Source organism: Sorex fumeus, unplaced genomic scaffold (genome assembly GCF_029834395.1).
Source record: "Sorex fumeus unplaced genomic scaffold, SorFum_2.1 ptg000024l, whole genome shotgun sequence".
NCBI lineage: Eukaryota > Metazoa > Chordata > Mammalia > Eulipotyphla > Soricidae > Sorex > Sorex fumeus.
Window position 1 is genome coordinate 19028817 of NW_026606081.1, and position 140263 is coordinate 19169079.

At 56.6% G+C, this 140263-nt stretch overlaps 1 protein-coding gene across 2 annotated transcripts; it reads left to right on the forward strand.

Annotated features, from left to right (window-relative positions):
- The first annotated feature begins 14157 nt into the window (after positions 1–14157).
- On the forward strand, positions 14158–118473 carry PPP3CA (protein phosphatase 3 catalytic subunit alpha). Of its 2 annotated transcripts, XM_056114033.1 has the most exons (14): positions 14158–14425; positions 77440–77640; positions 91113–91237; positions 93659–93770; positions 94432–94577; positions 100081–100220; positions 100887–100964; positions 102742–102836; positions 105869–105994; positions 106899–106973; positions 108982–109066; positions 111198–111295; positions 113561–113590; positions 116091–118473. In XM_056114033.1, exons 1-14 carry the CDS (start codon positions 14368–14370, stop codon positions 116276–116278), a joined length of 1557 nt encoding a protein of 518 aa, XP_055970008.1. In that variant the 5' UTR covers positions 14158–14367; the 3' UTR covers positions 116279–118473. The 2 variants fall into 2 exon arrangements, with proteins under 2 accessions (XP_055970008.1, XP_055970009.1); XM_056114034.1 differs by lacking the exon at positions 113561–113590.
- The last annotated feature ends 21790 nt before the right edge of the window (positions 118474–140263 follow it).

Genomic DNA, 140263 nt, shown 5'->3' on the forward strand with positions numbered 1-140263 from the left:
GATGAGCCGAACCAGCCAGGATGCTCTGAAACGTCACTGAAACCCTTCCCCGAGGACACATGGGAGGCCATGAATCCTGTGGAATAAGCCTCGCGACACACGGCACGCAGGGCCGCAGGAGGGCTCCCCGCTTTCCCGCTCACCCAGACATGAGGAGAATGGAAAGATACAAATCAAGATACGACTTGATTTCAGAAATCTAACTTTCACGAAAATCTCCCACAATCCGGGAAGTACCAAGCCTCCATCTGAGACCCTCTGAGACCTGCTTTCCAGGGGCTGGGGCTGCAGTGGGGGGGGGGGGGTCCTCCTTGGGAGGGGGAGCCCCTGATCTCACCACCAGCAGGGCACAAGGAGACACTCCCCATCCCAGCAACATTCACCTGCCATCCAGTCTGATGGTGGCGGCCATGGGGCCTCCCTGGGAACTGATGCTGTCGGCACACAGGATTATCTTTAGGTCGCCGAAAAGATTTTCCATTTCTTTGTTTTAACTTATAGTCGGTAAAGGTAGCTATAGCCTGGGCTCAGGGGAGACTCTATGGGAGAGCACAGGCCTAGAGCCCCGTCCAGGCACTGCGAGGCTGCCAGAGCACTGTTGGTTGGGCACAGGACTCCCGTTATGACCAGGCCCTGGGCCCCCCCAAGAGCCCCTACGCAGCATTGGCTGGGCTCAGCCAGGAGTAGTCCTGACTTTACCTGTTTTAAGATACTTATGCCCCTGTCCTTCCCCAAATTGAAGGTCTTTAAAGTCACCAGTAATTGTTTTGGTTTGTTTTGAGGCCATGCTGGGCAGTGCTCAGGGGCACATATGGGAGGCCAGGGATTGAGCCTGGGTCATGCAGAGCAAGGCCCTCCCGCTGGCCTGTTTCTCTGGCCCCCAGAGTAATCGGTGATGTGAAGCAAAGGAAGATTTACCTCTGTGTGTTTTGTGGGCAGGCCTGGAAGTGCAGTGGTGGTGGACAGTATCACAAGGCAGGGCTGCAGTGACCTGTCCACCCCTCTGTCTGAGGGAGGTAAAGAAAGAACCGTCTCCTGCTAAGAAGCTCTGTCTCCAGGGTTTGTGCCTTGTCTGTACGGTCTCTTTTCCACTTCCTCTTCTGTGAAACAAAGCCACAGCCTTACAGGGGCATGACACAAGCACCAGCGACTTCTTAGTGTTGGATACTTTTTATCTATTTTTTCATTCAGGAAGGGGACAGTGGTTTGGCACTTGGTCTTTGGAGCAGAACATCACTTGATCACTTGACTTCCCGTTAATCGTCGATTTGTTCGAGCGGGTGCCAGTAACGTCTCCATTTGTCCCTGTCGCGTGCTAGTGTAGCCCAATGGCGTCTGTTCATTCTAGGAACACAAAGAACCTCAAACCGATCGTTCATGATCTTGATGAAGAAGTCTGACCATCTGGTAGGTGGGCGGCCACGCGGTCTTTTGACATCCTGTGGAATCCAGTTGGTAACGGCTCTAGTTCAGCGGTCATCTTTAAATCTCATTACCTGACCAGCCCATCTGATTTTTGACGCCTTGCCAAACGAGACAGTGTCCCTGATTCTTGATTGTCAATGGAGGTCGGAACTCCGGATTCTTTTTCTCATTTGAGTGAAACATGATATTCCAATCATAGCTCTTTCAATTCTTCTTTGGGAGACCCAAATAGCGTTCTTATCCTGTTTGCGTAGGGCCCAGGTCTCTGAGGCGTATGTTAATGCAGGAAGAACAGTGGAATCAAAGAGATGTGTCCGGAGCCGGAGGTTCTTCGTCCTCTTAGCTATTTCTTCAATGCTCTTGAAGGCGTTCCAAGCCGCTCTCTTCCTCCTGCGCAGCTCGGGTGCCAGGTCATTTGTCATGTTGACTTCTAAACCTAGGTACACATAACTGTTGCATTCGGAGATGGTCGTTCCATTGAGAGCAAATGGAGCATCAGGAATGAGGCTGTTTCTCATAAACATTGTCTTCGTAAGATTCAGCTGTAGTCCAACCTTTCCACACTCATGGTCGAAGTCGACCAGCATTTGTGCCGTTTGGCTAATGTTTGGTGTTATTAAAACAATGTCATCAGCAAAGCAGAGGTGGTGTAGTTGCCGACCGTCTATCTTCACTCCCATTCCTTCCCATTCCAGTCATCACATGATGTTCTCTAGGGTGGCACTGAAGAGTTTCGGTGAAATGGTATCACCCTGCCGAACCCCTCTCTTGACATGGATGATTACTTCTTTGTGGAATTGTGAGATCCTGGTAGTGAATCCGCAATACAGCTCACGGAGGATCCTGATGTATTGAGTTTGAATGCCCTGATTGGCTAGGGCTTCAATGACCTCTTCCGTCTCAACAGAATCAAAGGCCTTCTTTAAATCAATGAACGTTAAACAGAGCGGCATCTTGAACTCCCGAGAAACCTCAATGAGTTTGGTTATCGTGTGGATATGGCCAATGGTGCTGAATCCTTTGCAGAACCCGGCTTGCTTGCATGGTTTCCTTCATCTAGTCTTCTGCCAATCCTATTCAAGATGACTCGAGTGAACAACTTGTAGATGACAGACAATAGGCAGATCGGGTGACAGTTGCCAATGTCATGGATGTCTCCCTTCTTGTACAGTAGTACAGTTCTGATGGTTTTCCACTGGGATGGCACCTTGTATTCAGACAGGTAGTGTGTGAAGAGCCAAGTCAGCATATTGATGAGTACTGACGGCAGATTCTTCAGGTGTTCAGGTCTGACCTTGTCTGGGCTGGGTGCTGTTCGTTTCTTTACCGACGAAATGGCGTGTCGGATTTCGGAAGGGAGAACATTGGGAACGACATATCCATAATGTGGAATTTGGTATGTCGGCAGATGGACATGGCTATCGAAGAGATTTGAGTAGAAGTCATGTATAATCTTCTCCATTGCCCTTCTGGAAGATATGATAGATCCATCAGGACGTCAGAGGGCAGTCATCTGTCATCTTGGTCTTGTAGTTGGCGAAGGACAGGCGTTACGAATATTTTTCCCGGCTTCTGCCACATCTACCAGCACTTCTGCTCTTCTCTCTTTGAGGTCTTCCTTGATTGCATCTCTGCACTGCTTTGCGAGCTCGGACATTCGATTGTGGTTCCCTGAGGCATGCGCCAAGCCACGTTGGCGAATAAGCTCAAGAGTTTTCGAAGACAGGCGTTTTTTTGTGACTATCTCTCTCTTGGCGTTCCTCACACAATCATGGAGGTGCTGAACCAGTCGATAGTATTCCTCATCAATGTTGTCAACAATGGCATCTTCCTATGTTGCCGCAATAGTGCCAAAGAGCTCCCAGTTGGTGGTCATTCTGGGAGTTCTCTGCTTAAACTTTGGCACTATTGTGGAGCAGAACATATCAGTTTGCAAATCCGCTTTTGCAAACTGCACTCTTCAGGTTCTCAGGACATTCCCTGGCTTGTCGTTTGTTAGGAAGGAATTTAAATTGTTCTCTGGTTTGTTGAGATGATACAACTGTAAAATCGAGTAAAGTCCTTATTAAAGTGTCAGTCTTTTCTTCTGTGGCCCATAAATGCTATGGGGTTTTCTTAAACAAAGGATCATAGCTAGCCTGAAATGTGCCTCAGAAGCAATGTGTGTCGAGGGAGGGGGGGAAGGGTTGGGGTGGGGGGTGGAGGGGGATACTGGGGATTTTGGTGGTGGAAAACAGGCACTGGTGAAGGGATGGGTGTTTGATGACTGTCTGGTTGAAGCTCAAAGGTGAACGTTTTGTTAATATACCTCAAGGTAAATCAATTAAAAAAAGAAAAAGAAGTAATGTGTGATAAAGGTAATGCAGCATTCATGAAAAGTGACAAAGGGACTCGTGAGTCAGAGAAGATTCTGGAAGTACATCCGATCACATCCTTGATTTATGGCAAAGCTAGCTCTGCGCAAAGTGGCCAAGGAGAATATTTTCAATGAGGGCTATCCATATGGGGAAGTAGTTTTTATTTACTACTTCACATCATAGGGCTGGAACGATAGCACAGTGGTAGGGCGTTTGCCTTGCACACAGCCAACATGGCCGACCCAAGTTCAATTCCTCCTCCCCTCTTGAAGAGCCTGGCAAGCTACCGAGAGTAACTCGCCCGCACAGCAAAGCCTGGCAAGCTACCCGTGGCGTATTCCATATGCCAAACACAGTAACAAGTGTCACAATTGAGATGTTACTGGGCCCACCCGAGCAAATCGATGAACAATGGGAAGACCATGAGACCGTGACTGTGACTTCACATCATAAAAATACATTTCATATGGATTATATAATAAAATATTTCTTCAAAAATAAAGGCTATCATTACAAATATGGGACTAGCTAAGGCTTCTTAAGACACAGAAAGTGCTGAACTTGGGGGAACAGGAAGGCAAATTGAACTTCCAGAACATTGGGAATTTCTTGGGGCCAGAGAGGGAAGGTGCCTGCTGGCACGTGGCCAACTGGCTTGACTCCCAGCACCCCAGATGGCCTCCTAAGTGTCGCCACAGTGATCCACAAGTGTAGAGCCAGAGTAAACCCTAAGCACAAGGGTGGCCCTAGGACCAAGAAATCAAATTAAATTAAGAATTTCTTTGTATGTTTCCCTGGGCCGGAGTGATAGCACAGCGGTAGGGTGTTTGCCTTGCGCGCAGCCAGCCCAGCCGAGCCGGATTCGATTCCTCCGCCCCTCTCGGAGAGCCCAGCAAGCTACCGAGAGTATCTCACCCGCATGGCCAAGCCTGGCAAGCTCCCCGTGACTTATTCAATATGCCAAATACAGTAACAAAAAAGTCTCAGAAATGGCAGAGATGATTCCCCATAATCTCTCTCTACTTCGGGGCATTATGGTTTGCAATACAGACCCTGACTTTTTTACTGGGCCCACTTGAGCAAATCAATGAACAACGGGAGGACAGTGTTTGTTTGTTTGTTTGTTTGTTTGTTTCCCTGGGACATTGGTGTGGGGGGGGGTGGGAGTTCTGGAGTAGGTGCTGGGATGATGTACAAATAGAACTGTCAATAATAGTCTGTTAAACCACAGTATATCACTGAAAAGGCACGGGGATGAGAGAGAGCCAGACAGAGACACAGATACCTGTGTCAGATACCCAGAGTATAGAAAGAAGTTATGAAAATAAGAAAGAAACGGCCAGTTGGACTATAGTGATAGACGTGAGATGCCCCTGGAGTAGAGGAAGGCTTCACACAGAGATGCTCACTATCCTCAGCCGAAACCGAGAGTGGTTCTTCAGATAACATAAGACAAAGATATCCACTCAAACACTGTGAGAAGAAAAATGAAATAAAACATGAATCAATCACACAGTATAATAAAAGTTTGATCTCTATTTTACACACAATTATAAAATGAGTGAGGCTCATTTTTAAAAAAATTTTATTGAATCAGCATGAGATAGTTATAAGCTTTCATGTTTGGGTTACAATCACACAATGATCAAACACCCATCCCTCCACCAGTGTACATTCCCCACCACCAATATCCCCCGTATACCCCCCTTCCCACCCTCCCTCTGCCTCTATGGCAGACATGATTGCCCATAATCTCTCTCTACTTTTGGGCATTATGGTTTGCAATACAGACCCTGAGAGGTTACCATGTTTGATCCTTTATCCACTTTCTGCACACATCTCCCATCCCGACCAATTCCTCCAGCCATCTTTTTCTTAGTGATCCCTTCTCTATTCCAGCTGCTTTCTTCCCTTTGCTCATGAGGCAGGCTTCCAACTATGGAGCAATCTATCTGTCCCGTGTATCTACTATCCTTAGGTGTCGTGGGGCTCATTTAAAAAAAAATTTCCCTTCCCCCTGACTGTGAGAAGCTGCCAAGGACTTCCTAAAGCTGGCGTTCTCTCTCTCCTCACAGGCCAGGACAGGACTCCGGTGACCACGCTCCTGGACAGTCTCTCAGCTGCCCCGGCTGTGGAGGCTCAGGGTGGTGAGACTCTGAGTGTGAGGGGACAGAAGCAGTTGGGTCAGCTTGATCTGCTCGACGGAGCTAGTCTGTGTGAACGGATCTTGTTAATCCAGAAGTATTTAAAGATTTTCTGCAAGTATCTCCACACTCTTTTATTTGTTAGCTAAAGTTTTTTTTTTTCTTTTTGGGTCACAACCAGCAATGCACAGGGGTGGTTCCTGGCTCATGCACTCAGGAATCACTGCTGGTGATGCTTTGGGAATCATATGGGATACTGGGAATCGTACCCAAGTTGGCTGCGTGCAAGGCAAACGTCCTCCTCGCTGTGCTATGGCTCCAGCCCATTAGCTAAAGTTTTATAAGAAAGATTCAGTCATTAACCACCATGATTGTGAGTTCCAAAAGCGTCTCTGTCTTTAGAATATTCTTCATCAAGACATCAGAGCAGTGACTCTGGTGGGAGGGAGAATTCCTGCCAAAAAGCTAAATTGGCAAAGACAGTACTTAATGGTGAAACCAGTATCTCGGCCATGTCTGGAAGGAGGAAACCGCCCGATTCTGTTTGCACACTCGGTAAATGGTCAGAGTGTTTCCACCTCTGGCTCCGTGGTGGCGGTGCGTGGGCAGCCTGCGTCCATTCCCGGGCCCAGTGGCACCCTCATACAGATGGGCACTGTGTGGACCGATGCTGAGCCCTTCCTGCTCCCTGCCTGTGCTGGCCTCCGGGATTCTGCTTCAGGTGTTCTCTGTGTCCTCCACCCAGGAGCACTGGCCTCCCCGGGTGTCTGCACTGACCCAGGGGAGCTGCGAAGGAGCCACGAGAGGAGGAGGGAGCAGGAGAGCACCCAGCGCCTGGGCCAGCGGGTCTTTCTGAGGAAGGCAAGCAGGAGCGCGGGGTGTCTGGGAAGGGAGGCGACCGGACAGGCCACTGCTCACTGTCACAGAGCTGGCCGGTGCCTAAAGGCCAGGTCCCGACTGACAGCTTGCCGAGATGGCTGCCCCTAACGGTGGCCCCACTGGCTCCTCCTCAGGGGTCACACCCAAGTGGACGTCGGCAGGAAGGGAGATGCCGACAGAGAGAGCCCAGGGGTGGGGGGGGGACCCGCACCCGCCTCTGTAGGGCCACCGCTGTCTGCAAGCACTCCCTTTGCTCGCCTGAGCCGGCCCTTTCGCAGAAAGAAGGCTTTCATCAGAGGAAGACGACCTGCTCTCCAGAGAGCTGGACGGTGGCACTGGCTATGAGTCACAGCGACCATGGGTGAGCCCGTGAGTCTGTGAGTCATGCTGGGAACGAGCCTCCTGAGGAGATACAGGCGGCAGACAGCCCAGTCCGGCCAGGCCAGGCCCCGCCACACGCACCCAGCTTGGGTCTCTCCTGGGAAAGTTCTTTAAGAGATTGCTTTCATGTGAATTTTTATCTCGGGGTCTACACCCAGGGAACTCTGACTGTGGGTCCCCAACCTTCCGTGAGAATTACCAGGGGAGGGGATGGTCTTGGAGAAAACCCATGTGTGTTTCCCCCCTTGGGTCTCATGGCTTAGTCCCTGGCCCTCGACTCCACAAGGGGCCCTTGACTCCACAAGTGGCCCTTGTGACTTTCTAAAGATGTGTTTTAAGATAAATTGATTTATGGTTAAGTATCCATAACGGATTTGCATACCCATCTCACATGTCTGCACGCTCACTCGGGCCAGTCAGAGTCAGAATCACTTGGGCAGAAATTTTCAGAGTAATGACAGGGAGCTTGTGGACAATGAAGGCAGGCAAGTCCCCTCACATGGACACGTGACATGTGTGTTTTGCGCTCACGCAGGTGAGTACAGAGACCAGAGACACCGGCGTGAGTGGTGTTCTGAGTAACTGTTCTGAGTAACAGAGTCAGAAGTCACGGGCCAGAGAGATGGTACCAGGGCTGACTGCGATGCTGCTGCGTCTGGGCGCGACCCTGGACACCACCCAAGCACCAAGGGAGGGGGCCCGAACAACAAAGGAGAAACAAGACACAGCCATGAGTGGCCACAGATTTCTGAGTTTTGTTTTGGGGCCACATCCTGCCGTGAGTGGGGGTGGCTCCCTGAAGTGCCCGGGCCGCGTGGAGCTGGGGACGAGACCCTCAGGCCAAGTTCCAGCACAGAGTCTGATAACAAGAGCAGACAGGTAGCCCGTCCCTGCAGCCCTCCCCGCTGCCCGTCCCTGCCCGTGTCCTGCCTTTCTGCTCACCCCTCTCACCACTCTCCTTGGCCAGTAGACACCTTGTCACAGCTTGCAAGTTCCTTGAGTCACTCACCCCCCCACTCTGACCTAAAGTCCAGCTTTTCACAGAGGCCACTGACCCGTCCAGCATAGTTTGCGAGATAGGCCAAGGCTACAACATAACAGGCCCTTGGTGACCCAAGCTAGATCTGGTCCTTTCGAGCAGGGCTGCTGGTCACTGTCCCGGGAACAGGGACGTGGGCAGGGCTGGGCGCCCCCGGAGCACAGCTTTCCCTGGGCCCCAATTTACATGGGCCTGAGGGATGCCCTGTAAAAAAGAGGGGAAACTTGTTCTGAGGAACCACTTCTCGGCAGCCGCCATCCCAACCCTGCCTGCTTCCTCCCCGAGAATTGCTAATGTCTGGCCCAATTTATCACAGGAGAACCGCTGGGATGTCACAGACAATAGACGCCGTTGTGTGTTTGGAGAGAGATGAGCTGTGAGTAACGCTGTGCCTCCCTGGACTCACACACCCAACCCAGTCATTCCTGCAGGGGGAAGCCAGGGGTGGGGCGAGACCCCCCCCCCCCCCCCTTGCTCCAGCCCCAGCCCCCGACATCCCTTCTCCTCTCTTTCGCTCTCTGAAAGCCTACTGAGGACCGGGGCGGCCTGAGCAGAAACCTCTTATTTTCCCCGCACGTGGTTTTGCTCATTCCAGCAAGCCCAGGGGCTAGAAGACGGACCGGGCTGAGTCTCAGTGAGTGTTTGCTCCTTCAGTAAACATTTGACCATGCACCTAGCATGGATGTACTGCGTGACGGCACCTAACATTTGTGTGGGAACAAGAAATACAGTGTGTGTGTGTGTGTGTGTGTGTGTGTGTGTGTGTGTGTGTGTGTAACTGCCCCAAGAAGGCTGTCGGCCTGCAGCAAGAGGCGGGACTCAGGGTCATAGGCTCCAGGGGAGGGAAGACTGGTGGGAGGCACACAGTTCCCCTGTGCAGAAACCAGCAGCCCACTGGCCGGCATCCTTCAGCTCTTCAGCCAGCACGTGTGGGCACACCGGCTCCTCTCTGGTGTCCGCTGGCAGCCCTTCTGCCACCTGGGGCCCGGTGTGCTGGGATGTCACTCCTGCAGCTCCTGGGCACATCCTCACTCACCCCTGCTCGAACAATGAGCTGCCACAAGCATGATTCTTTTTGATTTTTTTTTGGGGGGGGGGGGGAGGTTGAGGAGTCCCCAGGGCCGGCCGGCTGTGCCTGAGTGGGTGTTGATGATACTCTGTGTGAGTCACCTGACCCGTAACCCAGGACCCTTGTAAGGGGGCTCCAAGAAGGCTATCAGGAGGTCCTGGGGCCCTTGGCAATTCTGCCCCTACTGACGAGTGGGGCCCAGACCCGGGTGCAGGGGCGCTGCTGAGGGTCTGTGCAGGCACCATGGACCCCAGGCCAGGCTGCGCCAACCCCTCTGCATCTCTTTGATCCCAAGATTCTTCTTTAGTTTTTAAAGTTTCTTTTGTTTATTGAATCACCATGAGAAATGATTGAGTTTCAGTCCTACAGTGCTCCAACACCGTCCTTCCACCAGTGTGCATTTCCCACCACTAAAGTCCCCAGGGACCCTGCCCCAGTCCCAACCCCTGCCCCACCCTGGCAGCCTTTCTGTGGTAGATACTTCTCTTCTCTCTCTCCCCCTCTCCCTCCTCTCTCCCGCTCCCTTTTTCTCTCCTTCACTCTCTCTCCCCCTCCCTCTTTTTCCTCCCTCCCCCCCTCTCCTCCTCTCCCTCTTCCCCCCCTTCCCCTCCCTTTCTGTCTCCCTCCCTCTTTCTCTCACTCTAATTTCCCTTTTCGGGCACTGTGGTTTGCAATACTGTTACTGAAAGGGTACCAATGCATATCACTTTACCTCCTTTCAGCACTCAGTTTTTGTTTTTTTAAATAACACAATATTTACTGGAAAATTCATGAATCGGCCATCAGTAATGACCAAAACTCAGTTCTAGAAAAGTTAAAATTCTCCTTGCTTTGATGAATGACTCATTTTGAAGGAGTATACTGATATTGTGTATGCAAATGTGCTTTTAAACTATTCTAAATGGATGGGTTTTCTAAGTCTCCTGCAATTTGGTAGTACTTTTAGCTCAAATATTAAGCTTATTATTGCTGTAGAACTTGTTCTTAAAGCCTTTAAAGTGTACATTTCAGGTCATTTGAGGTCAAAAAAATTTTTTTTACCACACCTGGCTCTACTCAGGCATCAATGAGTTCACTGGCTTCGTGCTCGGAGATCACTTCTGGCAGGCTCACGGAACTCTGGGGTGTGGGGAACGGAGTCTAGGTTGGTCACACGTGAGGCAGACACTCTGCCCCTTCGTACTACCACTTGAATTGGGTCAAATATTTGGAAATTCTGAGTTTAGAAAAATCAGAATGTGAAAGTTTTACAGCATGAATATTCCTTGGATTTTCACTGTAATAACACATATATCTCTGTCACTGTCACTGTCCTTCCGTTGTTCATTGATTTGCTAGAGCAGGCCTAGTAATATCTCCATTTTGAGACTTCTTGTTACTGTGTCTGGCATATCGAATACGTCACGGGGAGCTTGCCAGGCTTTGCTGTGTGGGCAAGATACTCTTGGTAGCTTGCCGGGCTCTCCGAGAGGGGCGGAGGAATTGAACCAGGGTCGGCCGGGTCTGCTGCGTGCAAGGCAAACTCCCTACCACTGTGCTATTGCTCCACCCCAATATATAGTTATTTTCAAATGTAAACTTTTAGGATTTTGTACTGCTCATGTATTTCTCTGTTTTTTAGTTAATAAATTATAACACAAACTAAATCTAAGAGAACGGGCTAGAAAGTGTCTTCCGTGCAAGTGTATGCACAAGGAGCAGAGGGTACTCCTGAAGGCAGCTGCCTGCCCACTGCCCACACATTTTCAAAATTCACCCAATATATTGTGCTGAACAAATTTCTGTGTCCCAATCTGGGGTATGAGATGAAGGTACAGACATAAGGAAACAAGTATTGATGCGTGTTTGTAAGCCCTAGGTTGCGGGGGGAGGGGATAAAGATTGGGTCAGAGGTGACAAAGGAGGAGGGGGGGTTCTGAGGATCTGTGGCGGTCGTGGTGAGGGTGCAGAAAGTTTGTACATTTAAGTCATAAATGTCAACACTATTGTAACCATATTACCTAAACTATAATAAAAGCTATACGGATAAAAAAACTCAATAAGGGTATAGTTTTGTCAATTTTCACGCAAGCTTTATCTTCCCCATATTAAACTTAACTTATAATTGCATGAGTTAAAGTTTGACCTTTGCTGGGAAACAAAAGAAATTGATTTCTTAATATATTTGTTGTAAAAGTTTTTTTAAAAAGCATTCTTGGACTCCTAAATAAAAATACCAGGCTCCCAGGAAAACAAATCATGGTTGAATAAAACTTCAAGGGCAACCCTAAAAAACAAAGTGAATAAAGAATATTCAAAATGTGGAGCATCTCACAGAGCCACTTGGGCGAATGGGGGTAGCGGGACACTGTAGGTGGGATGCAGGGGCTGGCTGGGAGGGGCGAGCGGTCCTCCCCCGCTGAGCGCGCGACAGCCCGTCTTCACCTGCTGAGCACGCGTGGGCGGCACAGCCTCGGCTTCAACAGCTTCGAAGAAGACCCCGACTTCTGTGCTCAATGTCAAAGCAACATGACGGGTCCTCCGGAGCCAAAGGGAAGCTCAGCTTCTCAGAGCAGCCCGTTCTCCAAAGAGAATAGCAAATTCAGTGTCCTGACTTCCTTTCTTCAACAGCAGTGCCCGCCACTCCGGCTGAGAACTTAAAAGCAAACGAACGCATGAAAGGTTTTTCCCGGTAGAGGTAGGCTGTGGCGTGGAGCTCTGAATACACAGATGATTCCAGATCCTATTTGTTTCCCACATTCATCTTTATAATTACAGCCGAAGAACATAAAACAAGTATAGTAAATAGATAGTAAACGAGGCAGCATGCGTGTGTGAAGCAATCGATAGGGAAATCAGTTTGTATTTCCTAACCGTGGGGTGAGGGAGCATCTCAGATCCAGCTGTTACTCTAGAAGTCTGTAATGGGATTGGTGCCCTTTCCTCTACCTATGGAGCATCAAGGAGTAGACAAGTGGAAAAAAAAATAATTCAATAAGCAAACGAATTGGGGCAGAATAACGCGCCCCGAGGTACAGAAGGCCTGGACTCCACGGCAGCGGCCAGGGGGAAACCAAAACTCGACGCTCACGTATTGCAAGAACATTTTGGTTTTCTGTAGTTGGGCACAAAGAGCCAATAATTGTGACACTGCCGGGAGGGGGGGAGGGCTGCTGCTCGTGCTGGGGAGGAATCCGGGTTGGTGGGCTCAGCTGGATGTTCTCCACGCCCTCTGCCGCTCTCCTGCCCAGCAGCGCTGGCCATGGTCGTCCGGGCTGCCCCCACCGGCTTCCTCTCCTTCAGGCCAGTGCGTCTCGGGTGGCACAGCAACTGGGTGGGGGGGGGTCAGACTTCCGTTGGACACCAGCTAAGAGATGGGTGCAGGCTGCAGGGCGGGTACTGGAGACCAGGGCTTGCGCGCCCGGGGGGACCGCAGGTCTTACCCTCAGGTCTGCCAAGACTCCAGCACTCGAGGTGGAAAGAGAGCCCCGGAGAGCCGCCGGGTGGGGCGGGGGGAGTCCACAAGGGGCACAGCTTGCCGGGCCCTTCTCTACCTGGCCATGCTCGCTCCGGATGGACACCAGCAGCCCACCTGCCTCGGTGGCCACGGGCTGGCCTACACAGGGGCCGCTTCTAGTCGCCTCCGGAGTTTGCCCAGGGCCCCGTGCCACAGAATGGGCGCCACGGCCACGCAAAGTGGAGGTGGGAACCAGCGCAGAACAGCAGCTGGGGGCCCTGGCAGCCTGGGGCGCGCGCGCGGTTTGAGAGGGTCCCTGCGGAGCCCGCAGAGCTCACGCTGGTTTCTGAGGGGGGCTTCATCAAACTCCGCGGTGCTCAGGGACCACTACTGCGGGGTGCGCGAGAGCAGGGCGACCTGCTGCAGGTCGCCCCAGTATGCAGACTCTCCTCGGGCTTCTGTGGCCAGGAGCCAACGCTGCTCCGGGGCTGGGACACAGGGACCCAAGACAGGGGACTCGCTCACAGGCCTTGCCTGGTTCCTGCGCCGGCCCCAGGAAGCCCCACTCCTCATCCCGATTCTCCCCTGCCTGGCCGGGAACTTCAGCAGGGGGGGGCGCGGGCCCCACCTCCCACAGCATCTCCGGAGAGGCGGGGGGGGGGGGGGGTCCGTACTGGGGTCCTCTCAGCCCCCCTCCAGCAGCAGCAGACCCCACCCCGGCCCCGGGGCGCGCACCCACCTTTGCAGCGCCCCGCACCGCAGCCCTAGCACCCACCACCCCGGCGCTCCACACCCCTACCCGGCACAGCAGCCTGTAGCACCCTCCGCCCCAGGTCAGGAGCCCGCTCCCAGACCCCTGCTCCAGCGCCCCGCCATGCACCCCTGCTGCCGCCTGGGTGCCCACCTTCGCGCCCCCGCGTCCCAGTGCCCCGCACCCCTCATGCACGAACCCCGCACCCCGGCATCCCAGCGTCCCGCGTTCCCGCACCCAGCACCCAGCACCCCCGCATCCCAACGCTCTGCACCCCAGCATCCTCGCATCCGCCCACCCCTGAGGCCCGCCCCCGGCGCCCCCGCCGTCTCTCACGCACCGCGACACCCTCGCGGGGCGGCCGAGGGGGCCGGCGACAAGGCGTCCCCGCCCCCGCACCCCCGCGCCGGCCCCGTCGCGCCCGCGCCCCGCTCGGCTCCGGGCCGCCCGCACTCGGGGCGGCGCGCGCGGGGACACCTGAGCGGCGGGCGGCGCGGGGCGGGGCCCGGGGCGCGGCCAATGGGCGCGCGCGGCGGGCGGCGCGCGGGGCGGGGCGCGGCGCGCGGCCAATGGGCGCGCGGGGCGGGGCGCGCGGAGGAAGGGGCGGGCGCGCCGGCGTCAGGCGGGCGGGCGCGGGCGCGGGGCGCGGGCGCGCGGGGCAGCTGCACCGGGCGGGGCGCGCGCGGAGCGGGCTCGCCGCCGCACCGGGCGCCGCGCTGACAGCGGGCCGCCTCCCGCCTCGCCCCCGGCCGCCCCATGTGATCGGCCTCGGTGCGCGCCGCGCTCTCGCTCTGCCCGCCGACCGCGGCCAGCGCGCTGCCCCGGGGGCGCCGGCCCCAGCCCCGAGCCCGACGACGCGCGCGCGGCGCCCACGCGGCGGCCGGAGATGTCCGAGCCCAAGGCCCCGGAGCCCAAGTTGTCCACGACCGACCGGGTGGTGAAAGGTGAGCGCGCCCGGGGCGGGGGCCTCGCCCGCCCGCCTCCCCCGGGACCCCCGCGCCCCCGCGCGCGCCGCCCCAGCCCCGTGAGGCGCCCGGGCGCGGGCCGGCTGCGGGGGCCGCGGCGCGGGGCGCGGGGGCGCGGGGCGCGCAGGCCGCGGCGCGGAGCCGCCGCCTCGTCGCGCCGGAGCTGGGACCGGGCGGGGGGCGGGGAGCCCCGCTCGGAATCCTGGAAGGAGGCGGTGTGGGCGCGGATCGCCGGGCGCCTCCCGGGCCGCCGCCGCGCGTGCCGGGGCTCTGGGCTGGGGGAGGGCGCGCGTGGGCCCGGGAGCCGCGGCGAGGCGGTGCTGCTGTGGGTGCGCCGTGTGCGCCCGGACGTGCAGAGCGGGTGCGGGGAGGTGCTCGTGTGGGTGCGCGCGTGTGCCCCCGAGCGTGCAAGGCGCTGCCGGTGCGCGCACGCGTGAGCCCGAGCGAGCAACTGTTGTGCAAGGCGCTGCTGGTGTGCGCGCGCGCACGCCCGCCGAGTGTGCCAGTGGAGTGCCAGGCGGTGCTGGTGTGGCTGCGTGTGCCCACCCGAGTGAGCAAGTGGAGTGCAAGGCATGATGGTGTGTGTGCGCGTGTGCCCACAAAGTGTGCAGGTGGGGTACAAGGTGGCGTCTGTGTGTACCCGCCAAGCGTGCAGGTGGATGCAAGACAGTACTGGGTGTGTGTGTGTGTGTATGTATGTGTATGTGTCCCAAGCGTGCAGGTGCATGCCAGGCAGTGCTGGTGTGTGTGTGTGTGTGTGTGTGTGTGTGCGCGCTTCCACGCTTGCCGAGTGTGTAGGTGCATGCCAGGCGGTGCTGGTGTGTGTGTGTGTGTGTGTGTGCCCACGAAGTGTGCAGGTGGATGCAAGGTTGTGCTGGTGTGTGTCTGTGTGCCCGCCAGGCGTGCATGTGCATACGAGGTTGTGTTGGTGTATGTTCATGTGCCCACCGAGTGTGCAGGTGCATGCCAGGCGGTGCTGGTGTGTGTGCATGTGTCCGCTGAGTGTGCAGGTGCATGCCAGGCGGTGCTGGTGTGTGTACGTGTGCCCGCCAGGCGTTCAGGTGGATGCCAGGCACCGCAGGCATTTGCACCAGCAGCACTGGGGGTCGGTGCTGTGCCCGGGGATCTCCACCCACCAGGCACCTCCTGGCCCAGAACGGCAGAGCCGGGGATCCTGGCTTCTTGCAGCCTGGCACAGCTGTTCAGATCTTCCTGGCTGTGGGGGAAATTGGCTCCCCTGCTTAAGGGAAGGATGGGATGTCTTTGTTTTGACTGTATTAGCCCCATTGCTGCTTCAGGACAGGCTTTGGGGACTAAATGCGGTAGGAACTGTGTGACCGTGAATCCAGGTGGGACCCCTGCACCCGCTCTTCTTTCTGCTGTGAACTGTGAATCCATATTCACCCCCCAAATCTCTGTGCTGTTTGCATATTTTAAAAACTGCAGAGCTTTGGCTGAAATGTCAGAAAATAAATGGCACCCAAAATGTGTGAGCTGTAGGTGAAACTCCAGCCCGCATTTTTGCAGAGATGAATGTGAAGCTTACTATCCCGTCCGGGCAGGGACTGTCCAGGCTGTCCCCTGGGCACGGAGAGTCAGTTCCGAGTGCACACTCCGGGTGGGTCCCACGGGGGGTCTCCTGTTCTCCGGGGGCGGGAACAGCATAGAGACATTGCTGCCTGGCCTGGTGCCTTCCTAGTGAGTGTGGAAGAACTGTTCAACCATTCCACCATGATATTCTCTCTTCTGATGGCTGTGTGTATCTGCCTAAAGTGTGTCTTAGCATTGTAAGAGCTTGAGTTCCCAGAATGCCAAAAATCAGCTTACTTTTTTTTTTTTTGGCAGGAAATACAAATGTGGGCAATAGACTCAAAATAGATTTTGTATTTGTTTTGAAAGGGATCTTTAAGTGAAAATTTAAATGTAGGATTTTGTTTGTAGAAAAGTTTTATTGATGAATTCTGATATTTCTCCCCTGTCTTGATGTCCGTGATTGCACCCAGGGTCTTTCTCGCTCCTCCTCCATCCCTTGAACTCTGGTTTTAGGGGGTTACATGCCGTCCTTCTCTCGCACGTTTTATCGACTTCAGGGTGCTGACTGCCAAAGCAGGGGCAGGCTGAATTTGATGTTTTGCCCGTCACGTGATTCTTGCAGTCACTTGAGGCGGCTCACAGCCCTGGTCATCAGCCTTCCATGCAGTAACCTTTCCCCTTGCGCTCACGTGCCCAGTGGGAAGAAAGGACGTGTGTGCTGAATTGGGAAACCGGTTACCAAATGAGTTTTCATATTTACAAAAATTTGATAAGACAGAGTTCAGGGCACCACACCTGGAGCTTGGGTGAGTTCCTGTGTGTGGCTTGGGCTGGGCCCCTGGAGGGGACCGGAGCCCCTTAACCCTTCAGAGCCCAGGGCTGAGTCTGCCGGCGCATGGGAAAAGCACCGGTCCCCGCCGACGTGCCGTCTTCCTCCCGTCATCTGGCTCTTACATAAGAAACCTCTATTTAAAAACCAAGCTGTGCTGTGGATTTGTTTGTAGTGATGCACCCGTGGGACTCTTCCCCTCAGGGTCCTTCCAGAATGCAACTTGGGAAGGCCAGTTTGGGTGGGGGTCTCCAGCGGGCTCCATGGACCTCAGCTCTGCCATATGCAAGTCTGTAGGGTTGGCTGACCCCTGGTCAGTTTTCCAGACGTTAGAGGCGAAAGGGATTATCAACCCGGGAGTTGAAAAGCATTTAGATGGCTTCAGAGTAAAAAGCTTTTTCATGTAGCAAACCCGGTGCTATTTCATTTAGACTGTGCTTGGGCAATTCAGCGGAAGGAGTGGGGGGAATCAGAGAAAATACCTTGGTGATGCCATTTGGAAATCAGAGTGATTTGGCCCATATACTTCCAAACGATCTTTGTGTGACTGTATGACCCACGGATGGGGGACTGAAGAGAAGGATGACTGATTTCCAGCGCTTTCTTGCCCCAGCCCTGTTGGCCCCGCGGTGGTGCCCTGCGTCCTGCTTCAACCTGTGGCTCCTTTGCCCACCTGTGTCTGCTGTGATTCGCCACCTGGCCACGAAACCTGCTGGATGAACGGAGAGGGATTCGAGGTGCCCAGCGCTGGGGCCCTGCTCTTGCCTACCAGGATTGAGGTGTCGAGGGCCCCCTTCCGGGGGCAGTGCTGAGGCGTTGCCCAGGCTGTGGTACGATGCCAGGCTGATCCCTGCTGTGGGTCTGATGGAGCAGACGCTCTCTTGCTGCCGGGGTCCACAGAGGCATGCACAGAGGGTGTGGGCTCTGGTGGTGGGATGCTGGGGCTGCGGAGAGGCAGCGGGGACCTGGGCGTGTGCCCTCACGCTGACCTCAGGGCTGCACCTGACTGAGGTGGGCATCGACAGATGCGTGTCCCTTGGTTCTTCAAGGGGTTTCATTGTGGATCTATTCTGCCAACGTTTTGTTGCCATCAATTGAGTTATTCAAGAAGAGGTCGCTGGATTTGTTTAACTGGTGCTTTGTTGCCCTGAATCGAGTTATTCCGCATATCTGGTTTTCCATTGAGTGTAGTGAAAGCTCATTAATGCAGTGCCATAAGTTGGAACTGGCTGTGATTAAATGTGTTTGGTGGCTCAAGTTTTTACATCAGTCATCAGTGTGAAGAAAGGGTCTTCTCATCTAATTAGTTCTATAAACAACACAAGTTAGCCATGGTTAATGCGAGTAAGAGACACAGTTTTTGGGAATTGGTGAATAACAGGCATGTTCCTCATGGTGTTAGTCACAAAGTCGATTGATCTGATGACATGAGAACTGGCCCACACCACTGAGTCTGGGCCTTGGGGTCCTTGGGGGAAGGGGGTGGGACACTGGGACACAGTGCTATTGGAACCATGCACACAGAAAACCGTCCTCAGCAGTATTGTAAATCAAAACCTCAGACAATAAAAAGTTAAATATTTGTTGAATTAGGTTGATCCATTCACTAATATTTACTTTTAGGATTTTTTGCATTAAGTATATAGTGCAAGTGTACATTTAAAAAACATTCTGTAAATTTTAAGTTGAAACTGAGATACTGGGAATTTCTTGTAATTCTAAAATGCCATCAGTTGAAAAATTAATTTTAAATTTTTTTTAATATGGGGAAGAGCCTCTTCTTCTTGTCATTTAGCTTTTTAAGTCACACGCATCTGGGGGGCTCGGGGGCCTGCTCCTGGCAGAACGTGGGGACCCTCCCTGGGCTGACTCGGAACTTATTCTGTTCATTTTTTCATGACGTGCAGGGAATTAAACTCAAGGCCTCACACCTGTAGGAGCATTGACAGAGGCCATTTCATTGTGGTTTGTTAAGAGGAGTTCATTGTGGATTTATTTTGCCGACGTTTTGTTGCCATCAATTGAGTTATTCAGGAAGAGGTCACTGGACCTCTCAGTGAGTCCTGAGCCAAGCCCAGAACCTCTCCTTCAAGTGAGCAAGTTACATCACATCCGGAGAAACGGGTGTCTGCTGGGGAAAGCAGGGAGGAGAATCTGTGGTGTGTGTCTTAGGAGGTTTACGGTAGTGTTTGTTTACTCTGGTTAAGAATCTGCCTTTTTAACGCCTGTCCTCTTTGACCTGCTTGTAGTTAGTTTAGAAAAAGGAATATAGCTTGGGTATATGCGTATTTCTAACTCTTAATAGTTGGCCTCATGATTTTCTTTATCTTTTTTTGTGTCAGCCATGTGTATAATCCAATTATGAACCAGATAAAGAAAGCATTTGGAGTGACCTCATTGGATAAAAACCGTTTTTTTCTAGACATACTCTCCTTTTAGCAGCTCTAATTAGATTGCCATTTTGAAAGTTTTTGTGACGATACCAGACACTTGCCAAACTCTGACATGTCCTGAAGAGTACTATATGGAACTCCGGTCACCCGCTGAAGCGTCACTGTGTTGAACCGGTCAGCCCTTGTGGCCAGCACACTCGGCCATCCTCCATCAGTGGTCTCAGCCGTGGGCCTGCCAGGCACCAAGCCCACCCAGCCGGTGTGTGAAAGCCAGCAGCTTGGTGGTCACCTTTGAACTAGGCGGCCGGGTGGGCAGTGCCCTGACTCCCGGCCCAGAATTAAGGCACGTGCTCGTGGGTTTTCTGGGTGGGCAGAACCATTGCTGGAGACCCAGCACTTGGGGCGGGGCAGTGGAGGAGTCTCAGGACGCCTGGCCCCAGGCAACCCCGGGAGTAGGCGAAGTGGAAGAGCTTCTTGTTGCTGAATCCATTTGGAACTGTTGCTTCTTAGGGGCGCAATTAAGATACTGTCGAAATTGACTTTGAATTCTGTTTCAGTAAATTTCTAGCTATCTAAAGTAGTTTGGTTTGGAAAAGCTTTCCTATTTTCTGTATGGAGCAGAAATCTATCCTGCTGATAAACATTTACATCTGGTTTGATTTTTGTCGTGGGTTGTGCTAAGGAAAATTTGTTTGCTACCAAGATAAATAAATAAATATATGTCGGTTATTCGTCAGAAGCCCCCGCTAAGGGTCCGCAGCGCCACTTCGGCTTGGGGAGTTGGCTAGTTTCTAGAAAGACGCAGCAGAACCTGGCCTGTTGAAGTCCAGTCCTCCCAGACGGGGCTCTGGTTTGTTACTAAGTCTTAAATAATCTCGTGGCCGCAAATCCTGGCGTTTTAAAACTGATTTTACTTTACAGTCCTTCAAGTTTTCTGCTTGAAGCTGTCAGTTAAAGTCCATCTAGAAGGAAAGCGCTCGGCTCCTCCACCGCTTTGTGCAGCTTCGTTAGGTATTTGCAGATGCACACTTGGGTGGGACACCCAGCTGTTGGAAACCACAGAGGAGGCGCCCCAAGAACTGCCCTGCAGGAGAATTCCATGGGGTTTTTTTTTTGAGCCCCACAGAGAAGAATGGAACTTGGTGTTTTCCTTCCCTTCATTTCCCCTAATCCACCACTGAGCCCAGGTCTTTCCCTTAGCGGACAGGAGAACTCCGTTTCTGGAAAAGTCTTGTTGTGGCCACTGGAAATTCTGCAGGTGTCTGGGAAAAAAAAGCCTACATAAGCAAGTGGCTCTTGGGGTTCCATTCTCCCAGCAGCTCCCAGAGCTGACAGCACCTCGTGTCTCTCTGTGTCACGTACTTCCTGCAGTTACGAAACTGGAAGCACGGTGAGGGGTGTTCCGAGAGCCCCGCTCCGAGGGTGCTGGGTTGGTGGTCCCCACCTTCACAAGTGCCCTCGAGGACACCACCAGGACTCTCTCTCCCAGGCCAGGGCTTCGCCACCGTCTTCGTGTGGGCGGGAGCCATGACTTCGGGGTCAGCATCGCCCTGATGCCGTGTTGCTCCCGTGTGAGTGTGTGTGTGTCATTGAGTTACACGGTGCTGTGCTCCGTGTCTCAGTGTGGACAGCGTGGCTGTGCTGCCTGTGGTGGCCGTGGCTCACTGCCCACGACTCCGTGGAGAGATGTGGGGTTCTCTCGCGCCCCCCTGGTGACTGAGTCGTGTTCTGTGTTCTGCGTGTCTTCTCTTGTCTGCTTCTTGGCAAACGTTTCTGGCTCGTGTCCGCTGTGCCACATCTGGGTGGGAAAGACCGGACGGGGGTGAGGGGAGGGGAGGTGGTCGTGGATCGCGGGGCCGGTTGGTTCTCCTGCGTCAGACTGCCTTGCTGCCTTGGATCGAAAGTGCCGGATGCGCCTTACTTTGGCAGGTTACAGGAACTTGAAATCTCTCCGTCTGTGCTGTGTTTCTGTACGTGCTCATCAGGTTTTTTAACGAGTAGAGGAGATGTATTGATCTCTCAGTGTTTGATTTATTAACTGAGTTCCTGTTTTCAAATCATTGTCCATAGTAGAAGAGAAAGTGACCTGGCAAACCTCATGGAAAAGTACCAAACCAGCTCCCTTCCCAAGTGGCTCGCGACTTCCAGTGGTTGTGACTCAGAGTGGCAGCTGTGGCTCTGGCCCCGGGAGCCCAGGAGAGGCCTAGCTCTGCCCACGCCCCTGGACTCTCCTGCCGGGCCCCATGCTTTCCTTTGGCCTTTGCCTGTAGACTCTTGGTCAGTGAGGCCAATTCATCAATTACAGAAAAAGCACAGTGCTGGCTCCCGGCCCGAAGGACCTGGGTTCCCTCCCAGTCACCCCTCCACGCTCAGCTCCCCCCCAGCCCCTCCTCATCCCCCGTCCCTCCCCATCCCCCACTGTCCTCCCCATCCCCCCGTCCCTCCCATCCCCCCTGTCCCTCCTTATCCCCATCCATCCCCATCCCCCTACTCTTCCTCCCCATCCCCCACTGTTCTTCCCTATCCCCCCCCCCGTCCCTCCCCATCCCCACACTGTCCATCCCCATCCTCCCACTGTCCCTTCCCGTCCCCAGGTGGCCTGCCTTCAGCTGTCCCTGGCCTTCGCCCGACCTACCTACAGAAGTAGCATAGATGCGCCCAGGCAGGAGCCCAGCCCTGGGGGGGCCCTTGCAGCAACTCTCAAGTCAGGCCCAGTCCTGTCTGTCTCATGTTGGGCTGTTCAGTGTCTGTCCATGTCCAGTCTCTGTGTCCCATGTCAGTCCCATGTCTGTTCCGTGTCTGTCCCATGTCTGTCCATGTCTGTGTTGTGTCTGTCCCATGCCTGGTCCATGTCTGGCCCATGTCTGTTCCTTGTCTGGCCTGTGTCTTCCATGTCTGGTCCATTCTGGTCCATGTCTGCTTTATGTCTATTTCATGTCTCTCCCATGTCTGTCCTGTGTCTGTTCTGTGTCTGCTTCATGTCTGACTCCTATGTCCATGTCTGTCCGTGTCAGGCTGGCCCGTGTTTGCCCTGTGTGAGGCTTTTCCGTGTCTGTCCCATGTCTGCCCATGTCTGTCCCATGTCTGCCTGTGTCTGGGCCATGTCTGTCCGTGTCAGTCTGCCTTTCTGCCCTGGCCCCTCTGTCCCAACAGCTCTAGGCAGCCCTGCCCAGGACCCCTCACATCCACTCTGCAGGCGCCTGGGAATTGGAGGGGGGGGTGGTGGTGGTGGTGGTGACGGGACAGGGCGTGGCCAGGGGAGAGTCCGAAGCTCGCCCCCGAGCCAGGCTGAGCTGGCGCTGTGGCAGCCTCAAACCCGCCTTCCAGAGTTCCCTACTCACCTGGGTGAGAGGAGAGTGCTGCTCCCGCTCACCCCACCCAGCCCCACCCTGGGCCACTCTGCTACACCTGCTCAGGACTACACCCACTCTCAGGGCTACACCCACTCAGGTCTACATCCTCTCAGGGCTACACCCATTCAGGGTTATACCCGCTCAGGGCTGTACCCACTCTCAGGCGTACACCAGCTCAGGGCTACACCTGCTCAGAGCTACACCCGTTCCCAGGGCTGTATCCACTCAGGGCTACACCCACTCAGGGCTATACCCTCTCAGGGCTACACCCGCTCAGGGCTGTGTCTGCTCGTCTTGGGTCCTGTTCCCTCTGGTCCATTGTCTGTCCTCACTGCCATTTGTCTGTTCCTGTCCTGCTGGCTTCTGTCGATGCCCCTGGCTCTGGGCGAGACTCTGGTACAGTCTCTGTGGGGCCTTCCCTGCTGGCTGCTCTCCGCCTGTCTGTTGGCCCCAGGGTCACACCCGCACAGCTGGCCTGACCTTTGGTCATGGTGCCTGTCCCCAGGCCTCTCCCCGGGAAACGCCCTGCTGCTCTGCTCAGGGGAAGGGTTTCCCGGGTGCAGCCGCCGGGAGAAGGTTCCAGAGGGAGGGTACCGGGTGTTCCCCCAGCGGCTCCAGGGCTCTGCTCGTCTGTGCTGGCCCGACCTATCCCGGAGCCGCTCTCTGTTAGAGTTCTGGCGCTGTGTTGGGCTGGGGGCTGCTGATTAGTTTGGCTTGGGGTGGCCCTCAGGGCTGACTCCCGACTCTGCTCCCCGGGTCTCTCATGGTGGGCTCAGGGGACCCGCGGGGGTGCCGGGACTTGAGCCTGGGCTGGCAGCGTGCGAGGGTCTGCCCCTGTGAGGAGGGGGTGTGGGCTGGGCCTGTGCACAGGGGAGGTTTAGGATGTCCCAGCTGGGGGTTCCGTCCCCACAGCCCCCGCACTGCTCCCAGGAACCTCCCTGCTGGTGCGGGTGTGGCACCAGGCTCCTTCCGGCCTGACAGCGGCAGGTGGGAGTCCCCTGTCCCTCCTGTGCACATGTGTGTAGGCGCACGCGTGTGTGTGTGTGTGCGTGTGCATGTGCAGGCATGTTCCCTTGCGGGCGCCCACAGGGAGGTCCTGCCTCCGTCCTCTGAGGGGAAGCTGACTCGCGCAGAGTGGGAGGGGCCAGTTGGCTGCCTGCCGCCCCAGTGCCCGCCTTCTACGGCCACTGGTTCTTTGCTGTCGGGCAGCACCCCACCACCTGGCTCGGCTGCTACGCCCCCGGCCGTGTGTCCCCCCACCCGGGGCCCCCAGGTGTGCCCTCGGCCAGAGTGTGTCCTCATGGGCCGGGTCTCATGCCGCATCTGCAGGTCGTACGGACATCAAGCAGGATGCGGTTCTCCCCGCTCCTGCCCTTGCCCCTGCCCCCGTCCCCACCCCTGGGCTGGGCAGTGGGACTGGCCACCCAGCACCGCCCCTTCGTCTCCCTGGTCCTTTTGTTGGCGACCTGGCTGGCAGCCGAGCCAGGAGCCATCTCTGTAGCCCTGCAGTGGCCCTTGAAGACAACCTGGCTGGACAGTCACCCAGCAGGGGGACACAGGGAGGGCGAGGCCGGGACAGAGGTGATGAGGTGATACTGGTGGTGGTGAAGGTGCGGCTGTGTGCCCAGAGTCTAAACACCAACGCTGTTGTAACCACGTGGCCTAAACATTAAAAAAAAAAAGCAGCATTGTGGGACTCAGAAGGGATGGTGCTGAATGGAAGCAGACACTCTTGAAGTCAAGAGCCCGTAGCATGCCAGCCCCTTTCTCTACCTCACTGACTCTCAGGAGCTCGACCTTCTGGCTTGACCTGCAGACAAGGGTGACCCAGCGTCGCCCACCTGACCCCTGTCTCCCCTGGGACACGCTGCTCCTGTGTGTTCTGGGGCCTTGCTGGGCTGGGCACAGGGTCGATCTGTGGGAACTAAACTCCCCGAGACGTTTGGCTTCCTGTTGGGGGTGCTGTGCCCTCCCCTCCTGCGCCATCTCCGTGGTGACCATGCCAGGGCCTGTGACCCCCTTCCGCGTGCCCAGCTCTGGCGTGGCAGGACGGCTGAGAGTCTCGCTGAGACGAGGATCCTCTCGGCTGGCCCTCCTGGCCTCCTTCCTCCCCGTGGCCTCTCCTGGTGCGTGGAGACCGAGGCCGGCCTCAATCCCGTGGCCCCCGAGCGAGCGCCTCCCCCCGCTCTGACCCTTGTCGCTATTTTCTGCCATTCCAGGTACAATGTACTTGGGTTCACTTTTGCTGACCACGTACTCTGGGTTTTGCCTTGTTTTCTTCTGACCTCACATTCTTTTACGTCCTTTTCACTATTTGTCCCAGTGTATCCCCAGTGCACTTCCCTAGGCCTGGCCATGGCAGCCGGAGAGCGTCTGGGAGAGCGTCTGGGCCCGTCCTTGTGGCGGGTGAGCTCATGTGTTTTCCTCGAGGGCTCTGCTCATGGGAGGGGCCGGAGTACCCAGCAGCAGTGGCAGGAGAAGCTGTGGCTTCTGGAGGGGAGAGGCCCTCAGTCACTGCCCCGTCCTGTCCCTGTCCCCGGAGCCCTCGCCACTGTACTGTCTCTGGCTGCGCCATCTGTGAGGTTTGTCTGTCCCTTCCCGGGTCTTGGACCTGCGCAGTCGTCATGGTGGTGGTGCCCACTCTATCTGCCTGGCCCTCACCTGGCTTTGCCCTGCTTGCCCTCACCTGGCTTTGTCTGCAGGGAGGTCCGGGTGTCACTGTCACGCGTCCGGGGTCATGCTCCCTACAGGCACCACTGCACTGGCCTCCCCAGGGGCACCAGGAAACCGTTGGCCCCAGGGCCATGGCTGAGGGGGAGTCCACATGTGCCCCTGGCCTGGCTGTACGCTGTGGACTGGGCAGCTCACTTCCTGCCAGCACAAGGGCACGCGAGGTCACTCGCAGGCAGGCTCCAGAATCAGAGAACAGACTTGGGAAGGAGCATTTGGGGATTGGTGCTGGGTGGGGCTGGGCTGTCCCGGCTTGAGGCACAGGGGCCCCAGGGGGAGATCTGAAGCAGCCCCCGAGGCACTCTGGCGGGACTCTTGATAACCTACATGACACGTGGGCTGTTGGCCATTGTTTCAGTGGGACCCAAGTGACCTCTCTGAGGGAGAAACTTCTAGCACTTTTGTGGGGCAAGAGTTTCTGCTTCCTCTGTAGAAACCCGTGTGAGGCATCCAGCAGTCACTGAGGGCAGATGGCCTTGGCGAGGCCAACGCCGGTGAAGCAGAGGGGGTCCCCACGCGCGTCAGCGTGCTGTGACCAGTCGCATGTGGGGTTCTGCACACGGGCACACATGTGCACACTCATGCAGACTGGCGTGTGTGCACACCACACACACAGACACAAACGGAACACACACAGACCACACACAGACATATACAGACATACACACAGACACAAACACAGATACACACAGACACACAACAGGCACACAGACACACACATACGACACACACAGACGCACTTTGTCTCTCTGTGTATCTGTTAGACTTTTGTCCTACAGGCTTTCCTTCTTTGTGTGCGTTTCTGTGTTTCACTGAAGCAAACAGAGGAAGCTGCGTGTTGCTGCGGGGAAAGCCCTGTAAGGAGAGTCTCATGGGTGTGAGGAGAAGCTCCGATTTCCCAGCGGCTCCAGTGCAGGTGTGGGACTCGGTCAGCCTCTGTCCAGTGTGGTCTCAGCTGCACCCTGGCTGTGGTCCCAAACCTGAGCCCCTGTACGGGGTTGCCCCTCGTGTCAGGCGAGAGCCTTCCCTCAGAGCCCGTCGCTGGGCTGTGACACTCACTCTCGTTCTGGTGACGTCTGCATGTGGAAGCGTAAGGAATTCCGTGGCCTGCAAGCCGACTGTCCGAAGCACTTGGCTGCCGGTTGCGTGAATCCCCGGGTCAGGCTGCCTCTGACCTGGGCCTGTCCTTCCGGGGAACTTGATACCCACCTGCCGTCGTGCTGGAGTCTCATCATTGCACACCCGCGTCGTTTGAATGTCACAGTACAGGAAAACGTATCCAATAAGTTCTGTATGCAAATAGCAGTAGCTCAGTCAAATAGCCGGTGACTCAGCACTACCCTCCCGGCTCTCGGCAGACGAGTCGACTCTGCTTCTCGAGTGGGACGTGACTTGGTGCTCGGAAAGACATGAGCTGTGGCACGATGGGCGAGAGCCTCGCTGCTCCCTCCCGTGTCCACCCTCTCTGGCCTGCAGCCTGCAGCCTGCAGCTTGTTGTGTCCACAGGGCAGGGGGCTTTGGCCTGGCGCCCTCGGGCACGTATGCCCAGGCGTGTGGCTGCTGTCCAGGGCACCTCTGCGCCCACCCGGGGGTCGCCTCCCTTCGCTCCGGTCCCAGCCCCTGAGGTGAGGCCCTGTGAGTTTTCGAGCTGTGAGGTCTGGGAGTGACACAGTGTTTCCAGGGATGGAACTGTCTCCAACAATGCACACTTTAAAGTAATTAGGTAATTATACGGCAGTTATGGAACAGGTATCAGCGGCTGTGGGTTCTCAGTGGAACAGCTGCCCCGGACCGAGCTGTAGCCCACAGGGACACTGTGCTGAGTCTTGGGCCTGCACTCGGACCCCCACTCTCCTGTGAGACGTCTCTGGAAGCTCCAGGTGGGTGAGGGGAGACGGGAGTGGAGAGGATAGGCAGCCCCCAGTGCTATTTGCGGGTCAGCCCCAGCTGCCTCCCAGGCCAGAGATTCTCGACGGGGCCACTTCTGGGGGCTCTGGGCTGGCTGTGGGCTGAGGGTCTGGGCAGAGGGTTGAGGGGAGGGAGCTGGGTTGTTACCAGCAGTTTCTCGCGCTCCCGCTTCGCTTCTCTGGGTTAGAACTGCCCCCACCCTTCCTGCGGGGCTGGTTGGTATCTGCTGTCTGCTTGGGTGGTCCTGGGAGTGCCCTGGGGATGGGCGACAAGGTGCAGAGAGGTGTCAGTGGCTGGTCACAGCTCGGAGACACGGCTTGGACACTCCCCTGTGACTCAGGCTTCCAGGGGTCTCTCCGGCTGGGCAAGGTTGGACCGAGACCCCCTGCCACGGGCGGGACCCAGCTCGGTTCCCGCCGGCCTCCCCCCCCTCCTCTGGGGCGTTCCCCGGTGTGGAGGATGCCGGACTCTCGTCTCCTTGCCTCGGGGACAGAACAGCCCACCCGGGCCTGTGCCTGTGCCAGCAGCCATCCTGCCTGATGCGTGTCTGTCCCCGTGACGGGGGAGACGGTGCAGCCGCCCTGGGGCCGTGGGCACACGGGATGGGGCAGACCCAGACACGCCCGCATGAGGAGCCCGGCTCTCTCCAGGGCTCCTTGGCCTTTTCTCTCTGCTTTGCTTCCTGTGTGCGGAGGACACTCAGTGCGTGGACGGGAACCCTCCCCCCACGTCCAAGCCCCGCCTGCCTCATGCAGAGTGACCCTGCGCTGATGAGTGTCTCCTGTGACGTGCACATGCGCATGCATCTCCCATCTCTCCCCCCCCCCCCCCGGCCCCCCAGCCCAGACGAGGAGCCTCAGGCCAGCACTTACTGCGGGAGCCAGGTCCCTGCAGGGCTGGAGCTCCCTCTCTCCCCTGGTCCCAGGACTGGGCGGGAGCCGGCTGGGACCTGGTTTTCCGTGTGGCCCATGGGGGTCCGAGGGACATGCAGGACACAGGACGGACCATGGGGCCCCTGGGCAGAGCCCACATTTGCACCAGCCTCAGGCCTTATCTGCGTCTGCGTGGACTTGCAGAGTCTCATCCACGGGAAGGGGATGAGGACGGGGTGTCCCGGACCTGCACCCGACCTCTCTGGTGGTCGTGCTAGTCATTGACTCAAAGAGGACGTTCGCTTTCCTCTGGCCTGACCAGAGCTCCTTGCTCGGGCAGCCCTTGGGAGGCAGCTCTGGGCTCAGCTGCAGTCTTGGTCGAGAGAAGCCCGTCTCTGCTGTGCCTCTCAGGAGTGGGGCCGGCTGAGGGGAGGGTCTCCTGCGGGATGAGGACGGCCACCGTCTGCCGTCACTGCGGCTTTCCGGCTACGTGTGTCAAGAGTAGAATCGCGGGGCGGCAGCGTCAGGTGTTTTGTCCAGGGCATTCTCCTGTGCGCACGTTTATCTCTCTTCAGATGCTGATAACCGCACATATTGCCGCTTTATCGCAGTGACTGCATGCATTTTGGAATAACTATGGTAACTGTTTTCCATGGGCAAGATTAGGCATGTTTTTCTTGGCGGGGAGGAAATCGCTGTGCGAAGAGAGTGACTGTTATTTATTTAACATTTAACCTGAGAGTCCCCCATGTTCAGAAGACCCCACTCAACAGGGTCTCCGAGTCTGAAGCGCTCAGGACCCAGAGACAGGCTGCTGCTTCTGACTGGGTGGGGGCTGGGCAGGCCTTGGTGGGCCTGGTGGGCAGTGCCCTGCTTGGGACAGCCCTTGTAGCTGCTTGCCTTTCTGGCTGGACCGTTTCCTCCTCGTCCTCGGCCGCCTGAGGCGAGGAGCCCCGTTCTCCTGGCTGGGGGCTGTGTGAGCATCAGAGGCCTTAGCTGCCGGGTAGTTGCTGTGTGTGGTCGGGCTGCTGCCCGAGGTCTCCCTGGCTGGCCCTGCTCTGCGTGCTAGGGCACCAGTGTTGCCCAGGCCAACTAGTTATGCTGTGTCCTTACTCTCTGGAGCTGTAAAACTCGGGAGTGTGGGCTAGCATCCCATAGGGTCCCCCAGGCGCCCCCAGGAGAGATTCCCTGATCGACCACAGCTCTCCCGGCTGGAGTCCATGTCCCTGCCGGCTTTGTCCACTGCTCCTGCCCGCTGCTGGACCCAGGGTTCTGCCTGCTGCTCTTGCCCCCAGGACCACTCGCCCTAACCTTCTCTCCTGTGCATGTTTCAAATAAGTGTGTTTCCTGAAGTTGAGCCATTTAAGAACAGAGAAAAACAGCCCTGAATCCCAAGTTCCCAAACTTCCTCGCGTGTGTGGAAGTGGCCCACCTGCCTGCTGGACGGGGCCTGCCTGCGTGTGGGCAGCGTGGTGCCCATGGGGGCTCAGACAGACCCTGTTGGGGCCTCACCTCAGAGAACTCGCAGTTCTGCTGTTTTCCTTTTTGGGCCACGCCCGGCGATGCTCAGGGTCACTGCTAGTGCTCCGGGACCCATGGGTTGCCGAGGATGCACCTGGGTGGGCTACAGCGGGGCAGACGTCCTCACGCTGTGCTCTCGCTCCCGCCACCCCCCACCCCGTTCCTGCTTCTGTGTGGTGTCAGGACCCCCCCACCCCCCGCCGTGAGGCTCTGGAGGGGTCCCTTCCAGTGCGTGTTCCTGGCGGGGCTGGGCTATCTGTGTGGGAGGTGGCCCCGTGCTAAGCTCTTGCCCCGTGTCCCATTTTCTTGTACGGGAAGGTGCTGGAACTGCTGGCATGTCTATGTCACTGGCTGTGGGGTCTGTGCTGCTGCCTCACAGATGGGCCTCCTCGGGTCACGCTGGGCCACGCACATGCCACTGGTGCCGTGAAGGTCTAATGGCAAGCACACATGGCTGCAGTGGTCGCCAGCAGGCAGTGGGGGCCCATCCCCCTCTGGGGCGCCTCCTGCCCAGCCTGACACCTGCTGGCCTGTTCCTTTTGGGGAGGTTGCCCAGGACCCAGACTGACAGGCTGTCTCTGGGGAGGGCAGGGCATGCTTGTCCAGCTGTCCCTGTCCTGTCGGCCTGGCCGCCTGTTTGAGTTACAGGCCAACCGAATGTTCCGTTCGAATGACAGTTTGCTGTTGTTGTGGGGTTTCACCTGGGCCTGCTCAGCCTTGGTGGGCTTCTGGGGCTAGTGTGCTGGGTGGTGCCCTTCCCACCTCACACGTACACACAGAAGTACACGTGTACACATGAGCTGCATGCACACATGCACACACATGCGCACAAGCACATGTACACATAAGCACAGATGTGCACACACACATGCATGCAGGCATACACACATGTACGCAGGCACACACATATGCACACGCACACATACACACATGCACATAAGCACAGACGTGCACACACACATGCAGACGCAGGCATACACATGCACACAAGCACAGATGTACATACACATGCACACATGCACACACACATGCACACGCACACACATGCACACAAGCCCGCTGTGGTGTTTATTGGGTGGCTTACGCGGCCGTGTGGAGGTGAGAGATGGGAGCAGCAGGTGCTGTGGAGGTCTCCGGCCAGTCCCCAGCAGCGATTCCCTCACTGTCTGCAGACGTTTCTGGAGGCAGGTATGGCTGGGTGGATGCTGAGGCCTGGAGGGGTGTCTGAGTGGTGACCCAGAATCTTGCTGTGCTCCTCTCAGGGATGGCAGTCCCTGCAACTCGCGAGTGCCGGGCTCCAGCGGGCCAGGGAGCTGCATGCAGACCCCGTCTGTCACGGTGTTTGTGCTCTGCCAACACGGGAGTCTGAGCATCACTTGGTGCATCGGGGACACGTTACATGGTGTGCGTTTGGATCTATTATTTCCATTTAATTTTTTTTTCTTTTTTGGGTCACATCTGGTGATGCTCAGGGGTTACTTCTGGCTCATGCACTCAGGAATTACTCCTGGAGGTGCTCAGGGGACCATATGGGATGCTGGGAATTGAACCTGGGTCGCCACGTGCAAGGCAAACGCCCTCCCTGCTGTGCTATCGCTCCAGCCGACCCCCTCACCCCTGCTCCTTTTTTGTTTTGTTTTGTTTCCTAAAAAATTGGTTTAATTTTTCAAATGTAAAATGATCGATGAGCAGATAGACCATCATACGTGCAAAGGATTACTGAGAAATAGGCAAATAAAATACCAAGTAGCAATAAAACACCATGCAAACAATACTTACGAAAAATACAAAGATCATGCAAGATGCTTGATATTTCACATGGCATATGAAAAAGGCGAGATATTTCTAGTTATAATTAGCATGGAAACGGTGCCCAAAAGTGGAGAGAGAGTATGGGGACTATTGTCTCCCTTTGGTTCTTTATCGGGACAGTTGCAGGCTAGCCTGTGTCGCCTGGCATTACTGCCCCCTCAGCACAGCGGTATGGAGCGCGGGGAGACAGCCGGGTTGCTTCTGCTCGCAGACTCTTCTCCGAGTCAGGATGCCTTGAAGTACCGGTCGTCAGTCCACAGAAGAATGCCGAGGCTCTCCTTACACAGCGGAGCCTGGGCGATTTGACCTGAAGGAGTGGACGCAGGAGCCGCCCGTTGCAGGCTGCAGCGCACGGTGGGCTGGCCCACAGCCTGGGGCGAGGCCTTGTCCTGCATGTGCTTGATGGCCCGGCACCCCATGTGGCCCCCTGAGCCTCACCAGGTGACTGCTGAGCACCGCTGGGGGTGGCCGAGAAACCAGCATCCACCCAGTGTGGCCGTCCCTGTTGAGTCATCCGCAGCCGTGCAGGTGAGCAGAGCACAGCGCCTGGGGGCTTGGCAGACATTGCTCTTTAGGGACGATGCGGCCAGGAGCCCAGCTGCAACCTTACTCAGAAGGCCAGAGTAGGTGGAGTGTCCCAGCTCCTCTGGGCAGTACTCGACCGTCCAGGTCTCTGACTGTGGTGGGACGCAGGTGCCTGGGTGGGGAGCCCTGTGCTTCACCCCCGTTTTTCACATGCTCGACACTGGATTAGGACAACCCTCATGGTCACGGGCATTTAAAGAAATGAAGCATCATAGTTTTTGTTTTAAAATCAAGCAAGGAGCATCTTGCATGATTTTATTTTCGTTGAAAACTTGGCTCTTGCAACCTGCTTGCTTCCCGCCTCTCCAGAGCTTCTCAGGCCTGAATTGGCTCCGGCGACGCCCCCAATGGCCTCCTGAGCCCAGCGGCTTTGGGCGCATCAGCCACAAGCTCGGGCTGTTTTGGACTCTCCAGACGTGACATGAAGTGAAGCCGACTGGAACTGTGCGCGTAGCCCCACCACTGGGCCCATCCTCTAGCCCACGAGTGGCCTCCCAGATGGCCATCCCATGGCCTGTTCCGGAGGGTTCCACGTGCACTCACATACACACACAAACGCATGCATGCGTATATGCACTCACATGTACATACACATACACTTACACACTCACATGCACACACATGCACACACTCATATACACTCACATGCATTCACACATGCACACACTCAGGTGCACACACTTACACATATACACTCATGCACACATGTACACACACATACACTCACATATACTCGCATGCACTCGCACACACTCACGCACACATGCACACATACACATGTGCGCACACATGCATACACATACACTCACACAGTCATGTACTCGCACACATACACTTTTGCCACGTACACTTACACTCTCACTCATTCACACTCATACACTGTCATGGTCACCAGTGCTTTTATATAGACACTCTCACTACACACGCTCATACACACACACACACACACACACACACACATACTCATGCCCTCACATGTATACACATACTCTGCATCATCACACAGACACACTTTCACAGGTACACCTCACAGTACACACTTGTACCCATAGCTCACATACACACACACCCTCACATGTGGGCCCTGCACACACACACACACGCTCAGGCCTCCCACAGGCACACACCAGGAGCACACTTGGCCTTTTGGCGGGTGGAAGGTGCGTGTGAAGTGCAGGTCCCAGTGCAGCCCCCTCAGTGCCCGGCTGCCTGCGTCCAGGAGGGCAGGTTTCTTCCGGCCACTGTCCATGAAGGAGGCCCTCAGGAGCCTCGTGTGTGTGACGGCCCCGGGAGTGAAGCCAGGTGGCAGGAAGCCCCAGAAGTGTCCTGAGCCTTGTGCAGGGCTGTCCCTTACTCCCTGTGCCCCCCTCTGAATCACGGATGACTGTCCCTGCTCTTGTGGGTGGGCAGGGGGCCTCATGGGAAACTCTGAATCCTCCCCCAGGAAGTGGCCACTTCTACTTCCTGGGTCAGTTTCAAGGCCTTCCTGTCATGGATGTGTGCGGGCAGAATTTACCCTGCAGAACTGAGGCTTTAATTGAATATAAGTGTACTGTGAATAAAAATAGACTAAGTTTTCACTAATGCATTTTTATTAAGACTTCTTTTTGGTGTTTTTTTGGATCACACCCGGTGATGCACAGGGGTTACTCCTGGCTCTGCACTCAGGAATCACTCCTGGCGGTGCTCGGGGGACCATATAGGATGCTGGGGATTGAACCCTAGTCGGCCGCATGCAAGGCAAATGTCCTCCCCTCTGTACTATCGCTCTGGCCAGTATTAAAATCTTTTAAAACCGAGCATTCTAGTGGGTCTTAAGGATATTCTCTGGCAAAAGGGAATGCCCTGCCACAGAGGCGGGGTTGGGTAGGGGGGTGGGGGGTCTACTGGGATCATTGGTGGTGGAGAATGGGCACTGGTGGAGGGATGAGTACTCGATCATTGTATAACTGAAACCCAAGCACGGAAGTTTGTAAGTCTACAACTGTACCTCATGGTGTTTCACTAATTAAAAAAAAAGTAAATGCATTTGAAAAAGAATATTCTCTGCCCCTCACCACGATTCCAACACTCACGTTCTGTGTGTATGGGGCATGGTAACTGCACGAAGTGTCAGCTTCGCAGAGCACGTTCTCCTCCCAATTCTGGGACCTAGAATGGCCTTGCTCACTTTGGTTCATTTGGGAAGAAAATGGGTGATTTTTGAGCTGGGGGGTGTGGTGGGGGGAGTTGGGCTACACCCAGCAGTGCTCAGGGCCCACCCCTGGTTCTGTGCTCAGGGATCAGTCCTGTTGGGACCGGAGACCAGATGGGGAACTGGGAGTTGAACCGGGGCTGTTGGCTACACGCAAGGCAAATGTCCTACTTGCTCTCAGGCCCCAGGAAATAGCTTTGCAGGAATTGCACCTGCGTGGCCTGAGGAATTTTGGCTGTGGACCCGGCAAACTGTCTCAGTCTCCCTGGCTGTGCATGGCCCATTTGCGTGTTGGTGTTCGGGCCCAATCTGGAGTTGGCTCTGTGCGGCCGTGAGTCACTCAAGGTGTATTGTTCCCCTGTACGGGACACACCCGGGGGATGAGAAGGCTGGAAAATGTGTGATGGGCTGTTGGGAAATGCTCGCTGGCTCACTCAGGGCAGCTGTGCCTTGGAGCAGGAATCCAGCCGGAGGGAGAAGCACTTGGGGGGAGGTGGGTTCTCTGTCCTCTGGGAGGGACCCGAGCACACAGCATCCGTCAGGGTGTCTGGGCACAGGTGTGGCTGCCTGTCGGGCCCCGTCCTCCTGTTGGTGACCCTGGACAGACACTGAGCAAGTTGCTTTTGCAGTCAAGTCTGGGGACACCCGTCACACCTTCACCCCGGGTCTCGCGTTGGTTGAGTCATACCCCCACCTGGGTCCCGCATTGGCTGAGTCACCCCCATCCCGGGTCCCGTGTTGGCTGTCACACCCCTGCCTCTGGGGTCCTGTGTTGGCCACAGGGCTCAGGGGACATGCGTCCCAAACAGTCCTGACTTGTGCTGAGACTCAGGTTTGTCCTGCGTGTTGCGGGTTGGCTCCTGGCTCTGCAGACCTGGTTCTTTCCTTCCTGGGCCCAGTGAGTCCCGTGTGGGGACCACCCTGGGGTCCTGGATGGAGGCAGAGCTTGCAGCCCTGACCCCCACCTGGGCCAGGCCTTGGAGCCCTCATGGCCAGCGCACATTGGGGGGGGGGGGCAGTGCAGCCTGTCTCCCCCGCTGCAGAAGGGACTTGGGGTCCCTTGCTAGTCCCTGTGAGGTCCTGAGTGGCCATGCCTGACTCAGCCGCGCGGGGGCCTGACCCTTGCGGCCTGTCCCTGCTCCTGGGTACCCAGTGACCCCCGCAGGAGGGAGGGCAGGTGGGCAGCGGGACAGGGAGAGGAGCAGTGGGCATCCCCCTGGCCGAGGAGCGGGACCTGACCCCAGGGCAGGGACTGACCCCCTCCCCCCTCCAGCTTCTGCGTTGCAGCTGCAGGCCTGGGCCCCGGCGCGTCTCCCCTGCCCCCACACGCCCGCAAGCAGCCCGCGAGGACGGTGGTGGGTGGACAGCCCGGCACTGCGGCTTTTCTGGGCCTCGCCTCAGCTATTCTTACTCTCGGCTGCTCAGTGGAAATTTTTCTTCTCCTCGTGTTGGCTTTCCCTCCGGAAGCCGCTTCCGCGGGAGGGACCAGGCAGGGCATTGTGGCTTTCCCGAAAGGGAGCTTCCCAGCCAGACGGGGGAGGCCGTGTGGCCACAGTGTGTGTGTGTGTGTGTGTGTGTGTGTGTGTGTGTGTATGTGTATGTGTGTGTGTGGTGGGGGTGGTGTTGCCGGTTCCAGCCGCACCTGAGGCAGCCTGTCCTGGACGGAAAGTGCCGGCTAATTAGTTGCCCAGCGTGCAGCTCGACCTCAGACAGCAACGACTCAGAAACCTTCCAGAATTAGCTGGGTAGACAATAGGGCCTCCGAGGGGACAAAGGGCCCATTTTCCTGTGCAGGAATTTGCAGCCTTCCCTCCGGCAAGAGTCTCCTGGGTTTGGGAGAGAAAGCACATTCATTGTCCTTTGTAGGAGCCGGAGGTAACACTTTCCCTTCTTGGGGGAAAGTGAGGCCCAGCCCGCCCCTTCCTCCGCTCCTCCAGGTCACTGCATGCTGCCCAGCTCGGGGTCGGGCTCCTGTGAGCCTGCTCGGGGCCCACCGTGGGATCCGTGGGCTCGTGTGCCCAGCTGTGGGCGTGACGAGGGAAGTGCCTGTCCTGCACTGTGTGTGCTCATGGTCTGGTGCTAAAGGTCGCTTCTGTGCTGAGAACCAGAATCCCCTGGTTCCTGCTAACGGAAGGATTTCATTCTGAGGGTGCATCGGAACATCTGGTTTCGTTCCTTCTCCCCTTGCGACCTCGTTGTGTCCGGTTAGAGTTGTTGGTTGCATCCACCTCTGCTTGGCGGGGCGGATGATGTCATCATTCCCTTTCCAGACTGGCTGCAGCGTGGGGCAGGGGCGACAGGGGGCTTCTGGCAGGGGGCTCCAGAGGCAGCGGGGGGGGGGGGGATTGGAGGGGCTCGTCCTGGGGCACCCCGGGCAGGGTAGGTACGATGGCCACCTGCAGCCTGGCCCGGACACACCCTGCCTACTCTCAGTTGGACTTGGGTGGGGCAGGAGGGGATTCCTGACTGGATTCTCCGGCAGGTGACCCAGAGCTGGGGTGGGGTCCCCTCTGCCGCACACATGCACACCAGGGCCCTGCTCTCACCTGAAAGGGAGGTGCCCGCCACACCTGCCCCTCCCTGCTCTGATTCAGAGAGGCAGTGCCAGCCTGTCCCGCTGCTGTGAATGGGGCCCTTGTTTGTTTACTGCTCTCACCAGTGCGGCCCCACCCGCCTGCATTTGACTGTTTGACTAATAGCATTTCAGCACCTTCTCTGTGGTTCTCCTTCAACTGGGCCAGACCCACGGCCCAGCCCGTTTCCCTTAAACTGGGGTGCAGGGAAATAAGGAATGTTTATGAGACAGTTTCAAATTTGTTTGGCTATTTGCAAGGTGGGGGTGGGGATCAAAGGATCTTTTTTCTTCCCTATACTTGGGTTACTCGGTTGAGTTTGATGATGAGAGGGTGTGGGGTGGGACTGCACCATCCAAGCTTCTGGGGCTTCTGGGTACACACGCACACACACACCTTGGAGTGCTGACCCAGGCACATACACACACACACACACACCCCTGAAGTGCTGACCCAGGTACACACACACACACACACACACACCCTGGAATGCTGGCCCAGGTATATATACACACATGCCCTGGAGTGCTGACCCAGCTACACACAACACACACACACAAGCAGACGCAGACACACACCCTGGAGTGCTAGTCTGGGTACGTGTACACACACACATACACACACTCTGGAGTGCTGGTCCAGGTACAGACACACACGCAGACACAGACACACACCCTGGAATGCTAGCCCAGGTATGTACACACACACACACACACACACACACACACACACACACCCTGGAGTGCTGGCCCAGGTACATACACACACCCTGGAGTGCTGACCCAGGTGTACACACACACACACACGCAGACACAGACACACACCCTGGAGTGCTAGTCCAGGTACACACACACACACACCCTCTCTTCCTTGAGGGCTGGCCCAGAACCTTAGCGAGGGCTGCTTTTGCCCCCATGCTTGTTCCCGTAGTCCCGGCTGGTGATGTTGAAAGGGTCTGGTCTGACCCTGGCCAGGGTAGGGGTCACTGGGCGTCTTTGTGCCCTGTCCATTGGTCTAGGGGTTGGGGATGGGCAGGGGGCTCGGGCCGGGGCTGTGGGTGGGTGTGGGTCCTGTCGGCCTGCAGGAGCCTCGCCACCCCAGGCGGGACGCAAGCGCCTTGTCTAGAACGTCTGTTCCCTGCTGCTCATTTCCCCTGTTCCCTTCCTCTGTGGAGGCAGCTGCGTGTGACGAGTTGTGTGCGTTCCAGGGTGCTCATGACACCCAGCCCTGCATGTACTGCATTAATTGAACACTGAGAGTCCACCTGTGTGGCGAAGGGTAAGGAGGAGCGTATTCACCGTCAGAACCAGTGATGCTCCCCCATGCGGCCCTGAGCTCAGGGCTGGCCACTCCGCAGGAGGCCTGTGCTCAGCCTCTGATGCGCTCCTGGCCTGCGCAAGGTTTGAGTCAGGTCCTGGACACTTACACTGGTACCTTGTCCATGTCTCAGAGACTTGGGATGGTCCGTGGGCTATTTCTGTGGGAACCAAGTCGCAGCTGTTGTGCCAGGGAGCAAGTGGTCTCGCCTCGTCTGTCATGCCTGTCGGTTCATGTGGGTACTTTCATTTGCCCGGGCTGGGCTCCGGTGAGTGACTGAAGTGGTGAGAATATTGCTGGCAGTGGTGAACGTGCCAGCGTTTCATGGACAGACACTGGACCTGTGTAGCTGAGGGGGCAGGTCGCGCTGGAGGGTCTCGGCCCCCTTCGGAGCGGGTCATCCCGGAGGGTGGGAGCGTTCCGGCGTGTTTAGAGCAACCTTCTGCTGGGGCATTGTCTGAACACGCATCCTTGCCTTCCCCGCTGGGCTCGCACTTTCCCCCGTCCCTCTGGGTCCCCTCACTGTGGCCCAGGCCGAGTCTTCCCCTGCACCAGACCCTGCCCCGGACGACCCCAGGCTCGGGACACCCGCTCCTCGTCTGTCTGAGGGAGAGGCAGCTTCCCGCGTGCAGGTGGCCAGCTGTGGGGGCCATCGTTGGTTCTCCTAATTACCTTCTGATGAGGACAGGCGCCAGCCAGCCCTCATTAGCCCAGCTCATTAGCTGGAGGTGCCGCTCACACTGGCGCCCTCTTGCCTCTGGGCGCGGGCAGCCCCTCCTGAGGGATGGGCTCCGCCCTGTTGCCCCGCGTGCTCAGGGGTGACTCCCGGCTTTACACTCAGGAGTCACTCCCAGCGGTGCTAGGGGCCACGGGGGATGCCAAGTGCCCTCCCTGATGTCCTGCCGCTCCGGCGCCAAAGGCGGCTTTGCGCAGAGCCTCCCTCCCGAGTGCTTCCTGGTCCTGGCTTTGCCAGAGCTGCAGAGGGGCGTGAGCTTGACCCAGTTCCCAGAAGTCCCGTTGGTGTCAATGGACTATTTTTCCCCTCAATCTGTTCTTCAGTTATTGAAATTTAACTTGCAGTTTTAATTTTCAACAAGCTTACATCCTTTGTTGTGATATGAACGATTATTCAACCATAATCAGATTTATTTTTAAAATTTTATTTTTATAAAGTTGTTCGCAACAATTTACTACGTTTCGTATTTCAGCACCAATCCCACCACCATTGCACGTTCACGCCACCATTATTTTGAGTTTACCCGCTACCACCCAGGCCTGCCCAAAGGCAGATGCTAAGTAATTTGCTTTGCTTGTTATGAATAACCCACTAAAAATGATTGAGAAAGGTTTCCTTAGAGGAAAGTGTGTGAAAATCATTGCATCTTACCTTGGGGCCATTGAGCCCTTGTATAAGAGATTACTATCATGTTGTTACAGGTTGAGCCCTGTGTCTTTATATATATATATATGTATATATATACATACGTATGTATATATATAATATATATGTATATTGGATCAAGATCGTCAGCCTTCTACCTTACACCCCATCCAATGTGGTGTGCTACTCTTGGTATATCAGTGGCATAAAGTTATGAGATGTTGCACAGCTGCTTTTGCTCCAGGAATTCTAACATTTTAAATAGGGTGCTGTCACTATCACTGTCCTCCCGTTGTTCGTCGATTTGCTTGAGCGGGCCCAGTAACATTGTGAGACTTGTTACTGTGTTTGGCATATCGAATACGTCACGGGGAGCTTGCCAGGCTTTGCCATGCGGGCGAGATACTCTCAGTAGCTTGCCGGGCTCTCCGAGAGGGGCGGAGGAATCGAACTTGGATCAGCCCTGTTGGTTGTGTGCGAGGCAAACGTCCTACCCCCTGTGCTGTCGCTCCAGCCCAAATAGGGTGCTAGAGCTGGAATTAAAGTTTTGACTGGATGGTGATTCGGGGAGTCCGGAGGCATCTCTGCAGCGTGTTACTCCCTGCTGAGATTTATTTGTGCGTCTCTGGATCGTGGCTGTTATTGAGCTGATATGGCACCCAGAGGCAATTCCTGGCATGACTGCCGGGCTCCCGAAAGCTCAGGTAGGTAGGGGAGGTTGCCCATCCCCACTCATGCGAACCTGGAGGTTTCAGTCACAGAACCCGCATACCTGGATTTTTCAGTGGATTCTGTGAATGGACTTAAATCCATCTCCCTCACTGCGGTTCTCTCTTTGCATGTCTTTGTTGCATCTTTGTCATCGCTTTGTGGGGTAAATAGGGTCCAGAATTCAAGGCAGTTGCTTGGATGATATTGGTACTTCTGAGAATTCCATTGCCCTGCTTTCATTTTCGCTCATTTCCCTTCAAACAAAACTCTACAGCGTGTTTTGTAAGCGGTACTCTACGCCCCAGCCATGGAAGAACATACACTGCAGGGAGATTTACTTACTTGGTTCGTTTTAATGAGTTGAACCATCAGATGGTGATTTTTCTCTGGAGTTTATGTTACATGAATATTTCCTAATTGGTTACTAGGAATTGGCTTCCAAGTGCCCGGTGTGGTTTTGGAGGGGGGGTGGAGGTGGGAAGAAACCAGCCTTCCGAGACCACGGCCGTGACCCTAGCTGGGTGGAGAGTGTCCTGGGAACGGGCAGGCCCCTGTGCCCACTCATGAGGGCTTGGGGCAGCCGTTGGGCTGCCGAGAGGCGCTTACATTGCCTCTGGTTTCCGTGAACCGCGTCCTGTCCATTTGGAGAGGGGCTGTGTGTCCCCCCCCCCCCCCCCCCCGGGCCTCGGGTGAGCATACCCTGCTCAGTCCTGAGATGGGAGTGTGGGCCCGTTGGACTGTCCCTGGCCTTGGCGCTGATGAGCTCCCGTCCCCACCAGGAGTGACTTCAGGAGAGTCCCACTCCTGTCCCCAAGGGGGAGACGTGACTGTTCTGCGCATCCCCACTTTCCTTTCCTCTCTCGTCCTGCCACCAAGTTCTCCAGTAGTCGCACTGGGGCGCAGGGAGAACTCAGCGCGTCCGAGCAGCTGACCCAATGTCTCTGAGATGGGGTAGGCACAGTCGGGGGGATGATGCCACGTAGGGGCCGAGTGGGGTTTAGGGTTCAGCCTGGGAGATGATAACAGACTCCCCCTGACATCTGTCCTGACCTGCGCCCCCACAGCACAGGTTCCCGTCTGGCCTGTTCTAGCTCCATGTCAGGAGAGCCCAAACCAGACGCGTGACTTGGTGAGAACAGCAGAACATCTCAGGGCAGGGTGGGGCATTCCCGGGCTGGTCATGAGGGCCACAGACCCCATTCCTCTGTGGGCTGCCGCTGGGTCGGTCTGCCCCAAACCACCGTTCCACTCGCTCGCGTGCTCCCTGAGGGGGCCTGTACTGACATGCCGTCCCCCATCACAGGACAGAGACCGGCCCAGCTGCCAGGAGCGCCTGGCCTCATGGAGCCCAGGAAGAGGAGGGGGAGTGACCCCTGCCTGCCCCCTGCCGCCCTGGCCCCTCCTGGCTGACTAGCCTGGAAGCAAACCCCGGGAAAATACCCCTGAGTCCTCCCAGGAGGCCATGCCCAGGGAGCAGAGTTTCCTGGAGTCGCTGAGTTTCTGCTCAAGTTTTTCAGTTTGACGGCAAAAGGCTGGAGTCAGCTCAGAAAAGTTTGACGTCAAGTTGGCTAGGTGCCCCTCCAGCACACAGAAACTCACATACATGCACTCACACACACTCATACTCACACATTCACATACACACACATACTCATATTTACATTCACATACTCACACATACATGCACACACACACAAACACACATTCACACACTTCCTCATACACATCCACACACTAACATACATACTCACTCTCACATGCACACATTCACACACTACCTCACACACATTCACACACACACTCATTCACATACACTCACACACACTCACACTCACTCCTGTGTGCCCGTGGCCTAACACAGGGGCCTGTCTGCAAGTTTCAGGCGGTAGGAACCAATTTCCTGAAAGGTGAGTCCTAGAAGTGTCCAGAAAGTGCCAGAGCCCTTGGTGGTCTTTGAGCGCCTCAGGCCTGCGTGTGCAGACCGAGGCCCTCCCGTGTGCGGTCACTCGGATCCACCTGTGGCGTCTCTGCCCATCTGTGCACAGGTGCTCTCCGTGGGAGTAGGAAGCTGAGGGGCACTGGTCCTGCCCGTGGTGCAGGGGCCCCCTCCCCCTCCGACTGGCACCTTCCCCGTTTGTCACGTTCGTGCCGGACAGCGTGGGAGTGACCATGCGGGTGTGGACAGTCTTCAGGGTGGTTGTGAGGTGGCTTATGGAGAATCTTCCTGGAGCTGCCTTCACTGCGGGACGAGGAAACTTCCCTCCCCACCGAGCCTCGAGAGCACCTGAGCCGTCAGAGCGTGATGATGGTGTCTGCTGTCGCAGGGGCAGCAGCATGCTCAGGATACTCGGCATCCCCCCCAGCCCCTCCCCGTGAGGGGCAGCCTGGCCGACTCGGCTGTGGGTGTGGAGAGACGCCTCGGGGATGCTGCCCCCTCGAGGACAGCGGCCTGTGCTGACCCAGGACCAGATGTCCAGGTGTGCTCCCCTTGTCACTGTGGCCCGCAGCCTGCTTCCCTCGAGCTGCCGGGGCTGGCATAGGGGACACAGTCGGCCACTGGCCGAGCCCAGCCCCTTGGCTCTGGCCTCTCCGAGCCCAAGGCCGGAGAGTCCCTGGTGCTGAGAAACGGGGCCCAGGACATGCTGGCCCGGGACACACAGGCCTGGGACATGCAGGATGGGGACACGCAGGCCCGGGACACACAGACCCAGTATACGCAGGCCGAGGACACGCAGGCCCGGGACACACGGGCCAGGGACACACGGGCCCGGGACACGCGGGCCAGGGACATGCGGGCCTGGGACACGCAGGCCGGGGACACGGACACGCAGGCCGGGGTCATGTGGTGCTGCTCAGCCTGCAGGAGGGGTGTCAGGGGCCACTCTCCTTGCTGGCGAGGCGACTCAGGCTCCTCAGAAGCACACGGTGTCACCGGGAAGGTGCCGGGGTCATTGTGGGGAGAGGCCCCTCTGTGTCAGGGAGAGACTGAGGGTCAAGAGGGGCCACGGACATGGAACAGGGACACAAGGGGCATGGGGGTCACAGGGGGCACAGGAACATGGGGGCCATGGGTTCATGGGGGACACAGGGATGGGCCTTGCCCGCCCCCCCCCCCCCCCCCCCAGGGCCAGCTTTGGAGTGTACTCGGTGGGTGGATGAGTTGCCCTTGGGCCAGTCTCCGTCCGCCTTCACCTCCCGGCCCTGAGTGCCTTGGACTGACCCTGCAGCCTCACGGCCAGCAGCCCTGGCTTCTCCCCTTGGGTCCCACCTGGACCCCCAGCCTGGGTGGCAACCCTGGGGGAAGGCCCAGCCCCCGCGCAGGTTCTGGGAAGCCCCTTTATAATAAAGCAGGAACCAGCCCTGGGAACCTGCCTGCAGCACTGCTGCACCCCGGTGTGGCTGTGGAGATGGGCGGACACGTGGGGCCATGACCAGCCTGTGACCAGCCTCAGGGCCCTGGGGAGGGTCTCAGCTGCGGGGGGAAGAACCACAGGCCCACCCAGAGCCCTGGAGACGCAGCCTCCTGAGTACGGCCGTGTGTGCGCGTTTGGGGTCTGCGTGGGGGGTCTCTGTCAGTGTGAGTGTGTGAGATCTGTGTATGAGAGTCTGAGTATATGTGTGTGAGTATGTGTCGGTGAGAGTGAGTGTGCAAGTCTGTGTGCATGTGTGGGTCTGCTCTGTGTCAGGGTCTGCGTATGTGTGTGTTTCTGTCAGTGGGAGTGTATGTGCGTGTGTGAATCAGCGAGTCTGTGTCTGTGTGTTTGTGTGTGTGAAGAACGTGTGTGTGCATGTGTGAGTGCCTGTGTGAGAATGTGTGTGTTGTGTGTGTGTGTGTTGATGCTTGGATTATTTCAGTCCTTAAAATGGCACATACCATTTTTTCTTTCTAAAAACATTATAATGTTTGGACAGTGGCTTCCTTTACTTTTTTAAATGCACAAATAATATGTTTACTCCCAGACATGCTTCCTTCGCAGCTGGGGTGCTGTCAGTTCCTTCAAGGCCCGCCTCTATGTCTGCTCTTGCGGCAGTTTTAGGGTGGGCCCTTTTTATTTAGTCACCGTCTACGAATGACCGTGTTTGCCCTTTGAGTGCCCCAAAGCTGAGTGCGCGTTAAGAATAACCCATTTCAGACCAGAGAGATAGTACTGAGGCTAAGATGCTTACCTTGAACATGGCTGACCTGGGTTCAGTCCTTGTCACCCCAAATGGTCCCCACCACTACCCGGAGTGATTCCTGAGTACAGAGCCGGGAATGAGCCCTAAGCACCTCTGGGTGTGACCCAAACACCAAGGAAGTCCTTAGTTTCCCACCTGTGCCCAGCATCTGTCTTAGTTGCAGTAACAGCACATTCCGAGTGCTCAGCCAGCAGCCTTGAGTTCTTTTCACTGGGCAGCAGCTTTGGCCTGGCCTTCGGTGACTGGCCATTCTTGAAACAAGCCTGTCAGAGTTGCCTGCCGTCACCCGAGCGCCCAGTCCCCAAGGAACCGGCCCCTTCCTGCTCTCTCCCTGGCTGGCCCATGCTATGCCCGCGGGGCCTGTGGGTGGACGGGGGTTGCCCGTGTGCTGTGGCCTGTGGCCCCGGCTGGCGTGGCGCCTGTGTCTGTGCTGATGGCCAGATTGGGGTGAGGCTTCCTGTCCCTGCCTGGTTTGCTGGCCCGCCTTGAAGGTGACCGTCCTTCCTGGGGGGCTGGAGGGGCAGTCTGGAGGGTGGCGTGGAGCTCCCGGGTCTCACTCTTCCTGCGTGTGTGTGTGGGGGGGGGGGCGGGGGGGGGGGGAGAAGGCGTTAGACTCGGCTCAGGCGCGAAGTCTGGGCGTCTGGGTGCTGGAATTGCCCTGGAGGCCTATGTCCCTGGTTCAGAGCAGGCCCCTGCCACGCGTTCTCCCTCGAGTGTCCAGGTCAGGTGCCTCCGGGGCACTGGGGGACATGTGGTCACGGGGTCCAGCGTTGTCTCTGACCTCAGACACCCCCAGGCTCTCGGGGACCTACAGCCGGGCGAGGGCAATTCCAGGAATTCAAACTTGGCCAGACCCGGTGAGTCAGCCGAGGTGTTTCTGCCGCGTCCCCCCCTCCCCCCGGCACTGCAGCTGGCGGCCGGTCTGGGACGGGAAATGCAGAGTGAGACCCGTCTGTTTTGCTCGGGAGCGGGAAGCCCCACATCACCCTGACTTGAAGTGTCCCCTGTGTTTCCAGAGGAAAGCTGTTTCCCATGTGGGCCCACCGCTTCCCCCTCCTGGAACCGGAGAGAGTCGGGCTGTGGGCTGGCAGAGATGAGCCCGCAGGGCAGGACTGCAGCACCTGTGTGTCTGGGTGTGGGACGGAGACGTGCACGGAGGCTGCACTCGGAGTCTGCGAATGGGTGGGGGCAGGGGCGGCGGGCAGTAGATGTGGTGCCCAGTAGTGGCGTGAACCCTGTCCTCACACGGCCACACACACGGCCACCCCGGGTGGTGCTGGGTGTGATGGGAATCACCCACAGGAGAACGAACAGTCACACCAGGGCCCAGAGGGTGACGAGCTGCCCCTGAGCTGCCTGTGAGGCTGCGGGTCCATCTGTCCATCCCGGCACTGCGGACCCCCAGCACCGGACACTGACACTGGACCTGTAGGACAAGGCCTCTGGGACTGAGGGGTGCAGGGGCAGAGGAAGCCAGCAATGCTGCCTGCCTGCATCTCCCTCGGCCGTGGACAGACGTTGCGGGAGGGGAACCCACCTGGGGCGGCCACCCTGTGTTTGCCATGGGTGGGGCTGGCTGGAGTTGCTCGGGAAGGCCGGCGTGGGGTGGGCGGGTGTCGGCTCCACAGGGCAGCTGCTGCAGGCGAGTGGCAGGCGCTGGAGCTCCTTTTCGGGGCTCGAGGCCTCGTGCTCCCACGGTTCCTGCCACCCTCGGCCGGGAGCAGCCCTGAGCCCCAAGAGGAGGCCAGAGGACTTGGCTGGGGCCACAGTCGGTGTGTCGTGTCGAGGGACCCCACCCTGAGATTCCCGTCTGTCCAGGAGACGAATCGTGGGGCAGAGCTGAGCATGAGGGTTCTGGGGAAGAGCAGACGCGACAAGAAACGTCGTATTGTTTGCTCGCTGACTCGCAAAGCACAGAACGTTTTCTGGACCCGATCGATGCGGGAAGCCCTGACGTCGACAGTGGTTCCCACGACCAAAGGCTGGCGGGGCAGGGAGGACGCGCAGCCATCCAGCCAATGAATATTTAATCGTGTCCCCGGTTACCTGTGCGGTCTGCGAAACGCAAGCCTGGCGTCTTGGCGTGTGGCTGACGTCTTACTCATCTCCATTTAACCTACAAAACCAAACCACCCACAGCAGGGCTCGAGCCTCTCAGTCTTAATTTGCTACCAAGTCGGGAGGTCTGAGCGCCCGTTGCCCGTGTTTCCCGAGTGCCTGGGTATTGCAGGCAGCAGAGCGGTCGTCTCGTGCCTTGAGGTCTATGATGTCCTTCCCACCACCTGGGTCACCCCTGGCACCTCCTGACCGCAGGCCTGCAGGTGCCCCTGCCCGTTCCTGCTGCACCCTGAGCGCTGGCTGACCGCTGGGTGGCCGCTGGTGCGGCTGGGCCAGACCCCGCTGCCTGTGCCGCTGTGGCTCAGTGCTGTGCTCAGTGTGTTCTGGGAAGGTGATGCCACATCTGTGCCTGGCGTGTCCAGGGGCTGAGCTCCAGGAGCGTTCCAGGAGTGGCCGGAACTCCATGGTCACCCTTGGGTCTGTAACAGGTGAATTGGACCTCGACGTCTGCTGGATTATTGTATCTCACGAGGCAGAGGTCGAGCTGGCCTCGGCCCCCAGGAGTGAAGCAGGGAACCGGAGATGCAGCAATGTTCTTGCCCTGCAGGCCCCTGGCTTGGAGCCACAGGAGAGAGGTGATGGGGACACGCTGGGAGCCTCGTCACGCCCACGGTGCTGTCCCTGTCTCTGAGCTGAGGCAGCGAGGCAGGCAGGCAGCCACAGTGTCTGGCCGTGCGGCTGCTGCTCCCCTGCAGCCTTGGGCTGTCCGCTCAGGCGCTGGACTTCAGGCCCGGCACCTGCCCCACCCGGCCTGTCCAGCCGCCCGCCCGCGTTTGTGGACGCCGTCCCTGCCACCACAGCTGGTCTGGAGAGGAGGGAACCTGGAGCACCCTACGGTCCACGGACAGCACCTCTCGGGAGCAGCCGTGTCGCAATCACTGCCCGCTCCCCTGGGCGGGATCTGAGGGGGACGGTCCCTCACCTGCCTCGGAGCGCGTGTGCACATGCCCAGGCCATGTCAGAGATTCATTTGAACCTTGAAAGTGACAGATGACCGGGAGAGGCTTGTGTCGGCCCAGACCCAGCTCTCCCCGCTCCCCCTGCCCTCCCCACCTGCCCTCTCCGCGGAGGGAAGCATCCAGCCCCTGTGTGCGTCCCCGTTTTGTGTGGGCCTGAGTGCCCGTCCCACAGTGCTCTGACCGTGTCCCGGCGTGTGTCTGTGCCCTACCTGGCCCCAGTTACATGACTCAGCCTCCGGAGGTGCAGAAGGTGTGCCCTGAGGGGCCGTGGTGCCTGGTGAGGAGTTGGGCGGGTCAGTCCCTGCAGGTGTGTGTGTGGGGGGAGGCCAAGGATGTGACAGACAGGATAGGTATGTGTGTGTGAGTGTGTGTGTGTGTGTGTGTGTGTGAGAGAGAGAGAGAGAGAGAGAGAGAGAGAGAGGAGAGAGCCGGGCCCCGATTGGGACACGAATAGTGGATGGGAGCCAGTGCCTGTGTGGGGCTGCCCCTCCCCCCGAGTGCCGGGTCCCTGCTGGTGACTGGCCTGATCTGTGGGTCCCAGGCTGAGCCCTTCCTCCTGATCAGCCTCAGGAAGCTGCGCCTTCCGGCCTGCTGACTCACGCTGCCACAGGAAGGCTGCCGGGGCCCCGGCCGGGACAGCTAGGGACAGTGGCCTCTCCCAGGTCGCCTGCACGTGTGGCTCTTGCGGGGGCTCTGTTGCCCGCCCACACCATCTCTTCTTGGCCAAGGCCCGCCGAGGGTTTGCTCGTGAAGTGTCAGCTTCCACTTTGGGCTGGCTTCGTGTCGAGTTTGATGACCGGCATTCACACCCCGCCTGGCACCGCCCTTTCTGGTTGGGGGGAGCCGCTGGGTGGGTTTTAATTAGGCCCGATGCAGTGGTTCATAGACAGCCGCACGCCCGTGTTCCTGCAAGCCCGTCGCCCGGGTCGCGGCCTGCAGGGCGGCTGCCTTGGACACGGGCGTGTGCTGCCTTCACCACCACGGCCTGGGCTGTTGCCGGTTCCCGAGCAATGGTTGGGGCTAGGGCGGGCAGGAGTTCTCCTGAGACTGGCTTGGGGTGGGTTGGGGGCCCGAGCAGATCCCTGCTTGCCTCTCAGGGTCAGAAGCCCGCTGTGGGTGGGCTGGGTCTGAGCCACGATGTTCAAATGGGACGTTCCACAGGTGTAGCCGCAGGGCTTGGCCGCAGAGCGAGAGGGAGTCTGATCAGAGCAGCAGCATTACCTTGTCCTGGGGCTGGATGGATCTCGGCAGCTGCAGATAGTGCTGGCGGCCCGGGGGTCCTGGTGGGGGCTGGGCAGCGCAGGCAGCCTTTGCCTAGCCAGAGGAGGTGAGTCGTTAGGTGCCACGGGAGCGGCTGGGTGGGCCCGGGGGCTTGTGGCCAGAGCCTGTGTGTCTCCTCCTCGGTGTGCTGAACACGGCCGACATGCAGGCAGAGGGGACAGGGGGTCCCTCTGTCCCTACACTTTGCCTCCGGAGACTTGGGGCAGAGGGCAGGGGCCCGTCTCCTGGCCGTTTCCCAGGTGCTGCTGCAGACCCCCCTGCATCGTGTCAGGGACGTTGATCGGTGGCTCTCTCCTCCTTCCCAGTGACGTCACATAGTTAAGGCTGGTGCTTTCCTGAGCAAATGACCCCTGAGGGTTGTGGGGGATTGAGTCCTGCTCTTTGGGATCGTGTGTATGTGTGCATGTGTGCGTGTGTGCATGTATGTATGCATTTGTGCATGTGTGTGCACGTGAACCTGCGTTTTTGTGTGTGCACGTGTGTGTGCATGCATTTGTGCATTTGCGTGTATGTGTGCATGTGTGTGCGTTTATGTGCGTGCGTGTGCATGTGTGTGTGTGTGTGCATGTGGGCACATTTGTGTGCCCGCGTGTGTATTTGTGTGTGCGTGTGTGCATGCGTATGTGTGCGTGCGTACGTGTCAGGGTGGTTTTTGGGGGCCTGCCATTTGGAAATCAGCTGCCCACCTCCAAACTCACTGTGTCTGTTTCTTCGTGTTTCCTCGTGGTTCCTGGTCAGCTACCCAGCCCTTGAATCTGTTCTTCCAGAAACCTGCTTCTGCCTCTGTTCCGTGTGTGTTGGCCCATCCCCAGGGCTTCTGGCCAGGGCTCTTCCTGGGCCGGGATGGACAGACCTGGTGTCTGGAGAAAGTGACTGAGATGTCACATGTGCAGGCCGGGCTGGGGTGGGGAGACGCTTGCCTGTTGTAGCAGGGGCAGCAGCCGTGTGTGCGCCAACGGGCTGCTCTCGGTCAGAGTGCATGCCGCCCCTGCCCCTCACTGAGGGCCGCTGGTCCTCTGGGGTCTGAATCCCGCCTGCAGGATGTGCGTTCTCAGGCCCGTGCCCGGGGCCGCCTCCTGCCCCACATGCACCCTGTGCTCTGCCCGAGGCCAGTTACCCAGTGGGAGGCCTCCCTGGCTCCGGGACGTTGGTTTTCAGTGCTTGGATCTGGCCGACTGTCATGTGGAGAGGAAGGTCAGTCGGCCGACTGTGCAGTGGACGTATCTTCAAGATGGACAGGAAGAGTTGGCCCCGGAAGCTGAATTTCATGTGCATCTCGTGTGTTAAGTGTGATTTGCTGGCTTCCGAAACATAGTTCTTGAGGAAACTGAGTTCTCCTTTCTCGTTCTTGGGGGTCAGTTCATTTTACATTTTTAAAAGACCCACCTCAGTTCCCACAGTAACTAAACTCAGCAGTTTCAGATGCGGCGAGTTGAGGTGCTTCTCACTGGTGTGTTGTGTGGTATTAGAGGGAAAGTGGGCAGGAGACTGTCTCCAAGACACCCTCTGGACAAGAGGGCTGGGGGTGGGAGCCCCCTTTAGTGGGGGGAGCTTGACTCTTGCCGAGGGAGCATGGGTGGGCCCTGCCACTGGTCTCTTCGGTCTGTTCGCAGCAGTGACCGCTTGCATTGCCCATCCAGGCTTCTGCTCTGGCCTCGGAACACCCTTACCAACGAAGTAGGTATGGGTAGTGCTGACAGGCCTTGAGCCGTGTCTCACGGTGTCTGTTCAGACATGCACTCCGGGCGAGAGCTGTGCTCGAGTCCCATGAGAGGCAGAACCCAGCAGGGCCTGGGGAGAAGGCAGAGCTGAGAGTTGGGGTCTCGGTCCTACAGGGAAGCGCGCGGTCCCCCTGGGTGCCTCCCGCCCTGCTGTGCAGGGCAGGACATTCTTGCAGAATGGATCATGGGTGGCAGTAACGGGGTATGGTGGGGAGCTTGTGCCCATCCCCCCCTCCCCCCGAATTCCTCCCCAGGTCTTGGGTTCAGGTGCTGCCAAGCGCTGGCTCTGGGCTGGGGCTCAGGTACCGTGAGCCCCTCCCCTTCCTTCCTGTAAACTGAGCGGCTCCAGCCCAGACTAAATGTGGCTTTTGTTTTCCCGGGAAGAGTGAGCCCAGTCTCTCAGCCTTGGCAGCTGGCCCATGCCCAGGTACCGGGAGCACTGTGAACCGGAAATCCCCACCCACCTCCCTTGATGAAGAAGCACCAGGTACAGACCCCTGTGCCTAGTGACACCTGGGGTCCCACACGGGGGAGCCTGCAGGGCTTGGGCCTGACCACATTGGAGGGGCTTCGGGGACAGAGTGACGCTGTCTGCTGGCTGTCTGCAGGACACAGCTGAGGAGAAGCGCCTCAGTGCAGCTGGTGTGCTTGCAAAACCTCTCGACGCCCCCAACTCTGCAGGGCTGAGCCCACCTTCTCCCCCAGGCCCGTGCATGGCCCTCCCTGAGGAATTCGTGTTGTGATTAGCCCTGGTGAATGTCGGCTTCAAATCTAACCCTCATACAGGCGTCATGAGTTTGATGAACTCAGGTGATTCTCGAGAGAAGAAACGGTTGATTCTCTTGGTGGTTTCTCTCCTGCAGCTTAGGTATGTTTGGAATGTGGGCTCCCGGCTCCACGTGCGACCGTCTTTGTGGTAGTTGGGCCTTTGCAGAGCCCGTGGCCCCGCATTGGGTCGCTCGCTCACTTCACGGATCTGACTCTGCCAGTGCTTCGCAGTGGGGTCTTTGCAGGAGATAACATCTAGTTGTGTTACGAGAAATGGATCCCATGTGGGGGTGGCTTCGGGGGTGATGACTCCCCCATGGGCCGTGGAGCTGAGGTGCCTTTGGGGGCTCCTTTGGACAGCAGGGGCTGGGGTGGGGAGGGGCCCTGGGAGGTCCCCAGGGCTGGCTGGACAGCACTAGCTGCATCCCTGGTGTGGTCTCTCAGCCCCTGGGTGTGCACCTGTGAGCCCCCAGAACTGCAGGGTGGCCGGTGCAGGGACGTGAGCTGCAGTCTGCTCGCCTGACACACACAGACACACACACACACATACACACACACACACACACACACACACACACAGAGCCAGAAAGTAGGTGAAGGCGTTAATTAGAACCAGATTGATGTCTTTGTGAGGCTAATTGAGCTGAAGATAATAATTGCTGGTGGCCTTAGCTGCAGGCTGAGGACGGTGGTGAAGGGGCTGTTAGGGGGAGGGATGGGGTGGCTGGTGCAGCTGCCTGTGGGAGAAGGAAGGGCAGGGGGGAGCCGGGCTGTCACGTGGGACAGACTCACTGACAGCAGAGAACTCTCTACACTGGGTGGGGTGGCCTCTGACGGTCCCATGTTCCTTGTCCCCACTGACCGGACCAGCCTTGGCTTTGGGCTGCCTCGGGACACGGCCCACACAGGGATCTGAGCGGGGGCTGGATCAGGGCCGGGTATGGTCACCTGTTGGCGTGTTGGGTGGATGGAAAGGGACGTGGGGACAAACCCGCGCAGCTGGGCTCTGTGAGGGGAGCCATGGGCCTGGGGTGTGGGCTGGCTCTCATATTCCGGGCAGGGGCCCCGTATGCCGTCCAGCGGCTGGACTGCAGGAACCGGGTCTGGGAGCCCCATGTGGGGACGTTCTTTCCCCCTGTTAGCTGCAAATGGCCTGTTTAGGGTCTTTGTTCCTGGAGATGCCGACCAGCACTGCCTGTGACGGGGCTGGTCGTTTGGGGACGCAGGAGGAAGTGATGGAGCCAGGCAGAGTGATGGGTTTCGGGTGCCAGGGTCTGCCGGCATGACGTGTGGAGGGCTCGCTCGGGATGGGTGATGCGGGCTGCAAGAGACCACGGACCAAACACAGTGGCCGCTTAGTTGCCTGTACTGCAAGCCATGACACCCAAAGGGAGAGTCAGAGGGAAAGAGGCAGAAGCAGGGGGTGGCGGGAGGGACACTGGGGACATTGGTGGTAGAGAGTGGGCACTTGGTCATTGTATGACTGAAACTTAATCACGAAAGTTTGTAAGTTTGTAACTGTATCTCATGGTGATTGATTGAAAAATATTTTTTTTTGAAAAAGAAAAGAAAGAAACTTTGGTATACCAACACAATGGAAAAAGGAAATTTGTTTTTGGTTCCAGGGGCCATGTCCACCAGTGCTCGGGATGTGCTCCTAGCCCTGCACTCGGGGATCTCTCTTGGAGGGACTCGGGACCGTGTGGGACTGTGGATGGAACCCGGGTGGACACGTGCCGAGACAGTGCCATAATGACTCCACGTCGCTCCGGCCGCGTTGGGTCTCCAGGTCTCTATTCTGGGTTTATTACTGGAAAGGTCAGCAGCCTGGGGGTCCTAGGAAGAGAATTACACTCTCCCTCATTAGAAATCCTGTTAGAAGATCCTGCAGTTCGGGGAGAAGTTAACCTCCCAGGACTAGAAGGCCGAGGCTGATGTGCAGAGCAGAAGGACTCTGATCGCCGAGAGTGAGTTGATGGGGCAGATTGACTGGCAGAGGCCAAAGGCACAGCCCGAAGGGTGAGATGCACAGGCGGTTCGGGGATCTGGGAAAGAGCTCTGAAGTCGTCACTGGCAGGTGGGACAGTGCCCGGGACAAGATGGCAGGAACGCTGGGCTGTCCAGGCATTGCTTTAAAATGGGGACAGAGGGTCTCAGGTGGGGGAGGGGGGTGAGTGTCTGTGTGGGACCCCAGGTCCTTGCTCATCTCCAGCCTGTCGCCTTGCTCTTCCTGGATTGGGGTCTCACCCTGCAGTGCTCAGGGGGCCAGCGGTGCTGGGAGCTAGAGAGGGGCGAGGAAGGTAGCTCAGGGGGCAGTGCACGTGACGTCCCTGTCAGGACCCGTGGCAGCAGCGAAGAGTCCAGCCTGACGGTCTAGAAGTCGCACCGCCTCTTGTTTTAGAGACTCGCCTCTCGGCCTTGATTTGGACATTGAGCTGTGAGTATCACAGAGGCCACATGAAGGAACGTACCCCCCATCTCTCGGCTTCTCCCCTCACCCAGCTTCGACAGAATTCAGTGTCAGCGGCTGTCAGAGATGTCCCTGGCGTGGCTCATTCCCGTGGAGGCCCTCGCCTTTCGGGTGCTGTCTTCACGTCCAGTGCGTTGCCATTTGAACTGACCCCTGCACCCTGCTGCCGGGCAGAGGGAGGGGCAGTGTAGGCCGTCACCTGTGCTCAGGACAGAGCGAGTGTTGGCAGCGACCCTGACTCTTGAGCATTGCCTTGCGTGGTAGAGGCCCAGGGTTCGATCCCTGGCTCTGCCAGCGGTGAAGTGAGTGAAAGAAAGTTCTTTAGATTAAATGGCATGAAAGCTACTGTCTGGCGCAATTTCTCTCAGTCTCTTAAAAACCAGTTAAGTGGATGCACCAAGAAATTGGAATGTTGGTATCTGTGCTTTTTCTTTGCTCTGTGTAGCTGGTGTTTCAAAGAGGAATGCGTGCAGCAAAAAAGGAAGAAAACAAGGAAGACTCACTTTTCCTCTTGCACTGGATTAAGAAGGACCCATAATCTTGCTCTAAATCACCTGCCATGCTTTTTAATATGAGTCTCGGGGATTGCACAGGCAGTGTTTTTTGGCTTTGGGTGCTGGCAGCTGCTCCCAGTGCATGCAAAGGGAGCGGGGTCCGTGTGGAACCTTCAGTGGAATCCCCCCTCAAGCTCAGCCTGCTGTGCTCTGACTGACTCCTCTTTTTAAAAATATTTTGTTAAAAAAAAAAGGAAGAAGAAAAGAACTGAATTTGCCTACTTTTGCTGATGCATTAAAGTGCTGTCACGTGCAGATTAAATGTGTGACAGAGGAAATGAAAGCCTTCTGACTTCATGACAATGCCTGGGTTCGTGAAACCTGCACGGAACCCCCCAAAAGAAGTGACTGTTTTCCTTTTCAGTATGACTTGAGACCACTTGGGAATCTGAATTACAAAGCATCCATCAAGAAGGGCAGGAAGCGGAATGGAGGGTAGAGTGGCAGTTTGTAGCATTGGGTTTGTAGCATTGGGTTTGTTTGTAGCATTGGGTTTGTAGCATTGGGTCCTTTTGTAGCTTTGGGTTTCCAGGTCTCTGTTCTGGTGCCTTTGGCAAGAGAAGCACCAATACTGCTTGGCAATGGAGAAAAGGTGATTGAGAGACCATTCAGAGATGGAAAGGAGACCCAGAGATCCCAGGGAGATCCAGAGATCGAAAGAGACTCAACAATTTCAGGGCGATGCAGAGCCGGAATGGAGAGCCAAGCCCTAAGGGGCCTGGGATGGGAGGAAGGAGAGTCAGATGCCTCTGCTCACACTTTCTCTAAGTGGCAACTGTGTGGCTGAAGGGTGGAGTTTGGAGTGTTTGCCACTGTTGAAGTGTGCCTGTTTGGTAGAGGCTCAGAGATGGCTCCTGGGACCCCGTGATGAGACGGTTTCCCTTTCACTGGGTCTCTCCTTTTCCTCATCACAGGACATGCATCATCCTGGTGCCGGGAACCCCAGTGCAGTGGGTCTGTGCCGCCCCATCACCTGGTGATCTCAGCCCTGCAGATTTGGCTGAGGGGGGGGCCCTGGGACCTGCCCATGGCAGGGGGCAGGGGGCGCAGAGGGGACCCTCCCTGGCGCCCGAGTGCCCACATGCTGGCCAGTGTTCACCTTCTAGGCTCCTTTCTGACTCCACCCCCTGGGGTTGCGCCTGCTGGAGACTGGCTCATCCTCGTGTGTGCACGTGTGCGAGCACTTGTGTGTGCATGTGTGTGTGTGCGCATGGGTGCATGCATGTGTGTGCACATGGCATGTGCGTGTGTGCATGCATGCTTGTGTGCGTGTGTGCATGTGTGTGGGCGTGCGTGTGTGTGCACGCATGGACACCTCATGCCTCTTTCCTTGTAAGCTTGAGGATTTCTTGCCCTTCTATGGCAGCGCCTGCCCAAGTGCCCTGCTGGTGTTTTCTCTGTTTCCCCAAACCCTGTTGCTATTTTGCTTCTCCAGCCCTGCGCAACAGCGCAACTGTAACCAATTCTGCCTGTTCCGTTTCTTTTGTTGAAATACCTTCTGCGGTTTCTGGGTTCCTGGCTTTATCGCCACATCAAGGACAGGTTCTGCTGCGGCGGGCAACTCAGCGCTCTCTGCTGGCGCCTCCTTGATCTTGGGCCCCCTCCCGGCTGGCCCCTCCTGCTCTGGAAGCAGCTCAGTGGGCCGGAGTGGGGCACTGGGGGAGAGCTCCCCTTCTCCGCTGCTGGCCCCAGCACATCCCTCCCCTGTTCCTGCCAGGACCCCCGTCAGTGCCCCGTGCCTCCTCTGCCCCTGGGGCTGTGGGCATTCCCACCCGTGTGATGTTTCCTGCCTCAGCACCCTGCAACAGATGGTACCACTCGAGCTTGGTAGCGAGTTTCTGGGTGATGACCACTGCCCACTAAGGAACCAGCACTCCACCTGGCATCCTACGTGTGGTCTGTCTTGGGGTCCCTTCGGTGGCCAGGGTTGGACCGCGCGGGTCAGGAATGTTGCTCATTGCAGTCGTTGGCTTGTTTCCAGCTCAGATTGAAAAATTAGAAATTATAAAGAAGGAAACAGATATTCTCTTGGGGCTATGAAGTTGCCCAGAGGGTCGGAGCTCGTGGTTTGTCCAGGGGACCAGGTAGTCCTCCAGGCCCTGCCGCAGAAGGGGGACAAGAGCTCCTTCCTCGGGGCCCGTGCAGGCGCTGCATGCCCACGAAGGCGTGTTGGACCCCAGCCCCTCGCAGCCCCCAGCACCTGAGCAGTGGCCCAGACACCACTTGGAAGGAGCCCCGAGTTCCTCACACTCGGGCGGGGCATGCGAGGCTCGGAGGCAGTGGCTTTGGTTCTGTGCCACTTGCCAGCCTTTGTGCCCACCCCAGTGAGCAGTGGATGCATCACAGGCACTCAGGGCAGGGCCAGGCCATCTGCCTCCTCCAGGTAGCCCACCCCGACCTCCTGCGGCCCCGTCTTCTGCGCCCTGTGGCTTTAAGCTGTGGCGTTCTCTCTTCCTCTCAGACTGCACAGAGGGTTTCTGCTCATCAGCAGTCAGTGGAGGCTCGCATGGCATCATCAGCGTGCCACTGTGCCTTACGTTGTCTTCGTCAGCCCTCTTGCTGTCACCCCTCTGTCTCCTCTCTCTCCCCGGGGACCCCCAGCGACAGTCTGCGTGGGGAGGGCCAATGGGGCTGGTCTGGGCCTTTTTAAATGGCCTTTTCCCGTTTGGCTAAGTTTCTTCCTCTTTTGCTTATTGACCCATTGCTGGCTCTTTATTAGGCTGTAGAGATTTTGACAGCACCGTGTGCAGAGAAAGGGAAGGGGGTTCACCCACCATCTCACCAGAGTGCTTTGAAAACCTTTGCTACGCAGAGTGCCTGGCATTTGTTGGGCTGTGGCTTCCAGTGAAGCGGTGTGGGCGGTGGCCCCTGGCCCAGAGCCTGTGGATTGCTGGGTCCTGGGTCAGCTGTTTGCCTCCCTGCAGTTGGAACCTCTGCTCCCAGGGCTGCTGACAATTCAGCCCGGCTCAAACCTGTTTCCTGGCCTTCAGCCCCTGGTGTTTGCGGCAGGGTGTGTGTGGACAGAGGAAGATAATCTGATTGTTGCTGACAGACGCTGGGTGGGGGGGGGAGGAGTGGGGAGGCAGGGAACCTCACACAGGGGTGAGGGGGTCATACCAGCAGCTTTGACCCTAAAATAATCCTGAGTTCGCCGAGTGTAGTGAAGACATTTGCTGCATCGTGGGTCAGAGGGAGAGTGAGGCGTCCTGGAGGGCGAGTTGTAGGCAGGGCTTGGGGAGTTGGGGGGAGAACCCGTGACCGTGCACTGAGCGAGCACATTTACAGCTGTGTGCACTGATGAGCTGCTCCTGCAGACGGGTGGACCTGGCAGTAGAGCAGCTTCTCCGTCCAGAGCCAGGCCTGGTGGAGTCAGCTCTGTGTTGGTCCTGTGGAGTTGGCCCATGTTGGCTCCATGTTGGTCTGTGTTGGTTCTCTGTTAGCCAGGAGGTTAACGCACCATCCTGCTTACTCCCTGTTAGTTCTCTTGGTCAAGCAAGAATTTGGCCTCTTGAGATTCCTTTTTTTTTCACCACTTTATACCATAGCATCAGAATGGTATCCAAATATTTGTGGAATTGCTTTAAATCCAACAGTTAGATCTTGTCTTAGAGTTTCTTGAATCATCACTACCTATAAATAAAAATTCTGTCTTAATGGGGAAAAGTGGAAGTCTGTGGACATTTAAAAGAAATGGACTGGCCCAAGACACCCCCTCCCCACCACACCCAAGGGTGCCCGGGACCTCATCCTGGCTCTGTGCTCAGGACTCACGCCTGGCAGAGCTCTGGGGACCCCATGGGGTGCCGGGGCTCAAACTTGGCTTGGCTGAGTGCAAGACAGAGCCCCACACACTGTACTGTCTCTCCAGCCCTCCAAGCTATTTTTACCATATGTAATTTTCACCAGAGAGGTAAAAAATGACTTTCTGAGATTCCTGTAGAGTTAATGTCCCCGTTGGCTAGCAGACAGTCATCGAGTGAAGGGCAAGACCCCTGTGCCCCTGTACCCTCGGGGAGGAATCTGTTTTGTTTGAAACCTTATGTTACATTAAGCTCTGAGATGATTTGTGACTATATCTTAAAAGACTTTTTTGGCACACACATTAACAAATCTAGTTTCTGCATTAAAAAGAAAAATGGATGTAGTTGTTGGTTCATGCTTTCGGGCTGCGTTTTTTTTTTTCTTTTGAGAGGAGGCCTGTGTGGGTGTGGTGGCATGGTGCCGGGTTCTGCGGTGTCGGTGTCTTGGTGAGGGACACCGTTAAGAGCTACCCAGCGTAGAGCAGAGCTGGGGCATCCCGCGCTGGCGGGGACATGCCTGCCTGAAGCTGCAGCCCTGGAGCGCGACCTACTCCTCATCCTCCCGTGGACCCTGTGCCGTTGCCCGGGAGTGACCATCCACCCTCATTCTGCCCAGCTGGGTGACCTTGCACAGGTGACGCCCACTCCCCCGCCCACAGGGTCCTGCCATGGACCCGTTATGGTGGGCCACAGCCGGGGGTTCCACGGCATCGCTACTCTAACATACGGTCACCACTGAAGACGCGGCATTCCCGGCTGCCATCCCAGGCCTACTTGGTACCCTGCGCACATTTGACAGCCTCCTGCCCCCAAATAGTTCTTTGAGTCACAACTTAAGTCTGATGACAGGATCTAGCTGCCGGGGATTGTCTCACTTGATTGGTTATTGGCAGGTTATCAGTTATTGGTTATAATCTGTCGCCGGAGGTTCATAGTCAGACTCCTGGGTGCCCCCTCCCAGCCTCCGCCCCGAGCTGACCCCAGGGCCACAGCTTCCTGTTTCTCCAGTCACCTGGCCCTGTCTGCCAGCTGGTCTAGCTCTGCCCGTGGGGCTTTGCTGGGCCTTCCTGACACCCCTGCCCCCTCTCCGCAGCCGCTGCCTTGACCCAGCGAATGGGGCAGTTTGCCTGGCAGTTGAGTGCCACTTTGTGATCTGCTGAAAAATGGGGAAACTTGCAGTTGGTGGCCCAGAGGCCCAACCAACTTCCGGCAGCGAGTCCCTGCCTGTTGCCACCAGGGAGGTGGCTCAGGGCTGGCACGGGTGTGCAGTGGCTGCGGTTGGTCCTTATCCCCGGCAGCTTCTAAGCACTTGTGAGCCGTGGTCTCCAGAGGAACCACAGGGCTTGGCCTGCACAGCCAGCATCGGTGCTGGGAAGGCCGGCCCAGTGTGCCCGCCCCCTGGGGGAGTTTGAGGCACTGTGGCGAGCCTCGAGGGGTCTGGAATGGGTTGCTCGCGGGGGCCATGGCATGGGGGCCCTCCTGGGGGAGCTCCTGTCAGAGGGACAGCGAGGGGGCTGGGAGGCTGCGGTGGTGGCTGCACGCGTCTGTGGGGCTTCTGCACACGGGCCTTAGCACTGCTGCTGCTGGGTGGGGTAAGGCTACAAGGTGGGGGGGGCACGGGCACACGTGGGGGCACCATGGATGGCACGTGATGGACGAGCGTTTCCCTGCAGTGCACGTTCTTCACGCAGTACAAGCACACACAAAACAGGCACACACTCGCACACATCACACACACAGCACAGACACGCATGCGTGTGCACGTGCGCGCGTGCGTGTCTTCGAGCCCGGCGCCCTCTAAGTATGTTCCAGGGAAGGGTTTTTGCCACTGTGCCTTCCCCTCCAGGTCCCGCTCTCCTGCCGCTCCCATCCCGCCACCCTGGGAATACCACGCCTGAGGGAACAATTAGGGCAACACCCAGCCCAGGGACACCGCAGCCTGGCCAGCTCTGACTAGCTTCTCGGGCTCCGCTTACATCAGCCCTTAATTAAGTTGCTTTAGACTCAGGCTCTGGGCCGCGAGTGGCCTGCGGCTTCGTTGTTTGTGGAGTGAGAGTTGACCTGTGCGGAGAATAGGCCGTCCAGTAGGACAGGTCAGGCTCTCGGCTGGGCTCGGCCGACCGTGGCCCTTGGCAGACCCTGCTGAGCAGGGACACTGTCTGTCTGTCCCTCGAGTGCTTGGCAGAGGAGCCCAGGGGCGGCCTGCGCTCTGCACCGTTGGCTGTGCCTGGCCCCTGAGCAGCCAACGCTTCTAGAAGGGGTGCTGGGTGCCCACCTCACAGGACCCCTCACCCCTGCAGAACCAGTGGCTTCTGGTGTCTAGATGTGCTGGTTTTGTGGAGCGTGTGCAGACGATGAAGAAGGTCCTGCCAGCCCACGTGTGCCATTTGCCCGTGTGTCCGCTTCTCCGCCCCATGAGCGAGGCCTCCCCTGTTGGTTTGCGTTTCCTTCCCGCGACGCTACTCGGCCTTGTTCCCCCCAGCCCCGCCTGCAGGGTCTCTTCGCTGGACGCAGGTCAGACTGTTCTGCGGAGTGGCAGGAGCCCACGTGTGGCCAGTGAACCGACAGCTGAACACGAATGCCTCAAGGGTCCCTGGGCCTGTGGGGTGGACACTCACAGCTCGGGCCCAGCGAGGCAGCAGGTGGGACTGTGGCGGGCATGTCCTGAGGGGAGCCACCATTGTCCTTGGCGTGGGGTGTCCTCAGCCCAGCCCTCTCGGCCACCCTCCCACCCCGCAGTTGAGAGTCCGGTCTCAGCAAAGTGCTTTCTCGTTCATATAAGTGTCTTTGGAGAAATAGCCCCTTGGCTTTGAGGGTTTTTCCCCCTCCCCAGATATGCTGAGAATTTGTTTTTCTTTCTCGTGAACCCCTCCCCCCCCAAAAAAAAGCATCTTAAATTAAAACAATTTGTAAAGATAAAATGGGAATGCATAGTGTCTTTAATCAAAGCTTTTTAATGTTAATTGTTTGGTTTCCCATTTCCATATCTGATTGAAATGGTTTTTATTTAAATTAAATTTCATTGCTTTGTAAAGATTTCTGCAGAGGTTCCTTATCCGTTCATCATTTTGGATGGTGATTTAATTCTCTGAAGACTTCCCACATATTATCATTTCAACAATTCCCCTCAGAAATTGAAGCTCTGTAGTCCTGTGGCATGGTCCCCTGGAGGTTGGACCCGGAGAGAGTCACCTCGTGGCTTCAGCGAATCCCCACTGTGCTGCTTGCTCAGACTCGGGGTAGCAGCCTACAACCGCCAGCCAGCCTGGGACCGTGACCTGGAGAACATGCATCACACAGGCGGGAGCCAGGGTCCGGGTCTCCTGAGCATGCATCTCAGTTATTCTTTCTGGAGTCAGGAAAAGGGGTCGTGTGTGTGTTTAAATGAATTAATCACAGTGTAAGAGGGCGTCAGTGGAACGGGTCTCCCCATTGCCTCGAGAGCACCTTGTCCCTGCCAGTGTCTTCATTGTCCACTCCCCAGGTGGACGCTCCCTTAGGGTGCCCTCGAAATGAGACACTCTTGGTCCCAGGATGTTTTTATCAGCAAACTCAGGATTTATGATGTGTCTGAGTGCAATCCTAAAAGCAATCGTTGACATATATTTTGCCTTCCATCAGGAAAGACTCAGTATAGAGACACGGGGTTCCTTTAAAGATCCTGCATGGAAGATACAGGAAATTGCCCATAAACCCCCAATATGAAGCAGAATGTTCCCTGGAGGCGCCACTTGCGGGGACAGCTGTATCTCAGCCAGGGGGGCTTCCCGTCAAGAGACAGAGGCGTGCAACAGAAATGGGCCAGACCTTGACGGGTCGGCTCCAGGTGTGGGGGGCAGTGGGGCGTGGGCCTGCCCCCACAGCCATGACATGGAGCTAGTGAACACCACAGAGCTGCCAACACGCACACGTGCACACACACACGCACACACTCACCCCCCACTCACTCGCTCACACTCATTCGTATCCCCCACCCACACGCATCCACACACACACACCCACATGCAGTTACACACGCCCACAGACACCTGCACACGTAGTCACACACACACCCTCTCTCACGCAGACACTCACACGTCCTCACACACATCTCCGCCTTTTGGGTGTCTCAGCTTTTGGAGTGAGACTGTTGAGCCACTGTGCCCAGGACTCCCGCACAGTGTTGGTGGCAGGGTAGACGGTGTGGGAGCATGGGCAGGGAGCGGGAGTGGGGCCCCTCTGCCCGTCTCCGCCCCCGGGCAGCTGGTGTGGGACTGCGAGCTTCCAGAGAGGCGGAACCTCTCCCTTTGATAACACTCAATCACGTTTCTATTTGATTCAGAGGCGACCTCATTCCTGCACAGTTGGCCTCCCTTTGATACAAATGAGTCTTTCATGAACCACGGTCTCATCAGGCCAGTGAATCAGCCCTTCTGAGTTCCTGCCAATAGATAGTTCAGACTTCGGGAAACGATAACAGTTGGGAAAAATAATCTGATTTTCATCGGGGATGCTGGGCTGCAGACAGCTAAGGCGAGCCCTTTCTCTTATGCCAAGAACTCAAACATACAGAACGAAAGAATCTCAAGGTTCAGAAGTGTTATCAAATGTTTAGTCTCTTAAATCAGTACATTCACCATTCACAGTATTAACACCTAATTGTTTAATTTTTTTTTTCTACCGGCTGTAGCATTTTCTAAGCAAACCGAAAGAAGCACTTTATTCTACATCTAGGCAATGGTTGTTAGCTCTTCTCGAGGGTGAACGTTCATTTCAGCACTACCTGGCTCTCTTGTACGCCGCGCCTGGTAGATGATTCTAAAAAGTCTCGGACAGCGTCGGGGCAGAGTCCACAGAGCCCCGTGCGGGGTGCTGCCTCTTTCACGGGCTGGAGACCAGCAGGCACCCAACTAGGGGGAGGCTGCACCCGCCGTCTGCCAGGGCGTCCCCGCGTCTGACTCAGTGGGGAAGGAGACGCTTGCGTCTCTCTCGTTCCTCTGTATTCCAAAACGGATGCGCAGCTTTCTCCTGTGTGGAATGAAAGAGAAAATGAAAGAAAACAAGTGAGAGGGAGTTTCTAGTGCAGGCTGGGAGTGGCTGGCACCACTGGCCCTGGCCTTGGCTGTCGTCTCTCTGCGGGTGCCTGGGAGCAGAGATGTGTTGGTGGGTGTGTCGGGACCAACCAGGCGTGGGCTCTCTGTGCTGGGCAGCCCTCCCTATGTGGAGGTGTGGGGGGGATCTTGTGATTTCTCGGCAGCTTGCCCATGACCTCGACATCACTGACCCAGGCAGGTAGGAAGGGACTCAAAGGGAACACCGGAAGGTGCCATAAATGGGAAAGATTAGAAATAGACAAATAGTAAGTAAAGTAAAGTAAAGGCCCTCCCGTTGATCGTCGATTTGCTCGAGCGGGCCCAGTAATGTCTCCATTGGAGACTTTGTTGTTACTGTGTCTGGCATATCGAATACTCTCGGTAGCTTGTATTTTTGACTATTTGAAAATAGAACATTTTTAGTCTTTCACCCCACAGTTCAGTAACTTGCCTTACAATGATTCTCTCAACTAACAGATACTTTATTTATTTATTGCTTTTTGGGTCACACCTGGCGATGCCCAGGGGTCACGCCTGGCTCAACACTCAGAAGTTACTCCTGGCGGTGGTTAGGGGACCATATGGGATGCCGGGGATCGAACCAGGATCCATTGCACGCAAGGCAAATGCCCTCCCCGCTGTGTCATCACTCTGGCCCCAGACACTTGTTTTGAAGGAGATTCCTCCAGAGTTAGTATTTTGTCTGTTGTTGTCTAGAAAGTGACCATCACTGGTTCGACCCTCGGCACCACACGTGGCCCCCGAGCCCCTGGGCCTGGCAAGGCCGTTCCCGTAACAGCAGCTCTCTGGCATGAGATAGCAGGAGGAGGGCCGCTCTGAGCGCATCTGTCTGTCCACCTCCCTGGAGTTCCTGTGCCCCCCCACCCCCCCACTTTGGGGCCACACAGGGGTCCCAGAGCACATGCCATTGTCCCGTGAGGAGGTTGCCTGGTGCCAGGCTGACAGTACCGGCTTCTCCAAGGCATCCCCACGGTGAACGGTGACTGGGGTGGGATGCATTGCTTCCTCCCACAGGATGCAAGACAAACACTGGCCTCCTTGAGTCTCAGAAGGACATACACACTGCCCCTCATGAATGGCCACAAGACGTAAGTCCCAACTGGGGCAGGAACAAAGCAGTTTCGTACTGCCCATGACCATGCAGGAGCTCCGTGGCGTGGAGTCGTGTGTAACGAGGCACTGCTGATAGCCCAGGGGCGAGATGTCTTCCAGGTCACTTCACCTGTGGCATTGGGGCATGGGTGCACGACGGGCCACTCACCAACAGTGGAGTCATGTTGGGAACATGATCACACTCTACATGTATTTCCTTACATTCTATGCATGTATTCTGCATAGAATTTCTGAATCTATACAGACAAGTCATAGGAGACATTTGGAAGGCATTTTCTAATCAAACTATAATGTGATTTATTTTGGCTTAAGATTGTCATCTCTTTTGATAATAAAAATTCCCTGATCACTGGAAATTTGGGTACAGGAATAGATTAGAATAGTTCGAAATAGAAATCATGGACTTTTCGCATGGTACAAATCATGGTAGATGCTGTTTCGGTGAAGCCACAAGAAGAATTTGAACCAAAGGATATTGCTGGACCGTGAAGTTAAAACTAAGTTTGTCAGATGTATTGAGGTAACTACCATATCTTGCATAATTTAACCTGGGTGATCGTTTGGTTTGAGCGTGTGTGTGAATCGGAGGGTTGGAAGGGTAACCAAAAGGCTCCCTCGGTGGTAGGTAGAAGGATGGCTGAAGAAACAGCAGATTCCACACGCAGTTGCACTTTGCTGAGAATATTCCTCTGAATACAGAAAAACTAAAGCTTTCTTATTAAAAGCCATTAATCCCTAGTTGAGAAGCACCTGAGATTCTCACAGATAAAACAGACTGTCACGGATGCTTATTTACAAGTCTGTGTTTGATTATGAAAAATGGATTAAAAAAGAAGTACACGTGTTTGTGACGAAAAAGGAGCGGTCTCATTTTCCGCTTGTTGGACTTTTAATTCAGCAAATGCAAAGACAAGAAAAATATTTGTCAGATGATTGTGAAAAATTAGGCCTGGGGCATGTGTAGGTGATTTGGAGAATATTTTCTTTGGACATTACCTCAAAGGATCTGCTCGTCTTGACGGTCTGTTTAAGATTTTGGAATCTTAAAAGTTCGACTGCCGAGTCGTTCTACTCCTTCGTGATGAAACATTCGCACATTCGGGGTGAGACAGTGTGGTCACCTGTTCTGGCTTGGGCAGACGAGGGCTCTTGCTGCTCTGGTCACAGTGGTAAGACGCGAGCTGAAGCCGGGCACGGGAGCACAGAGCATGTGGGTGACGCTGTGTGGTGGCAGAGGCTGAACGTCACAGGCTCTGATCCTGGGCCCCTTGGCAGCCCTGGCCTGGCTGCACTTCATGGAAAGTTAGTCCCATGCTTAGCGCTGAGGCGCTTGTCCATCCTGCCGATGAAGGGGCGGCAAAACTCTTGATCTGGGTGTTTGAGTTCCCGGGTCCACATGTGCCTCACGCGTGGGCACAGTCAGTGTTCGCCGTGCGGTGCCCCCGCAGGCCCGGCCCTCCAGGGATGGTGTGTGTGTGGAATTGTCATTCTGGCAGTAACGGCTTCTGAGGTTCCTTTAATTTAAAGAAGACAACTTCTAGGAATGAAGGTTTCGTCATTTCCCATGACGGGTTCAGAATAAAATGATGTAATTTTCTCTCTGAGCTTACACGATGGCAGAGGAGTGTGCTTTCTTCACAAGGGGATCTTCTTAGGACAACGTAATCATTTTTTTAAAGATGAGACTGACTGCCTTCCACCTGTCTCTGCCTCCCTGTTAGTTCTTGGTATTCTGCAGATTTGATTCAGGACGTGTCTCTCAAAAATAACATGCTTGAGCTTTATGGTATTTCAACTTAAGGGCATTGTTCTTAGCACTTTGGAGTTATTTTAAAAGAAGAGGAAAGGTTTTATTAAAATTTCATTCTTAGATTGTTCATCATGGGGAGTCCTTTCAAGAATATGGAGGGAAATCTGGGTATAAAATAACGAAATAATCAGGAAAGTGTGAGTTGGAAATATCACAGGTGCACTGGCCTTCGCGGGGTGGGGTGGGGGGTTAATATTTGTGTTTTTGATGGAAATTGTCGAAGTTCTTCCTGGCACAGCTCCCCAGCTAGCGATGGTCAGTCTGGTCCGTGCGGGTCTTTAGCTGCTCTGACCCACTCTTCGGTTTCCTCGGCTGTGTTTCTGTCCCCTCCTGCCGCAGGACTCCCCTGCATTTCCCTCAGTCACTAGTTCCTTCTCAATGCGCTGAGACCCCGTCGTGTGTGGCCTTTCCAGGCGTTCCTCTGACCCCATCCACGGAATCATCCTGCTGCATCTGGACCCACGTGGGCACGAGAGCTGGAGTCCGGAGTGTGCCCCAGGCTCTGGCAGCTGTTGTCGCTCCAGGAGTAAAGCCGGGCAGTGTCCAGCAGGTGTCCTGGAGGAGGGCAGGGCATGCGGGCGTCCCCGGCTCTGAGCCCGGGTCTCCCTTTGCCACTCCCCCCCCTCCCCCATGTCTTGGTGCCTGCTCTCCCCTGCGCCCCTTCCTCTTTCTTCTGTTTGCGCTAAAGTGAATTGTCTCTGGGAAGGAGCCTCCCTAGGGGTGGCTGTTACTGGCCTCTCCTATTTGTGGGAGAGCAGACCTCAGGCAGTGAAGAGCCGGGAGTCTCTGGGGTGCAGGAAGGCGGGAGAGCTCTGACGTCACCCCCAGGAGAGTGGGCCTGGCAGTGGTGAGTGCGGGCCCCTAGCTGCCCTCTGAGGCGAAGACGAGGAGCAGGCGAGGTGTGTCCCCCCCCCCCGCCCCCCCCCCCCCGCTTGCCCTTCCCTTCTCCCTGGCGTTGCCTCTGCACCAGCTGTTTGGACTAACTCTGAGTTACTGGGCAGGGAGGGCTGAGACGAGGGGGTGGGGTGGGGATTGCTGCACCCACATACCCTTTATTATAACACTGACACCCCATGCCTGGCTTCTGGTGGTGCAGGAGCCACTTGCCAGGGCATTGTGGCAGACTGGTGTCTGTCACGCAGATGCTCTGGCTGTTTCTGATGCGTTTTCCCCAAAAACTGTGCTCAGGGGAGCATCCCTGACCTGGGCCCAGCGGGTGACTGGTCAGTGTCTGAGGGCACTCTGGGCAGCATGATGGCGGGTCCTTGCAGCAGCAGGAGATGGGCCCTGCCCCCCCCCCCCCCCGTGCCCGCTGCCACCCCCAAACCTGCCAGCCTCTTGCCCACTCCCCTGCACCTTGGCAGTAGACAGCCGAGCGCCAGGGCCTGAGTGGGGGCCACTTCCTGAGAGATCCTGAGAGTACCATGACCAGTCAGGCTCTTCAGCAAGTATGACTCGAATCACGTTTCTGAGGAGTAGGGTGTCCACTCCTGGCCTCGTGGGCGGAAGCAGCCTGGCGTATCCTCATGACCTCACTTGATTGACTACACGGGGACACTGACTGCATCTGTTATGTGGTTAAGGCAAGGGCTGGCTTTTGGTCCAGGCGTCAGAATTGTTGAGGTCAGGACAAGTTCTGAGGAGAAGTAGAGATCATGCTTAAGTCTGGCCTCGGTTTACCCACTCGCACAACCCAGTTTTCAGCAGTATCTCAGAGAGAGAGCACCATTCATTGATCCTCCACTCCCATCCGCATGCTGTGCACTGAGGTGGTTTCTGGAACATTCTGACTCTGGTTGCTGAGGCTGTTACTGGCCTTCGGGTGACCTACTTCAGGCAGCGGATCATTCTTCCTTCTCTTTTATTCTTCTGATTTTGGGGCCACGGTAAGCAGTGCTCAGGGGTTGCTCCTACTCTGCACTCAGGGATCACTCATGGAGGGCCTAGGGACCCTCTTGGGTGTGGGGGTCAGACGGGGGAAGAGGAGGAAGGGGAGCATGCAAGGCAAGTGACCTGCAGTGTGTTTATCGCCCTGGGCCCTCTTGTCTCACCTGATTCATTAACCGCAGGAGGACATAGTTGCCTTTTCCGGGCCCTTATGTTCTTCTGTGCTTTTGTCCAATCAGAGTTCACCCAAGGGCTGTGCTTTTGTGCTTCTATCCAATCAGAGTTCACCCAAATGCTGTTCTTCTGTGCTTCCATCCAATCAGAGTTCACCCGAGGGCTGTGCTTCTCTGCTTCCGTCCAATCAGAGTTCAGCCGAGGGCTGTGCTTCTGTGCTTCCGTCCAATCAGAGTTCAACCGAGGGCTGTGCTTCTGTGCTTCCGTCCAATCAGTTCACCCGAGAGCTGTGCTTCTGTGCTTCCGTCCAGTCAGAGTTCACCCGAGGGCTGTGCTTCTGTGCTTCCATCCAATCAGAGTTCACCCGAGGGCTGTGCTTCTGTGCTTCCATCCAATCAGAGTTCACCCAAGGGCTGTGCTTCTCTGCTTCCGTCCAATCAGAGTTCAGCCGAGGGCTGTGCTTTTGTGCTTCCGTTCAATCAGTTCACCCGAGGCTGTGTGTCAGTGCTTCCTTAGGTGGCACAGGGCTGAATGATGAGGAGTTCTATATAAAGACGAGGAATCCAGTGATAGTGAAATGTCTCTCCTTTGCATTTATATGTAGGTCAGCCAAAAAATTCACCACAGAAAGCACCTTCATTCTTAGATTCTTTTATGAGATATTTATTGCTGGCACAGAAGTTCAAGGCCCAGGGACAGTTTCCCTTCATTCCAGCCAGATCTCTGTGAATCAGACAGACTGCACGGCTGGTGACACAGGCCCTGAGTCACTTTCATCCACCGCCACGAAGTGCTGCTTTTGCTGTGAGACTGTTCACACTCGGGCATGCGAGGTCTGCAACCCTCCGCCAGATGACATTCATTCTCTGCTCTCTAGCGAAGCTCCTCACACATACTAAATAGACCGGCAAAGTCATAGAACAAATTAAGTGCGTCGGCGACATGAGGCTGGTGTTGGGGAAGGTGGCACTAGCTTTATAAAGTCGTCATTTCTGAAGTGTGAGAGTGACTGACGCCTCAGTTTATGTGAAGTGTGGCACTGCCAGCTTCAAGACTGCCCTTGTTCAGGGCACACGTCCATTAGCAAAGGAAAGAAATAGCCTCTATATAATCAGTCAGCAAGAAATTTTATTTTTCTTAGTAGTTTTCCGGGCTGGAGCGATAGCACAGCAGGGTAGGGCATTTGCCTTGCATGTGGCCGACCCGGGTTCAATTCCTCCGCCCCTCTCGGAGAGCCCGGCAAGCTACCAGTAGTATCCCGCCTGCATGGCAGAGCCTGGCAAGCTCCCCGTGGCGTCTTCGATATGCCAAACAACAGTAACAACAGGTCTTACAATTGAGACGTTACTGGTGCCTGCTCAAGCAAATCAGTGAACAACGGGAGGACAGTGCTATGATGCTATAGTATTATCCGGGTTAGATTAATAGGTAGTTTAGATACTATAGGGGAAACCTTGGGTTTCTTTCCTAGGATTAGAAATGAGGAATTAGAAATGGAAGAAAGTCAGCAGCAAGTATTGGTTATAGCAGTCCTTGTTTTTGAATGATTTGCTTAGTTGTGGAAAGGTTCTCTGTGGAAAGAGAAGTCTCTTTTTTTTATTCTGCATTGTCTTTTGCGTAAATTTTAAACTTCTTAATTATTTGCATTTATTTAGAAATTTAAAGGAATTTTTCTTCTCAGCTTAACAGTGTGTATAGAATCTTGTAAGTTCTTTTTTAAGGCTAGTTTTCAATATATGTAGGACATTACAAATACAAGTATTGTGTGGGTTTAAATGACATGCCTTTGGGGCCAAGAGGTAGACCAGCAGAGGGGCACGTGCCTGGCTTGAAGCTGACCCAGGTCCAGTCCCAGCATCTTATGGGGCCAAGCCTGTCTGCAGTGACCTCCCTGCACAGAAGCAGGAGTGAACCCTGAGCACTGTCCCTCCCCGGGAAAAAAGACAAAACCCAAACCCGATGCCCCTTCAGTGCCAGCTCAGGCCAGTGAAGTTGCAGAGACAGAGTCTGGGGTAGGCCGAGGGCACACACAGCTCAGCCCAAGGGGTGGAGTGGCCACGCCTCAGGGGACAAGGCTGAATGCTTCTCTGCATGGTAGCTCGGGAGTTGATTATGCAGGTGATGCCAGAATGGGTGCTGGAAGGAAAGTCCTGTGTGCCCACACACTCAAGCCTGGACCCACACACATACTCTCACCTGAGCCCCCTCCCCCCGCACACACACTCTGACCTGAGCACACACAGAGTGACCTGCATGTGTGTGCATGTTCACGCACACATACACACACACTGTCCTGGGCTTGACACATGTACACACACACACTGACCTGAGCCACACACGGACACATACACACAAACCACACAAACTTGCACACACACATAAACACTGAGACACACACCGGCACACTCACACACACACACACATACACACATGTACCCACAGACTGACCTGCATACACACACACACACACACACACACACACACAGACCCGGGCCACTGGTGGCCAGCCCTGCAGCCCGGAGTCTTCCCACCTTGCCCAGGAAGGATGCTCTGTACCCAGGGCCGACCTGAGCCCGCACGGCCCAGTGTCCGACACAGAGCAGGGGCTAGGCTGTGTACCCTCACCCCGACTCAGCTGTCGTCCACTGTTCACGCAGTCCTGTGCCCTTCATTGCGATTCCTGGCCAGCTTTGCTGCTACTCCCCTGGGGCACTGGGGAAGGTCTGCTGGGCTTTTAGGCAGCAGGGCTGGGGGGCTTTTAGGGACAGCCCAGGACCTTCGTAGGCTGAGCTGAGTCCCCCGGAGACTTCGTGGGGAAAGTCAGGGATGGCAGCATCAGTGGATTAACTCTTAGAACACTCCACGGCCCAGCAAACTCTATCACTTCCCAGAGCTCTGAGCTCTCAGCCTGGTGAGTCGCCCTACCAGGCTGGACATGGGTGTTGGAGCTTCTCTCTTCCCCTAGGAAATGTCACTGTAAACACGCTCACCCAGGAGGGTCCTGGGAATTTCTGTGGCAGGTTCCCGGCTCAGCAGACTTCCCGGAGAAGCCCCTGCTCCCTGGGGCAGGAGCTCAGGTCCCACAAGAGGGGAGAGGGCACGGGAGGGAGGGGCAGCAGGCCAACGTCTGTGTGGAGCCTTTGCCTGTGTCCAGGGCGTGTCCAGGTGTAACTGTGGAGTACAGACTCCATGGGCTCCCACACACCCAGCATGGCAGGCAGGAGAGGCTCTGCAGAGATTCCCAGACACACTGTGGGCAGAAATAGTCAGAAATGTGCCTTGGCCAGCTGCAGTCTGTCCTTCTCTAGGGACTCTGCACGCTGTCTCCTGTACTGGGGTAAACATCTTCCTCTGCAGCTGAGTCCCACCCCAGGGGCTTCTCAGGAGCACTTGAGAGGGGGACGACCAAGGTGATGAGATCAGACCAGCGCTGGAGGGGCCCGCGAGACCCCAGGCCTCAGTCCTGGCACAGCCAGAAGCTGACCTGGCAGAATTGGGCTCTTTACTTCCCGATCTCCGTCCTGGTCATTCTTCGTAACAGCTCCCATCTCAGCAGCCAGGGCAGGAACAGCCTGTCCAGGAGGAGCCCTGGGGCCAGTGGTGGTGCACCTCACGGCAGTGCCCGGCCACAAGCCCCGCTTCCCCCTGGCATTGACTAGACAATGCCCTGGTGACACCTGGGGCTCAGCACCAGAAAGGGGGCTCCCCCATGGCTTTCTGGGGCATCTGGGCACTTCCTTCCCACTTGGGCCTTGCAACCTGGGGCTCAGAATCACACCAAGCTAGTGGTGAGATGGAGAGAAGGGGAGAAAGTCACCCCAGCATCCTTTGCATCTTGTAGCTGAGGGAGTAACTGAGCTGGGGCGGTTGCCATGGCAGCGGGGATGGAGAAGGAACTTGTCTCTTCTGGAAATGTGTGCAAGTAGTAGCTGCTGAAAGGAAACAGTGTTGCAGCATAGCAACCATAGAACTGTGACAATGTTGCAAGACTAATTCCTGCAACAATGTTACAGCACAGTGGTAGCCCCTGAAACTGCAATAGTGTTGGAAATGTAGGGGCAATGGAAACTGCAACAGTGTTGCTGTGGCAGCTGCCAAATATAACAGTGTTGCAATTGCAGCCTGTGAAAACTGCAACAGTGTTTGGGATTAGGTAGCTGCTGAGACTGCAACAATGTTGCAGAGCTGCTAAAAACTGCAAGTGTTGGAATGCAGTAGCAACTCAAATTGCAACAATGTTGTAATGTGGGGGGGTTGCTGAAACTGCTACAATGTTGCAAGCCTTGAGCCCTCATTTCCTCCTCCCGTTGGTCTCCTCAGTGTTTCTTCTCTTGCAACTGTAAGGATAGTCACCTTCGAAGTATGCCTGCAGTGTTGGGGTTCACAGACTCTCTGAGGGATCCTACTTTAAAACATTGTTCCTGTCAATCTTCCACTTCTGAGATTCCACCTGTGGTGCTGAAGTTGAGCAGAATATGACTGGGGAGTTTTCGGTGACTATCAGCATTGGCAGAGTGTCTTGTCAGTGAATAGTCACAGGAACGGTTCCTGCATTTTCCTTCCCTTTTCACATGGGCTCAGAACTTCTGGCCCCAGAGTCTGAATGTCCAGTCCTATCACGAGGTGCCTGTTTGCAGAGCTGGAGCTGGAGGAGGGGACATATCCTGCACATTAAAAACAAAACAGAACAGTATGCCAGCGACTACTTCAAATGCAGTTGAAATGGCTTCTGGCCCTTGAGTCTGGTTTTGCTTTGAGGACACACTTTTTGTCTCTTGGGCACAGAAACCCTGAGGGTAATTAGGGGCCAGAGGCAGTGAGTTCAGGGAGTGGCTGATCTCCCTGTGTTTTGTTTATCATTTGGTGGAGAGTAATAATTGGGTCCCCTTGGCTTTGAGGAGAGTCAACCAGAGCCAGCGCCTTTGGGAAATAACTCTAGTAAAATTCACATGCTATTTAGGATTTTGCTTTTAAAACATGTACTTTACCTGAGCCCAAATTCCTGTTTTCAGGGGTTTTTTTCCCCTTTATCTTTTTTCTTCAGTTTCTTCTTGGACTTGCTCTGTACTCTTTTACAAAAGTATGAACTATTTCTGTGTGTAAATGCCAATATTCTTAGGTAAAGGTAAGGTAAAGGCCCTCCCGTTGATCGTCGATTTGCTCGAGCGGGCCCAGTAACGTCTCCATTGGAGCGATAGCACAGCGGTAGGGCGTTCGCCTTACACGCGGCCAACATGGCCGACCCGAGTTCGATTCCTCTGCCCCTCTCGGAGAGCCCGGCAAGCTACCGAGAGTATTGGATATGCCAGACACAGTAACAACAAAGTCTCCAATGGAGACGTTACTGGGCCCGCCAATATTCTTAAAAAAAAAAAAGAAAAAGATTGCCCAGTTTTGAGGATGGTAGCCAGAAAAACCAGGTCCAGGAGCGTCTGTGTTCGGCAGCCCTCGAGAGGAAGCTGCTGGAGGCCACAGCTGTTCCTCCTTCCGGCACCCGGCAGGCTCATGTCCCCTCTGCAGCCCTTTGTGGCTCACAGCTGCCGTGTCCCTGGGCCTGGAGCCCCACGAGCCCGACTGTGTGGCTGGTGGGGGGTGGGGGGTAAGGAGGCTGAGCACCGCTGGGGAAGCCCCAGAAACGAGACACCTCAGCGCTGGCTGTGGAGTGCGGCCACGAAGGCTGACGTGCTCCTCAGGAGCGAGGCCTGTGGTGTGTGCAGTGGCCCAGACGTGGCAGCACCTTCCCCCAGGGAGAGCCTGAGGCACTGAGAGCCCCACCGTCCCGCCCAGCAGACTGCGTGTCACTGTCCACACACAGACTCACACCCCCTTCCTGCACAGCTCAGGCCCGGGGTGGGGGGACAATGCCAGGAACACATGCACGCACACACATCACACACATGCACTGGCACACGCATCACACATGCATGCTGCACACACGGACACCACACGTATGCACTAACACGTTGCTCACTAGCAGTGCACATCACACAGACACACATGTGTACACCATGCACACGCACGCACACACACCAGTACACACCCACATGTGCAGACATAAGTCACAGGCACCCACACATGCCGGCAGGAACATGCACGGTTGGCGTGTGTGCACGGGTCACTGCACAGGGCCTGGGTCTCACGTCTGTGTTGGCTGTGCTGGGTCGACATTGGATGGCCGGCGTCTCAGGCTGTGCAGGCGAGCAGTGGGTCTCGGTGGCCGAGCGGGGCCCCTCGTGCCCACAAAGTGACTCTAAGGTGGAGGGAAACTCGTGCAGGCATTGGGGTGCCATGGCAGTTTGCTGTCCTTTGTCTCCCTCCCCGTGTCGGGGAGGTTCTGGTGGCCGCACGCCGTGATCCGTCTGCCCAGCTCTTGGGTCCCTGTGTGCTGTATTCTGGCCCGTCAGGTGAGGCGTGAGGACGGGGGGGGGGGGGGGTGTCGCAGGGGTCTGCTCTGCCGCCCCCTTTCCTCACTGTCTTCTCAGTGTCTCTTTAAAAGATGTTTTTGAGAAAAGGAATGTGGTCCATTGCAGTTTTATTAGGAAATTTGCTCTTGTCCTTCGGCTCAGTCCAAGATGCATGTTTGACTGTAACTCAGAACTGCCGGGATCATCCTGCAGATGCAGGAGTGGGTGGGAGGGACGTGGGGGGGCGCGCAGGGGGGACGCAGGAGTCGGCGGGCTGAGGGTGAGCCCCCTGCTTCCTCCGCAGGTGTGTGGAGGCTGAGGGCCTGTCTGCCGCGTGCTGGCGGTTCTGCAGAGTGAGGGAGGAGGGGAGAGCCGCAGTCAGGGGAGGCTGCCTATCGGGCGAGGCCCAGATGCCCGGCTCAGGGAAGGCTCAGGGAACGCTCTCTCTCGGACCCACTGCCCCGGGGATTCCTTTGGGGTGAGCCACAGGGTTCTCCTTGGCTTTTTGTTTGCTTTTGGTTAAAAATTTCCCTTTTGTCACAAAAAGGCAGTATGGCCACCTTAATTCCCCCCACCCCCCTTAGTGGCAGTTATTGGATGTTGTTTGGGACACAGATTGAAAACAAAGGAAAAAGAAGTTTGACTCCTTAAACACACCTTCATCCTGCGGCTGGGGACAGGCGCTTGGCCTGAGGCATCTGGGTTCCCGCTGCTCAGGCTTCTCCAGCTGGGGGTGGAGGGTGGGGTGGGAAGCCTCATGAGTGGGCTGTGCGTGGAACGTCATGGGGTGGGGAGCCTGGTCCCAGCCCCACCCTCGGGGCCGACCTGGGACCCGCGTGTCCTGGTTTCTGCTTTGCTGGCCGTTATTCTGGACTTTTAGGGCTTTGTGTCTGTGGTAGAATTCATCACCAGAGCTAGCTCCCCTGTGCAGAAAGTTCTGGCCTGTCTTTTCTGTCTGAGGATGTTGAGTCAAAGGCAGGTGGAGCGTGTCCTGGGTTAAGTGGAGTTTCAGAATCCCCCAGTGTCTTCATTTCTGAGGGATAATTACTGAGGTTTAAGGGACCAGCTCCCTCGGGAAATAAATCTAACTTGTCTTGAAGTATTTTGTTTGCTTCTTGATTTTAATCTTCTCTTGTGACATGTTTCTCCAGAGGGAAAAATATGTTCAAGACAATAAATAAATAATAAGTTGTCTGACTAAATCCACCCCAGTGAGTAGAATTTCATGCAGTGCTATGAGTTTGCTATTCCAGGGATGGGTATAAAGACCATTTGCTAAAAGTTGGCTAGTGAGATTGGAAAAGTAGCTCTTACAAAACAACACATTTTCAATGCTACGTCCTTTAAGCATTTATTGAACATTTATTATTGCAATTCCTAGTCTGAACACTCGACGTCGTACATCAAAGTCGGTAAATGTTCTTTTTCTTTTATCATATTACACACAGAAGATAAATCGTGCTTGACTTGACCAACTTAAATGACTGAACTGATGCAGATAGCTTTGTTTTAGCAATAAACCAGATTTTATTCAGTTTTTCCATACAATAAAATTTTGTAGCATCTCAAGACGTCTGTTGAGTCTATTGTTACCGTCTGTTGAGTTCTATTGTTACCGTCTGTAATTGACCACATGAGTCACCTGTGATACTCCTGACAGTCAGGCAAACCAAGCCTTGAAAGCCTGTGGCGTGGCAAAGGCCCGCCTCGTGTGGAGAGGCGGCAGCGGTGTCCATCCGTCTGTCCGCCCGTCCGTTGGTGGGTCTGCAGCGTCCCCATGGGTTGTGGACATGGCACCCATGGGAGCATGCGCCTCTCCCAGCTGTGGACCCGCCGGAATCCAGTGGTGGAGGTTTTGTTCCCAGGCCCGAGGCTGGGTCTGCTCTCAGCTGGGCCGATTGCTGACGGGTGCCTGGCACTGCTGACGAGAGGCAGGGAGGGGCTGATGCCCACACACCAGGCCAGCCCTATGGCAGGACGATGGTGCAGGGCCAAGAGGGGCCGGGCTGATGAGGGCCTGTGCAGTCATGGCACCGCATGGGGACGGGCAGTGCTGGAGAGTGCCCCTGAGACAGTGCTCACTGGAGGGGGCCCCTGAGACAGTGACCGCAAGGGACAGGAGAATGTCCCGAGGCAGTGACTGCAAGGGGACGGGAGAGTGTCCTGAGACAGTGACCACAGGGGGATGGGAGAGTGTCCCGAGATAGAGCCCATGTCTATCGCCAAGCACCTGTGACTATCAAGTGGCCACAGTGGTTGGGGCAGTGGCTGTGGGTAGATTCTTCGGTTCCGACCAGTGTGAGACGAGGCGGCTGTGACCACACTGCAGGTCGGCACTTGGGGTCTCCCTGAGGTGACTCGGTTCTCGGGAAGACTGTGCCGAGGCTCATACGCCCTCAGGCCCAAGTGCCCACCACGCCTCTGACCCATGTTTGGACAGCGTCACTGCGGGATGTCGGGAAGGCAAGCTCCCTGGACTGGGGTGTGCAGGGCACTGTCGGGCACTGTCCCAGGAGAGGCTGACAGGCAGCCACGCTCAGGAAGGGGGCTCGACCCTTCCTGAGCCTTATCTGAGCAGCCCCTCTGAGGGCCGGAGCCAGAGGAAGGTGGGTGGGTTGGGGAGGGATATTGGTCCATGCTGGAGCTGGACAGCTCCCCGCCACCCTGTCAGCCCAGAACATGCCGTCCACGCCTCTCAGGGCCTCTCCTGGTGCTGCCCCAGCCACCCCGACAGCCTTCCTGCTTCGGGTCCCACACCCACATGGGGCCTCGCCTGGGACGGGTAGGGACCTGGGCCCAGGGGAGATGTGTGGGCTTTTTCGGGCGTTTGACTGTCGTGTTCTATGTGTCCGTTTGGCTGTCGTGTTTGACCCACGTGTCCCTTTGCGGTGTTCGGCCACGTGTTCCTCTGCAGCAGCATCTAACTTGTCCCCCGGGCTCTGTCTTGCAGCCGTCCCGTTCCCCCCCAGTCACCGGCTCACGGCCAAGGAGGTGTTTGACAGCGATGGGAAGCCGCGCGTGGACGTCCTGAAGGCGCACCTCATGAAGGAGGGCCGGCTGGAGGAGAGCGTTGCCCTGCGGATCGTCACCGAGGGGGCATCCATTCTGCGGCAGGAGAAGAACCTGCTGGACATCGACGCGCCGGTCACAGGCGAGTGCGAGGGGTGGCCGTGCCCGGGGCCCCAACACCTGGCATCTGGAGGGAGGGGGCCATCCGCTGAGACTGGAGCGGGGCTAGGGGGTGGGGGATGCCCCTCTGTGGGCAGGGACCCTCGGGGGACACGGCCAGCCTGTGTCGGCGAAGGGCAGGAGGAGCCTGGTCCCCGTCTCCAGAACAGCCTGTCCACCGCCTGCCGTGGGCCCCTCGCTGTGGCCTGCACCGTGGACCTGGCCATCCTACAGGCCTGGGCTGGGCCGCCTGAGGTCCTGCCGGGGGTGCCCCCTGTGAGGCGGGGGAGGGGTCTGCAGGGCCGGAGGGGCTGCTCCCTCCCATGAGGCCAGAGGGCCAGCCCTCCCCCCCCCCCCCCCCACACACACACACACCTCGTGCAGATTCCTGCCCCTGGAGTCTGTGGCGTGCCTACCCGTGACAGCCGAGCCTCCGTGTGACGCGGCCGTGCCTGGGGCAGTGTCCAGCAGGTGTGGACACGCAGGCCGGGCAGCGGCTCAGGTTGGGTGCCCAGGAGGGAGGCCGCGGTTGACCTGGCCCGAGGGCAGAGGAAGGCAGTGTGGTCCGAGGGGCAGGGCCTGTGGGGGGCTGCTGAAGGTGCCAGGTTGCAGGTTTGCCCCCGCGATGCCCCAGCGGTGGCAACTCCTCAAGAGAAGCTGGAGCCCAGCGGGGCGTGGGCGCGCGGGGTCGGGTTCCGGCCGCTAATCTACCAGCAGCAGCGGCCCAGCTGCTTCCTGCCTGGGGCCTGGGAGAGGGTTCCCCACAGCCACTGGCTCTGCGCCCGGCCGGGGAGGGGCCCCGGGCCTCAAGGTCACGGCAGCCCTCCAGCCGCTGCCGTCATGGGGAGGTTCCCAGCTCAGCCTGGCAGCCTGGCAGGGGGCGGCCCGGGGCTCCCCCGCCCAGGGTCCGGGCCCACACCGTGGAACCGTGACCTTCGCTTTGGTGGCGGGTCAGCCGTCTGTCCGGGCGTCCTGCCCACTGGGGTTCTCTGTGGCCACTCCCTAGGCTGGCCTGCCTGGAGGCCTTGGTGTCCAGCCCAGGCCTAGCCACGCCTGCATCTCTGCTGCCCGGGTTGCTGCCCCGCCCCGTCCTGAGGTTCCGAGGGCTCCTTGTCTCTGCCCCTCTGTGTCTCAGCAGCCCGGGCCTGGGGAGGCGGGGAGGGGGCTTGTTCTTGCTCCTTCCCCGGGAGCCTGACTGCGGGGGAGGGTCGTGGTGCCTTCTTCAGTCTGCTGTGGGGCTGCGCCCAGTACCGCTGCACGAGGCTTCTTCCTGGTGGTGCTGGGGACCTGGTGGGTCAGTGCTCCGGCCTCTGTGTGCTGGATGGCCCAGCACCCGTGAGGTCTGGGCCCCGCGGGAGCTGGCCCCAGCTGCCCTTCTCCCACATGGCCATCCATGTTGGAAGCTGCTGTGGCAGGGGAGGGTCCCTGCGACCCTGAGGGCCGGGCCGGGCCTGCCGCTCCCGTGCCTGAGTGCCTTTTGTCCCAAGGGAAATGTCGGTGCGACATGTCTGTCTGCTGTCATGGCGGCGGCAGACGTGACCTTTCAGCACCAGCTCACACCGGGGAGCTGCCCACAGCCCTTTTTCCTGTGCCTTGTCTTCCTGAAGGAAGCCAGTGTCCGTGAGCTGGCAGCCCCAGGTTCCCATCTGACTTCTGGGCCGCTCTCGGTTTGAGGCCGCTCCCGAGGTGCGTGTCCCCGCGTCTCCGCCCTGCTCACGAAGGTGGTTCCATGGTGCTGTGCCGTTCAGGGCCCCCTCGAGCAGAGGGCCCCGTGCAGTGCCTTCTGTCCTCAGGCTGCGGGTCTGTATTGGCACGAGGCAGCCCGTCCCTGCGCCCCAGCTCTCACTCACCAGCCCCCGTTGGGCGCTGTTCCCAGCCTGCGCAGGGGGGAGGTGTGACGGGTGGTAGCGGTCACATGATGCAGTCAAAGCCCATCTGATGAGCAGCACGAAACAGATTCTTATTGGGGATTCTCGTCCTCGTGTGTCAGACACTAAAGGTCTTCCGAGGTGGCCCTGGCGGACTCCTCAGTGCAGCTCACTGGGCCTCTCTTGAATGAGCCACTGGCACTGATCAAACGCCTCAGAGATGGGAAGGCGAGAAGTGAGGGGACGCGACCAGGCTTCCTGGAGTCTGTGAGGCGACTCACTTAGCATGCGGCGTTGATTGGCGGGAAACCCAGGTGGGGCCCGTTGCTGCCCATCTCCTGTTCCTCGCTCGGCTCAGAACACTCATGCTTCGGTCCAGCCAGTGTATGGACAGACGCAGAGCAGAGCAAGAAGGGGGAGGGGGCACCTGGGCTGGGGGGAACCGAGGTCAAAGGGGGGGGCAGAGGAGGAGCTCGGGTTGGGGGGAGCCAGGTACGAGGGAGGCCAGGTGGGAAGGTCCATGGGTAGAGGTGGAGGAGGAGGCCGCTCTCCCTGGCCGGGATAGAGAAGGTGGTTGTGGACTTGAACACGTAGACGTGTGTGAAGACACATGTACGCACGTGTACACAGACGCATACAGACATGCAGACCAGACTCACAGCCACAGATGTGCACGGGTGTGCACACACGTGCAGCTGTGTACGGACACATGCTCAGGCAGACCTACACACGGACGCACACGGATGCACACACAGATACACACGCAGCCGCATACAGACGTGTATATGTAGACGCGCATGTGCACGTCTCTGGAACTCCTGTTGAGGGCCCTACTCTGCTGTGGGCAGTGAGGGGGGCGTCCTTCTCCCTGCCGGTCCTGAGCCCGGTGCCCGAGCGGCTTTGCCTCGCGTGTTCTAGGCGCCCGGGAAGATGTCAGGTGCCAACACACCATGTTCACGTGTATGTGGAGACATCTGTGGCCAGCAGCCTGCACTCGGCTGGGAGTGTGCCTGACCGCTCCTCTCTGTCCCTGCCCCGCTGCCATCCCCTGGGCTGGGCCCTGCAGGAAGGGGAGGGTAGGCTAGGATACGGTAACTTCACCCCACACCCTTGCAGTGGGCTGACCCTATCTTGTGTGTCCGCAGAGAACGTGGCCTGGCATCAGGGCCAGCAGCTGGTTAGATCCACCCTCAACCTTATCGGGTCTGACCTGCCGCTCTGGGGGCCGTGTGGACGGCCCCAATAAGCCCCCTGCTGTGTGACCGCCCACCTGTTTCCTGAAAGGGCAGTGACCCCTTGACTGTCAGCCCCACCCCTGTCGGCCTCCCCTTCTCCATGGAGAAGCCTGTCCTGCCACCCGCTGGATACACAGGCAGTAGCATCAGAGGGGCAGCTGAGGGCTGAGGCCACAGCCTGGGGCCCTGGACCTGCATCTCTCTGGGCCCCTGTCCCGGGTACTCTCCCTGGGGCCCTGGGGCGCGAGGGCGCGTGGTGTGCGGCCATCCTGCGGTGGAGATGGCCGGTCCCCCTGGACAGCTCCCAGGAGGTGAACAGGGACCACCTGTCCTCACCGTCCGGCGACCGTGGAGTCTGCCCGGGGAGACAGCTGGGGGCTGAGCCCCCCTGGGGGTACCCTGAGGGTAGCCCTCGAGCTTGCTCAGGGACTCAGATGGGACATAGCGCCCAGCCCCTCCAGCGACACCCTGGCCTTGGCCCAGCCGTGCTCTCCTGTGTGGCTCCTCCGTGGCGTCCAGCCGCTCTCCTGGAGTTTCCGCTGGTCATGTCCCACCCGGCAGATGGGCAGGTGCTGATCAGACTGTGCCTGCCCACCGGTCCCTGTTTAGGTGCCAGGCTTGTCTCTCGGCTTCCCGCTAGTGACCTCCTGTGTCCTGAGCTGTGAGTCCCTGCAGACCACAGCGGTGCCACCCGCCCCGTCCCATCGGACCCTCAGGGCCACGGTGGGCATGGGGTGGCTCTGCTCCGTGCGTGGGCAGGGCTGAGGATGATGGGTTCCGCTCCTGCACAGCCGCGGGGACGTGAGTCCAACCTGTCCCCCACACCACACTGCTCCGCCCCTCTGGTTCCTGGCTCTGTGGCTGCGTCCGTCCGTCCATCTGTCATGGTCACTGCCCCGGGTGGGCACTGGGTCTGTCGCTTTCTGCCTGCAGCCGGACGCCACAGAGTTCATGCTGGTCTTTCCCCCAGGAAGCCGTCCTGCCCTGAGCTGTTGGCGGGGCGGGGCTGCCACACCCGCCTCTGCTTGGGGTCAGTCAGGGCTTCCCTCCCTGCCGGCAGCTGCCCGGCCAGCCTGGCTGCCTTCCGGCCGCGTGACCTCTGTGGGGGCAGCCCCGGAGCCCCATGGCACCGTTCCCTGGGCAGTGGCTCCAGAGAGCGTCAGCCACCTGCAGGGGCCGATCACTCAAGCTTTAGTCCAGAGGGAAGCACGGGAGCCTGACGCTAGCAGACACCGCAGGAGCCAAGAGCCAGCGGGCGGCGGCAGCGGCAAGCGAGCCGGCGTCACTGCCAGCAGCCTGGGTCTCCCTGGCCAGGGGCGGTCAGGCCCGAGGTGCTGCGGGGGACAGAGCTCCGCCAAGGGGGACAGGGCACGGCGTGGGGGCCCCCTGGCGAGTCTGCTTCACTCCCTGGCCAGCAGAGCCCCTCCAGTCACCCGCCCGCTCCCCACTGCCCTGCTCTGGCCTGTGAGCGCTGGTGTTTGGGGCTGTCGTTGGAGCGTGTGGCCTTGGGGAAGTGCTGACCACATGCAGATTCTCAGCCCAGCTACCGCGGTCCCCGTCCCGGCTCTCGGGGTGTCCGAGGCCCATCTGTGCAGAGATGCCGCGACACCCACACCCTGGGATGGCACAGCCCCACCCCCGCGCACGTCCTGGGACACACACTCTCGGCACGCAGCAGGGTGGCTGCTGGGCAGTGAGCGACAGCTGTGCGTGCCCTGGGTGTGAGGCCCCGAGCTTCGGAGCAGCACTTCGAGGTGGGCGCCGGGCAGGGCAGGACTCAGGTTCCACCTCCCCGGCTCTGCCCTCCAGGCCAGGTGCATGTCAGGGGTCACCGGCCACGTCCATCTCCCGCGCTGCCCATGGGCTGAAGGAGCTTTGCTACTTCTGTGCCGTGGGTCGGACCCGGTGCTTCTACATCCCCAGCTCTGTGGTTCTGGTGAGGTAGAGGCAGGGACCGTGCCCTGACCCGTGCTGCTGCGTCCAGGCCATGTGCCCTGTGGCTGCCCCTCCAGCCCCTGCCCATGAAGGGTGGCCCCTCCCCGTCCCTCACAGAGCTGCAGCCTTGCCCTTGGGCTTCTGCCCGCAGCTGCAGGGTTGGGGGCCAGAGTAGGGGCCGACCCGGCTGCAGGCTGGAGGAGGAGGAGTCCAGTGATATGTTCGCTGCCCACGACGGTGGCTGGATGCTGGGGTTTCTAGAAGCTGCCTCTTCCCTACCATGTGCCTCAGGGCAAGAGCTCCTGGCACTTCCCTCTCAGGCTAGTGTGGAAGGTCTGTCGACTTGCCTGCCCAAACTGAGGTGGGCACAGGAGCAAGGCCCTGGGGAGCCTGGGACCCCACAGCCTCGTGGCCGCTCACCTGCTTCCCCTCCCCCGTCCCCTCTTTCCCCCTCCCCCCTCACCCTGTCGCTCCTCTGGCAGCAGGAACCTTTCCTTTCTCTTGCTGGATCACTTCCCCTTTCCCTGGACTTGATTTCCAGCATCCTGGACGCCAGATCCCGAGATCCCAGGTGAGCCTGGCCCGGGGGCTGCTCTCCCCCCTGGAAGTGGCTTTGCCGTTCCCTAGGGCCGCGTCTGGCTCCCTATCCTGACCAGGCATGCCTCTGCTTTTTACCTTAAGCAGTTCTTTAACTGAGGTTCTCGCGTCCGTGGTCTCAGAGGTGGGGTTTGCAGCGAGGCAGCTGCACGCTTCAGAAGGACCAACTTCTCCACAGCTTTGTGCTTGGTGACTCAGCCCGAGAGGCGTCACCATGGAGACCCGAGTGCTGGCGGGCTGCGCCTTGGGGTGTCCTGGTTTGGAGCTGGATGGCGGGAGCCCTCTGCAGCGTTTCTCCGGTGAAGGGCTGGCAGGACCTTTGCCAGAGCTGCCCCCCCCCCCTGCCCCTGACCTGGAACCCCCGGGAATCCACAGAGGTCCCGAGCACGGGCCCCACATCACCCCCCAGGCTGCTCGCACTGCCTGGGGGCCCGTGAGCTAGACTGGTACGCCAGTCCCCAGAGCCTGCCCCTGCCCTGCCAGCGAGACTCCTCAGACCCATTTCTCCTAACTGTGTGGGAATGAACTCAAGGGACGGGGGCGAGTACCAGGCTCAGGAGCGCATCTCCATGCAGCCGATCCGGGCCGAGTCCTGGCCCAGGGGAACCCGGAACCAGGAGTTAGCCCGGAGCACCACCAGGTGTCAGCCAGAAGTCAACATCGACAACAAAACTTTAATAATTTGAGAATGTTTCTCCCCCCGGGACACCCCAAGATAGTCTCCAGAATCAAGGCACTTTATAAGCAAGTGAAGGGCCTTGTAAGGCAGCCGAGTCGAGTGACCGGGAATAAAGCTGCAGGAAAACAACCGGCCGTGCTCCTGCCTCTGCCCCAGGGTGATCACCTGGCACATGCCACCATGATGCCGCCGCCTTCTGCTCTGGTGTTGGCACTGCCCCAAGTGTCCTCCGGGGTGCTGGGAGAGGGAAGAGGGATGCAAACGCTGAAGGAAGGAGCCTAATGCTGGGCTGGAGACGTGAGCCTGGGGGAGACAGGAACGTCCATCTCCCCCCTCCCCGTCCCATAACCGGAGACTGAGACCGTGCGAAGGAGAATCCAGGTCACTTTAATCTTGTCCTTCTAAAGCCAGTAAATACAACTTTTCCTCCAGCATAAGCTGTGGTAGCCACAGAGAAAAGGCGGCTACAGAAGAATCCAGTGAGTGAATCTGGAACGTCCCTTGTGGTTGTGTGTGTGTGTGTGTGTGTGTGTGTGTGTGTGTGTATGCGTGCGCGCATGTGTGTGTAAATTGCATGGGGGAGTGAGAATGTGTATGTGTGTGTCTGAGCGTGTTGGTGTGGGGGTGAGTGTGCTTGTATGTGTGTATGTGCGTGTGTGTGCATGTGTGCATGTGTGAGTCTGCATGGGGGCGTGTGAACGTGTACGTGTCAGCGTGTGGGTGTGAGTGTGAGTGTGTGTGTGCCCAGAGAGGGTGCAGGTATTGCACACAAGGCCCTGGGGTGTGGTACTTGTTGTGAGTGAATTGTGCGTCATGCACACAGTAGTTCCTGGCAGAGTCCAGACTGCCCTCGTCCCACCGAACCAGGTCACAGTACCACGGCTCGCCAGTAGCCGACTCTCAGATTGGATTCCCGGGGCCCGAGGCTGCTTCCCATGTAATCAGGACTCTGTGTCTTTTCTTGGCCCGTGGCCTTTGATGGTCTCAGATAAAAGGCCCTTCTGGGTTCTTTGATCACACCCTCGGGGAGCTGGTGAGCACTCGCTCGTGCACCTGTGAACAACGGTGCTTTCTTTAAATTTATTTTAAATTATTGAACATCCCAGTGACTTTATTCTTCTTCACAGAATACGAGGGAAATTAAACCAGAATTTAGTGGCATGCGCGAAAGAAGAGTCGAGTAGATAGAAAACTATTGGCTGCAAAAATAAAACCCAGAACTCTTGGACTGTGCCAGAATGCCCAGTGAAGCCCCAGGTCCCTGAGCACTCTCTGAGAGTCCCGCCCCATGGAGAAGGGGAGAGGCAGGTGTAAATCCTGCCTCTCGTCAGAGTCCTTGGCAGGCACGTCTCCCCACGTCCTCCTGTGCCGGGGCAGCGGCTGTCCAGAGCCCGCAGGGGCATCCCCGTGTGCATCCAGGAGGGGGTCACGTCGTGGGTGCCGAATTCTGCACCGGGACCCCCGCAGCCGACTGCCATGATCGGGATGGGCAACATGAGAGTCGCCAAGACCGTGGGTGTCTGGCGGGATCCCGGGGCCTCGGCCGCCCCCGGCCGCATGTGAGAGGGCAAAGTTGCCACACGAGAAGCAGGTGGATCCGCTCGGGCCAGGGCTGCTCCCTCGCCCGCTCCCGTGTCTAGGCCAGCACCACAGGCAGCGCGGAGCCAAGATGGGGCCAAATCACCAGAGTTGGACAGAAACGCTGCCCGGGCGGGAGGCCCTGTGCCCACCACTGTTCATGGTGCCCTCCCTCAGTCTCCCTGCACACTCACCACGGACACAGCGGCCTCAGCCGTTACTGTCTGAGCCGCGGCTGCAGAACGACTGCAAGGTTGTTTCCACCGTGGGACCCCAGCCCGTGTTGGGCATGGTGCCCAGGCCCACCCCGTGCGAGCAGGGACGTAGGCCAGGCCCTGGACGTGTCCTTGGCCGTCCCGTGCAGGGTGGCAGCACCGGGTAAGCTGTGGAGGCACCTGGTGAGGGTCTCCCAGTGCCGCCGTCTGAGGCGTCTTGGAAACGCCATTTCACACCTGCGTCCTGACATGGGGGCCACTGAGCGAAGCCTCAGCCGTGTGTCAGCCACGCCATCACGTGCATAGGATGTGGGCAGCGGAGCGGCCTCCTCCGCCCCCGAGTGACCCCTGCCCGACCCCACTGCTCTGTGGGACAGTCAGCAGTCCCAGGATGGGTAGGAGGCAGCTGGCGGCCAGCGCTGGGGGCACGTGTGGGGCTGTGACTCAGTCACGCAGTTGCGAGCTCCCCCGCTGGACCGAGGCCTCAGAACCGAGCGGGTGCTGACCCCAGGCCCCTTGAGTGAGCCGAACCCCCGCGGTTTGCCATCTCTGGGCTGTGCTCGGGTCTCTGGCTCTGAGTCACCGGCCATTCCTGTGGTCAGACCTGACCCTCGTGAGGATCAACCGTCCCCTCCTCACGCCTCCGCTGCCCCCCTGCCCAGGTTGGGTCCCTGTACATGGGTTTCCCATCCACTCGTCCGTGGGTGGGGCCGGTCGTGCCGGGATCCAGGGTCCATCTGCTGTGGACACCACCCCATGTCTCCTCAGGGGGTGGCGGGTGGGAACTGAGATCCCACCGAGTGGGCCGTAGGCTGTGCGTGGGCCGTGTTAAGCCTCACTGACGGTGGGGTCTGAAGTGTGGGCAGTGCACTTGGTAGCCAACTTCCTGACCTTTACAGGACCTGAACCTGCAGATACAGGTCATCTCTGGAGGGGTTTAATGGGCGTGTGCCCAGTTCCCGGTGCTCCCTGGCCCTTGGTCCTCACGGGAAAAGGGCTGCCGTTTCCGAGACAGCCACAGAACTTGGTGTGTCTGCACCTGGTCTCCTGGGCAGGGCAGGGCAGGGCCCAATGGTGGCTGCCCACTGTGGCGGGAGGCTCGGGACCCCTGTGGCGAGGGAGCCTCCAGCTTTGCATCTCAGTTTGTCTTGAGAGCTGCCAGGACAGGCAGTCGGCATGTTCACGCCCGTGAGAACAGACATTCCGGAGAGGCGTGGGGTCAGGAGGCGTCCCCAGAAGGCAGCAGAACGAGGCCTGTGTGACTGGGGCAGGTCTGGGTGGGGTCTCCTGTCCCATCAGCCCCTTGCAGAGATAGTGTGTGTGAGGCCGGCCGTCCCTGTGGTATGGGGGCTCCTTCCTGATGCTTCGGTGCTGGCTATGCTGCAGCTCATGCCAGGGGCCGGGCCCTCGGCAGCTGGGGTCTGCCCTCTCCCGGATGCTGCCCGCCGCTGCTGCTGCCCACAGTTCTCTGCTGTTTCCTACAGGCCCGTGAGCGTCTCACTCCTGGTTGGCCCTGCTCCTCTGTGTGAGCCGTCCGGGAAGCTTCCCTCCCTCTGAGGGCATCGTTCTGGCCAGCTGTGAAAACCGTCACGCATGTCGATGAACAATCCCAAAACTCTGACTGTTCGGCTACTTTAGTAATTATGTGCCCGTTGCGGGACTTTCTGAGTGATGGCGGTTCAGAAGCGTCGGGGGTGAGCTGTGTCTGTGTGGGCTCCCTGACGGGCCGGAGGCCGTGAGTGTGGCATGTGGCCCTGCAGACATGAGCTGCCCAGGCTGAATCTATGGCAGTGCCCGTGATAGGGACCAGAGACTCTCTCAGTCTTCCTAGCCCCGGCTGGGAGCTGCCGGGGTGTGCCCAGGTTGCTGGGAGCCCTGGCTCTGGTGTCCACTTCCTGCACCAGCGATGCTCTGGCAGGGCCTGGACCGATCGGACGGCCTCTCACAGCCTGCCCGGCCTCTCAATCTGGGCTGCCTGTCCCTGTCCCGTGTCACCTGGGGGGTTGGCCTGTCCTTTCCTGCCTCCTCTAAGGCTCCTGTCCATGCTGGTGGCCCCCGGAGCCCCCCAAACCCCTACATAAACTCCGGGGGGGGGGCGTGGCCCCCGAGCTCACTCCACTGGGGCGTGAGCAGCCTTGTGCCCTCGAGGTTGGGCTCTGCACTTGGCCATGTGACCCAGGAAGATACGCCCCATTCCCCTTATCCTGGGGCAGTCCAGGTGCCCCTACTCACCCACTGCCCTGGGAACACCATCGAGTCCCCCCTGAGCCCGGCACGGCTGGGTCCCGGGGTGTAGCGTGGCCCCTTCTGCGCCCCTCAGCTGTGCGGCCAGGCCCCCCTGCTTCCTGGCGGGCCGTGGGCTCACCCTTCCTGTGAAGGAGGCGCCTTCTGGCGGGCCACGGCTCTCGTCCAGCATGGCTGGCCCGCTTCTCTGTCACTGCTCGGGCTCCCGGGTGCTTCTGCCTTCGTGAACCCTCTGTGACACTCGGCCCCCAGGGCCAGGTGCGGGCTGGGCCCCACAGCCCCTCCAGAAATGTGGCGGTGGGGGAGAGGGTTGTGCAGCCCGAGGGGGTCAGGGCCTGCCGGGGCTGCTGTTTCCGGAGCCAGTGGGGTGGGCCAAGGAGGAAGAAATGATTAACCGAAGGTGCAACTCTGGGCCAAGGTCAGCCAGAAGGAGGAAGCAGAGGCGTCACTGGGCGAGACAGAGCCTCACTGTCTGCTTCTGCCCCCACTTATGGGTGTTGTGTGTGTGCGTGCATGTGTGTTCATGTGTGTGTGTTTGCGTGCATGTATGTGTGCGCATGGGGGTGTGTGTGCATGCATGCATACATGTATGTGTGTGCGCCCTGGGGATGGTTCCCAGCAGTGCTCAGGGCCGAGTGGGGAGCACTCACCCTAGATTGGTGAGAAGCTCTTGGTCCCCGTTTCTCTCTCTGTTGCTGCAGGGCCCAGTGACAGCAGGAACCCCCCACCCCCACCCCACCTCTCTCACCTCTCTGTGCGTGGGAGTTTGGGGGCTTCTTGAGGGAGTTGGTGCTGTCACCTTATCGCCTGCATGTCGTGTTCTGTGTTCTTCGTAAGGGTCATTGTGGTGAGGCGGCGTCCCAGCTGTGGTGACCGCTTCTGAGTGGCCGCTCATTTCTTTTAAATGCGCCTGTCTGTAGCATATTTCTCTTTGGTTCTGTTAGTGCTCGATTTGCCCCAGTCTGGTTAAATTCTCCCAGTTTTGTTTTAGGAAGAGCCTGATATACACATTTAACATTCAAGAGTGACATTGTGCTGTGGGGATAGACAGTTTTCGATACCTTTCCTTTCTGTTCACTCAGCCCTTTTAGTTTATCATGAATGAGGATGTTTGGGGCCAGGAAGGCGGCATGAAGCTTATTATTTTTTTTTTAATTTTTATTAGTGAAACACCATGAGGTACAGTTGTAGATTTACAATTTTTTGTGCTTGGGTTTCGATTATACAATGATCAAATACCCATCCCTCCAGCAGTGCCCATTTTCCACCACCATAGATAATATCCCTCCCACCCCCATCCCCCCCCATGAAGCTTGTTTTTATCTCAGTAATTCCCTAGTCCCGTAACTTTGCTCCTAATGAGGTCCATGTCTGGGGTGGCTGGTTTGTGTTGAGTTTCCCTGCCAGGAGAGATCGGGTGAGCCTGGGTTACAGTCAGGACCGGTGATGCCCCCTGCATCCAGCTACCTGAGGACTGAGTGACTCCCTGCAGGGCTGTGGGCTGTGGGTGGAGCCACCCCCAGGGCCTCCCCCGTGTCCCTTCCCCCATCAATGGCCCATTTCTCCAACCTCTGCACTTTTTTTTCTTTTTCTTGGATGCACCTGGCAGGCTCAAGGGCCACCCTGGCTCTGCACTCTACTCCTGGCGGTGCTTGGGGACCATGAGGGGTGCCGGGGATTGAGCCCCTGGTGGTGGCGTGCGGGGTGAACATCCAATGGACTGTCTCTCTAGCCTTGAACTTTTTATGTTTTGTATTTTTTTACACACTGGATCTTTTGTTATTTTTATGATTTTTTTTTATTATTAAAGAGCTGTGATTTACAGATTTTTGGTTGATGAGCCTTTGGCCTGCCATGCTTCAATGCCAGTCTCCCACCTGTGTCCTGGTGGGCGTGTCACAACTTCCCGTGGTTGCAGCGGGGGTCCTGTTTCCCATGTGGTTGAGTCTGTTCTGGCTGTTTGTCCACTCTCCTTCCTGCATTACTGAAGCATATCCCGCCTGCCCGGAAGGGGAATCCCAGCCACTCTGTGCAAGCGAGAGTTGTTCTGCCTCGGGCATGACTCCAGAGAACAGAGGGTCCTCCTGAAAGAAGGACTTTCGGTCCTTACGGTCCCTGGGGACTTCAGGACGTGGCTGTCACCAGCTTCCCCAGTGTGGGCTTGTCTGGGTATCAGGGGAGATGGACTCGTGTCCTTCCGGTGGCACTGCAGGGTGTGTTCAGGGTTGCTTGTGCCAAAACTGCTCCCCCCATAGCCCCTCCCCCGGCCCATGGTCACTCCACACGCTAGAACTGAGAAGGGGGCAGCTGTGTCCCCCGCCCCACGTGTGTCCAGCATCAGCCCTGTCCCATGTGGACCCCACATTGGTCTGGTTGTTTCTTGTCATGGAACCGGGCTGTGGAGAATCCGGGGACAGTCCGCAGAAGCTAGTGGGGCCTTGAACGTTACATATACGTGAAGAGTGAGGAAGGGTGAGCAGTTTGGCCAGAAGACCAGGACACTCTTTTCAAGAATTTTGGCTTAATAGAGAAGGTGAAAAAATACAGAAAACACAAAAAAATACAGTTGGCATATGTGTGTGAGAGAGAGGGAGAGAGAGAAGGAGAGAGGGGAAGGGAGGGAGAGAGCAGGAGGGAGGGCAAGTGCTCGTGTGTGTACCTGCTGCGGTTTGGGGGATTTTGTAAACTTCTTTTTCATTTTTGCTTCTTGAATACTCTCCTGATTCAGGTTTCAGTGGGGGTCGGTTTTCTGAGTGGTGTGTCTCGCTGTGGAGGGTGTCTGACTCAGCGGGCCGTGTCCTGAGGACAGTGTTCCGCGGTTTCCCTGGGCAGCTCAGGCCACACGAGACCCGTGCGTGCACGGCCGATGTCGCCCATTCTGGTCTGTGCTCCCTTCCCAGCTGCGTGGGTATCACCCCCTCCCCCCCCCCCCCGCCCCGGCAGCGGTGGGGGCTGGGGGCCTTCTGTCCTGTCCCGCTATTCTCCCATCCCTATGCTGCCGCCCCGGCCAACTCCAGGTGAAAAGCCAGAAGTCCCCTCCGCGCTGAGCTTGGGCGTTCCGTGACTGGCCTGAGCCCTAATGTGACTCTGTCTTGTCTCTGCAGTGTGTGGGGACATCCATGGACAATTCTTTGACTTGATGAAGCTCTTTGAAGTGGGGGGCTCGCCCGCCAACACTCGCTACCTCTTCCTAGGGGACTACGTGGACAGAGGGTACTTCAGCATCGAAGTAAGTACACAGCGGGACCCACCTGCCACCCGCGGCCCACCCAGGTCCTGGGCTGCCATAGCCACAGGAGCTGGGGGCACGGGGGGCGGGGGGGGGGGAGGCGCTTTCTCCACACAAGGCCGCTGGAGAAAATCCTGTGTCACTGGGCGTGACGTGGACCCAGGGCCTGAGGGAGTTGGCTTGTTGTTGTGGTCCTCTCTGTGACTGCTGGTGCGAAGTGACGTGTACGTGTGTGTGCACACGAGTGTGTGTGATTGTATGAGTATGTGTGTGCATGTGTATATGTGCATATGAGCGTGTTTGAGCACGTGTGCATAGGTGTGTATGGTGTTGTGTTCATGGTGTGCATGTGTATTAGTGTCTGCATGCACGTGTGCTTATGCGTGTGTATATTTGTACACGTGTGGGTGTGTGGCTGCGGTCGTGTTTGGGGCCCCTTGTGATCACGCCCTTCACTGATGCTGCCCCCGCCTGCCCCGTGATGGGCACGATTGGGGTCCAGTGACGCGGGGCCACAGTCTCCCGGTGCTGACGTGGCGCCTCACAGAGTGAGACCCAGGGAGCAGTCACAGAGCAAAGTGTCATGGCCTCTCCTGCGCTCCCAGACAAGTAGACGAAAGGGCTCGGGGCGGCCGTGGGGCGGCCGTGGAGACTGGCCCCGGCATCCAGGACGGAGCTATGTTGAGTTGCATGTGAACGGCACGTCCCTCTCCAGCAACCTGCTCTTGGAATCATTTGATGGATTTTGTTTGCCCACTCATTCCCAGTCATAGAAGAAAATAAAACCGTTTCCTCCGTGTTTTACTCCTCCCTCCCACACTGGGGGTCCCTAGTTCTCGGGTACCGCAGGGGCAGGCGGGTCAATGTGAACCTGGAGCCTCCACGCTAGGCTGTCTGTCCCCTTTGTACATGGAGTGTCTGAAAAGACGAGGGCCCGCTCTCCCGCCCAGGGCGGGGCGGGGGGCGTGCAGGAAGCACACGAGAAGTTGCAGTGACAGGCGGGCTGGGCGGGCCGGGCGACCGGCCACCTTGGTGCTGGCCCTGATCTCTGAGCCGGGTGAAGGCACCAGCATCCCTGCTGCTTCCTCTGGGTGTCCAGGGCTGTGTGACAGTGCCATTGGTCTTGGCCGAGAAGACCCGGCCCTGGACAAGCTGGGGGAATGCAGGCAAGAACACGGGTGGCCTCCCAGACCCGGGTCCCAATGTCCAGGGTCACTGGCAGGTCAAAACGTGTATCGCATGAGGGCTAGTACGTGCCGAGAGTAGGAGCAAGCAGCAACCTTGACTTAACAGACGTTGCTCTCTCTCCCGAAGAACAGGCACTGCCTGGCCCCCGCTGTCAGCCTCATGACCCGAGGCAGCTGCCCCAGCACCAGCCATCGCATGGCACATCCCCCTCGGCCTCAGGGAGAGGAGGAAGAAGCATCTCTCCTTTCATGGGAGGTGCTTCCAGAGGGAAACCGCATGTCCACAGCCCTTGCCATGAGGAGGTACCCCAGAGAGGCCGTCTGGTCACCTGTCCAGAACTGGTCCTGTTGTTTGTAACATGAGTCCCCATGAGCCCTGATGGGGGGAGGGGGATGCTCAGAAAGCCCCCTGGCATCTGCGCCCATGGGTGCTGATGTGACCCGCTCTCAGCGGCTCACTGTCCCCCTCAGTCCCAGCCATAGGATGGGAGACTGTGTCCTGCTGAGGGCAGATGCCTCAAGTCCTGCTCGTGTCCCCCGGGCTCCGGCAGGGTCGGGCGACACCAGCTGGTCTGCTCTGCCCCCACCCCCCCCCAGAAGCTCAGCTCTTACAGAGCCACCGGGCCCACCTCCATGTGTGGCCCCAGCTTCACCGTTAGCAGAGACCGTGGGGTGGACGCAGTCTGGGAGTGGAGCCGAGCTTCCTGGAGGGACCCGGAAACCCCTGTTCCTGCCAGCGTGGGGGGCCCTGCACGTGCGTTACTGGAGGTTTGGGATGGCACACGGGGGGACAGGATGCAGGTTGTGGCAGGGTAACAGGTCAGATTTGCCCCCATCTCTCCTGGCTCCCATTGCTTGTACTATGTCCGTCCAAAACGCGCAGTTTTAGTGGAGAAGCATCTGTTACTTGAATCACTAATCGTCACCTTGCACCTCATGCTTTCCCAATGGTGTATTTTCATTTTTATTTATTTTCATTCCCGGTTCTCCCAGTGGTCCCTGCAGCCCACCATGTTCTTGTGGTGGGGTAGAGGGTCCTCACGGAGGCTTATGGTTCAGGGTCAGTGCTCTTTGTCATGTCTCCTGTTTGATGTCACTCTCTTCCCTGGTGGGGGTCTGGGGGGCTTGGGGAGCATCGGGTGACACGGACCCCCTTGGTCTGTGCCTTCCTGTGTGAAAGCTTAGATGGAGCAGAAGAATAAGCATTGATTTTATTTGTTTTTCTCCCCCCCAGTGTGTGCTATACTTGTGGGCCTTGAAAATTCTCTACCCCAAAACACTGTTTTTACTTCGTGGAAATCATGAATGTAGACATCTCACCGAGTATTTCACATTTAAACAAGAATGTAAGTATCCTTCACGCTTCTCCCGGGAACTCCGTCTGCCACGAGCAGGCCAGGGCTCCGTAACACGCCAGGGTCAGGCCAGTTCACGCTCTGAGCCAAGAACCCCCAGTCACAGTGACACATTTCCTTGTCATTCTGGGCTTCCCCGAAGCTGAAGGTTCACCCTCACAATTCTGTCTGGGTGACGTAAGGACTTCAGCTGCTCTTTGATATCATCTATCCTAAGAACCAAGGGACTCGCTGGTCTGTAAATCACCAGAGTAGTGCTACTATTGGGGGTCCCCCACAGTACCCCCCTGACCTCGGCTCTCCGGGTAGACGGATGAGGCAAAATCAGCCCTCCACCTTTCTCCTTGGACCTACCTGACCAAGAGAAACGACTCATTCCTTTGAGCATAGGAGCTAGCAGTACGACACGGCAATAACCCTGTTAATTTGCCACATTGTCCGTCGGAACTTCAAGTTTGAAGTGGCGAGAACATGCACCAAAGTTCTCTGCTTTGCATAGCTTCACTAAAATCGTAGAAAGACAGTGACAGCACCCGTATGACCCTAAGCAAGTCCCCCTCATTGGGAGGTCAGATGCGCCCCACCTGCTCTGTGATGCAGCCCCCCCCCCCGCTCCCCCTCCCCCCCCCCCCCCGCACCTGTGTCCCCGCAGGTAAGATCAAGTACTCGGAGCGCGTGTACGACGCCTGCATGGAGGCCTTCGACTGCCTGCCCCTGGCGGCGCTCATGAACCAGCAGTTCCTGTGTGTCCATGGGGGCCTGTCCCCAGAGATCAACACGCTGGATGACATCCGGAAAGTAAGTGTCCTAAGGTCTGAGCCGTCACCGCTGTCCACGGCTTGCGGGGCAGAGGGTGGCGTGGCCGGATGCTGCAGCCCTGGTCGTACCCCGCCACGCTGGCCGTTTCCCTCCCCCGGGCCCCTCGAGCTGCCTGATCGTGACAGTGCCTCAGGTGGGATGAGTGGGCAGGTAAGAAAGCGGCTTTCAAGAGGCATATTTTCTGCTTGATTTAACACTAGCTCTGACTGTTGTAGACAGGGAGGAAAAAGAGATGAACTAGGTGGGGTGTCTTTTCCATGAGGAAATGTGAAAATATGGGATCATTTTATGCAGAGGAAGCGACAGTCCTTTGTGCTTATTTCTGATGAATGCAACAGAACAAAATGAGAAAAGGTGATTTAAAAAAAAAAACTCAGAGATTTCTTGAGGGTGCGGGCATGTGAGGGACTGGAGCCTTCGGTGGCCGAGAGCCGTTGCCCTGACCAACCCATGGCGACAGATGGACAACAGACCAGGGGAACGGAGAAGCAGGACCCCGGCTGGTCAGTAATGAGTTTATTCCTCTCCTCCCCAGCGTAGTCCGATATCTCCCTTACAGCACAATCGGAATCATCACAGTTCCCTCATCCTAGTCCTCATAGTCCTTCTCAGGGTCCTAGTCATGTCTAGTCCCCTCTTACCCCTTACATCATAGTGACACAGAAATCATGAAGGTTGGGTATACACACGGGTGGGATTGAACACCGTCATAACAACAAACAGTGAAGCCACTCCTGCATGGGGAAGTTCTAGGAGATTCACTCAAGGACAAGGTCTCATCTCATTTCCGGTTACTAGGAGATCTGCTCAAGGGTGATTCCATCCAGGGTGTATTGCTTTCTCCTTTCCTTAGCTAGCAATCCACTTAAACAATCATAGTAAATTTACTTATAATTTTCTAGTCATTTTGTATGAGCACAGTAAGAGATATATTAAGCTTAAAGGTTGGCTCTTCCCAAGGACTTCTCCCTATATATCCCAGACCAGAGTCCTCAGGCCAGGCTAGTCTTTCCTAACCCCAGCAGGGTCCTTATTTGGTTACTTCTTTTGGGTCATGACAGAGTTTGTCCCATGACCTTGCTCTTATTATACTTATGCTGCTTAGCTTGTACCCTTTCGATCCCAGGGTAGCTTAGAGCTGGCCCTGGGTCCATCCATTGGGACCCTCTTTTGGGGGGTGTTAGAAGTAAGGGCAACTGAGGTGTAAGTCAGGTAAATATGATGGATGCCCAGGAGTGAATATCATTTGGAGTCAACTAACTCCTGTCTTACAAAAAAACAGCATCAACTGTCTTCCTGTGTCTATACGAAAAGGACATTGCTAAGTAAACCATGCAAAGGACATAAAGAGAAAAGCAGTCTAGGATTATTAGTGCTTGATGGTTTTGGGTGTGCCTCAGGGGCACTCTTGTGGGAGTAACTCAGTAAACCAAAGCTCCCTGCAGGAGGAGCAAGGACAACCCAATGTTACCCAACACTCCTCACCAGGGAGGCAACAGTATAAACATTTTCTTATGTTATTTTAAAATAATACATTACTGTCACTGTCACTGTCCTCCCATTGTTCATCGATTTGCTCGAGCGGGCCAGTAACATCTCCATTGTGACAATTGTTACTGTGTTTGACATATTCAGTACGTCACGGGGAGCTTGCCAGGCTTTGCCCTGCGAGATACTCTCGGTAGCTTGCCGGGCTCTCCAAGAGGGGCGGAGGAATCGAACTCGGTTTGGCCATGTTGGCTGTTTGCAAGGCAAACGCCCTACCCACTGTGCTATCGCTCCAGCCAAAAAATAAAATACATGAATTGAAATTATTTTAAGGTCAGAGGATTTTTTCACATTTATGCTTTATTTTATCATTGAGATTGTTTTCACCTCTTAGCTTTCTATTTTAGTACTATTCTAGAGAATTTTGAACTGTTCAAAACTGTATTATGGGCCCTATATCTTTGCTTTTAGAAAACATGCCTGTGCTTATTCCAAAGTAGAAAAGAGGAGTGGACATCTAACATTTTATTACTCATCATACTAATGATTAGGAAGATTAAGTTGGTCTCATAGTTCTGAGTCACGTTTGTACTGCAAAAATATGAATTTTGCAGTTTTTTTCCTAAATATACATAATATTTGTATTTAAGCCAAAGTCATCGTAAGTAGACCAGCTTCAGACAGTGGTAAACAGTGAGTAGGAAAACCCACTTAGGACAGACTCACGTAGAAGGATCCCGGAGAGATAGGACAGCCGTGGCCAAGCTGGGTTTGCTCTCAGCAGCCCATGTGTTCCTCTGAGTGGGTCCAGAATGACCTGTGGGTTGGGGCTGGAGCAATAGCACAGCGGGGAGGGCATTTGCCTTGCACGCGGCCGACCCGGGTTCGATTCCCAGCATCCCATATGGTCCCCCAAGCACCGCCAGGAGTGATTCCTGAGTGCAGAGCTAGGAGTAACCCCTGAGTATCAGCTGAGTGTGACCCAAAAAGCAAAAAAAAAAAAAAAATGACCCGTGGGGGCAGAGCTAGGAGTCACCCTGGGTGTGGCCAAAAAAAAAACAACAAAATAATGTTTATAAACACAACTCAAATTCTAGCTATTGCTTAAAAGTCTAAGTAGGACTGTTATACAAGGAATCCCTTAGTATCACTTGTGTAAGTGCCGGCCATTAATCACCCTCCCCTCTCCTCAGAGTTAGGGAGATTCATTGTAAATCCTTCAAAAATACACGTGAGACAAAGGTTCCAAGTGTCTCTCCCCCGCCCTAGTTGATTAGCTGGGAATTAGTGGGTTTTACCCCAGTACTCACAGAGACGATGGCTGAAGCGATAGCACAGCAGGTAGGGCTTGCACGTGGCCTTGCACGTGGCCCACCCAGGTTTGTCTCCTCTGTCCCTCTCGGAGAGCCCAGCAAGCTACCGAGAGTATCCCGCCTGCACAGCAGAGCCTGGCAAGCTCCCTGTGGCGTATTCGATATGCCACAAACAGTAACAAGTCTCGCAGTGGAGACGTTACTGGTGCCCGCTTGAGCAAATCGATGAACAACGGGAGGACAGTGCTACGGTGCTACTCACAGAGATGGGACCCGCCTCTCCCTCCTACCCAGGTTGGCATCCGTCTGTCACGAACTCCCCCGGCTGAGGGCCTGTCGTGAGGGCCCGTCGTGTGCCCTTGGTGCAAGCCTGCCGTGACACGGGCTTCATTCACGCTCCATCCCTGTGACGTGAGCAAGTCAGATGGAAGATGGAAACCATGATGCTTGCCCTCCTGAATGCAGGATTAGTGGGAAAGTCAGTCAGGATAGCCTGGTCAGCCTGTGGATGGGACTCGTGTGTGAAATACTGTGGGAAGGGAGGGGAGGCCGTCACCAGCATCGCAAATCAGCAGCTGTCTGTTCGGGTTATTTTTGGGGGGATTCTTTGTTTAATCCCTCGTTGAAACACTTGCTTATTTGATCCTTTTCTTCATGGAACTCGCCTTGTTCGGGGAATAAGTCATAGATGCCCCCCGAGTCTCCCCACCAGAATCCCACAGTTGTGAGACCCCTATTTTCAGTAGCCTTTCAGCCAATTCCAGGTATGCAGACGTCCAGTCGACCTGCACGGTCTTCATTTTCACTTTATAAGCACACCAGTCAGCCCTGCTCACCCCATGTCGGACTCACCCCAGGGGGGCCATCAGGTGGGCGTGTGTGTTGGTCCCCAGGTGGGCTATGTGTGTGTGTCTCAAGTAGGCTGTGTGTGTGGGTCCCAGGTGGGCTGTGTGTTGGTCCCCAGGGGGACTGTGTGTGGGTCCCAGGTGGACTGTGTGTGTCGGTCCCCAGGTGGGCTGTGTGTGTCCCAAGTAGGCTGTGTGTGTGGGTCCCAGGTAGGCTGTGTGTTGGTCCCCTGGGGGGCTATGTGTGGGTCCCAGGTGGGCTGTGTGTGTTGGTCCCCAGGTGGGCTATGTGTGTGTGTCTCAGGTAGGCTGTGTGTGTGGGTCCCAGGTGGGCTGTGTGTTGGTCCCCAGGGGGGCTGTGTGTTGGTCCCCGGGGGGCTGTGTGTGGGTCCCAGGTGGACTGTGTATGTCGGTCCCTAGGTGGGCTGTGTTGATATCCAGGTGGGCTATATGTGTGGGTCCTAGGTGGGCTGTGTGTGTGGGTCCCCAGGTGGCCTGTGTGTGTGGGTCCCAGGTGGACTGTGTGTTGGTCCCCAGGTGAGCTGTGTTGGTCCCCAGGGGGGCTGTGTGTGGTTCCCAGGTGGACTGTGTCAGTCCCCAGGTGGGTTGTGTTGATCCCCAGGTGGGCTATGTGTGTGAGTCCCAGGTAGGCTGTATGTGTGGGTCCCAGGTGAACTGTGTGTGCTGGTCCCCAGGTGGGCCTTGGTCCCCATGTGGCTGTGTTTGTCCCCAGGTGGGCTGTGTGTGGGGATCCCAGGTGGGCTGTATGTTCGTTCCCACAGGGGCTATGTGTGTGTCCCAGGTGGGCTCTGTGTGTGTGTGTGTCCAGGTGGGTTGTGTGTGTGGGTCCCCAGGTGGGCTGTGTTTGTTGGTCCCAGGTGGGCTGTGTGTCCCCAGGTGAGCTGTGTGTCCCCAGGTGAGCTGTGTATGTTACCCCGGGCCCTTGCTGGCTCAAGCTGTGGGTGTAGGACCCGGGTCTCCGGTTTCGCCTCTACAGGTGTTGCTGGTTGTTCCTCGCTGGCGTGAGGACTCAGTGTCCTGCACAGGCCAAAGTCTATCCTGAATGTTTCACGGATAATGTAGCAGCCGACCTACAGGGGGTTGCACTGAAGTTTCCTTGTGGGTGTCAAAAGCCATGAAATAGGGCTTTATTCCTTCCAGACATTAGTAAAGGGTTTTGTAGCAGCAAAATCATGATTTATATCACTTTGACGTCCCAGGAAAATGGAGAATGTAGTCACTTGCCAGGCAGGTGTGTGTTGCTGAAACTCAGAGAGGCCTTTCAGAATAGCAGAGCACCAGTTAGTAAGAACGTCAGTCCTCAGAGGTGCTTGGGACTGTCTCGTGTCTCAGGAGGTTGTGTACTCATGACTGACTTACCAGAGATCCTTCCATTGTGGTTAAATCATGATAAACTGGAACTACAGCGCTGGCAGAGTTGGTGAAATGTTCTTTCTGGTTCTTGCACTGCTCATACCTCAGTTCCCCTCAGTGGACTCTTGCCGGACAGTGAGTTTCAGGCCAGGACTGCATGTAAAGCTGGGCACAGGACGGCAGAGTTTGGGTTTGTTTTGTTTGTGTTCCACGGCTCTGCCCAGTGAGGCCAGGGCAGGGGCCAGGGGCTGCCCACCCACCTCCAGTGGCCATCCCTGCTCGTCCAGCCCCGTCCCAGGCCTGGAGCCGTCCCCCCGCACGTGCCCGGCGCCTGTGACCACGTGGGTAGAGTGAAGGGCATCACTCAGCCCACCTGGAGCCCGGCAGTTACGGGACAGGTTGCAGGAGCGCGGGGAGAGGTGGGGGGGGGTGGGTGCTGAGGGCGCTCTTCTGCCCCCCCAGTTAGACCGATTCAAAGAGCCGCCCGCCTACGGGCCCATGTGCGACATCCTGTGGTCGGACCCGCTGGAGGACTTCGGGAACGAGAAGACGCAGGAGCACTTCACCCATAACACCGTCAGGGGCTGCTCCTACTTCTACAGGTGGGCAGCTCGCCCCTGCTCGCTCCTCCCTCTTCCCGTCTGCCCTCTGTTCCCCACTCCCTCTCTCTTTCTCTCTCTCCCCCTATCTCTCCCTTTCTCTCTCCCTCTCAAGCTCTCCCCCCTCTTGCTCTCCTGCCCCCCCCCGCTCTCATTCTCCTTCTCCCTCCCTCCTTCTCCCTCCCTCCTTCTCTCTCTCTCGCTCTCTGCCCCCCTCTCTCACTCTCCCTCTCTCATGTGCTCTCGGATGAGCCCGGCTTGGGGATGAATTTAGCTTCCGGGAGGGAACAGTCTTAGGCTCACAAAGGATAAGTAAGTCATGCTCAGAATCTCCAGAGAAAATGTGCAGAGGGGGATGGGCCAAATTCAAGGACAGAAGGGACAGTGGTGGCCTGGACACCTGTGTTCCTTCCTGGATGGTAAAGACTGTGGGTGCCAGATGTTAAAGACCATCCCCCTGGGTGGTAGAGACCGTGTGCCCCGGATGATGGAGGCCACGTGCGCTGGGTGGCAGCGACCCTCTACACGGTCACCTGATAATGACCCTGTGCCCGGGTGGTAGAGACCCTGTATCCCCTGATAGTAGAGACCCTGTACCCCCCGGGGGGGTGCACATGTGCCTGGTTTTGGGGAACCTAATGCATGCCTCTTCCCTCCTGTCCCCGGCAGTTACCCGGCTGTGTGTGAATTCCTACAACACAATAACTTGTTGTCCATCCTCCGAGCCCATGAAGCCCAGGACGCAGGGTAAGTGGCTGGTCCTGTCCCTGCCTTCCCCCACCCCCACCCCCCCCCCCCCCCGTGGATCCGGCTCATCCCCAGAGGAATGTGGCCCTCCAGATCCTGTGCCGACGGCTCAGAGCACGGGCCCCTCAGCGGGGCCGGCTAGCCCCCCACCCCCCCATCTGTCCTTCAGGTCAGCCACGTCCCAGGGGTCCTGAGCCTGCCCCCCTCATCCTGCAGCTCCTTCCCACTCTCGCTCTCAGTACTAGCCACGTCATCTCCCAGCTGCGTTTGCTCCGAGTTGGCATCTCAGATCATGAGGATGGTAGGGCAGTGTTGTGGAGAGCGTACACGTTGTTCTCTTGCTCAGGAATAGCCCTTTTGTTCTCTAACAGAACCTGTTCTGACAGCCCCAGAAATAGTCAACGAAGGGTAAACATTCCAATCCTTTGTTCCAACTAACACATGCACAACACAATTTTTGCCATGCCTGGCAAAGGTGAAAAGTGCGAACCAGTTGTTTTGGAGGCTCCCTTTGTTTGTTTGTTTGTTTGTTTGTTTGGGGGAGAATCACACCCAACGATGCACAGGGGTTACTTCTGGCCCTGCACTCAGGAGTTACTCCTGGCAGTGCTCAGAGGACCATATGAGATGCTGGGAATTGAACCGGGTCAGCTGCATGCAAGGCAAATGCCCTACCTGCTGTGCTATCACTCCAGCCCCGTGGAGGCTCCCTTTGGTGGTGCAGAGTCTGCCAGGGGAGCCCCAATAACCCCTCCCAGAGGGCTCGGGAGACCCACCTGCACTCTAGGCTCAGGCAGAGGACGAGTGCCTGTTTTGACCGGACTCGAGGCCCGGCAGCCCAAGTCGCTCCCAGGCCTCTCAGCCCGGGGCCATGCCCCAGGCAGGCTGAGACCCCATGTCTCTCCGTGGGCACAGCCCTGTCTCCCGGCCTTTGCGTGGTAGGCTCGGCCCACATCTGAGCCGTTACCTGCATCCCTGCAGCCTTCAGCTTCTCTGATCTCTCCCTTTGTGAGTATGGTCTGGGGCCACTCCGCGCAGGGCTCAGGGCTCACTCCTGACTGCCCGCCCAGGAGGCTCTGTGGCGCTGGGGGTCCACCCCGCTCTGCTGGGCACGGGGCAAGTGCCTCTCCTCGTCGGTATCGGCCAGAACAGCCTGAGGGTTTCTTGGTGCCGTTCTGGGCAGAGCGGCACTGCCACACGGCCGCACACCAGACTCCACGTGGCAGCATCCATCTCTCAAGACCCCTTCGGGCCAGGCCTCGTCCACCCGCCAGAAACGACACACACAGAATGTGCCCTTGGAGACCGGACCCGGGATGTCGCTTTGGGGCGACGTTCTGAAGCCAGGGCCTGAAGGCACTTGAACAGGACTCTGTTCCTTGGGGACAAAGTCAGGGCCATTGCTTTTCATCACCCACGGGCGCAGACGCGCTTCCCTCCTAGAACACAGTCACTGGGCACCGATCTGTGTCTGCTGGTATACTCGCCCACCGAGACGCAGCTCCAAGACAGGCCGACAGAAAGTGTGAGGCAGGGCCCGGCCCATCTTGACCACAGGAGCAGGAGGTGGACACGACGCCCAGGGCACATCCCCTCGTGTGGGCAGCACCATGGGCAGCCAGGCTAACATGCAGGGACCCTCAGAGCCACGCCCGAGCCCCCACAGCGTGCGGGCGGACAGGGCCTGCCAGGAAGCGGCCAGCCCGTGTTGTGTCATGCCCCGTCCTCCTGCGGGGGGCAGAGGCGTCCTCTCACGCTCGTGTCTCTCCGTTCCCAGGTACCGTATGTACAGGAAGAGCCAGACCACAGGCTTCCCATCCCTGATCACCATCTTCTCAGCACCAAACTACTTAGACGTGTACAACAACAAAGGTGAGACCGTGCAGCCGCCGTGGCCCCGGGGGTCGCAGGCAGGCAGGGAAGCACCGTCCTGAGCTCTGCCCTGTTGGGGGATGTCAGTGCACTCGGAGATCTGGAGAAGCTTCGTGGGGAGCTTGAGCCCAGCCATGGGGTGGGGAGGGGGTCACGGATGGGGAGGCCATGGGGGCAGGGGGGAGGCCTGGGGGGGAAGGCCATGGGGGGGCCCTGTGAGAGACGAGGGAATCCCCGCAACCCCACCCTGCCCACAGCCACCTCTGGTGCAGGCTTTTCTGAGCGGGCACTGGGGTGGGACCCTTGTCCTCGGGGCCCCATGCTGAGTGTCTGGGACAGCAGCCGCCTGTCTCAGGTGGCCTGGCGTGGCAGGAAGGGCATCAGCCGCCACACACTCTGTCACACGTCCCCAGGTAAGACCAGCCCTGGGCAGGAGACGGCAGTCTGAGTGCAGCTGGCCTGTCTCGACCACTCCCTGCCTGCCCTCCTGGTGTCCTGGTGGGGCGGGGCAGTGAGCGGCTTGCCCCAGGGTTGGCCCCAGACCTGATTTCTGAGAACTTCTGCCTGCCAAGACTTGCCCTGACCTTGCCCCCCCACTCCGCCCCGGGAGGCCTCTCCAGGGACCCCTGCACACCCAGGCCCTTACAACCCCTCTCACCCCTGCTGATTAGCCCTGCTAGGGGCCTGGAACGGAGCCGTCCCCCCTCCGCCCCTGAGACACACTCAACACGGCAGCGCAGGACTTGGCGTCCTCTGGAGCAGCATGCCGTCCTCTGACCCCTGCTGGGGGTCTGAGATGAGCCGCCCCTTCTCGGGGGTGGTGGGGGGCACCACTCGCCGGACCCCGGTGCCGTCACTGACGGGAACAGGGGCACCAGCTCTCAGGCAGAACCGTCCCCCCACACGTGCCCGACACAGTTCCCCGGGGACGTCTGCTGGAAGGGCAGCTCTCCCAGGGGAGACGGGAGACTGCGGGGGACCCCATGGAAGCTCTACAGCCAAAGGCCTCGCCAAGTAGCGCGCATGCAAGTGGACGGGGGCTGGTGCGGTCCCAGAATGCGGCCAGGGTGCCACGAGGGGCCTGGGGACCCGAAAGGCCCCAGATAGGGCCCACGCTTGCTGTGCAGCACGGAGGGTCTGCTCGGGTGTGGCGGGCAGGGGTCTCCCGTGGCCTCAGGACCCCAGATGTCTCCGCACCCACGTCCCCGAGCCTCCCCTCGGCTCCCACGGGACTCGGTCCACCCTGGGCTTTCCTGGCTCCTGCTGCCTTGCGGAGCCAGGCCAAGGGCCCTGAGTGCTCTGAGACACGCGTGGGCTCTGCTCCACGTGCTGCCCGAGGGTGCCGGAAGGTGCTGAGACCCGTCCCCTGCTTCCCGCTCCTCCCCACGGCCCCTGCACTGTTCTCGCCTGCTCATCTCCAGTGTGCTCTCCCGTGGCCCCCGTCCCTTCCTGCGCGGCCTCTGGGGTGCTGGGCGAGCTGCCCCCGGCCATGTCCCACCGCCCAAGGGGCTTCTTTGGGGATCAGTGCCCGAGGCCGCCGCACGCCTTTTTGTGTGAACCCCAGAGCTTACGCGTCTGTGACTGGGACTCGGCCCCTCAGCAGCTCACGGGGCCTCTGAGTTGGGTGTCTCCTGGGCCCCAGCACCCGCTGGAGCTGTTTACTGGGACCCCCGTTACACCAGCAGAAGGAGGAAGCGGTTTCCCCGGCAGAGCCGCTCCCTCGGCCCTCAGCCGGCCTTTAGGGGGCCGTACTGTGTGCCAGGCCGGGGTGCGGCCGCCTGTGCCCTGGCACTTGTGGGTGTGGCCCTGGGGGTCCCTCACCCTCACCGCCGTGCTCGGGTGAGCCCACGGGGCTGCCCGCCTCGGGGACCCTGCAGGAGAGAGGAGGTGACAGCTGCCTCAGGCACTCTGGGGTTGGAGGTGGACAGAGGAGCCCAGCTCGGGGGAGGGACGGGAAAAGCTTCACTGGCTAAAATCTTCAGATGCAAATCTGCCCTTTGCAGCAGGAAAGTAGGTTTGCGATGATGAGTTTGGACTTTGCCAGTGGCACTTGGATAGAATCGCGTCTAAAAAGCAGTTTAGTCTTCGCAGAACTTGAGCTTCCCAATCTCCGTAACTGTTTTCAGACATTGTTTTCGTGGATTTTGAGGCTATTGCTGTTGTACAGAAACATAGTCAGTGAGTAGTATTAGCATAAGGTTACTGGAGTCATTTTTTCCATAAGCATTTTACTCAAGAAAAATGTGTGTTATTGTATTTCTTGGGGGGAGGGTGTGGGTTTTTTTTTTTGTTTTGGACCCCACCAGCAGTGCTCAAGATCACTCCTGGAGGGGCTTCAGAGGCCACATGGGGTGCAAGAACTGAACCTGGGCCAGCTGCATGCAAGTGCTCTACCCACGGGACTATCTCCGGCACTCACGTGTGTTTTAAGTCAGAAGTATTCTTCCTTTAAAAATCTATAGAGAAGCGGGTGGAGTTTCTGAGGTGACTCCTCGGGCAGGGTGCTGGGTCGAGGCCTCTGAGCCCAAGGCCAGTGACCGAGCCTGGTGCTCGAGGGGCCTCAGACACACCGTCACCACGTGGGGAGGGGACACCGATAGCTGAGCAGGGGCCTCGCTCGGGCTCATTCCAGAACCTGCCTCTGCTGCAAGCCGCCAGTCACGTGCCCGTCAGGGCCTATGCCCCGAGCACATGGACGGCGGCCATGTGTGGGGGATGGGCAGGGGGTTCAGAGCACAGCAGAGGCCAGCGGTCAGGGCTGAGGCCAGCAGTGAGGGCTGGACCTGGGGGAGAGAGCACGTCTGTGGCCGCCCCGGCGGGCTCAGGGTCTGGTGGGGGAACGTGGGCCCCCCTCGCCCTCTGTGCCCCAGGCTGAGCATCTTCTGGTGGAGCTGTGAGCCGCGGGAACCTGGGGGGCTCCAGGGTTGGGGGGTGGGGTGGCAGCTCAGCCCCCCCACCCCACATCTCCCTGTGGTGTCACGGCCCGCCGAGCACCCAGGGGTGCGGGGCCCGACCTGCCTCCCTCTCCGCAGCCGCAGTATTGAAGTACGAGAACAACGTCATGAACATCCGGCAGTTCAACTGCTCCCCGCACCCCTACTGGCTGCCCAACTTCATGGACGTCTTCACCTGGTCGCTGCCGTTCGTCGGGGAGAAAGGTGCGTCATTGGCATCGGGGGTGTTCCTCACGGCGGGCAGGACTGGATCCCGGGAGCAGCCCGTGAAACCCTGAGCGTAGCCAGACCGTTCATGGCATCGGGGTTTCCGGCAGCAATGGCGACCCAGGCCTCCAGGCAGCCCCTGAAATGCGCCCGCGCCCAGGGGGTGCCCTGCTCCTCGGTCCTTGGCCCTGCCGTTCTTCTCTTTTGCAAACTATAGCGAAAGCACAACTGGTAGGGCATTTGCCTCGCACGCGGCCGACCCAGGTTGGAGTCACAGCATCCCATTTGGTCCCCTGAGCACTGCCAGGAGTAATTCCTGAGTGCAGAGCGAGGAGGAACCCCTGTGCATCACCAAGTGTGACCCCCCCCAAAAAAAGGCAAAAAAAAAAATCTGTAAGCAGAGAGGCCGGGGAGCCGCTTCCTCCCCTGCCCAGTTCTCACAATCACCCGTGTGATGTCACAAAGCCCAGTAGCGCTTGGCAGAACCAGGACAGCAGGAAGCCCCTCTGGGTGCCTTGGCCTTCCTGCCTTAAGGTGGGACAAGTTGGCATTGCAGTCACTCTCCTCGCCGGCCTCGTCTGTGGGAGAAGTGGCCATTCCCTCTCGCTCTCCTTCCTTCCCCTAAGGGAGCACGCTCGCCTCAGCTAAAGCTACTCGGATGTGCTGTGTACTGATACACGCCACTTCTGAGTTTCTCCATTTTCCTTACAGTATTTTTAATTGCCTGAGTGTCATAACCAGGGCTTTGTGGCTGAGCGCAGGCATGGTTCAGCCGCGTGCCCCCCTGTGGCCATGGGGAGCCCCTACCCACCCCCTCTCGAAGGCTGCCCTCCCCCCACAGACGGCCGTGGGTGGGGAGCATTGCAGGCTGGTCCCTAACGGGTGACTCTGTCCTTCTCAGTGACCGAGATGCTGGTGAACGTCCTCAACATCTGCTCGGACGATGAGCTGGGGTCGGAGGAGGACGGCTTTGACGGTAAGGGCTGGTTCCTGGGCTCACGCAGCTGCGGCTCTGAGGCCTGGGCTCTGGAGGGGTGCTGTGTGTGAGGGGTGGCTGTGCTCTGTTGTTTGCTCTGGAGAGGTATGGGGGATAGAAGCCTCGCGGGCCGTCCTCCGCGTGCCCGATGGTGGGTCTGCCCGCCGGAGGGAACCCGGAGCCCTCCTCTCTCGCCCGACGCCGGGAATCTCAGCACGGCCCCTCCATTTCCACGCTGTCCCCCATCCCCTCCCTGGGCTGTAGCTTTTGCTCCTGGTGGGGTCTGAGTTCTGGAGCCCTCGTCTGACACACAGGGAGCAGAAGCCGCTTGCAGCCAGGCACACGGGGCCGTTCTGCCCACGCGCGTGCCCTTCCCTGGTCCGGAGCTGCCCTGCAGGGACCCTGGGCATCCCCCCAGAGAGCACTTTGTCTGTGAGGCACATGGGCTCATGAGGCTGGAGCGGGGGACCTTAGCCCGTGGAGAGTGTGGGGTGGCCCCACCCCACCAGCCCCTGCTGTGCTCCCCACTGGGAGACCCACAGCAGACCCTGGTGGAGCTCGGCTGTGAAGGAGCCAGAGGCCACCAGGTCCCGGCGGAAGGAGGCGCCTTGGCACTGGGCGCCTGTGCCCACACGGCCGCTGCTGGAGAGTGGGGTGCCACTCACAGGGGTTTCTGGGTGGCGGAGGGGGCCTGGCCATCCAGGGAGTCCCCCGATAGCTGGACCTGTGAGCCTCTGGGGGAGGGGAGACTCTGGCCAGTGCAGGGGCCAGCAGGGGCCACGTGAGCCACTTCCCTCTGGGCAGGCCCCGTTGCCCAGGCTGGATGCTGTGGGCCTGGGGTGACGGTTTCCTCCCTCCCTTGGAGGCGATTTTCCCAGTCCCGGCTGGTCCCGGCAGGTCCCAGCACTGAGTCTGGCTGCCCGCTTCCGGTCACTGGGAACACCGCAGGCAGGGCCTGAGCAGCACATGGCCGGGTCCACACATGCTTCTGCCCTGCACGCCCCTTCCTGCTCTGTCGGGCACTTGCAGTCGATCGTGATCCTGAGATGACATGGGAGTTTCTGAACACTGAGAATCTCGCAGTCTCAGGGCGTTTTCTTCAGTTTCATTTCGTTTAAATTCCTTGGCCCGGTGCTAGGGCTTTCACCTTGCGTGTGAGACCCCGGACTGGGTTCAGGCTCCTCCTGGCCCCTGAGCAGAGCCGTGTGTCTCCCTGGCCACAGGAAATGAGGCGAGTGAACCCCAAAACCCCTCGCAGCCATGATACGGCGAGGAGACGCGTTCTTTAAATGTAACCGTGTAACTCCTTCAAGTGAAGGGCCGGAATGAGCCTGGCCTCCAGGAACCGGGGAGTGGTTCTGAATGTCACCAAGGGCCAGTGGCGGTCTTGCTTGTGGAGTTACTGGGTGATGTAGAGTGAGGTTGCTGGATGTTGGTGTGCTGAGCAGAGTCGGGAGTGGCCACGGCCGCAGGGCTCTGCCTCTGGCTTGGGGAGCTGGGGGGCAAGGGGCTCGCCTTCCGGTGGGCCATCACCCCGGTGTTGCCCGGGGCTTCCTCCCAGCCCTGCTGTCTCCCACAAAGGGTCTGTGTGTGCTGGCATCCAGGGCCAGCCTTGACTGCAGCCCTTCCTGCAGGTCAGGGTGTTGGATGCGGAGTGGTGACTGCGAGTGAGGACCTGAATGTGTGTGGTGCCTGTTACCCTGTCCTTCCCTGGCCAGTATGCTGGGCTGGACAGCTCGCGTGTTCCCGCGGGCCGCCGTCTGGGCTTCCTGGGCAGTAGGAGGTGGCGGTGTCTCCCTGACCCCGGCTGGAAAGGGCCTCGAGGGCTGCCAGCAGGGGAACGAGGACCGGGGGCCAGACCCCGTGTGCGCCAGAGCCTGCCCGCAGCTTTCCCCAAGGGCTGAGGTGCCCCCGCGGCCCACCTCTGGCCACGCCCCTCCCAGCCCCGGCCGGATGGCCTGGCGGTCAGGGACGGTGGGCCCGGCCCTGATGTCTGCTCTGTCTGCAGGGGCGACGGCCGCAGCCCGAAAGGAGGTGATCAGGAACAAGATCCGGGCCATCGGCAAGATGGCCAGGGTGTTCTCCGTGCTCAGGTGAGTGTGGTCTCTGCCCCCTACCCCCACTGCCGTAATCTCGGCATTCTGGTAGTTGGTCTATTGTGGCTTTTACTCGCCGGACAGAGCCCCCTCGGAGGCATAGCTCACCCCTGGGAGCTGCAGCAGGGGCCTCTCACTAGATCTCCCAGAAAAGCCTGAAAGTTTTTCCTATCCTATGAACCTTAGTCAGCGGAAATAAAGTTTCAGGTCCCGGGTGTAAGTTGCTTCCTGAATTTTGTTTCTTTTTTTTTTTTGCTTTTGTTTTTTTGGGGTTTTTTTTTTTTCTTTTTGGGTCACACCTGGCGATGCTCAGGGGTTACTCCTGGCTCTGCACTCAAGAATTACTCCTGGCGGTGCTCAGGGGACCATGTGGGATGCTGGGAATCGAACCCAGGTCGGCCGCTTGCAAGGCAAACACCCTACCCACTGTGCTATTGCTCCAGCCCATGAACTGTCTCTTAAAGCAGGCAGCATGGTTGGCAGCAGGGTCTGTGCTGGAGCTCCAGGCCTGCAGGGTTCTGGCCCCCATGCCCTTGCCAGTGCCCCTGGTCCCCGCTCCCAGCCTGCCACCCGGCAGGCCTGTCCCTGCATCCAGGTCGTCTCCCAGGCTGGGGCCTGGACACCGCCTGCCCCCGCGGCCACGGCCCTGACCCTGCCCTCGTTTCTGCCTCTGCTCGTGCTCCAGCGACTCGTCTCGTAACTCAGCCCTGAGCCGGGCATTACTCCTGAGCATGTGGTGAAGAAGCAGTTATTTCCTTGAAGAGTATTAACTACTTACATTTGATTAGTGGTTCTTAGGCAATACGTGGTAACCCAATTCCTCTGTTAAACAATCACTCCCATGGGGGTGTCTGCCCACGGGCGTGGCCGAGCCTGGTCTGGCCTCCTGCCGGGAGCGTCCAAGGTCAGAGCCCCAGGACCCCTTCTCGGCACTGCCCCCTCCCCCCCAGGGTCCTGCCCAGATCCCCCCTCCACTCCCTCCTGAGAGTGACCAAGAAGGATACGGCCTTTCTACCCCACCAGCAGAGACACATCACGAGACTTGGCACCAGGATGGAGCATAAGATCCGGGGTGCCGGGAGGGGCAGGAGGCGCCCAAGGCTGGGGGTGTTTTGGGGGTGGGGAGTCGCACCTCGCACTGTCAGGAGACCCCAGGCCTCTTGGGACAGTCCCTCATCAGGCCCGAGGACACGGGGCCATCTGGGCGGTGCCCCAATCTCTGGCCTCTGAGCATGGGCACTTCTGTGGGATGTGGTGCGAGCCTGGCACCGAGCTGGACCATCAGGGCTGCCTCCAGGGCTTCTGCCCCTCGGGAAGAAGACAGGGAAGCAGGGGGGGGGGTTGCACCCAGGGGCACCCCGTGGCCTTGGCAGCATCAGGAGGACGCAGAGGAGGGGCGCTTCTGCTCACGGGAAACACAGGTCTGACCAGGCACTGCAGGGAAAGAAACCCGGGGCTGTGAGAGGTCGGACGTTAGAAGTTTCTGGAGCAGGTCCTGGGGGCCGAGAGCACAACTCATGGGCGGTGGGAGCCCATGCCCACACCTGCCGGGCCCAGCGGAGCAGAGCAGAGCGTCCCATCCCGCGACGTCTGCTGGGGAGAGTCACAAGCTGATTCCTGTCCTTCGCCACGGAGCGTTGTGACTCACTCCTCGGCCTGAGTGGTTCCGTGCCGCCACCGGCCAGCAGAGTGAGAACACCACAGACACCAGCCGTGCACCGTGCCGTGGGGAAACGGGATTGCACGGGAGCAGTCGCGGGCACTGAGGGAAGCAGAGAGCAACGAGGCGTTGTTGTCGCTCTCGCCGCCGGGCATGTTTGTCGCCGGTGTCCAGCCCTCACCAGTGTCCCTCGCCAGCGCCTGCCCCGAGTCTCAGAGCTGCTCCCGCTGCCCACTGTTCTCCCTGACTCACACCCGGACCCGCGTCTCCCGGTAGCCTTGGCCAGGCACGCCTGTCCCCGCCCCCTGTGGGGTCACCGAGGCCACATGCAGGACCGGCCCTGCTGCCCGCCTCCTCATTCCATTAGAGGCGCGAGACGGAGCCTGTGTCCCTCGGGGTCTTCCCTCCGGGGGCGCGTGTCCCGACCCATCCTCTGCGCCCACGACACTGACCTCTCTTGCCTTGCAGGGAGGAGAGCGAGAGCGTGCTGACGCTGAAGGGGCTGACGCCCACGGGCATGCTCCCCAGCGGGGTGCTCTCTGGAGGGAAGCAGACCCTGCAGAGCGGTAAGAGCCGGGGGGTGCGGGATCCCCACGTGCCCCTAGAGCCCCTCCCAGCCCACTCAGGCCGTGCCTCGGCCCCTAGTTCTCGGTAGCAGGAAGAGGGGGGGACGCCCACCCGGGGCACGTGACTGCTCAGAGCCCACCCACCTCCCGCCCCCAGGCCCCACCAGGCCCAGGCCAGGCCCCTCCGGGCACCCGTACACTCTGCCCACGCGGAATCAAAAGACATCCAGGCTCCCAGTGGGGACGCGGGCGACACACATGCCCACCTGCCCCCTCTAACCCGGGCCCAGTGCAGGGTGTGGGGAGGGGCCACCCAGGGGCCTCCCTGGCGCTCGCGTGGGGGTCAGGAACGCTTGCGCTCCACCCCACCACCCTTCCCGCGCGCACGCATGAGTCAACTTCCCGTGTCCTGCCCGCCCCTCCCCGTGTGAGGACGCGGGAAGCAGCACACGAAGACCCACCCAGGCCCGAGAGGCCGAGTCGTATCAAAGTGTTTCCCATCAGATGAAAGTTCTGTACAGAAAAACCCATAGCAAAGCCGGGCCTCGAGCTGCTGCGGGCACCGGGCCAGGCAGGATCCTCTCTGGATCCACAGAAACACGGACGCAGGGGCCCCTCGAGCACTTGAGACACGCAGGATGGACGTGGCGGGAAGCTCCAGGCTCCCCCGTCCCTGTGGCTTCAGTAGCCGCCCAAGGCTGGTGCCCAGAGCACGGCGCTGCCCCCGCCCCCCGCCCCTTGGGAGCGTCTGCTGTCACAGGGCCCGATTCTCAGTTGTGCCTCGTGACGCTGTTAGGCCAGGCTTGAGCAGCAGGCGACGCGGGATGACAGTTCCTCAGACCCCCAGCCATCTGCTTGTTTTCCTGTTTCTTTCCCTGAATCTTTCCCCCCAGTTACGCCCCTTCTCGTCCCTGACACACAGTCCCAGGCTCGCCCAGACCCCTCCCCATCCCGGTCAGCTCCCCTCACGGTGTCACCTGTTTGCTTGTGACTTGACCCCTCCCCCCCACACACACCATGTCTTTGACTTGGCACAGAAGGGACAGAAACTTGTAAGGTAAGAAGAGACATAGGAGGGCACTGAGGCCCCTCTGACGTTAGCTCAGATCCCTCCACCGACAGGGGAACGCACGTCTCGCCCCTCCCAGCCGACGTGCTGCCCCTCGAACGCGACAACAACCCCCCTCCCCCTGCCCCCGCCCTGGCCGTGGGCCTCAGAGCACGCACTCGGCTTCTGGACTTCAGTCGTTTGAGTTCTTTTCCGTCCCTGCCTCTCCTTTCTGGATCTTCACCCATATTTTGACTTTGGTTGTTCAGTTTTCTTCCCTTTTTGAGTTTTTTCCTTTCTTTTTTTTTTTTTTATTCATTGGTTCGTGTTCCTGTTTTGTCACACGTACGACCCAGACACACAGGGTAGGAGCACGACGGGACCCTCAAGAGTCACGTGAACAGGCACCCCCCCCCACCCGAGCCCCCCTCCCGTGCGCATGCGTGACTCAACTTCCCATGTCCTGCCCGCCCCTCCCCGTGAGAGGATGCGGGAAGCAGCACACGCAGACCCCAGGCCCAGCGCCACTGTCTGAGGGGTGTGGGAGCTCGGGGGGGCTTCAGAGAGCGCCCAGCACAGGCCACGGTGCCCTGGGCAGCTGCTCTTGCTCTAAGAGATGAGAGTCCCCGGGGAGCGTCCAGATGTTAAGCATCTTGGAGTCACCCGACCAGTGAACTGGGCAAGTAGCAAGTGGCCCTGGACTCTGGGCCGCCTGCCCCCTCGAGCCCGGCCTGGAATGGGCCAGCTGTCCCCCTGGGCAGTGTGTGCTTCACAGTGCCCAGCTGCCGCTGTTCCTGTTTCCCGAGTAACAGGTTTCACATGGGGTTTCCCGGCAAAAGCAAGCCAGGACCACCCTCGCCCTCCTCTCCCACCCCGCCCCAGCGAGTGACCGCAGTGGCCAGCGTTCCCCCCAGGTGCCTTCCCCAGTGCCTGCTGCCCTGCAGGGCGGGACTTCCTGCCCTCGCTGTCAGTCAGGCCCAAGCTTCTGGCTGCCCGGGCCCGCCCCACCCAGCCCCGGCGGCAGGGACCCCGGCCAGGCCACTCCACGCCCCGTTTCTGTTGCGTTTCTCCTTCGCGGCGTTCGCTTTGTTATCTGTGCCCCAGTCCAGCCCTGCCAGGAACACGGACGCGTCCTGCCCCGTCACCTGATTTGCTCTTAGAGTTACGGACCCTCTGCTCATGCTCTCATTCATTTTGCATCCCCTTTCTCTCTTCAGCTACTGTTGAGGCTATTGAGGCTGACGAAGGTAATTGGCCAGCGTCCTTTCTGTTGTGCCGCAACAGACAAGGGCTCTGCCGCCTGTATTCTTGCTCCTCTCTCTCCTCTCTCTCTCTCTTTCCCTTTTCCTTCTATTTTTTTCTTTTCTTTTCTTTTTTTGCTGTAGCTTGTACAGAGTGTGTGGGTGTTGGGCTAACAGTTGTGGCTCAGTATTAACCAAATGTTCTTGCTTTAAAGGGGAAAATGTCCTTTTATGGTTGGTTGGTGTGGTGGCTTTTTTTTTTTTCTCTTAAAGCTAAGTTTGACTTGGTCTCTGATGAATCTGATCACGGAAAACAGAGGAGGCTAAACCTTTATTCTGGACCGGTGGGGTGGGGTTTATGGCGGCTGCTTCGACAGTTTATGCATAAAACACCATTCCCTGGGCCGAACCGTGTCCCTCCCCCCATCACGACCAGCCAGTAGGGGAAAGGAGAGTGCAGAACCCGCGCTGGTGAGCGAGCCCTTCCCGGTCCCCAACCCCGAGCCATTTGGAGCGCCCTTGCTGTAGTCCACTTTACTTCCTTCTCCGAGACACCCTCGCCCGTGGGAGATGCTGGTGAACCCGGGCTGTCGTTGTGTCCTCACGCCTTGTGGCAGCCAGATATCAGGGTTTAAATGCCCATGTCCGTGGCTGCGGCCACCGCCCAGTGCCCCTCAGTGATCTCTCTGTTAGTGTTGCCTGAGCGTCTGCCACACACACCGGGCACTGCCTGGACGGCAGGTTCGCCCCCCACCCCCGGCGCCCCTCGGAGCCAGCACAGGGACCCGCAGCGTCGGGCACGACCGCCCCCTCCCTCCCTCCCTCCAGAAATTTGAAAGCGAATGGTAACTCGAAGTTCCCCTTTAAAACAAAGTTCTCCAGTTGTATTTTGTTCTTGCAAGGTAACGTTTCGCTTTCCCCAAAATTGTTTATCTGGCCCCAGCGTAGCGGGACCAACGTGACACTTGAGACTCTTCATTCGCACCCGATTCGGTGATCGCAGGGAACAGTAGCGCTGTAAGAGAAAATACAACTGCTTCCTAAATAGCAGTGAGCCAGCTGCTATTTACGTGGAATCCTCTATTCCTCCTGGCAAACCCTGATCTGCAGTGTGCATTCTTGTGGAGAGTTTGGCTGTTTTGTGGTTTCTGTGACTGTCTTGTGTTCACTACCTCACCCCTAATCCCCGTCTGACCAGCCGCGAGAGCCCAGGGCTGCTTTCCGTAACAGACAGCAGGGGCGAAGGGGCCCGGGGGGAGCCTCCTCGCTCGTGGCGTCGTGCTAACACGGTCTTTAACCTGACGTCCCCGCTCTGTTGGTGCCGACCCGCCGAGGGTTCCGCTTCTGCCATCTCATCACTGAGCACAGCACTGGGCGCTTTCGTGTGTGTATCTGGGAGAAACGGCGTTCGCGCCGAGTCCAGTTAGAAGAGAACAAGGCCGAGTGACCCCCTGATGCCGTGGTCCCGTTTCCCCGCCCCGCCTCCGCCCCAGCCCCTGGACGTGGCGTCCACAGCTCATGTGGGAGCTCTTGCTGTTCTACAGTTTGTTGCTCACTTAGAGGAGAATTCGGGAGCTTTGCCCTAGGCCGATCACCGTGACTTGGCATGGGGAGCAGCAGTGGGTGTGGGGAAGCCCCCTCAGGGCAGGTCTGGTGGAATTCTAGCTTGAATGTACTCCCTCCCGCCAGCCCCCCACCCCCAAATCAATTCCTTGTGACAATTAAGGTCCCACAAATTGCCCTTGGCAGGCCTTGGAAATGCCCCACCTGGCTCTGCTGACTGCTGACCCATCACGGGAGGGGCTGAAGCTGGTGCCATGTTGGCGATGGGCTAGAATTCCACCCCCTGTGGGGTCAGCCCCCCCCACCCCCCAGCACCCGGTAGTTGGGAGGACAGGTCAGTGGTACCCGTGACCAGGCCCAGAGCAGGCATGTCGGCCCTGAGATGCATTCACTGTGCCTGGCGTCTCGTTTGTTGAGGTCACTGCTGAGGACAAGGACACGGGCAGGTGGCAGCGAAGTAGACCGTCCCCCGCTGATGGGAGAATGAGTGGCCCAGGCTGCGTCCCTCCCCGTGGTCCCCGAGGCAGAGTGGAGGCACGAGTGTTGATCCTTTCCGTGCGCTCCTCTGCTGAGCTGAGTTCCCAGGCCAGGTCGGGGGCCCAAGGCCTGGTAGCTGTGCCCTGGTCACTGCCTTTCATGGCCGGCTTCTGCTGTGAGCTCTGTCCCCCGTGGCGAGGCCGCCATGGCCGAGGAGCGGTTGGAAGGTGAGCATTTCGGACCAGGGGCAGGGCCCTGGTACCCGCTGCCCTGCTCGCTGCCCGCTGGATGGTGTGGACGAGAACACAGGAACTGTGTCCACCCCGGAAGAGGACATTTTGGTTGGCAAAGACGTTGCCCGGGTCTGGTAAGGCGTGTCGTGCTGTGTCCAGGCTGTGGTCGCGCTCACTCGCCGCCCGCCCCGGGCCCCTCTAACCGTGTCCCTCCTCTCGATGCTTCTGTCTAGCCATCAAGGGATTCTCGCCCCAGCACAAGATCACAAGCTTCGAGGAGGCGAAGGGCCTGGACCGTATCAACGAGCGGATGCCGCCACGCCGGGATGCGCTGCCCGCGGACGCGAACCTCAACTCCATCAACAAGGCACTGGCCTCGGAGGCCAACGGCACGGACAGCAACGGCAGCAACGTGCAGTGACCGCTCTCGCCTGCGGATGGCGTGGGCTCGGGCAGGACGCAGATTCCGTTTACACTATCAGGAGAGGGAGAGACGATGAACTATATTTTGGTGGGGGGTGATTAAACGCCTCTTTGGGGGACGCCTTTTAAATGCTTGGGGGGGGGAATATTTTAAACAGAGCTGACGCTTGTCTATCCTGCAGAGGTGGGGAATGGACAGGTTTTCCTACTGCGTTGGACGCGGAGGGAGGTTCAGGAAAGGCCTTTTCTTACGTTACTGGACACGGAAACTGTCTGATTTCTTACTCTATTGTCCGTTTACAGTCGCAGCACTAAAAGTGGATGACATCAAACATTTTTAACAAAACAATGTACAAACTAAATAAGGACTATTTATTGATAATGTTTTGCTACTCTTGTCAGACAATGGCTATAAAATGAATTAGGCAGTCTTAAAAAAACAAAAAACAGAAAACAGAAAAAAAAATTAAAAAAAGAATGTTGCAAATTTGTTAAAATGCCAAAAAAGGAGAGTTTGGTTTTGTGCAGATGACGCTTACCTCAGGTCTCTTTAGCGTCTGTGAATGGCCTTCTTTCCACAGAAGGCTCGCTCATTTGGCAATGACTTTTTTTTCCTTTAAGTTTAAAAACTGGAATAATTACATTTATCTTAATTTTTTTTTTTGCTGTTTATATTTAGGGGTTTTGTTGATAAATCAAGTCTTGGTTGTGGCTTGCTGAATTAAATATTTATGAGTGGTGCAATTTTAAGTATAGTGAACAAGACACCATATTAAGTACAGTGATAAAGCATCTATATTCTGTAAAAAAAAAAATCTGCCTATGCATGTTTTTTAAGAAAAACAAATGGCTCTATCGGCCTGTATGGACTGTGACGCGCTTCGTGGTCTGACATGTACGGGAATGTGCGTATACCGGCCGACTTTATATTCTCCAAAATGCTTCATGCCTTTGAAATTTTGTAATCAAAAAGCTTTGAAAAAATCTAAAGGGGAGAGTATTCTTAAAAGTTTTTAACATAAGCTTGTCAGTGCACATATAGATGGTAGCATGTTTAGCGAACCTTGTGAAATTTAAATAAGTTTGTAGTTACATGTGAAACTCTAAATGCATGGTAACTGTTAATGCCATAATGGTTTCGCTATTTCGTTCTGTTCTGTCACGTGCCACAGAATACGTCCTTCCCCCCCTCCTCCCTTTGTATATCAGTTACGGGTTACAACCGGTTCATTCTGAAAACAATCACCGAGTCCATTCATATTTTTTAACAATTGTATAAGTGCCCAGGTAATTCACTACAGCCTAAAGCCTTGCCTTTGTAATTTGACTCTGAGATGTTGGCAATCAAAGCATGCACTTGTAACAATGAAACCGACAAAGCATTTTCTATACTCCAATAAGACGTGCATGAACTTACAGAGCTCGCCCCTTGTGAGTCTGGGAAGGGGCCGCCCCCGGGTCCGCCTCCCCGTGTGTGCGGCCGCTGCCCCCTTCCTGTGGGGGGGATGCCGAGGGGAGTGCACGCATCCCCGCCAGCGGGGACCCCGACCAGAATCCAGAGCATTCCTTTCTTTTTTTCTTTTCTTTTTTTTTTCTGAGAAACCCACCCACCCCCCTCGTGACCGACGTCTCCACTGTGGGGTGCCTCTGAGTGAGGTGGGAGCGTCCAGACTCCCTCAAGGGAAGCCGGGCCATCAGCGAGGCGAGACTGTCGTCCCTGGACGGGTCGGCGGGGTGGGGGGCCCCGCGCCTCAGGCATCCAGTTCCACTTGTCTCGGACTGTTCATTTTCAGTGCACTTTGCTTCATGTGATAAAATATGCCTGTTATATTAAACAGTAAGAACCCGGCGATCAGTGATAGCGTGTACCAAAACAGAGTTTCTTGATATATTCTCTGACAAAGACGATCCTAAATTTAATGACTCCAAACATTGTTTTCCTGTGGATATTTTTCACCAAAAAAAAATAATAATAATAATTTTCTTTTTGACTTCCAAGGAAAATCCTTTAGATGCGATTTAATAGAATGATTTCAAATACGGTAAATCTGGCACTGAGGTGTTTGTTTTCTTTCTTATAGCTGCAGAGAAAATATCCTGACGAAAAAGACTTTCATTTTTTGGATTCCTTTCTTTTACAAATTGTGCTGAGGCAACTATGGCATAGAAATAAACATTTGACATTAAAAATAAGCAGCGGATGTGAGTATTGCTTGGTCTCTGGGGTCCGGGTTTGCAGCACTACCCTGCAGGATGGTCCGGCTGTGGGACTCCAGCAGGCCTGTGTCCTCTTGCCACGGGCCCCTGCAGCCTCCCACGGGGAGAACTGTGAAGCTGAGTCCCGAGCTCCGCGTACACGGGTGCCCACACATGCGTGGATGCCCTCAGAGCCTCCTGCGGCTGCTTCGGGCCACTCGCCCCCCTGCCCTGACTCCGAGCCCAACTGTCAGGCCTCAGGGATGGACACTGAGCCCAGGTCAGCATCGGCCTTCTTGGAAGTCATCTCTTCTTCTGTCGTGCCTGCCCACGGGAGGCTCCTCGGAGGCCTGTACAGCCAGGGACAGCCCTCCGTGCAGGCAGTGGCCGGAAATGGGGAGGGACAGCCCTCTGATGGTGGGCAGTGGCCAGAAACAGTGAGGGAGGGCCCTGTGCATGGGCAGTGGTCGGGGAGGTGGTGGGCAGGGCTCTGCGTGGCCAGTGTGGTGCCCTGGGCTGGACTCTGGAGCTCGACTTCACCACCCTCACCCCACCCCCTACCAGCAGGGAATAAATTGACAGGGTTGTGTGGGTGACGGGTCAGCCTGGTGCTGTTCACAGAACCGCTGCCTGCCCTGGACATCCATGCTGACCTCAGAAGCCCTTGAGCCCCTGCAGGACAGAGCTGACCTCGCACAATGCCCGCCCACACCCCCCCCCCCCACCCCTGCAACCATCTCCCTCGGGGTCCAGTTCTCAGGGGAGATCCGTTTTCTCCTATGAGGACATTCATCATCTGTTTAACTATTATCACTCCATCTGACTGTCCCAGCGCACAGGTGAGGCTTTGTAGCTCAAAGTGCTTAGCTGATCGCAAAACAAACGCGTTGGATGTCCTGCGTATGCAGTAAATCCGTTGGGCCAGTAGAGCTCGTGACTGGGTAACATGAAGGAACCGGTTTCGTTTAGAAGGTAAGTGACTTCACGACATCTGCAGTGAGAACAGCTCTTGCAGGCTGGTGGGTTCTCGAGAAAACGCAAGAGAAAACTCAGCAGCGCCTCACTGGGGTCGAGTCCCCGAAACAGAGGACTCGGCGCTCCGCCCGGGCCTGAGCTTCCTGTGGGCCGTCTGTGAGGGAGCACCTGGTGGGTGGGGTCTGTGGCAGTACCTGGTGGGTGGGTCTGAGGGAGCACTTGGTGGGGTCCGAGGGAGCACCTGGTGAGTGGGATCTGTGGGAGAACCTGGTGGGTGGGTCTGGGTCGTGCCAGCTTGGAGCCCCCACTCGGGCGTTTGGGCATTGAGAAGCCCATGCGAACACCACTGACTCTGGGAGATGGGGCCGTCGTGGCTAGGGGCTCAGACTCACCTCTGTGCACTGCCCTGCGCGGGAGACAGTCGCAGGCCTGAAGCTGGATTAGCTCCTGCCTGGGACAGTCGCTCGCCCGCGTCTTGGGGACACCCTCGCTCCCGCTTCCAGGCCGAGAGTCCCGCTTGGCCCTGGCTGCCTCAGCCTGTGGGCAGCTCCCGCCCGGCCCTGCTCCCCACGACCCCGTCTCCTCAGAAGCAGCTTCATGGCTGACCCTCGCAGAGAAGCCCTGAGAAGTGCCCGTCACGAGGCGCATTTGTCCCCACGGGAGTGAACTTGGCTTTTTCATCTACCACCATCCGAGTTTGCAGATCAAGTGCCAGCCTTTCACGTCGGTTTCCCCGTTGCCCGTCCGATGTCAGACCGAACCGTGGGTTGGGGCGGAGTTTCGTGGCAAAGTTCTGAGTTCCTGGGCTTTTGTAAAGAACATTTAGAAGGGTTCCCAAACAGCTCCTGAGCTGAGAGGGAGTGAGCGGGCTTCACCCTCCGCACGTTCTGCAGACCGGTCAGTTCAGGGGTGGGCTCGAGTCTGGCCACAGCCTGGCGGGCAGCAGGGGGGTTCTCGGGGGTGTCTGTCCTGCCCGTAAGGGGGCCTGGAAGACGCCGAGTCACGCTCCATCCCAGATGCACCGTAGACTGACATAGCTGGGCCTGCGGTCCAAGGCGCTGTGCCTGCACTGCACAGTAGGGGGCGCCAGCTGGAAAGCTGCCTTACCCTGGGGCCAGGGCGCCACCCCACACCCCAGCCCACACCTACAGGCTTGGCTGCGCCACTACCCCCACCCCGTTCTGTCCTTAGCTGGGAGTGCAGCTGGGTTTGTTCCACTGATGGGGGTAAAGGGCTTCCTGGGCCTCTTCGTGGGGAGCACAGCCCAGAGCCAGAGAGCAGGCGGGCACCACAGCCCTTCCTGGGGACACATTCAGGAGTGACCCCGGGCGCCCAGGGATGCTGCTGGGCTCTGGCAGGTGAGCCCGTTTCTGGGCCTGAAGGCTCTGGCTGGGGAATGTGCCCAGCTCCAAGAGAGCTGGGTCACTGTGTTCCCAGTCAAGGAGGCTGGATTTTCTCTTGTTTGGGCAGGATGGCCCTGCAGGGGCAGGGGTGAGTGCCGAGACAGGCTCACTTGCCCCTGTCCCCATGAGCACAGACTCCCTCTGTGCTTTACAAACGGGTCCGTGAATGCATCACAGGCGAGTGGTATGTGTGGTGTCCCCCTCAGACAGCCCCAGAGATGCTGGAGACAGGGAGACCAGCAGGGCGTTGCCAAGGAGCAGTGGGCACGCTCTCATCCATCCTAGCATCGCGGATTCTGACCCACAGCCGGTGAGAGCAACGCCCAGCCCCTCTCTGGTCCCTCTCGCAGCTGACCCTGCGTGTGTCTGGCTGACAGCTGGACACTGGCCTGTGCATCGGGCCACGTCATGGTCATCCCATGCTGCTCTCGCAGGAGCTCCTGTTCATGGTCACGCTGACAGCCTGCTTCCCGCGAGGACACCATCTAAGTATGTAGATCAGGGGGAGGACGACTTGGGAGTTCACTGTGCTGATTTTCACAACTCCTCGTAAGTGTATTTACTGGCCACGCCGAGCACCAAGCCCCAGTCTCCTGAGTGCATGAACGAACGTTGCAGCTGAGCTGCAATATTCAGAGTGTATCGTGACAGGATTAAACATTAGCAAAACCACAGGGTGTATGTGTGGAAAACCATCCCCGCGTGCGCCAATAGTGGCACCAGCACTCTTATCTCGGAGAGGGCAGCTCACAGCCGTGGCTGGCCACCAAGGGAGCCTTGTGGCACTGAAGATGCGACACAGAGCAGAGCTCAGGCACTACTGGCAGGTCCTGGAGGAAAGGGCAGTTTGGCTGCACCTGAGTAAGCAGAAGCGCCACACATGAAGTTGTTGTAAAGCGAGCGGAGGGCGAGGGTGTGGGCTGAGCCTGATGGGAACCCAAGGAACAGCCTCAAGGTTGGAGAAGGTCCAGCAGGAAATGGTGTTTGGAGAATGATGGTTCCCCCAATGCCTAAGTTGATGACGTGGGCCTTTATTGCAAGAAATGCAATCCTAGGGGCTGGAGCGATAGCACAGCGGGTAGGGCATTTGCCTTGCACGCAGCCAACCTGGGTTCGATTCCCAGCATCCCATATGGTCCCCTGAACACCGCCAGGAGTAATTCCTGAGTGTATGAGCAAGGATTAACCCCTTTGCAATGCCGGGTGTGACCCAAAAAGGCAAAAAAAAAAAAAAAAAAGAAATGCAATCCTAAGCACAAAGGCCATAAATAAAATATCCAGTGCATCCTAATCCGTTTGCTCGTAAGCAATGACGAAACATGCAAAGCAGCCAGAGACACATTAGGTAGCAAAGAATAACGTCTCCAACCCCAGCACCCGCACGAGGAGGGAAAAGCCTCACAGGAAACAACGCAGGTGGGAAGACAAGGCAGAATGCTTTAGAGAACTGCAGTAAAAGAAAGAACTCCTCCCTGGAATCCAGTGCTCAGCAAACAGAGCTTTTAAAAATGAAGGCAGAATAAATACTTCTCCAGACATGGAAAACTGAAAGAATTCGCCACCTGCAGCCCCAGGCTCTGCTCTCGGTCAGGAGGGTGAAGCCTTCTGGATGGACCCACGTCTGGGGCTCCCTCTGGGGGAGAGGCACCACAGGGAGGGGAGTTGCCAGGGAGCAGTGACTCATCTGAGCATTGTGTTCTCTGCCAGGCCCTGACCCGGTTCTGTGGGGGCAGGCAGAAGAGGCGACTCTGGGCCAGGCGAGCGGACCAGGAGTTCTGCTGACCGCCGGCCTTGGCTTAGACCTGGAGTCGGGTAAAATGCAGTTTCTCCTAACGGGCCGCCTATGGATCGCCCAAACTCCTCCCGCTGAGAAAACATGAGGAGGAAAGACATTAAAGCTCCTGGCGTGGGTCCCAGGGAAGACGCCCCCCAGCAGGTGAAGGCAGATTGTCGTGTGAGTGCCCTTGGCAAGGCGGCCAGGCACTGTCCTGAGGTCACCTCAGCAGTCACTGCTAAACAGATGCGCACGTGGGCCCTCGAAGGAGAAAGCTGACAGTGTAGTGGCGGGTTTGAGTGGAGAAGAGGACGGGGTGAGAGATGGTGCGGGCATCCCCCCCGGGCCCTCTGAGCTGGCTGTAGCCAAGAGAACATAGCAAGGTAAAGGCCCCGAGAGCAAGACAGCCAGAGCCTCTGCTGGCATCGCTGGGGACCAAGCGGGCAGGTCACGGGGAGATGACCCAGCACAGACTTGGATCAAGGAGCCACCACGAGAAAGCCCAAAAGCCCCACTGGCCCGAGGAGGCTGGATGGGATGGGAGGTGTGCAAACCCAGCGGCCACTGAGGGGCCGGGCTGCGGCCAACCCGGCTCTCACAGCACCAGAGCCGGTTCCACACCAGGAGGCACAACTGCCATGCCTTGGGGTTGTGTTGTTTGGGGGCCAATCCTGGCTGTGCTCAGGGTTTGCTCCTGGCTCTGCTAAAGAATCACACTTGCCAGGGCTCAGGGCCCCTGTGACGTCTCTTGGATTCGCACAATGGCCCTGCCTGCTGTTCGGCTCTCTGGTGCTGACAAGACTCCCACCCTCTCCATCACGCCCCACCCCCTCCCTCCCTCCCTCTCCCCTCCCTCACTCTCCCCCTGCTGGCTCACCTCCCTCCCTCCGTCCCTTCCTCCCTCCTTCCCTTCCTTTATTCCTTCCTTCCTTCTTTCCTTCCCTCTCTCCTATCTTCCTTCTTTTCTTCCTGTCTTCCTTTTCTTCTTTCCTTCCTTCCCTCCTTCCCTCCTATCTTCCCTCCTTCCCTTCTCCCTTCCTTCCTTCCCTCCTTCCTTTTTCCCCTCCCTCCCTTGTATGAGACCCATTTCAGACACACCCCTGGAGAAAGGGAGATGCCCCTGGTGGGACCTCACCCATCTTAAGCCCAGGACACTTGTATTTTCTTGCATCAGTGCATCCCAGAACCCAGGAAATATCTGAGTATGCCCAAGTGTTCGTTACAAGGGAGTTTTGTTGGTTTGATCTTGGCCCCAAGCGGCTCCATTTCTGACAAGCTCTTGATGTTGAGGCTGCAGCCGGGGTAGCCAAGCGCTGGCCCTGGTCCATTTGCATGTGCCCACTCACTAAGGTGAAACAACTCCAGATACGCTATTTCATCCATCAATATTTCAGCATGTGTCCCGACTTCATATTTTTTTTTAATGTAGGAGTACTTCTATTTATTCAGCCACTGATTAGGCTGATTGAATTAGGCATGAACTCCATCTTACTTTTATTTTTTTCATTTTTTATAATTATATTTCAGGTCGGGGTAGGGCGTTTGCCTTGCACACAGCCAACATGGCCGACCCGAGTTCGATTCCTCCGCCCCTCTCGGAGAGCCCGGCAAGCTACCGAGAGTATTCGATATGCCAGACACAGTAACAACAAAGTCTCCAATGGAGACGTTACTGGGCCCGCTCGAGCAAATCGACGATCAACGGGAGGGCCTTTACCTTTACCTTTATAATTATATTTATTGAATCACCGTGAGAGCAGTTACAAAGCTTTTGGGTTTAAGTCTCGGTCATATAACGAAACACCCGTACCGTCACCAGTGCCCATTCTCCACCACCAAAACCCCAGTACACCCCGATCCCACACCCTCCCCCTACCTGTGGGGCAGATGATTTCCACATTACTCTCTCTCTACTTTGATTACATTCAATAGTTTTACACCAGACCCACCATTATTATTTGCGATTTTACCCCAACATTCAGATCTGCCAAAAAAACAACAGTAGACAATTTGTTTTCTATTGCTGGTTGTGAATAACATATGATGTCACGCAGCTGCGGTAGTGGCCGCACGATTTTGAAATTCTGAAATTTTAACAAATCTGGAGGGATTTCTGCCCAAACCTGCTGGGTTCTGAGATTTGTTCCTGAGTCTCTGGGATCATGGCCACTAAGTAGCTTCATCAGGAGACAGAGAGGCCGTTCGTGGGTGGCAACTCAGGGTCTTGTTGGCACAGGGAGGAAAGGGCTGGCTCCACCCCATCCCATGAGGCCAGGCGTGTCTCATCACTGAGGGCCCAAACCTGACTGTCCAATGACCTCTGGAGGATGGCAGCCATTAAACCACCTAGGGGCAGCAGGCGGAAGGACAGCACCCTTTCCCTCCTGAGGTGGCCCGGTGACAGTAACCTACTGCGGGGTCCAGACACATTTTTGCCAAAAGCCGCTGGGTTCCAAGATTTGTTTCTGAGTCTCTGGGATCATGGCCATTAAGCAGCTTGATCAGGAGTCAGAGAGGCCGTTCATGGGCAGCGACTCGGGGTCTCGTTGGGATGGGGAGGAAAGGACCGGGCTCCACCCCCATCTCGTGAGTCCCAACGTGTCTCGTCACTGCGGGTCCAGACCTGACTGTCCAGTGGCCTCTGGTGGATGGGCCGCCGGGGGGAACAGGCCAAGGCATGAAGCTTATTCCCACCTGGGGTGACCTGGTGCCGGTAACCTACTGCAGGGACCAGACGCATTTCTGCCAAAAGCCGTTGGGTTCCGAGATTTGTTTCTGAGTCTCTGGGATCATGGCCACTAAGCAGTTCAATCAGGAACCAGAGAGGCCATGACTCCAATTTTATAGCTGAGCCAAAGGTGGTTTGTGGGTGTGTCTCCCACATACCTAACTTCTGGCCATTTACTTTCTTGAAAAGTTTTGCCCCAAGTTTTTGGGGTCTGGTCAAAGGCACATCAGCAATTTTGGGGTATCTGGAAGTCTGAAGGCGCCATCAGGCTGCTGATGCACTCACCTCACAGACACAGATTGACCAGCTGGTGGCACCATATCCCCCCCCCCCCCGACTTCATTTTATAGCCGTCACTATGATGCCATCCCTGTGCTCTAAGAATGGGTAATTCCTCAATATCATTCCTGTTTAACCGTTGCTCACATTTCCCAGATTGTAGTGCAGCTGTTGAATTCTACCCCCCACCCCCACCCCAGGTGCTTAAATCATGACTGAAATAAACTCCATATGCTGCCTTTGATAAACAATTTTTTTTTTAAGCAAAGCAGTATAAGGTAGTTTTGTTTATTGGGTTTTTTTGACTCAACACCTGGAGATGCTCAGGGGCTACTCCTGGCTCTTCACTCAGGAATTACTTCTGGCAGTGCTCAGGGGACCATATGGAATGCCGGAAGTTGAACCTGGGTTGACTGCGTGCAAGGCAAGTGCCCTACCCACTATAACATGGCTCCAGCCCTAGATAATGGATGGATTTTTAATCTCTTATCTATAGATGTCCTGACTCTTCTGTCAAAGAACTTTCAGTTTTTGGTTTTGGTTTTTTTTTTTTTTTTGGATTTTTTTTTGTGGGGGGGTCATACCCAGTGATGCTCAGGGGTTACTCCTGACTCATGCACTCAGGAATCACTCCTAGAGGTGCTCGGGGGACCATATGGGATGCTGGGGATCAAATCTGGGTTGGCCACTTGCAAGGCAAATGCCCTTCCCGCTGTGCTATTGCTTCAGTCCGAGGAACATTCTTGTTTCTTGACAAATTCCTTTTTAGACAGACTCATGCTGTAGTTCACAGCAGTGAATTCTGCTAGGTGCACGGTTGGTCTCCCTCAGCTCCTCTGTTCCTGCACTTCCTGAGAAACCATGACTTGGTAGAGGCTTGTTTTGGGGACCATGGGGAGGAACGTAAGATGGTTTCACAGACAGGATTCTGAAGGTTATCTATGTCTGACTTCCATTCGCTTGTGTTAGCAACTGTGTCATTGTGTCATTTATTTTCTAGATTCACCAACTAATCACAGCTGTTAATAGCAATCACCGATCATCACTTCATTTTTTATTGTGAGATTCATAAGAATCTTTCCTTACTCTTCATTTATCCTGTCTACTCCACATAGGTGAATAAAGTGGATTTGGGGGCCTTTCCCATTCCTTATCAGTTTTCAAGATAGCTTTATTTTATGTGCTTTGAAAGTGAACAGCGACATTTTGTTCTCATGTGTCTGCTCTCTCTGTGTGTGTGTGAATACTATAAACACATCAATTTAATTGTGCTTGGTACGCTTTGTCCTGTTGCACTATCGTTGTCCTTGATCTGCATGCTTCATCAGATTAAGCATCTTCAAGGTGACTTTCTATAGAGCAGTGCTGGCCAAAGCCCACGAGGTCCATCTGCCCGTTCCTTGGTGGAAGTGTCCCCAACATGACAGCCTTGAAGCTGCCTGGGCCTTACAGGAACAGAGGGTCTGTGTGTTCATGGACAGCTCCTGCAAGCCTTCGTGCCGTGGTTGCTGCTGGCCTCTGCCAAGGGCCTGGCGCCCTCAGTTCGGTGCTGTCACCCGCCCTGAGAGGACGCTGCGTTCCTCCCACCCCGCCTGGCCTGGAAACACTGCTGATCGAGAGAGTTTGGCCAGAAACACAACTGCCATTGTCCAGGTCCCGTTTCACACCTTTGCAGTGAGTGTGGCTGAGCAATCTGTTTCTCCTCAGAGCACCGGTTTGTAAACCTCTGTTTAATTTTAGGACGATGGTTGTTTTGCTTCACTTTATCTTTTCATGTTTCTCTTTTTCTCCCACACAGAAAATCCGAGTTTCCAATGAACCGACATAATTACTCATTTATCTCACACTTTGTGTGTGACAATCTTAGAATAACAATACAATAACATCTCCAACAAAGTGGCGACTGAAAATATTTTTAAGATTTATTATTTTGTTTCCTGTAATTATTTTTGTCTTGGGTACATACCGTTAGGAACACACAATTTACACTGTCAGAAAGTTGATTGAAATAATTACTTCCACGCATTGATGCTACCAAGTTGTTAAACACTCAGGTTGGTATGTTTTAACGCTGCTTTTGAATTTTAGGCAGTGCTTTTCATTTTTCCTGTGTTATGATTATGCAAAACTCCAGCCAAATTCACAAAGTATATGTGAAGAAGGCTCTCTCCTCATCCCTCTAGCTAACATTTCCCCCTCCATCTTCTTTCCCATGCCACTTTAAATTACTTTGGTGGGGGGGGGGGCAGATATACCTTGCAGGGTCAGGGATCACTTCTGGCTCTGCATTTAAGGAAGCACACGGGGCAGCAGGGATTGAACCCAAGTCTGCTGTGTGCAAGACCCCTACTCACTCACTGTCCTATTGCTGCAACCCCGCCAATGCCATTTTTAGTAAAATGGATTTATGGTTCATTTTTTCATCAAAAATTGTGGTCAGGTCTACTCCTGACCCCTCTGAGGACCCTCCAGCTCATCCTCTAGGCCTGGAGGGTAGGGGAGGTGCAGTCTGTCCATGAAATCAGTGTCAGATGCAAACAGGTGCTGGCGGTGTGTGGCCCTCACCGGCCAGCCCACTGCCCATGAGGAGGCGGTCGTGGGTGCAGCTCACCCAAACCTGCACATGGCCTGGACCCACCCCCAGACCCGCCCCAGACCCGCCCTAGACCCGCGTGTTGGGTCAGGGTGGACGCCCTGTCCCTGTGCGCCCCAGGGTGCTCTATGTGGATGCGGGGGCGGGGGGCGAAGGGAGGACTGGCAGCTCTGACGGGCCTCAGCTGCCCTGGGTGTCGTGTGGGCCCTGCTGGACCTTCCCAAGCTGCCGCTGTGGGTAGCCCCTTCCTTCCCGCTGAGTCACGTTTCTGCATTCTGATTCTGAGGTGCTCCTGGTATCCTGACTTGTGTTTTCGATTCCTGTCACTGTCTGGCGGTGCTGGGCCTCGGGAGGGGGCTCTCCCATGGCTGGGTGGCCACGAGACTCTGCCTTGGAGGGGACAGTTCCTCCTGCCGTTTGCTCGTAGCAGGGTCTCCTGACATACAGCGTTCACTGTTACAAGAAGCCTCCACGTCTCTCAGGAGAAAGTGCAGAGCTCTGCCTGCCTCTGTCTCTGCTCCAGCTCGGGCTCTGTGTTCACGTCCCGGGGATTTTCCTAAACTGGAAAGAACCTGTCTTGGCAAATCAACTTTTATTTTCAGCATATTGTTCAAAGTAGCTTATTTTCTAAAACCCTTTCCACTGAAAGGGATTGCTGTGTCTCTCATGCGTCCGTTTCAGGCAGCGACTCGAATCATGGCTCAGTGCAGCTCGAGGCTTCGGCAGGAACAGCAAAGCACCCATGCTTGGGGCCAAGCCAGAAAGAAAGTCGTTTGTATCTTCTCTCTCTGCCAGCCCCAGAGGCTGGGCCTCCTGCAGGCCTGTGGTTCCAAACGTCTTTCCAGCAAAGAATCACTTTTGCGTGTGTGTCCTAGTTTCTGAAGATGCTTCTCCCTCTTGCATCCTTCCTGCCCAGCAGCCCTTTTCGTTTGGAAATTCAGAGTTTCCTGCTAGTGGGAGCCAGGCCTGCAGTGAGTCTCCTCACAGATACTGCCAAAATGCAGTTAAAATGATCTTGTACATCAGTGCCACAAACGTTAGTGCTATTATAACCATGTTACCTAAGCTCTAATAAATTTTGTGATCTTTAAAAATGAAAAAAAAAATGTGGTGGGAAATTTCCCTCCTATTCTGTTTTATTCTGGAAGAGTTTGTGTATTGTTTCTCTTCTTAAAGTTCATTAGAATTTACCGCAAAGCCATCTTGGCCTGAAATTTGTTTTGTGTATGTGTAGTTTTAGCTACAAAACTTAATTTCTTTAACAGGTATTGGGCTATCCTGATTAACATTCTTTCATTTTTTGATGTTTAGTATCTATGGTGAAACCTCTCATTTCTGAAATTGGTGAGACATATATTTAAATGTATTTCATTATTTAATTGTATTTCATATATATGTACTTATATATGTGCATATACCCACCACCACCGTTTGTTTGACCAGGAGGTGGTCCATCTTATACTTTTATAAATGTCAATCTTTTGGTTTTGTGGGCAAACAATTTTTTTAAATTTTGGTTTTATTGAGGAGGCTACACCTGGCAATGCTCGGGGACCATATGTGATGCCAGGGATCGAACCCAGGTCAGCGCATGCAAGGCAAGCTCCCTCCCCACTGTACTATCACCCCGGCCCCGAAAAGAAATTTTGATCATTTATGCAAATGCCATGACATCAGAATGGTTATGAGCCTTTACTTTCTTGATAACTATAGTTTTCTATAAAAAATCTCCTACTATAAAGCGATCAGAGGTCCTGCACCTATTACTGAGAGTAACAACCTGCGTGTGTCCAAGCCCTGAGCTCTGGGCAGCCCCTGCCTTCTCGCTGACCCCTTCACTGCTTTGGCCAGTCACGGGCCAGGCCTGGTTGGTGCCTGTGGCTGTCACTGGCGCCACGAAGGTGGAGAACTGGGAGAAGCGCATCCCGGCTGCGTTCTCCCTCATGAGGCCTCGCAAATCCGAGGGCACAGGGGGCAGGTCTTGCCCGTGGGTTCTCCTACCAGCTCCTGAGGCAGGGAGAGGCAGGCCTGTGGGCAGGGGAAGTTTGGGCGGTCCCTGGGGATTACAGAGAGTCACCAATGTCCAAGAGCAGCTGGAAATGAGAGTGTCCGGTTTGTTTGCAGCCCAGAGAGGTTGTGCAGAGGCCTGGAGCTGCACGTCTCAGTGTGTTCAGCTTGCTGAAGCGTGTCCCCAACATCCTCATGTTTTAAGCAGTGGCCTTTGCCCTCCAGGGCCGGAGGGTGTCGTCAGAGCTCAAAATCCCGACAGGACTGGGTTCTGGTGAGTGTGAGCACCTCCTCCCGCCCTCAGGGGCCACCTTGGGGCCACCCTCTCCCAACTCCAACATGCTCTGGTGGGGAGCAGCCCCTGTAAGTGTAACGCGCTTGCAGCTGTGGGGGAACTTCTCAAAGACGCCTGTGTTGGGGCCCAAAGCTGGCCTGGATGGTGGACGCCCTTCTGCGCTAGACCTGGGCGCCCACCCTAGAGAAGCCTCAGCTGCAACAGGGAAGCTGCGTGTGTGGAGTTTGCTCTGGGCGTGTGGCTCGGCTGCCCTCGTTATTATCCAGCCGTGCTGACCATGTGGAGAGCCTCTGATGGTCACTGTCCCTGCTCCAATGCCTGAGGGACGCACAGCCACAGGTGGTGTGCACGCAGCCTGGCTTGGTGACAGGGTCACCCTCAGCGTTTGATATAGGTGGACGCTAAGATTGCCTTGGAGACCCACGGATGTGACGGTGTGGGGATGAGGGGGCAGCGGGATGGTGACCCTGGAGGGACAGGGACGGCCGCCTGGACGAGCTGCTGGCCAGGACTGGGGAGGGCATGGGGGCCGGATGGTGCTGGGGGGCAGGGAAGAGGCGGGAGTTGGTGTTTTGTTTTGTTTTTTTTGCTTTCTGAGTCACACCTGGTGATGCACAGGGGTTACTCCTGGCTCATGCACTCAGGAATTACTCCTGGCGGTGCTCGGGGGACCATATGGGATGCTGGGAATCGAACCCGGGTCAGCCACGTGCAAGGCAAACCCGCTGTGCTATCTCTCCAGCCCTGGAGGCGGGAGTTTTACCCAGGAAATCCCCAGGGCGTCAAGGTGGTGGGAGACCCTGCAGGAGCCACGAGACGCGAGCATCTCTGGAGGGAGGAAAGGGGCTCATGGCGGGCCCCACCCTCGTCCCTCCTACAGGCCAAGGGACTGCTGTGCTCCTGCTGCCACTGCTAGGGACACAGCACAGAGACTGCAAAGGCCTTTACCTGACTCTCGGGCCCTTCCCTGCATTCCTCAGAGTGCAGCTGCCTAGGGGAGGGGCGACTCTGCCTGCACAGGTGCCCACTGCCACCAGAGGGGAGAGCTCCCATCTCTGCCGCTCTGAGCAGACCCTCTCCCTAACGCCCCTTTCCGCTCCCTTGCCACAGCCCTGTGCTGACTTTCGTCACTGCTGGTCCTTCTCCCAGGCTGTGTCCCGCCTCCACGTGTCCCTGGGGCATGCTGTGTTCTGCCTCCATCCCTGTTCTGTTCAAGACGCATCTGTGCTTCCCCAAGACCAGGCGGTGTGTCTGCCCCGTCCCAGGACAACAGAGCTGGCTGCTCCAGACTGGAGCCTGCAGGGGGTCTGGGGAGAGCATGTGGCCGGAGAAGCCTCTCTCTGCCTGTGGCCAGCTCTCGGCACTGTCTCCTCAAGAGCCGGAGAGTGGAGGGGAGGCCGTGTGTCCTCCTCGCCCTCCAGTGCTGGCCGGCTGAGCAGAGCAGCGCTGCCTCCTTCCCTCTGGTGCAGAGGCTCGTGTTGAGGGAGACGGGTAGGCATTCCATGAACAGCGACCCTGGTGGAGCACCAGCATCTCAACGGCCATCCTGCATGGCCTCCCTATCACCAGCTGTGGCCACAGATGCCACAGGAGATGCTGGTGATCCCCGCATCACCCAAGCCGCCAAGAGAAGCCAGAGGCAGGCAGAGCCAGGATGCCTGCGGATCAGGCAGGACCCAGTCTCTGAGTTCTCCTCACCCGCCTCTGTCTTCTCCAGCTCACCTTGGGGCTAGCACGTGGGGGTATCGCCTCTGGCAGACAGTGTCGGGCCCCCGCAGGACTCCAAAGCGAAGGGACCGTGGCTGCTTCATGCTTTCTCTTAGACAAGGATTATTTCATTCGCCAGACGTTAACCCTGACACGCACCCCGAGAGGAGAGGGGCAGCGTCAGAGGCCAGCAAGACAGGCAGGAGAGGTTAAGCCCTGGTGCAACATGAACCCTTATTGGGCCAGAGAAATTTACCTGGTGACTGCTCACAGGTGTTGCTTGATGGATGACCAGGAACTGAAGGTCCCTGTGACCGGTGTGTAAGATCAGGGCCACTATAGGGCCTGGCCCTGGGTTCAGAGACCCAAACAAAGGAAGAAAGAGAAACCAGCATGTCGAGGAAGAAGGAAATATAGTGATCACTTTTCATACTAAAGCTATATATGCAGAAAACCCAAAATTATTTGCAAATAAAGTTTTTAAATTGAGCAAATTTAGCAAGATCATAATGTGTACAAAGTCAAATTGCACAAACCAGTTGTATTTCTCTGTGAGCAGAAAACTAGAAATTAAAATTTTATAAAACACAATTTTTTTAATTTATTTATTTTTTTTAAACACCATGAGGTACAGTTATAGACTTACAAATTTTTGTGCTTGGGTTTCAGTTATACAATGATCAAGTACCCATCCCTCCACCAGTGCCCATCCCCCACCACCACAGGTCCCAGATCCCTCCCACCCCCCATGACCCCATCCCACCCTGCCTCTGTGGAAGGGCATTCCCTTTTGTTCTCTCTCTCTCCTTTTGGGTCCTGTGGTTTGCAAGAGAGGCATTGAGTGGCAATCATGTTTGGTCTATAGCCATGCTTCTCCCATCCTGGGAGGATCCTCTCAACACCCTTTATTTGGTGCTCCCTTCTCTGTCTAAGCTGCCTTTTCCCCTAGCACATGTGGCTGTCCTCCAAGTCATAGAGCAAAATTCCTGGTACTAATCTCGGCCACTCCTGGGTGTTAGTCTCCTATTTTGTTACTTTATGTTCCCCAATATAAAACACAATGATTTTTCCCTTTATTTTATTTTATTTTTTTTTACAGTTGTAAATTTACAATTTTTTGTGCTTTGGTTTCAATTATACAATGATCAGGTACCCATCCCTCCACCAGTGCCCATTTTCCACCACCATGGATAATATCCCTCCCACCCCCATCCCCCCATCCCCCCTGACTCTGTGGCAGGGCAATCCCCTGTGTTCTCTCTCTCGTTTTGGGTGTTGTGGTCTGCAAAAGAGGCATTGAGTGGCAAACATTAAAACACAATTTTTAATAACAAAATATTGGGGATCTGAAGCTGTTGTGCCAGATATGCCCAGGAAGCTCTGTGACTGCCTACATCCTCTCAGGATGGTCCTTTCTCACTTTCTTTCCTGAGTATGCAATAGGCTCCAGCAGGCCTGCTGTGAGGTAGTGCCTCAGACTGAATGCAGAGGGTCTGAAACCCTATTTCTCATTATACAGAGTTTTAAAGAGATTAAGGACTCGAAGGAGATTTGCAAAAATGTGACACAATGCCAGATTGTGTGTGTGTTCATAAAATAAATGTGATTTTATTATTAAGGGATGCGTGGTCCACATTTCTGTGGAGTTGTGCGTTTCTATATTTCATTTTAGGTCTGAAAATTTTACCTTTATGTCTGTGAATTTTGAGTTGCTTTATCTTGAGGTTGAAATGATGAGGTGAACCTTTACCATTCTCATAATATCTTTCTCTATCTTTCTTATAGACTTTCCCCTTGTATGGTACTTTATCTGGAATTTGCATAGTTTGCTTCTTTCTGTTAGGGTTTGCATGATATCTATTTTTTTTCTGGGTTCGATTATTCTGCCCCTCTCGGAGAACCCAGCAAGCTACCGAGAGTATCTCATCTAAGTGGCAAAGCCTGGCAAGCGACCCGTGACCTTTCAATATGCCAAACACAGTAACAATAAGTCTCACAAGTTACTGGGCCCGCTCTAGCAAAATCGATGAACAACGGGAGGACAGTGTGTTTGATTTTGTTTTGTCACACCCAGTGGTGCTTGTGTCTGCCTCCAGCTCAGTGCTCCCTGAGTGTGTCTCTAGCCCCTGTGCAGGTATATCAGGAGTGGTGTGTGTGTGTGTGCGCGTGCGCACGCGTGTGCGCATGTGTGAGTGTTGGGGTGTGGGGGAGGGGAGGTGTTCTCCCTCATGCTGCTCAGGAGGGCAGGGCTGCCCCTCCTGACAGTCATCCATGTTGCGTTTTGTGCTCGGGCCGAGGACGTGGCTATCCTCGAGCCCCTGGTGCAGTGACCACCAGGGCCAGTCCAGCAGTGTTCAGGGGCCGCAGAGCCACCTGGGACTGGAGATAGACCCTAGCTCTGGAGCATACGTGCTCTGCCTCAACATCCCTGATTGCTCTCGCCTTTCCTCTGCAGTGCAGCCCTGGCCCACGGGCTGTGCTTGTCGGCCGCGAGCCTCGGGCTGCAGTGTTCACCCCGTGCTGGCCCCATGCTGTTCTCCACAGCTGCACCTGGGCCAACCCCTTCTGTGGAGAAGACCGAAGCTGCCATGTGCGATGGCTTCGGGGAGGAGGTGAACTCTCAGAGCATGCTGGGTGGCCCCACGGGTGCTGTGGTCCCGTGGTCATGGTGCTCCCCTGGTATACTCTGTGGAGACCCCTCATGTGTGCCAGCACACAGCTCTGTACTTGTCGGGCTGCTGAGCCAGGGCCCTGGGCCGCTCTCACCTGGTGCTTTGCCAATTTTTGGTGTTTTAATTTCCCTTCTGTGAGTGCTTCTTTGATGCCCAAGATACAGCAGCACTCATCTTTGACTTACTAGAACCTAACAAAACCCAGCAGCTGTATCCATTCTCAGAGAACAGGAATCCTGCTTCAGTGAACTTTTCGCTTTATATTTTATCTGTGATACTCTGTAGTATTTTGTCATGCACGTCTATTTTCTCACACGTTCACCTGTTCACTCTGGCGGTGGCGCTGTGCTCTCCCTCCTGGTTTGGGGTCATTTCCTCTGCCTAAGAAAGGACAGGTTTCTTTCAGAGAGGCTCCACCAACCATGGTGTCAGTTTTATACAGTATTAAGTGCATTCATTTGGCCTTTGATTTTGAAGAGTATGTTTCTTGGGTATGGAATTCTAGGTTGACAGTTAATTTAACTTCAGCACCTTGAGATTTCCTCCCATCACCGTCTGGTTTCATGGGCCTTGGGGGGTCAGCACACTTCTGCTCTTCCCACAAACCTAAAGGATCTTTGTGTCTTTCCTTGCAGTGTAGATAACATGGTTATAGTAGTGTCATGATTTGTGGTACTGATGTTTCCTTATTTCTCCCAAGACTGTCTTAATGGTCTTTTCTCTTCCCAGAGAACTTGGTCGCTTCAAGTTCAGAATGCGTGTGACCCCTACTAAATTTTTGTACCTTATTTTCATAATCTTCCTGTTTTTGAAGTTGGCTTTGACCTGTTGGAAGTTGACCTCCCAGGAGGGCTTAGTTCTCTCCTGACCATTCTGTCTTTCCATGACCAGCCTACATCTGTGCTCTGAAATCTGTCCCGCCTCTCTTTTTTCCTTCTTCTTTACCCCAGTGCCACTTATGTCAGCTCAGACTCCAATTGTTTCTCTCTAAATTACTGGGATGATAAACCTTCCCTCCTTTTACATATTCACTTCAACATCATTTCCAGGTTGAGCTGTATCTCCCCTAATTAAACCTACTTGGAATTTATGGTATCTATTAAATCAAAATTTAATCTGCTGTGTGTAGGATGTGCAGTCGTAGTAGCTGGGTACTAGCACACAATGGAAACAATTTTGCTCCATTTTCAATTTTTTAAAATTTATAAACAGCATGAAAGAATAAGTTAAAATTTGGAAGACATTTTTAGAGGCTTATAGTTGGTAGAAATAATTTTGGAATGATTTTTTTGGAAATTAAACTCAAGTTCTTTGTAAAACCACTGTTTAAGATGAAATCACTGGGACATAGATAATTTGAGAAAAATCAGTCCATTTTTAGTCCAAAAGAAAGATGTGTCAAAGGTCTAAATCTTACCTCACATATCTGGAGTTCATGGAGTCGGGAGTGAATGAGACAAACACTTTCCATTTTGAACATTTGCAGATTGCTGTGATCATGGATCACCAGTCACGATCTCCAGATTCACTCGGAGCTTGATTAGATTACCGTGTAGAAAATAAAAGCAGGAGATTTAAGTCTTCCAGCTTCTTCAGCTGAACTCTGGCCTGTAGGACGGGCAGAGCTGGGCAGAGTGGCCCACAGACTGCAGGAGGCTGAGTGTCTTGGCGAGAGCCTGTGCTCTTCAGGGCTGGCGCAAGAGCAAGCCAGGCACCAAGATGTCAGCCCTGGGCTTCAGGTGCGGATTGGGTTTAGGACATTCTTGCCTCTGAAGCACACAGTCCTTCTCCATCAGGGCTTGGTCGGCTCCCTCTGTCCAGCGGGAAGCTCCTTCTGAGCCCACTGTCATCCGCTCCACTCCCCGCTGTCCCAGTCCTGAGTCTGGACAGCAATTCTGTTTCTGCGGCCTTTGCTGGGGGGTGGAGAGAGGAAGTGTGGGCTGGGCTGCCTCTGACAGGCAGCTTCTGTGGACAGAGGTCAGGGAGGGCGTTGGTGCCCTGGCCCTCTGTGCTCTCCTGCCAGCCTCTGTCAGACGTGGTGCTCTGTGTCCACGCTGCCATGTCCCTGTTAAGGGTACAGAGAGCCCCCGCTGAGGGCCACACCAGGCCCCTCTCGGCGCCTTACTCATTTGCTTTGAGTTGAGAACATTAAACACACCCACATTCAAATAGCAATGTTTGCATGGAACATTTTGAGGCCACAATAAAAATTTTTCAATGGGCAAATCGTTTGGAAAGATCTGTCGTTATATCCCCTTTCTCAGAATAAAAACACAGATATTTGAGCATGTGTCACAGACACGCGTCTATTTTTGTGCGGCTTCGTTTCCTGATACTGAGAAGCTGAAATGCTGCTTTGGAGTTGATCTTCTGATTTCATCCCCAGAGCATTGATTCAAGAGAATAAATTTGGCCATTTTTAAGCTGTGAGAATATGGAATGCATAAATTTTCCTGCTATAAAATGCTTTTATGGCTGTATTTATATAACTCAAAACAGATGCATCTACACAGTTTACACATGGAAATGCAGATGACTGAAGGGAGGGAGTTGGATCTGGCTCGGAACGTTCTGGTATTTTTATACTGTCAATGTTTCCAGCGCCTAAAACTGGTGCTCGAGACTTGGGGCCAGTGACTGGTTTCCAGGGCGACTCCTCCCGAGTGGCGTGTGGTGAGCATCCCACCCACTCCAGGTCAGGGACAGCCTAGACCCGCCTGCTTCTCCAAGCTGAGCTGGAGAGAAAAGAAGGGTTGGGATTTTCTGAATAGCGTTAGCATGGCTTCCTCTGAAATGGCGCCAGGTTTCCAAGCTGAGTTCTTCTGGGAGTGTATCAAAATAACAACATGGTGATCTTCACTCACTGCTGAAATGGAAACGAATCTCTGCAAAACGGGTTCTTCTAGAATCCAGCATCTTTGACTCAGGCTGCTTGTCTTCTGGGTTGTAGCTGTCCCAGGTGTCCCTGGATGGCTGGAGACTGGGGGAAACTGGGCAGTGTGGAACTTTCCTCACCTGGCTGCCAGGGCTGCTCTTCCCTTCCTCTAGGGGAGAGGAGAAGCTCTTCCCGCACTCTGGGAGAGAGGAGAAGCTCTTCCCTCGCTCTGGGGGAGAGGAGAAGCTCTTCCCGCACTCTGGGAGAGAGGAGAAGCTCTTCCCTCACTCTAGGAGAGAGCAAAAGATTTTCCCTCCATCTAAGAAAGAGAGAGGAAGCTCTTCCCTCCATCTAGGAGAGAGGAGAAGCTCTTCCCTCGCTCTAGGAGAGAGGAAAAGCTCTTCTTTCTGTCTAGGAGAGAGGAAAAGATCTTCCCTCGCTCTAAGAGAGGAGAGAAGTTCTTCCCTCGCTTTAGGAGGGAGGAAAAGCTCTACTCTGGCTTCTAGGAGAGAGGAGAAGTTCTTCCCTCCATCTAGGAGAGAGGAGGAGCTCTTCTCTGGCCTCGAGGAGAGAGGGGAAGCTCTTCCCTCACTCTAGGAGAGAGGAGAAGCTCTTTGCTCGCTCTAGGAGAGAGGAGAAGGTCTTCCTGCACTCTGGGAGAGAGGAGAAGCTCTTCCCTCCATCAGTGAGAGATGAGAAGCTCTTCCCTCATTCTAGGAGAAGGAGAAGCTCTTCCCTCACTCTAGGAGAAGAAGCTCTTCCCACGCTCTGGGAGAGAGGAGAAGCTCTTCCCTCGCTCCTGGAGAGAGAAGAAGCTTTTCTCTGGCCTCTAGGAGAGAGTAGAAGCTCTTCTCTGGCCTCGAGGAGAGAGGAGAAGCTCTTCCGTGCTCTGGGAGAGAGGAGAAGCTCTTCCCTCACTCTAGGAGAGAGGAGAAGCTCTTTGCTCGCTCTAGGTGAGAGGAGAAGCTCTTCCCGTGCTCTGGGAGAGAGAAGAAGCTCTTCCCTCCATCAGTGAGAGATGAGAAGCTCTCCCCTCATTCTAGGAGAAGGAGCAGCTCTTCCCTTGCTCCTGGAGAGAGGAGAAGCTCTTCTCTGGCCTCGATTAGAGAGGAGAAGCTCTTCTGTGCTCTGGGAGAGAGGAGAAGCTCTTCGCTTGCTCTAGGAGAGAGGAGAAGCTCTTCCCGTGTTCTGGGAGAGAGGAGATGCTCTTCCCACGCTCTGGGAGAGAAAAGCTCTTCCCTCTCTCTAAGAGAGAGAAGAAACTCTTCCCGCGCTCTAGGAGAGGGAGAAGCTCTTCCCGTGCTCTGGGAGAGAGGAGAAGCTATTCCCTCGCTCCTGTAGAGAGGAGAAGCTCTTTCCTTGCTCCTGGAGAGAGGAGAAGCTTTTCTCTGACCTCGAGGAGAGAGGAGAAGCTCTTCCCGTGCTCTGGGAGAGAGAATAAGCTCCTCCCTCGCTCTAAGAGAGAGGAGAAGCTCTTTTCTGGCCTCTAGGGAAGAGGAGAAGCTCAAGGAAGGGAGGAGGAGGGGCGGGCGGGATCTGCTGTGTCAGAAATAACTGTCTGCGTGGTTGCAGTGAGTGAAATGCAATCAGACCCTTGATGCTCATTCTCCAAAACCCCTGTTCAGGTGCTGTTAAAGAGCAAACACACGTGTGCCCGGCTCTGCAGTGGCCGCTGCCCTCAAGAGAGATCCAGTATCCCTCTGTGATGCGTTATTTATTTCTCGGCTGTGGATGGTGGGTTGAGTCCCCGTTCCCTACGGGCTCCCATGAAGATTGTGAATGCTGTTACCTCGGGTCTCTGGGCTCGGGTCAGCCCCCACACCAGGGAAGAAAACAAGAGTTTCTTTTCTTGAAATCTCATTTTTGATTCAAAATCTGATAGATTAAAATGATCGCTTTTAGTTTTTTTTTACTGGACTTACATGTTTAGAATATATAATTTTTTCAATTCTATCACTAACAGAAATGCAGAGTGCTTCTGGAGGTCTTAGTTAATGCTAACAATTTAGACATACATTGGTATCTAATGTGATAAAACAGCTTTTCGTTTTCAATCTAAAATTACAAGTACAAATGAAAGTATTATTATTATGGATTTAATTTACTTCATTTCTAACCTTAAGTGCTGGCCTTCACATGGTCAAAGTCATTTTGTCCATTAAATATATGACTTTTCCTTCTTTAGGCAATTTGTTATTCATCCCAAACAAATTGGTGTTATCTTTCCAAAGGGCAAAGAATTTGGCTGGGAAATGAGGGGCTTCTCAGGGCGGATGTTTTCACAATCACAGAAGCTGGGCCCAGGGACATGGCATGGGGTGAATGGGGAGACTGTGAGCACAGTGGACAGTGGAACCTGTATAGGCTAAGAGATGGGCAGGAAAACAGGCTCCAAGCCAGCCCAGTGCTGTGTTTCCAGCTTTCTAGGTTTGAGGGACAGTGACCGTTGAAAGAGATTTGTCAGAGGCTGAGCAGAAAC

Excerpts from the sequence above, each read along its gene's own strand:
- PPP3CA (XM_056114033.1), top strand. The coding sequence starts at position 14,368 with ATGTCCGAGCCCAAGGCCCCGGAGCCCAAGTTGTCCACGACCGACCGG. Across the intron at positions 102,837-105,868 it reads AGACGTGTACAACAACAAAG|CCGCAGTATTGAAGTACGAG; the intron begins GTGAGACCGTGC and ends CCCTCTCCGCAG. Across the intron at positions 105,995-106,898 it reads GCCGTTCGTCGGGGAGAAAG|TGACCGAGATGCTGGTGAAC; the intron begins GTGCGTCATTGG and ends TGTCCTTCTCAG.